Consider the following 113,334-nt stretch of genomic DNA (forward strand, 5'->3'; position numbering starts at 1 on the left):
GCTGAGCTAAAGGAAATCTGTAAAGACACCAACATGTGTTGCCAGACATAAAGAAGTGTTGAGCACAAGCCAGCGACACTCACTCCCCCCTAAAGACTAAGTTTAAATATTCAAAATATGCATCATGAATCCCAATAACTTTCAGGTGAAGAAATGAAATGAAGTTGATATACAGATACAGATATAGACAGATAAAAACAGAATATTGCTTTTTTTTTTAAAATGGTGTCACAATAGCACATCTACCAACACAGGTACAATAAAAATCAGGACAAGCAGCAGACAGCAGAGTTAAACAGCACTGCACAGAGGACGGTGAAATACTGGTCCTGATGACTCCTTACAAACACCATGGGGTCGAAAAAGAAGAATTAAAAAAATGTCTACTTATAAAAATTCATAGATATAATGTTTTTAGTCAGAAATGGGCTGGGCTCTTTAAAAAGACAAAAATCATCCCTCTAGTTGTTTTGTAAGTTCAGTTAATGCAATATAATCAGAGTATGTTGTTCAGGCAAGCTCTGCTTCACTGTCAGGACCATGAGACTGAGTTTTCAGTGTTATTCAATACACTTTGCTGATAAACATCTGCATTACACCAAATCACACTAAATAATTACCTAATAAATTAAGTTAGTTTTACATCCTTCAACCACACAAGAGGTTAAATGCCTGGGATTTCCCACTAGTCACTTAGAACTGAGGAGACCTTTCGGAGTCCGGTTGCCTTCATATAGCGCCTAGAAAAACCATCCAACAGAGAATCTCTGCAGACATATTCCATGTATTTATAAGAGTGAGACAAAAGTTTTATCATCTTCTAAGACTGTCACTCACAGAGCTCTACACCTCCTACACTTACTGTCATAGTTATACTTGCAACAAGTTCTGCTTACATCAGCATCTTGAAGAGACAAAAGTGTTTAAACCTTTTTCAACATCTGGCTAGAATGCATCTGTAACAACTTCTCAAGGACTGAAATCCATCTTGAAAGCTTCTTGGATGCATTCACACTCAGTACACTCCATCTCCATCACTGGCCAGCATATCCATCAAATCATTTCTTGCCAGGATCAATGTTCGAAATTACAATCCAGGCTTTAGTAATGATCCCTCTACCTCAGATCAAGTACAGTTGTTGTACAGTATCCCAACATTAGTCCATCTGAATGTCTTCAAACTGTTTCAAAGAGGGAGCCTCTTTGTGTAGCAGCTATTTACACCTGCTAAAGCTGCATCGCATGACCTTAATGTCTTCATTATTTCCCTGAGGCAAAAGTTAATGAAGAGATTCTGGTCAAACATCCATAATTGTCCACTAAATGGCAGGTTACAATGTGCTACATATGAAGCTACAGTTTATATTTGCCTTCACTCTATAATGTGCACTGTTCCACCCTGTAGTTACATCCTGTTGGAATCTTCAAGGTGACAGGTATGTGTTTGCAAAGTATGTAGGTTGGTTGGTTGTTGAATAAGAAAGTGAGGAGTACTAACAATGGGCCTTCGCTTGGCTGTCTTCCATTGCCTTTGCCTTGTTTCTCACACTGTCCTTTATCACTACTTGCACTTCTGAAGTACCAGGGTGCCGTATTTCAAACATGTTGGCATATGTCTGAGAAACGGCTGCTGCTGTGCAGTATGTAACCCTCAAAACGCCTGTGCTTCAGGCCAAAAAATGAAATCTTTGTCAATTCACTAAGCTGTCAGACTCAGTGTACCAGTGGGGCTGACATCAGAGCTCCAAATGCCAGCTGTAAAAAACTTAGGACTGGGATGTCTGCCCTCTCTGCTGCTCCTGCAGATATACAGCTGCACGAGATGTGAGATTAGATATCTGTAGCTTGAAGCTCATGAATGTGACTTCTAACAATGTTTAAACATTTGAAGGTAAAAACATCTGCACTGATTTTCACGGAATTTTCTTTGATTCGCTTTGATAGCGTCTCAGTCAAATTTCTTTGCATTTTTAAAGACTACTGTCACAGACCTAGTTTGTGTGCCGTGAGAAGGATGTTTTTTCAGTCTTACTTGATGTTTTGGTAAATTCTGCAATGCTTTTAGGGATGTCAGTGTGCTTTCAGGTGATAAATTTAGTTTGTTTTGGAGATGTACCTCTCCAATCTAATGCATCTGAAAATTTCAGTGGACCAAGCTTCACAAATATGAATAGTAGATATGACGACAGTATCCCTATATCAGAAATTGTATTTTTTCATTTTTATATAACAGCAGAGTATATGCACCATTGAATGCTTTTTGGGAGTCTTAAAGTAAATTCATAGCAGCACTGTCTCCCACATTCATTTGACAGGACTCAGATCAGAGTGTGGAACGGCTGGCCTAATCAAACTTTTATCAAATGAGAAGGGAGTTTCAGAGAATGGAGCTGTAGATTACTGTCAAACACTGTATACATACAAACTGTGGGAATGATCTCTGATGAGCACCACATGCTATTAAGATGTACATAGATGAACATTTATGAGGACAGCGATGTCTTTGGTTTTTAAAAATCAGAATCAGAATCTACAAAAAAATAATTTAGATTTGTAAACTATCCAGACTCATAAAAATATGTATCCAGGTTGATTAATGTTATGTTATGTTATTTGTGGACTTCTGTCTATCCTCTGGCAAGAGTACCTAACCACCTGATACCAGTGACACATACAATAGGATCCAGGAAGTTCAGTTTGAGTAACAGATCATAGAGTTTGAAGGTTAATCAGATGCCAAAACACTGCACAATGGAAAGTTATTATGACAGCAAACATTATATATTTCATGCAGCAATGGCAGCGGTAGAAATACAGCATCCATATTAATAAGTAATCCAACAGGAATCTACACTTTCATGTATTTGGTTGGCCACTGCAACACCTTGCTGGATGATGCTGAAATCCAGCAAAAAGATTTTGTCTTTTTTTGTTTGTTTTGTTTGTTTTGTCTGATCCCTCTATGTTGGCATCCCTGCTGCATCAATTGACTCACCTCATTCAAATGAATGAGATGAGTCAGGGCTACAGCCTTAGATTAGCAGAGCAGCTCCAAAGCAACACAGTGGCCTCACCTGTTCACTGCCAGAGGACATGGCCAAAAATCCTTCAGTAGTTGTGCTTTGTGTTTTAGGCTGCTAGGGGCCACACTGACTACAACTGTGCCTTTACACGGATCATGTAAATTAAATAACACCAAGAACTAATTTTGCTGAAATATGTTTCAAAAGTCAAACATACCATCTAAAGATAGTTAAAGGAGGACAATGTGTCATTTTACCAAAGTAAACAAAGTCAATCTGTAGAACTGTGGTGTAGCACAAAATAACCTTTAAAATAACAAACAAAATTATGTAAGAAATTAGCATGACTTTTACGTAAAGCTGAGACAACTAATTGATCAAACAATGGCACTCACAAGATGAGAAAGTTTACGCTCATGTTGAGAAGCATCAATGCATGTATCAAGTACATGACTTACACACACTTATCTACATCTCCAGGATAAAAGAAAGACAAGAATAGGGCAACTTTCACTAACAACTATACCTTTTGCACAGGCCATTATCATTATCACAGACAATCAGCAAATGACTAAACAACAAATAACTGCCAAATTAGGAAAGGAAATTCCAAGTTATTCAAAGCCTCAGCAGGCTCTGTCCCCATGAATGTGTAAAAAGCAGCAATAACAAAACAGTGTCACGCTACACCACATGATGTGACCTCCATAACCACAACAGAGCAAGTACTTCATTACACACAGCCATGGCGGGACACTTAAATATCAGACAGAAAGCATAAAGGATGTTACTGACTCACCATATTTGACATGGAGGTCCACTTTCCTTTCTTTCATGGAGCTGAATTGGTCCATATCCACACTGTGTAGTGTCCCACTTGTTACTGAGATAGTCATTTTGATTTGTTTGTAGACAGAGGTGGCTCATCTCCTCCTTCCATCCATAACAGGAAAACAAACTCTCGGTTGTTTCACTTAAATTATGATCCTATTTTCTGCTGCTTGTCCTGAGGCTCACTTTAGAGTTTTCTTCTTTTCATACAGCGGCCTATTCATTTGCAGTTCCCGAGAGACAAAACAGCGTCCGCGACCGCAACTTTTTTTTTCCCTACCTTCTTGGTTTTGTTTCGTTAATCAAAGGTTGGTAAATGCACCTGGCGCAGACTCACGAGACTGCTTCGACTTTCACAGTGCAATTCCATCTATGACCACACAGCCTGGTGACGTTGACAGCCGTTACAATCCAGGGAGGCGGTGTTTGACTTATTTGAGAAAACCGGGCACAAGAAGTAAATAAGTATCTGATTTAAAAATCCGTCAAAGATACAGTTCTGTAATGTACGTCACTGATAGAGTTTGCTTAAGCCAGGACTATCTGTATAGAGGTTAATGATTTTATCATTAGACTTATAGGGTTAAGTCTAATGACCTAACCCTAACCCTAACACCTTGTTTGTGTTATATTACATTAATCAATTGTTTAATTGATAATGTCATTGCATGTCCAGGTCCAATGCTAATTGAATCTGTGTTTATTTTATTTTGTTTTCTTTCCTTTTTGTGAGGGATTGTTGCCCCTTGTATAAGTTACTTATAGGGTAGGCTATCCAGTAGGTACACAACATTATCTGCTATGTCTATGAACTGATGCTTGTTCTGCCTCTTTAAATTGCATCATGCCAGAGGCGTTTCAATAACTGGAGGCTCAGACTCCCAGTTAAGATACTGTCAAAGCTCCTCAGGGGCTCAGATGTCGAACAGCCACTTCACCTCTCAGTAACAAGTGGTTGGCAAACCACAGAGAAGAAGCAGGGCATTGATTTATTTATTTGTTTATTTAACATGGACCATACAGATAAACATTGTTACATACAGATGAACAATTTAAGAGATGTAATGTATAGACAGTGAATGGCTGAAGCTGATGTGCAAGCCCCTGATAATAATAATACTCTCTCTTGGATTACAATCATCATATCATGTTTTCTTTTCTACTGGAAAGCCTCTAATGTATCAGTCAGTCGTTTGTGGTTATATTATGAAAAACATTTCAAACATTTAACTTCATTAAAGTTGTGTCTGTCTTCATTGTTCTGGTGCTGGGCCAATAGATAAAATACAAAATTCACACACTCTTTACTTGTACTACAGCACCACTAGAGTTTGACATATTCATTACACTCTGGGATAGGTCAATTTATAAATATACTGTATGAGAACTATTGTTAACAAAGTTCTGTATGATGAAATTAAATAATGTGTAGAAAGTAGGATGTTGTTTGGAATTGTACAGTATGATGTGCTAAAAAGAGAAATCCTCCAAATTGCATGTACATGTAAATATCAGTCTTTGTGTGGAAAGTTAGGCATGCATATTTTTGCATACTCATCACTGATGCATCTGGTGTGTTTTTTGGCAATGATATGACAAAACCACAGGTGACACAGGTGCTGAGTGCATTCATCAGCAACTTTAGGAGACTTTTATTCATGTGAAGAAAGTTTAGCCATTAAGGACACCAGGGACCTGACCGTCATTCCTCACAGTCACAGAAAACAGCAGAGTCCACATACCTCCAGATGGCTTTGTCTAAAAATGAATGTGAGCATAAAGTAGAACCTGTCACAAAGAGAGACTGAAAGAAAACACTTTTTTTGTTGAAGAAGAGGGAGATGATTTGATTAAGGAATACCTTAGATGCAAATATTCTGTCCTATGAAATTTGGCCAAATACATGGCAGCATGCATACAAACAGGAGTTTGGGTAAACAGTGACAGTTATTCATTTCAAGCAGCAGGAGGGGAGTTACAAACCCACTTCTTTGATTTCAGCCCTGTCCAACTGCACTGATTAAAAATGAGATCTAAGAGAAACACACCACTTTGCGATATGGAGGTCAAGAGAAATTGGAGCAAGAAATAGTCTAAAACCAAAAAAGAGAGAGAGAGAGAGAGAGAGAGAGAGAAGAATGAAGAAAAAAGAAATCAGGCACAAAAGAACACTTGGCAACTAAGTGACACAAGGGAAGGAAGCAGAGTTCATCAACAAAGAAGCACTGACATTTAAGAAATGCGCGACTCTGCAGAGTAAACATCATCTCCAGCAGTGACATACCTGTAGTTTAAGTCACCTGAAGACTGAGAGTTTTGCTTAGAAGACAACACAGCTCAGTCTTGACATCTTTTTCAAAAGAAAGTGACAAAACAAACTGAGAAACAACCTTGTTTTTTGGGGGAAAAGTAAACAGTAATTCAAATACTCACTGTACATACATTAATATAGATTACAGTATATGATTGCATTATTTTAGTATTGTAATTTGACTCTTGTTTTGGTTTTGCTCCTGCTCTAATTTTTATTTTCATTTGGATATGAAGTACATTTCGTATTTAGCAGCTATATAGCACACTCAGATTCTCACAAAAAAGATTAGAGTGTTTCTCATCTGTAATCTCTCATCTTGAAAGTCTGGGGGACTTTTTTTTGTCAGATTTCAAAAAGCCTCCCCAACTTCTCTGTTTTTGAACACTCTGTTTAGAAGTATATTTCCGCCTCTTGTGCAGTCTATGCTCTTGTTTGTCTCTCTCAAACACTCCTCTCACAGCCATCCCATTCCTGTAGCTTCTTCATGGATGGCAGAGCACTGTGTCAGCTACTGTCACACAGCTGAATGTTCAAGTGAAGGCCTCAGTTATGTATTTACTGTATACTGAGGGGAAAAAAGAAAAGGTTTTTCTGAAATAACGAAACAATAGTTCTGTGCTTTTCCCAAAAGGTATCAGTCTTCTAAACCCTTACGACCACATAGTGAGACCTGCGACTTGCCAGAAGTCATCAAGTGCCCTAAATAAGCGGTATTGGAGTCAACAGACATGAGCAGGAATATGTGATTGACAAGAGCTAGCAAGAGTGGATCAGGGATCATGTTTCCTTCCCCTAAAGACCCAGGTTCAGTGCATATCAGCTGGTTGTACATAATTTGATCAACTGCACATTTGTTCAGGAATTTGCATCAGTACAAAGACAGACCTTAATTATTTTACTTAATATTGTGCTCAAAAAATAGATACACAGGTTGGTTTCTCTGGAAATAATGAAGCTGCTGTGTATAAGGAGGCCCCAGGGACCCAAAAACAAATTTTTGCTTATGGGACCCCTGGCAGGTCAATCTGTAATGAGCTAACTTCAGTCTTCTCTTGTCTTTACACATACAGTTATATATTTGGCTTATAGGAACTCACATCATCATTACACTCTCCATCTAGCAAGAGTGAAGATCTCTGAAGACTGTCAAGACAAGGAACAGCGGGGGCTTTCAAATTTCTGATTGATTCAAGAACTTTTCGATGTTGCTAAAGAGATGCAAGGCCCTGGGGAGATCCTCTATAAGCCTCTTTTAGACGTAACGTCTAGCTTTAATGAGATCTGCCAAAAGCACTTTATCACAAGAAAGAGATAGAGATGGAGTCAATAAGGTCAATTTAGAAAGAGCAAGAAAGGGAGTCTGTTCACAGTCTCCCCGCAGACCCTGGAAACAGAAACTCAGAACTAACACCGAAGAGTGCAATTATCTGTTGCACAAGAAGTTATGGGCATCTTTACATCTCCCACAAATATGGATATTCTATGTTGTATTTGCAGTAAATGCAAGAAAATGGAGAAAATGGGCATGGTTCAAAACTCTAAGTGATCATTTTTTGACCTTCAGAATATGAACATTCCTTTTTTAGGTTGCATGCTGTAATGTTTCATCTCCAACCAAAAAAAAAAAAAAAAAAAAAAAAAAAGATAGGCAAGTTGCCCCTTGTTTGTTCTGTACAAAAAAAAAAAAGACTATTTAGGTATATGGAGAAGTCTGCCAGATCCCAAAGAGTGCATCAGTGATATTTGTACAGCGGAGGACCTGACAGAGGTGTTTGGTCAGTGTGTCTGAAGTGGAAGCAGAGGATAACAGTGTTTCTTGTGTAACGTGTGTGTCCTGCCAGCAGGCAGCCTCTGGGGCGCCTAAGTGTACCATCTGTGACCAGGTCTGCCATGCCATCATATCCTGTACCTCTGCCACTGACGGTGAGGACGTGTTGGAGCACATGACTCCTGTTTTCACTGCCAGAGAGGAGTCAACAGGAAGCAGCGTCACTTGTTTTTCTTTATCAACATAGTTCTGTTTAATATCAACAGATATAAGAGGAAATAAGACAGGGTTACTCTAACAGATCCTGCCTGCACTGAACATTGTTCTGTGAATAATCTCAAAACATGCCGTTACCGTGTCCTCGCCTTGAAATAAATGTGTTACCTCACTGTTCCATTGCCGTAACAGACCAGTGGACTGCTAAGTGCTATTTTCCCCATGCGCAAAATGTTACTAGATCCATTAATTCACTTAGCAACACATGTGATACAGGATTATTCTTTTCAAATAACTAGGCAGTACCATAGACTGTATGGGCAGTACATGGTGAGTTGATTAGCTAATGCTACATAAGCAACTGGGATATTTAGCTTAAACCACCAGCCAAAATAAATAGTACTGGGTAGGTAATTTAAGATTAGATGTACACACATCAATGCTCCTGGTCACAACTGGAGTGTTGTCTGGTCACGTCCAGTCAAAAATAAAGACAATAGCTGGCTGGTCTCCCACCTCCATGCTGGAAAAAACAGACACATTGGACCTCTGGCAATAACACTGGCTACCTAATGAAATCGACTCTGTAGAGTTGTTAGCAGAGTATGTCATTTAACTCTCTGTATCAACACTGACACTGACTGAGGAATAACTACCTTGTAGTTGAATTAGACTTTAACAAGAGTTGAAATGACTCTATAGTTTTACTTTCAACTCTAACGCTGAAAATCTAACACTTTTGATTTTGTTGTGTAGGCACACACACACACACAGCACACACACACACACACATACAACAGCTTTCATATAGTGAAGTCCATTTGGTCAATTGGGAATGTACTTAACTGTACAGTGACAATAAAAGCCTATTCTATTCTATTACCAGTGTCATGGGAAAATAAGGTCAACATCAGCCACCGTTACACAGTCTAATTCGGTCTGTAGTCTCAAATATAGTTTATGGTCAAACTACAAAAACAAAGAATCACCTCACTGACTAAAGAATCAGTAGGATCGTTCACTCCACACACCACATGTAACTTGGGCTATCTCAGAGGATGCTGACTGCAGTTCACTTAACAGCCACCAGTGCCATCAATAACAAGAGTTTTCTGAATGTTATGTACAGTGCCTTTAACACTCCAGTCTGAGAAAAGTTTCCTAGCAAGTAATTCATTAAGGCGCCACAAGAACACATGTAGCCCAAAAAAAGCAAAACTTACAAATGGCAGGCTTTAAGGGATATAACACCAGAGTGAATGTGCAAAGTTGAATTTGAATGATGTTTACCATACTCTGTATATAACTCATTTGTTGCTGTTGTGTAATTTGAGTTTGCCACCAGGACATGGTATTGATGAAGCAGTGCCAGGAGGTTCCCAGAGGATATGCAGCTAAAGCTCTGCCAAATGTTATTAGATCTGCAATGCAGTGTGCAAAATGCAAGACATATATTAACACTAAAACAACTACCGCCATCGTAATTGGTGTTATTACAGATAAATCAAAAGCACACAAAAAAGAAAAGGGAAAGATAGATGATAGATGACCTGTGCGTATGGTTTTGTTGGTGGAGTGACTGATCTATCAAGACTGTCAAGTACAGGTGTAACCAGAAAGATGAGTAACAGGGCTGGCTCATACACATATCTAAACGGAAAAGAGAAATTACTATTACAATTGTGCCTTTCTTGATATGACAAGTCAAAATTAGAAAGATGTATGAGCTGAGCACCTATCACAGAAAAAAAATCCAACATCCACCAATAAATGTCAGTAGAGCAGTGTAGAGTGGAAAGTCAGAGAAGTATATTACTCTAATAACTACATTTATGTATGTGTTTGTCATTAACTACAATGAACTACTCAGGCTGTGTCAGTATTTCTTGCTGGTAGATGATCTGCCCCTATGTGTTCTGACTTGCAACTTCCAGGGTCTTAGACAGGATGTTACACATCTTGGTTTCCAATATTTCATCATGCTCTTTGTTTCTCAGTTTTTGAGTAATTGACATATGACGCAACTTGGTATAGTCTGCAACTTTGTTTCAAAGGTGCTTTCCAAAGCTTGTTTGATCTGGTTTTGTATTTTCTCTGAATGCCTCTCTTTCTACTCAAACAGACACGCACATCATGCATGCATTCATCTGCCATCAAAAAGAAAGGGGTTTGAAATGATCTGAATCCTGAACTGGTTGGAGGTGAGGGCAGACATCTGGACAAGCAGCTGTCACTCACACGATCCTGTCAAATGTTGTTGCATTCATACTGCACACTGTATGTTTATCACAGTGCAATTGTGTCTTTGTCCACTTATTTAACTTGCTATGAAAAAATCTCTTCGTTTGCAGAAAAAAAGAGATTGATGATCATTGATAATGGCTGCATTTCACTTAGCTGTGCCAGTTCTTACTGCTCACGGACACACCTAAATGGAACATAGCCAGTGTTGATGTTATTTATTACAGCCTGTGCTTTTTCTGCTGCTGTGGCAAAGGCCTATTATTACTGCAAATATGTTTTTCCTGTTGTTGGAAAGTTTTGTTTTCTATGAAGCTTGGACGACTACATTAATGTTTTGGAGGTGCTTGAGAAAATAATTTCCAGTTAAGTCCTGCCTCAGCTAACTGCCTCATATCGAGCCTCGTACCTCAACCTCAAACCAGCGAAGTCGATAAATGAGTGTTGTTACAGCAGATGTTTTGATGAACAAAGATGAGACCATGAGGATGAATTGCTGCTTTGATTACTGTCTGGAAATAATAAATTGCTGGCCTAATGTTGGTCAAATACCTTGCTTAAAAGCTGCACGCTCTGTAGGGTTTCAGAATTTAATGAGAGCCAGGAAACATCAAAAAATGAAGAAAAACAAGACAAAACAAAAAATGTTGCATTAGTGATGGGTGTCAGTATGGGCAAATATTCATGATGCTGTCAGAAAGCTCAGGAAATCAGAAAAGCATGTGGACTAAGCTCCCTGCAGCTCTCAAACGGATCACTGCTGTCCATCACTGCACACTTGGTGACACGTTCCATCAGTTAAATACAAAGCATGACAAGGAGCTCCTCAGGAATAACTTAGTGTTTAACTCAGTGCAGTATTCAGAAATACTTCACAAAACAACACAAAAACTGTGTCCCACGACAGTCACAGCATCTTTATGTACCACACAGGACGCACACTGTATCTGTATTGTGCATTTACTGTATTGTCATAAGTGTATTCTGCCAAATCAAAAAGCTGTTTTCTGGAAAAGTGTTGGGGCTGTCTAAGAACACGGAGTATGTGGAAGTGGCCAGAGTTCAGCTTCCCTCCCAGAGCTGGACATCCGAACCACAAATCAAGCAACAAGCAACAATGGATCCCCATTGGGGAGGAGGTGACCAAGATCCAAGGACCTGTGTAACTGAACAACAGTGTTCCTTGGCTGCTACAAGAGATTTTTCTGGAAAGACAACAGTCAGTGCTTCACTTCACAAATCTGGACTGTGTGGGAGAGTGGCCAGATGGCAGAAGGCAGCAGCCTGGAGTTTACAAAAAGGCAGCGAAAGATTCGAAGTGCATTGATGCAAAAGACTGTGGTTTGATTAAATGAACACTGAAGACTTAAGCCATAATGCAAACTGATATTTTTAGTGTGAGAGAAGCACTGTATCGGCAGCATCCTGTTCGGCACTGGGGAAAGGTTAACTTGCAATGATGTTGTTAACCACAAATCACATGTGGAGTTTACCTACAAGAAAATGTCATCCAAATACAAAACAATGAGCTGAAAGATGCTAAATAGTTCCACAGAGTCCAGGAGCACTTCAAAGTCTGGTAATAATTCTCTATGAGTTCTTCAGTACAAGCAACATCCTCCACATTACAAATAGTCTTCTTATCCGGTGTGAATGAACATGAAAAGAACGAAAAGAACATGAATTGGACTTTATTATCTAAGAATGTGAATGGATTTTTTTTTACTCTTTCCTCCTAAAAAGATCTGGACCTGTTGGCCTTAATGGTTCATCTGGGCCTGCTTTCATGTTGCTCCACCATGGAGTGGAGATTATGTGATTGCCTCTGCCTGTCTATTCATTTGCCTATCTCTGATCAAATTTCACATTCATGCTCCCAAAAGAAAGATTGTTTGATTTTACCAAAGTGCTGTGTCTCATTTGCTCAGACCATTAGCCATTTTTGTTCACATCTAACCTCATTAGAGCACATAAAGGCTTCGGATCTCATTGGATGTTCAATATTTTTATCTCACTGAACATGAGTCTGTCATAACTGGTCTTAACTGCAAGTTTTTTTCAGGCAAATCCAATCTAAATTGTAATCACTTTTGCAGCAACAGAACCTGACAAAACCAGTACAATAATAAGAAGCTATAGGGGGAAACATAAGACAGAGCAGATGCAGGAACAGGTGACAACACACAAGAACATTAAGGAGGATCACAAACTATCCATTCAGACTGTGAGGATTATGAAGATGAGGGAGGCCCAGGAACACCAGCAGCTCCTGGCTGTAATCCTGAGCCTCATCTCCTGCTGGTTCAGGAGTCCCTGCTAGTCTAAATGGTTACCAAAGTTACTGCAATTCAACGTGAGGATAACATGAATGTCTGTGCCAGATTTCATGATGATTCATAAAATAGATTCAACCTCATAGTGGCACTATGGAAAAAGTCAGGGATCATCAAGGTCACTAGGAGTCATCCTCTGGGGAATATAAATGTCTGTTCAAACTTTCACTCCATCAATCCATCAAACAGTTGTTGAAGTATTTCAGTCTGGACCAAATTGGATCAACTGGCAAACTAACAGGATGACATTGCCAAGCACAGACACACACTATCCTAAAAAAAAATAAAAACAAGAAAATATGTGGATGCATGTGTTGTGAGAGTTTTCAGGCAGCTTTGTTCATCAGGAAGGTCTTAAGTCTGTATTATTGAGGGATTTAGATTCTTTTGCTATGTGAATGTAATAATTCCACAAATGTGATCCTCGACCTGATAAAAGAAATTGATAAAGGAGAGCTAGTGCAGGAAATGGGGAGGAGGGTGTTATTATGAGGCAAAAGCACAGCTAAAAACACAAACACAGAGAGACAGTCATTCTAGGTATACTTTTAGGAACATGGGGTACTCTTCACAGCAACTTAATTTAAATCAATCTTGTTATGTCAAGCACACATCAAATAATGTATAGGTCATAGTCTCAATGATGCAAACCTAATCTGCTTTTGAGGGATGTAATATAGTATTTTAGTTGAAAGATTTGTTGTTAGGCTCCTTTAACACCTTATTTCTGCCCTGCAGCAGAAGTAAGGGGTTCTTTACAAGAAACTGACCATCACCTGAGACAGTTACCGGCTGCAGTGCTAACCAGGAGAGAGTGCAGGGCAGCAGAGAAGGCAGCAGACAAAAGGTCTCGTTGTGAAATGGAAAGGCATCAATGGAAAGAGGAGAGAGAAAGCTGAGAGACAGGTGAAGAAATAAAAGGTTAGGTGGTGAAGGAAAGTGACAGCCTGGGGCTGCGGGTAGGTAAGTGTGTGGTTGAACAACAGCTGAAAAGAATTGGAAAAAAAAGGGGGAAGACAGAGAGAGAACAAGGAGGGAAAAACCTGAAAAAGTACATGAGATAGAGGGAGTGCAGAAAATGAGGGTTTGCAGGACAGTAAGTAAGCCTGGCTTAAATTTCAAGACAGTTATCTAGAGATTTAATATAAGTCACTGTTCACTGTCTTAAATACCACTGAATTTACAGCAATGAGATATTTTTAATTTGAAAAACCATACATTTTCGAACCAAAGTGAAACTCCCTGCAGGGGCCTGCTTCTGATGGCATTTGCACTGCCAGTAGGAATGCTGAAGTAATGTAAGCTGGCTGTCAGTCAGTATACCAACATCAAAATCATATTGTATTTTCCCCTTTGCATATACACTCAATAAAGCCTCGACTTCACTGTCAGTCCAACATTTTTAAACCACATGAATTTGGATAGAAGGAAAGTAAATATCTCAAAGCTTTAAAAGGAACCATTTGTAAGTTTTGCTACATACCAAACCTGTTTTTTTTATCCATATTAAAGAAACCTTGTGAGTTCAGCACTGGATGTCATTAATGTACCACCAAGAGCTGTCTCCAGTGGTGGAGAGCAACAGCTATGTTGTTTTAGTTCTATCACTTTTTCTCCTCTGCTGAAGTTAATATGCTAACCAGTTAGCCCTTGCCCAGCCGGTCCATCATGTCACTCTCTGTATCCACACTGCCCTGGAGAGGTAGTGGTGCTCTTTTTAAATTGTAAACACAGGGATTGCTAAAGATCTTAGCCACCACCACCTGCTCCCAGCAAGAAACCATGTTGGGCAGCAGAAAAAACGTAGGTCCTTTAGATTCAGGGTCATTTTGAGGCAAAATTAAAGCAATTAAAGTGGCTCTGGATCAATATTTTCATAACAATGTATCAAATGTGACAACAATGTGACAATGTAAGAGGAGATGCTTGAATTGATGACCTACAGAGAATCATCACCTGAACCTTCGGCTGCCTATGGCTATACAGAGCTTTAATTGCTTTAATCGCTGCTCTAAAAAAAAACCCTGTATACTACCTGTGCAGCACCAAACAGCAGACAGACACAATTAAAGTTAGTGACTAGCTGGTGGAAATAGAGGAGACAGATTCAGATATTTCTCACAGGAGGTGGCAGGGACCAAAAACAGAGCACAAATCCTTGATTTAAGTTCATCAGATAGCCATAAAGATGCCTCCAAATGAATGCTTAGATTGCTGTGTATCTGCTGGATGTGCAAATAAGCGAATGCTTGCTATATCAACTTTATAAAGTGAAAGAAAACCTCTTTCTGCTGCCTCCAAGTGGCCAAACTAAAAGTCTGTTACTGCAGTTTAAGTATTCAGCAGTGGGTACATTTCACAAATAAGCAGTCTGTTGGTAATAAGATTCACATTATCTCTCAGCTCACTGTTACAGTGAGGTGAAGAGGGCTGCATGGCACCAGAGAAGTGTCCCCTTTTGCTTCAGCCATACTGCAGTGCAGATTTTACCCCCATCTGCAGCATGAGAGTCCAACTGGTGTTTCTCTGGGCTGACATTCTGAGATGTGAATGTTACTCATAAATTAGAGTACAACTTGTGGCAATTAGATCCACTTTGAAGCTGCATGAGACAGCAAGGCAGAGATTTCACAAAGGCAGGTGTACAAAAGCAGATGTTGTGGTTCACGAGTACAATATTGGATATAAATAGTGCCAGGCCGCAGCTTTAGAACTGTTCCAGTGTTTGTTTGTTTTATCTGCAGCAATATTAAAATCAGTGCAACATAAGCTCCATATTGTGTAAAAATAGAACCACATGTTCACCAGCCGGTCTAAGATCAGGACCTGACATAGACTACCGTTTCCCTCACTATTCTCTCTGTGTCTAAATAAAGACTAAAACTACTGAAGGTGAGAAGCCAGAACTAAAAAAAAAAATCTCAGAAATCAAAGGATTTAAAACATCTTGCAATATTAGGAGAAGTCTACCAGCAGTTTGCCTGATGTGGAGTACACTATAACAAAAGTGAATAGAGATACTGATGGATAAATGTTCTTAGCATAGGACTAGATTTAATGCTGATCTTAGAAATCAGCCTTTCAAAAATGTCAGCTATACAGACAGGGAAATGATTTAGACTTTAACTGGCTAATACTACACAGATACATACAGACAAGAATGTGATCACAATTTGGCTGCCAATAATTTTTGTCCTTCAAGTAACAGTTTTGTCCTTGAACCAGCCCATGTTACAAGGAACCTCTACTTACTGTAACAGACTTCAGGTCAGTGTGTGTTGCCCCCAAGTGGAGAAACTATAGAAAAACAAAAAGGGACAAGAGTGAAGTTCAGACATTAAAAGCTTTTGACATTTATCAGAAAATTACATTACAGTTAAAGTGACAAACATTTATATGCATGAATCATAGATTACTATGGATTTAAGTACATTTACTATGGCGTACTCAAGCAAATTTTTGAGGCACATCATATGTTACTTTTTACCTCTCCTCCACAACATTTGAGAAGGATATATTGTACTTTTTACTCTGAGCTGTAGTTACTAGTTATTTCACTTAAAAAACATGATGCATTTAATCATTTCAAAAAATTATTTTCAAGTCATTTTTGTCTGTAATTGAGTCCTTAAAACCTTTTTCTTGACACACATGAAAAAATGTACAGTCTGCTTTCAATGCAAATCAGTTGGTTTCAAGTATTTTCCAAGATCAAGGTTTGTTTTTTATGATTCTAGTGCAGCATTTCTTCTTTATTTATAATTTGTAATAATAATAGATTCACAAAGCTATGATTTTGTCAGCTTAGGCCATTTGATTTGGAATTGAGACCAGATGCATTTATAAAACTGGCAATGTCAAGAGTTGGTCTCAAGGCAGCACTGAATCTGTGAGTTCAGTTTGGTAGAATAAGGTAACAAATGAATAAAAATGTGTTACACTTTCATGAACCTCAGTATTTTGTGGAAATAAGAGGGGAAGTGATTATTCAGTCCTGTACTTTGTTCAGGTGAAGGTAAAATGAAATTGAGCAAACTCACACTATAATTTGGAAAATGAGAAAGCATTTTGCTTTGATTTTCCTTAAATATAACATGAACTCCTCAGACATGTATTTAAAGCTTAACAGCTCAACAAATTACTTCAGCTGTATTAGAGAAGTGTGAAATATGTATTCAACACAGAACATTTTATGCTGTAAATATTTACAGGTCCTACTCGAGAAAATGTGAATGGCATGTGAGATAAGTAGTACAGGGAGTTTCTTTTCTGGCACTGCCAGCAAAGCAATTGTTGTCATGCTCATTGAAACTGATGCTCTCTTCAGTGCTCCTTACAAAAGCCAGGCTGCAGCCAGGCTAAGCAGATATGCCGGCTCGGGTGAAATGGACAGAAATTGATTGTGACATTTCTCATGAGTGTAGATAATGGACAGGAATATATTTGACACCTACAATCTGCGCATGTTATAGAGGATATAATGCAGTTTCAAGGTGGCTTCATCTCAACTGATTTGAAAGGGAGACATATATTGTGAAGGATAGATTCAACCAAATGCGTTTGGCTAAAGAGGATGTAAGATTTATTGTGACAAATGAAGCTGTTACACCATAATGGCTTTTACACATTTGTAACTTCTGGTGGTTGTTGTTATTGGGATGTATTTACAATATATTTTACCTGTGATTGTGAAGAAAAAGTATTGATTCCATGCCTTTTGACTGTTTTTTTATGGATCACACTCAGGCAAACAGGATCATTTTCTTTTTCTTTTCTTCTTGCTTTCTGTGCTCGGTTTGCTGTGCTCTACTATCTTTGCTGCCTGCAGTTTCTGAATCTGTTGGGTACAGCAGGAATCTACCCATGTGCTGAAGCTTTTCCTTAAAAAGTACAACTTGTAGACATCCGAGAAGGGGTCCAGTAACTGAGAACAAAGATGACTCCTGCCAGGCCACTTGATGATTTTACTTTCTAAGCTACATATATGCACATTCAATCAATGGAGGGTGAAATAAAGAAAAATGTTGTAAAGGAAACTTTATTTTTCACATATTTTAGAAACTTCTCACAAAATCCAATGAATCAACAGGCACAGTGAGCTGGATAGGAATTTTGGATCAGATTAAGACAATTAATTTGGCTTGTGAATAAAGCCGATTTTATTCCAAAAAAAAAGTTTAAACACTGTTGTTGTTAAATTTAAGATCAGGCAGTTTTTTGTTGTACTTTATTCTGTATCAAAGAACCAAAAAAGAAGAAACCTGTGGGCGGCAGTTTGAACATGGCCATATGCCTCTGCTCATAAATCTGTTAAAACAATAGAGCTATCTAACACGTTTACATGTTTCACTGGAGGAGACAGTTGCTCCTCAGCCACTAATTATCATCAGCCTCTTTCAAGATTAGTTGGCAGGGTCAGTTTAAATCTCTTCATTTAGCTAACTTTCATCTTTTAACTTTTATTTATTTTTAAACTCCCCTTTTTTTGGTTATTTCTATTTATCCAAATGGGTGAGTCTTGCTTTTGTTGTTATTTCACTTGGATAGTTGACCATCACCATGCAGGCTGCTTTCACATTAATCTCCTAACGGGCGATGTGCTCACCTTGAAACAGAATTTAAGAGGTGTTGTACATATGAGCATGATTTTGTGTCTAGTATGAAAGTTGATCATGGTCCAATATGCAACTTACAAAAATATAATGTGGAATTGGGCACAAATACTGAGAAAGGACTCTTCTGTGGAGCCAGATGACCTTTTGAAATGGTCATTATTTGCATTATTCATAGATACTGGATTTTTTTAATGAGAGAGAATGAATAAAAGTAATTTTAAGAATTTAAAACTTTATAGTACTGTATTTTATACAGTATGTCTTACAACATGTCTAAAAGAGATCTTTAATTATTTTGTATCAAGGGATAGAAGGTTACACTGGAGAAAACAGGTTAAAGTGTAATGGAGACCAAGGGTTCCATTACCTTACAGAGAGCAGGAGTACTAATTGTTGGGTGATTGGTACAGAAAATGTAAATAAATATGGACACATATGCATTGATTGAATTAAGTATACATTGGAAATAATAGTTTAGGGGGACAGACTGTGGAGGAGGAGGATTGGGGGACGTGGCCATCCTGCCTATGCAGAAAGAAATCCCATAGTCAGAGTGGTGTTGTTTTGAGAAGCTGGATCTAATCTTTCTGTAGGTTATAAAGAAAAATTAACTCAGGTATATTATTTGAGTGCTCAGCTAGTTAGATAATGGCAGTACTCACCTCTTCCTGGTTGTCTCCTCAGCAGGGCATGGGGGCAAAAGAGAGAGGCAAGGCCAATCACCTGCTTAAGAGCTCCTGGAGCAAACCATTGTGATGATCGGGGGGGAGAGTAGAGATAGAGCAAGTGTGCAATTAGGCTGAACAGATATGTAATTGGATTATTTATAGGCACCTGTGTTTATTTGAATACTTATTCTTTGTGTCGTATTTCTTTTGGTGTTGGTTTTCTGTAACTTTCTATGATCATGTTCCCACCTAAGTGAGCTCTTCTGACCAATCTCTGGTATTAGGGAGGGTATAAAAGGCAGCTACTTGCTTTGAGTTGTTGTTGGTGTTGATGTGTCTCAATAAATGCTGCTGGTGGCTGATCTTTTACCCAAGACTCATGCCTCTTTGTCAAAAAAGTTAAAGCCATAGCTGGTCAAACTGACATTAAGTGTTGATTATTAGTACTCCAATCAATATTTTTTCATTTGCGTTGGGCATTTCCTCAGTGGTCAGAAGTATTTTAACACACCAATATGTCAACAATTCAGAATTTAATTATAATACATTTCTCATAGATTTTTTAAAAGTGAAACATATCTTTTTATGGACAAGATCAACATTCATTTTATTATATTGACTGTTTATAATCAGAAAACTGTGTATGCCTAAGCAATATCACTTTTACCATGAATTGACTTTTTTACTGAATGGTAGAGCGTCTTATTAAAATAACACTTATAATTCTACGAATGAGGGTATTAAATCACATCATTATGTTCAGAAAGTGCTGTAAAATGCAACTAAAACAAAAAATCTATAATTACCCAATGTTACATACTGGGAGTGATTTTCCTTAAGGTCTCATTCTGAAGACTGGGTGTTAGAGATGATCCAACCAGACTGAGTGAAGTACAGCTAATGTTCATATATATATATCACAGCTCAAATGTGCTCCACCAAACAGCAGAAAAGACCATTAGAGGGTTAAGAGCAGTTTAATAAAGCTCACAGAGTCTAATGTATATGTTGATGGTGTGCTTATGTTTTGGTTGGTGGTATGAGTTACAGTAAGCCTGTGCTGTATTAACGTCTGATGGGTCTTGAACAAATCTGTGCTAATATCATTATAGTCCTTACTGCAGATGTAAGCTGGATGCCATCTAGTGGTACTGGTTTAACAGAAGCACTATATGTACAGCTTTCAAACATAGACTGTGAGGTACTTTCTCAGATTGACCAATAACACATTCCTTCATGCCTGCTATCCTTTCTAAGATCAGAATTTATCAAAAAATGATTTATTGTTATATCATCACAGTCATTATTGATGCTAGAGTTACTGCATAGTCACAACATCTGCAGGTGAATGTCTGGAAAGATAAATATTACTTTGCTGCTAAAAAAAAATAAAAAAAATCCTACATTCTTAATCCCCATGTATACATAAAATCTTCTTGAGGCAGTATGACTTCATATAAATCTAGCAAGTGTTTACAGTATTTGCAATCTACATAGCGCATGTGTGCGGTATGACTCTGCACATGTATATACATGTAGTAAAACAGTGATGTTCAGGCTTCACACAGTGAATTTCCTGACATTACATTTCAGCAGAGGCACTGAGCAGCTTCCATTTCTAAGATTGAGCACACTCAAAGCTGCTGCTGCCGACGTCCTGCGAGATTACACTCTGAAATTCTTGCCAATGTCTGCTGGCAGAAATTTTACTCGCCTGTCTGTAAAATCTGACAGAAATTCTAAATCAGAGAGACAACTTCAGCGTTTGTTGTAATAAATGTTGAGGTGGTTGTCTTCAAAAATACATTTCGGGGGACTTGAATCCAAGTAAGCAGGTTTGGCCCAGCTTTACAGGAGAGCTGCACCAAACCAGGGGACTCTGCATATAACAAATAACAAGTTGTTTACTTCATTAAATAATCCCCCCAAGATCTTTTACTTGATTTGTATACTTTTCATCCAAAATACCAGTTAAACCCCTTTGATTCAAACCTTCTAATTATGTTCAGATTAGTATAGCGATTAACTTAACTTAATTTCTGAACTGTTACTGTGACAAAGACCACCTTTAACATAGTTACATCTTAAATGTAAAGCACAAAACCTTAAGATGACGAACACTCCTCTGTCATTACAAAACAAATGCAAAAGCTGAAATGAAAAACTGACCTAACAAGTGACCCTTAATATATCTCAGCCAACCATTAAGTGATTAACATGGTGGACAGGCTGCAAATAAACAAGTCCACTGTGGAAGAGCTTTAAGTTAGACAGCAGCTTGTTAATCAAACTGGAGCTGCTGTTTGATTTAATTTGCTCCACAGGGAACAAATTAAAGTGAACATCATTAGGTGAACAGCATTGATCTCGAATGAAAAATGCAGAGTAAAAAATATAGAATGGGCTGATGTTAAATTTCTTATTGCCAAGAAATCCTATGAAAAGACCAAAGCCAGTAAAAGTCTTCATATGTGTCTCAGTACTTTCCAACTTCCCCACCCTATTTGTGAACAAGCTTGTTCTCATTTTTCAAAAAGCTTCAGTCATTTCCTGAAAGAGTTGGGCCGTCTAGTTTTAGCACAAGTTTATCAAACAGGAAGAAATAGTGCATTTAGTCACTAGGACTATTTTCAGCCTGTGGACTGATACATATTTGGTGACCTTTGGAATCGTTCCAGCAGCAGGACACCACTATATGGGGAACTGACAGAAAGTAAATGTATATAGCCATGTTAACTGCAATGAAGAAACATGTCAGCCAGTACAATAATATGGCTCACTGGACTTTTTAAAAGTTCAGTTCAGTTTTTAAAGTTTTGGAAATCAATGGAACTCTATGGCCGAGAGAAATAAACTACATGCGGCTTTGGCTGCTCAAACAAAACTTATTAGTAGAATGAATTCATCGTCTTTTCATGGGATTGGTTGATAATAAGACAAAAATAGAATTTGGTCAGTGTCATGGTCATGGACTTTAACGAGTCCCTTAAAATGTGTTTTAAATTTACATACAAACAGGTGACAAATTAAAGGAAAATTCTGACTAAACGAATATAGAAACATAACAAATGCAGATGCTTGAAATGATACAGTGAAGCAGTTGACATCCTAACATTCTCTATGACATGAAATGTGTGTAGGTTCAACTGACCTTCATTTCAGAAAAGGAAAAGGTCTTTGCAACTTTATTTTATGATGAAATATTTCTATCCTGATGGGGTTGGGCTCTACCAGGATGACAATGCTACCACCTAGAGGGCAGGAGGGTTCACTGAATGGTGTGATGAGTATGAAAACTATGTAAACCATATGCTGTGGCCTTCATAGTTACCAGACTTCAACCTAGTCTAACACCTGTGGAAGATTTTGCCACAACCATCAAAGTAATACTGAGGAAAACTCTTTTTAAAAGGTTGTTCATCCCTCCAGTAAAGAAGTACTATATCTGAATAAAAGCGATTTTCAGAGTGTTTAACCAGTAATTATATAAATCATATTCAAATACATAACTAAATATCAATATCAATACTAAAAACATAAAAAATATCATATGTTCCTTTGGGTAGTTCACATGCCACCCACCCCTTACTTGACTTCACTCTAATTTTATTAATTTAGACATTTCCTGTCATGCACAATATTCATCACAGTACATTTCAAAGGACAGAATGTAGTCCCTTTATTTTTGTTATCTCAGTAATGTCATTAATGGCCTGTTTTGAATGCTGTGAAAGGAAACTGGAAACTGGGAATTCATCACTCAGTATATAGAAACTGTGTCTAATGTGGCTTTCACGTACAGAGCACTTTCTGTATTGCACCATGTTCTACAGACATCACGTCGCCTGCACAGTACATTTGTAATATTTATTGCTACTGGTTACATATTTATCTTCTACTTGTTACATTTTTAACTCCATTAGAAACAAATTATTCACAGACTGAGACTGTGGACTGATATTATATGTATTGTATATGTATCACTTGTTTTCAGTAATATTGTAATAACAAACTTCATCCAGTGGATGTCAGTCCTCCTGTGTTTTTTATGTGGAGCTCTGCACCTCTGCTTGAATTAAATATCTACATGTATAATGTCCAATCTGACTGTGGCCATAATATTTTACAACTATGAGAGACCAGAATTAAACATCTGTTCAGGGAGTACTGTCAAGCTCAGATCAGTAAAGACGTATCTGTACCATCCCTTTGACTCACATCCAAAAAAGGTTTCTACTGAAGTTCTGCTCATCCAAACACTGCAGGTCAGAGAAAATAGCTTAGAGAAACAGAAATAGGTCGAGGTCTTCCTCATTTTTATCTAGGCTATGCCTGTCCCCGACGGGTGTTTGGGGATAGCCTGAGGTTAGACCTGCAAAGTGAATCAAAAATGGAATGGGTCGTTTAAATAGGGCAGATGTTTCTTCTGCACTCTGCATGTCAGGAGGATAGGCCTGAAGTATTTTCTAAAGCAGTGTTCAGCAGCAGTCACACTGGGGAATAAAGAGCAGGGAGAGAAAAGCATGACGCTCCCCTCGCGAGACAAAGAGCTTGTTCATTGTTTGAACTGAACATAAGGCTATTTTTCATTTGTCAGCTACACTGGCCCATATAGTCTCCAAATACATACCTAAATGCCCCTGTCTCTGGCAAATAACTCAAATGTTTATATTCATTGTTGCACATATTTCACAAAGGGTTGTGCAGTTTTATTGAGTATTGTTGGTTACCTCAGATCGTACTAACAAATCACTATTGGGCATTTGGTTCATCACAGAGCAGTTGCTAATGTTTTTAGCTGTACTAGAGGCTTAACTATATGCCAGTGTTCATCTGCTCTGGTACACTGCTTTGATCCAGATGGAGATATCTCAATTACTGCTGGATGGACCATGAAACAGATTGCCACGAAATTGTGCTGGATTGTGTTCCGCAAAGAAGGAATCCAACTGAAATTGGTAATGCCTGACTTTTTCTTTAGTGCCACAATTTTTTCTTAGTGTCTCAGCAATTATTATTATGAGATTTGGTACACCTCTCAGGAGAAACTGCAATCAGTTAAGTCTTTAAACTTTTTAATCAGGTCAAAACTTGTCAACTCGTCCAATACTTTAGTTTCTGACAAACTCCAGATACTCCAATTAGCCTTAACATAATTTGCGTTTAGTGCTAATTAGCAATGGTTATCATGTTAAGTGCTAAAGTAAGATAGTGAACATGGTAAATATTGTACCTGCTTAGCATCAACAAGTTGGTGTTTAGCTCAAACCAAATGTGTACCAAATTTGTTTTTGGTGAGAAAAGCGCTTCACAATTTCACTGCAGATTACACTGCATTTAAAATATATATACACCTATATTTACAAAAAACATCCTGTGCACCTGTCAACAGCTTCTAGTGCAGTGTAGCCTACCTTGTATCTCTTAGCTCCTATGGCATCACGGTAATATGTTTACATATTTACAATAGCTGCTACTCCATTATCATGAAGGGTGCCTTATGATAATGTTTTGATCAATACCAAATATCTCAGTGTCAGGGATGCACCAGGACAAACTGAGGCAACACTACACTGACCGATGCACATCAGTGGAAAATGCAATGAGTAAACAGTCAAAAATAAATATGTCAAGACCATCAAGTGCCACATTTGCTTGACAGCAAAAAAAAAGTTTTTTTGAATGCAAAAAGATGCCTCCTTAAGTATGACACTAGAACCATCTATTGTACATAAACACATTTTTATTCAGCCTGATATAGGTTACACATGGAAAAAAATTAAATTCTAAAGAGAACTACTTCCCTTTGTGGAGCTAAAGATATGACAGTTTTAAATCAGCTTCAGATCCCCACTTGACAGCTTTCAACATTAGCTGCCGTGGGCTGTGAGGAATTAAGCATAATCACATGCTACGACTGACCTGAGGCTTTTTTTTTTCTTCCTTTCTTCAAAAACAATACAAAAAGAAAACATATCCCCTCAGCAGTCATTATGTATGTTTTCTCACTAAATGATATGGAATGTTATCTTAGAAATGCAGGTAAAAAGAAAACTGTTCTCTGCAACAGCAGAAAACAAGATAAGAAACTGAATTTAAAAAAAAGAAAGAAAAATGATTCCCAGAAGTCTGTTCCCAGGGTGCTACTGTGTGTGAGGCATTAAGAAAACACCACCTCAGTCCAAAGTGTGTTCAACAACAAAAACAACTGAAACCTGCTGCTGTGATTCAGTCTCATTATCCTCAAATGTGGATATGAACAGAAACCACAACCTTGATGCTCAATAGCACATAAGGTACATTTAGGTAAATTTACACTGCTTGCAGATCAGCTTTGGAGTCTAATATATTAGGACTGACAGTCATAGACACAAAGCAAAGACTGATGAGGGAAAAGAGGGAGAGGGTCTTAACATTTAACTAGTGTTAGTCGGTTTTTTTTTGTGTTTTTTTTTTTTTTTGACTCGTAAATTTCACAAAGTGCAAATTTTCATTTATATTACATCATAACCAATTTTAGAAATTGTTCATTTTCTATTATATAACAATGAAAAATGGTTAATTCCACATAACCCCAACCTAGCCATAACCAACCCCCCCACCCATCGTGTCCCACCAGCTATTCATCAGAATATATTTAAAAAAAAAAAAAAAAAAAAAAAAAAGAATCACTAAATACATGCTGCAATGACGCCCACCAATTTGTTTTAAACTTGACCAAAGCCTCCTTTTTGGCTCCTTGAATCTCTTACAGTACACTGTTACTGTCAGCGTGCGTTTATAGTTAAAATCTATATATTAATCTATCATTAAATAGTATGCCTCTTGCACAGTCTTGCATGCACTGAAGAGCATTTTGGGCAAGCTGTACAAGATGGAGAGGCGTGTGGACGGACTTGCTCAGGCTGTAGGCTCCGGGCCAGGTCCAGGCACCTGTAAACGGTTTTTGCCCTTTACTACTTGCAACCATGTCAGTCCAAAAAGATGGTTCTCCAGTGTGTTTTTGTTGAGTGAGCATTTGTTTGTTTGTGTGTGTGTGTGTGTTGGCGAGAATGTGTGTGCGTGTTTGTGTGGTCCTAAATTCAGTTTCACAAAAGAACTGTAGATCACTGAAGTTTTGTTCCAAGCTTTCGTTGTCTGTTCCTAGAGGAAAAAAACAAAAGCACTTGAGTGGCGCAAGAAATGCAAGTCTCAAACATACTTTGCATTTAAAAACAATGAGGTCAATTTGAATTCAAGTAGAATTCCAATCAGAGGATTCATCAATGGGTCGGGGAAGGAAATCCACATAAATCTTTTGCATTTAGTTTATCTCTGATAGACACTGACTTGCGTATTTGAGCTACTTAACAATAACAAGCCGTCTTGACAGTGCTGAGCTTTGGGCTATCAAAGCTTTTTAGCTGTGTTGAACAATCTACTCTTATTTAACCTCTGGGTCCTGAACTAAACACATTAGTAGTCTATAACAGGTTTGGAGACAATTAAAGCTACGTCCACAGTTAGCATGTTTTAGTTTTAAAAAGCATCACTGTTACTACTCCAGAGTTTTCGAGCTCCTAAAACTGAGAAGCTGCTGGCCCTTTTTTGGTTTGAAAACTCTGAGTTTGCATTTTAGTCTGGATCGACAGACACTGAAGCTTTTGTAAATGATGACACAGACACCCATGCTCACTTCCTGAGTGGGTCCTATCAACCACGACAAATCTTTCCCTGATTTGTCACAGTCCTATAATTTGACCTGTTTCTGGAAGAAAACAAACAGCATCAGCCTCGACTACCAGTGGTGAATGCAACATGGATAACAAATTACAAGTGTTGCTGACCTTGGTGTCTTTAGCTTGGTGTCTAGCAGCTGTTGTGCAATTAAATCCTGCATTTTATAATGCTACAACTGCCTATGTGTGCATGTGTCCAATGGCATTATCAACCCTACATGGAGTAATGTAAATGATCATGTGATATGCCTTTTCAGGCATGTCAGTATGAACAGAGATTATTTCTATTTCGATACAGAGTTAAGACACTCACCTCTCTCACCTAGCCTAAGAGACAGGAGTACATGGCACAAATACTTCTTTTGAATAAACTTTGTGAACATCTTGTTTGAAAATGAGATGACTAGCGCATTTTTCCAGCTTGTTAGCATATTAGCTGTTAGCTTGCCAGCTACAACAGTTAACCACCTAGTTCTGTGAAAAAATCAAATGCCATTAAGAATCTAACGCAGCCTGCCCAGAATGTGTAGGTAAACGTCACTGTTCCACTTTCTGGTGTGACTGGTGCTTTAATTGTGACAGATGTGGTGCAGTGAGTGATTAAATGTCCAAGACAGTTCCTTACCTTGCCTCTGATCTAGTCACTGTATATTCAAACCATAAGATGTTGGGGATTAGGCTTGTGTCTCGCACGAGGAAGTACTCTGATATTGGCCTGAGTTGTAAAAAGGAAATCAACAGAATATTAGAGAAGCCATAATGGAGCAGTTTTATCCACTTATTCAGGCTGAGGATGAAATCATCTTCCCCTGTGACACAAGAAGCAAGCAGAATAATGAGAGCACTACTTACCACGCTGCTATTTTGGGGAATAATGGTGTCAGCACCTCTTGTGTGATAAAGAACCAGATTATGCCAATCGTACTACCGGCCACTCCGCCGTAGAAAACCTGGCTCCAGGTGTGATACAACAAGTAGACTCTGAGAATGAGAGAGAGGGAGAAAAGACATTGTTAAAGAAAACAAAAATAGCCCTTGGGGTCCTGAACTAAATTAAGTCCAGAAACTTACACAGCCTAAATGGTGTTGAAAGAAAGAAAATAGTACAATTTAGTTTCCTTTCCTTTAAAAAGTTCTTGTCCACCTGTCCCAAGTACAATGGCAATGGTAATCAAAATCAATAGCATGATTAACTGGTTAAGTGTGCAACTAGCTGTATAAACACTCATTAGTCTCAGTTATACCTAAGACCAATTACAAGGTTCAGTATCTGGGCTGGTCCAGGCATATTTTAAAGGGTCAGTATTGGCTAAAATAAACCCAAGTGAATGTTAACCTTTTCTTTATTCTACTGTGTTCTGTCCACCTCAGTCTGCTGTGAGTCTACACAACTGTGTTACAAGTAAAAATTTGAGTGTTGTGTATGTGAAATATTATTTAGGCACTGCTGTGTGAGTCACTCTGATTTTCACTTTAATTATTCATTTATAGGGACAATGCATATTAATTAGCATTCCTGTAAATGTGCCAGTGTTAGCCAGCTGGCTAATTTTCAGCTGCAGCCCTTTGGTAAGATGTTCTGAAATTACTAACAGACAACATAACACCTATAAAGAGAGCTACTGCAACAAAATAAGCATTATTAGGACAGTGCGCAGGCTACCACAGCTGTTAAGCTACACCTGTTACTTCTGATACATATCTACTTAATATTCAGATAAAAAAGTATCAGATCAGACTCAGTATCAGCAGATACTCAATGTTAAAAGATCTGGATCAGGATCAGAGCCAAAAAACTGGATTAGACATCCCTAGTTAAAACTCCAGAACAGTCAAGTTCACCTCTGGATTTCTCCATGGAATCTCTTTTATAGACAGATGCAAAAAAATGCGACGGCAAGGAAGCTTGTCATACGCAACAAAAATTGTGAGATTCCATGAGCCAGATTTTGATAGAAAATAAAAATATCTGCATCATACTTCCTAATTTTTGGATGTTAATGCTCTCCTCCTCTATGTTCACCTTAGACTTTAGGATTCATCTGGAACATTTGACACAAGTCAGATGAGGGGAAGAGAGGAGGGTCAGTCCCTTACCTGCTGTATGAGACTGATAAGGCCATGCCCAACAGGATGATGGACAGTATGTGCCTCCACAGCAGGTCCACACATCGAGCGTTGTTCGTTTGATGCATTCTGAAAAGAGTTGAGCATGAGCTTGCATCATGGCATCTACTTCATATGTAATTCATGCAATAATGAAATACATGCCCTGGAATAAACTCACTAAATAACAAGTGTAAATATAACTAATATGCCTGTTTAAAATGAATACAATGCATGTATGACAATCTCCTACTTGAAATGAATGAAAAAAATTGTATTTGATTAGTTTATGGACATTAAATTTTAGTTAGTTGCTGTACTTCTAAGAATTTCGCAACTTTGTGTTTCCATACCATAAAACTCCCCTGACAAGAAGAAGAAACAAGCTCACCTTAAATAAAGGAAAAGAAAGAAGTAAACAACAAAGAACCAGATAAGCTGGGAATGACTGGAGGGCATCCCATACTCTGTGTGCAGGGTTGTGTGAGCCCCTGCAGAAAGACAACAGAAACTGATTAAAATATTTATTTACAATATGGAGTTCATCTCACTTGTTACTATTAATTCAAAATCAAGAATCTTGGTCAGGATAATCAACCAAGCCAAAGTTTCTGACTTAAGAGAGTTTCTACTTAAATAAAAATATCTATATAATCCATTTCAGCAACATTTACTTAATAAATATTTATATTTGAATTGTTCTAAAGCCACTTGTAATTGTTTTCTTTTATGTGAAACTAATTGCTCTATTGTCTGTATCCATAAACTGTGTGTCTGCATTGCAATCATCTACACTTTCATGCTGAATTTAAAAAGAACTTACTAAAATGTACCATACGATGTATACTCTCTCTTATGGCAATCAAGATTTAAATATGATTTCACAACAATTTAGATTAGCCCACATATATTCTAGAGCTGAAACATTGTTAATCACTATAAAAATCATGAGCTACTGTCAAATCAGACAAAACAAAGCATTAGTAACAAAAATCATTAGTCATTAGTTACAGCCCAGGATATATTAGGGCTGGAACTGACAATTATTTTCATTATTAAAACTGATGTTCTGTCACGTCTCATTTTCGCTGACCAACAGTTAAAAACCCTGAGATAATCAGTTTACTATCACATATGACAAGTATAAGTGTTAAATCCTCACACTTGAGAAGCTGGAGGTACCTTTTTATTTTGCTAACAGATTAAAGTGCATACGTGCTGATAGCAGATTATAATCCTAACGTCCACCGTTACATCTGGACATTTATATCAATAAATCATTGTTTTTAGTGCATCCTTTGCAGTGCCAGCCTCAGAAAAACACTAGTAACACTTTCAATTCAAAAGCAAAACTTAGCACATTGGGGCTACGTCTACACCAATGCAGTGTATGCTGGTATTGATCATGTGAGTTTTTTTTGTTATTTTCTTTACTTGGCGATTACTTGAGGCACACCTCTAGCTGGAAAATGTGCAGTACATGGGAATGGCAGCTTCTGATAATAATAAATAATAAGTGTGACAAAGATAAACTTGTTAACTGTGCTACCAATGATCAGTGACTGACATCAGAAGCAGATATTCTGGCTGTTGGGATGTTTTTGCAATGTCGCCCAACCCTGCCAACTACACATAAAGACAACACTCACCTGCACATGGGCGCGGCTCTCTGAGAATGTGCTTCAGCAGCCAGTTCACCCCTTCATTCAGGATGAGCCCACCAAAGAAGGAAATCTGTGTGAGAAAAAAAAAAAAAACACTTACAAACTTGTGGCCTGCCTGGCAACGCTGTTCATACTCTTGTGATACACTTAACAGCTTTACAGATGGTCTTTAAATGTGATGATGCTCTTTCTGAAAACACAACTATAAGTGTAATTGCAGTACTCACCGTGTGCAGCTCCCGTTTAAACACTATGAGTGTAACAAAACCCACGAGGATTGCTATGGGCAGGAGACTGATGTAGGCCAGGACTTGTCCCGTTAGATCATCTAAACCACGGTGACACAGAACTGGTGTTAAGACATGCTGCAAACCTCAGTAAAGTCACTTGGGTGGGAGTGACACTTTGAGATACTCAGTGAACCCGGATGGCAGAAATATTTAACCGTTAGCACAGGTACGGGTGCTGCTGTAGTGGAGCAGTTTTGCCATAATCTAACTAGCAGACCACATTATTTCATTTGGTTAATTAAGACAGCTCAGGGCTATGAGATTTATGCTAGTTATACTAATCAGCATCAGGCCAAGGGGCTAGCCACTGCGTTAGCATTAGTCCTGGCTACAATGCTATAAGGTGAAATAGCTAGATACTTCCACGACAGTCATAACTCATACTTTGCTGTGCTTAATGCCTCAAATTTGTCTAGTAATTCTTACAGGACAAGGAATATTCGCAAATTCCTAAGAGACTACACCAAAGTCGATATTAAGACAGCTAGCAGGCTAGCTAGCCTTCATTGTGGACATTATCGCCAACTGCGCATGCGGCTCCGTCTCACAATTTCGCAGTTCGGGCTGCGTTCCCCGCTGCGCTCGCGGCTTTACAGCATCTCATAATTTGGCAGTGTCACCGACGGCCGCGTCCATTCAGTAGCAAGCAACACAAGTATCCTCAGAAATTACAAAGCGGTGGTGGGTAGCGGAGCTTCAGTAGTTAGAGGAAGATGTTGAGTTTACGTACCCTCTGGGAACTCTACGTGAGTCAAAGATATGGACCGCCATCGAGGTGGTGCCGAGCACTGCTCTTCCAACGCCATCTTACCCGGACACAACCGGGCAGTCCCAGTGAAACGCCCCAGACACGTGTCTATCCAATGGTGAACGGAGCTCCGTGTTCAAACGGGCCCCGGCAGCGGCGGAGCCGTCCAATCAGAGCCGCGCACTGGAGATGAGCTATTCTGCCCATAGAGAAGAATTATTGAATGAACAAAAACACAAAAGTCCAGCACTCCATATTAAAGCATCAAACTGTTCTCATTCAAAAAATTATCGTTAGGGATTTTTAATGATTAATGAAGTACTGTAGGCTATAAATCACCTTCCACCCAGGGCATCTATAATATCCTAATCAGCTATTTGCACAGATATTTAGTGTATGTGGAAATCTAAATTTATAGTCAAATTTTTAAATGTTTCAAGTAGGTCACCCTTTGTAAAGGATTTACTAGTTGTAAATAAAATATGCTTTAAACAATAATTTATAAATCATTACTGATGCTAAAGAGATAAAGAGCAGGGCAACTAACAATTATTTTCATCATCGATTCTTCCTGTCTATTTCTTGATTAACGTTGAATCATTTAGTCTACTAAATGTCCAAAAACATTTTTTTTAAATGCCTGTTTTGACCAACGACTACATTATAGTTATACCTAAGTGTGGGAGAGCCATTGTGATTCCTACTTACTATGTTTATAAATATTACTTATGTATTTATTGTTGTCTCGTCTTGAAAACAAGATTATACCTCTCAGGGGTTTACCCTAAAACCCTCAAATTAAAATAAATAAATAAATGTCAGATATTTCATATATGACAAAAGGCAGCAGACTTCTGACAGTTGTTTCTATTATTTTGTCTACCTTTTTTGTATCAGTGAGGGTAAGCCAAATTACATTTAACATGTCTCTGTGTAATGCAATACAGTTGAACAGCACCACAAACTGCAGCCTCCAAAAGTAATCAACACCTCTCTGAAACAATAAAAGAACTTTATAGCTTTATGAAGACAGGATTTATGACAGGACTATTGTATAAGGCTGCATTTGTTTTTGCTAGGTGTACCTAATTAATTGCTAAATGAGTGTAGTTCACATACTTAACAAATAACACTAAAGATACCTCACACTGCATATGTAAAGTGTCTTTTCTTGCATGGAAACACCACTGAAGACAAATATTATGTAACTGTCAACACTTCAAAACAAATCTCTCAAAATTAGAGGATTAGAACATCGTGCCTGCCTTCTGAGTGGGTATATTGATACTGAATTATGTTTGATACACTTATTTCATCGACATGAGTTACAAATAGATCTAAATATGGGTATACAAATTATTATAATGTTCATCTCCCTGCAAAGAGGAAACATCAGAAATAGCAGTGAATACAGTCAGCCAAAAATGTCTTGCTTCAGGAATGAAATAAAAGAATGTGCTCCTCTACCTGGACTGGAGAGAGATAGATAGTAAACAGTAACTCACCCATACACACAGCAGACAAGCTCAGTAGCTTCTCCCAACTCACATAAAGAGCAGATGTATGTGCAGGTGCACACAGACTGGCTAAAACAGGACACACAAAGTAAACAGAAAAAACCTGAACAAGTGCAAACTAACTTGTCCTATTCCATCATTTCCTTATGCTACAAAGACAATGAGTCCCCCCAGCTTTAAACTGTAAAGCAAAAATTAAAGAGTGCACAGTCAAATGTTAGAGATGTGTGTAACCTTTATGTCATTGTGTGTGCAATCTCCAAAATGGAGGAGAAAATTAAAGTGAGATGTGATTTGAGATACTGAGATGTCATGCAGGGGAGTAAAATGTGACAATTATGTGATGTAACAAGGACAAGTATTTTACTGACAGCACAATTTTTTCCTCTTTCATTCCCTCCAAACCTCATCAATACTGAGTGAAATCAGATGTATGAATATTTTCAATCAAAAGTATGGTTAAAAAAGTATGGTATGTTTTTGGACATAAAGGAGAAAAGCTATGTTGTTGTCAGTTTGCCACTGCAGTTTTTAGGGCAGAGTTAAATTTGCTTAAAAGAGAATAAATACAAACAGATCTTTAGAGGCTAAAAATTCCTTACTGTACATATAGGAAGTGGACATAATGAGGTTTCTAAACTTGTTCAGCAAAACTACAGTAGGAGTTGTGCACCCTCCACTGGCCTAACACTGAATCACTTTCTTTCCTGTATCTTTCATAGTCAAAGTAGATTTAAAAAGCCTAATAATAAATGAGAGTCCTGCATCAGTTTTGAAACTTTCCCAAGCCAATTTAACAATGGCAACAGAAAACCAGAGGAGGTCCCCTATCATTCTGGACTTTGGGGATGGTGTAGAACAGGAAAGATACTGTGTGTAAGAAAATGTCATGCGAGCAGCTCTGTGAGACTGAACTTAGGCACAGAGGTGTTTTGAGCTAAATGCTAACATCTTAGATTAGCTTGTTAGCATACTAACATTTTCAATTACCACTAAACACAAATAAAACTTTAGACGTGATGAAGTCAGGGAAGTCACAAAAATTATAAGGGTTCCTCCTCTGGGAAGCATGAATGTCTGGTTAAAATTTCAAGCAGTGGCGGTCAAACCGAGCGACATTCCTAGAGTCACACCACTATTGTGGAGAAAAGGGGAAAAACTGTTTTTGGTGAGATATAACATATAAAGAAGTGAACTAGTGTATGTTTAAGACTACACCAAGCTATGATCGACTTAGCTTAAGACCAGGTGTAAGACCAGCTGGTGCAACTGACCCCAGTAACAAAGGAGCTGCTTAGAATCTCTATAATACAGAAGGACTAACAGAGGTGATAATTTCTTACAAACTTTACAGGATATCTATGTTAACTTAAGTAAGACATAGTTGACATTACCAATTGTCATCAGTGGGCAGTTTTTATGATTTGTGCCTTTACAATTATTTAAGAAACATATTTGTCAATGTTGAGAACACAGTTGTTTTAATCATGAGGGTAAATGGAACTGAGATCTTTGTATCATTTACTTCTATATAACAGAGTAATAACAGTGTGTTTGCCACATGAATAATCTCACATCACTGACCTCTGATACTAACAGGAACACCAAAAGTCTTTATGTTACCTTTTCTCTCTTATTTGTACTCTGTTTCAGAACAGACTGTGCTCTTTTTAATTATGCCAATGCTTTTTAGTCATTTTGAAAAATATACCTCTGTACCGCAACGATAAAATAATTTTGTATGAAAAAGTTTGATTCCTGTGGAACATGGAATACAACGAACCATAATCTGTTGGGAAAAAACATAATAAACATATTGTTTAATAACAAAAAATAACATTTAATATGGAGAATCAAAATCAGTTTACAGTTTGTGCTGGCATTATAATTAACAATAGAAAAGACAAAAGGCATGAATAGGACACTTGTAATGAACAGCAGTGACTCTGAAAAACAAAACACGCACTTTTTTTTCACATTTTGGCCATTTGAAAACCTTTGGAAAAACTCTACAATCTGTTGAATGTATTCTAAGAAGGAGAGTCCATGTCTGAATTTTGTCTCTCAAATGATTTTCTAAACATTTTCTTTATCTTATTTCTAATTGGGGATTTTTTTAAAACTAACAATAACTAGGGCTGAATCTGGGTCTAAATGTTGCAGGAATATACTGAATGATGCATTTCAAATAATCTACACTGCTAACATGCAAAGGCTGCTGGAGGAATAAATCTCTGATCATCTACTCTCATTACACAGAAGAAGCAGACCAATCTTTGAACACGAGACTAAGTATCTAAGTATTAGCATTTTTCCATAACTGCATTAACCTGCATGATACATTATGATGATTCTCTACAGTAACATGACTAAAACAGAGGAAGATCAAGTTTAGATCATCTAAACCATGTTAACATTCAACATGGAGACAAAATGACAGGGACAAAAACAAAAACACACAGGAGTAACCAGAATAAACAATTTTCCATAAGTAGTTTTCTGGGAAATATAGTTTCTTTAGTATACGGTATGTATGCCCTATGTTATCAATAACATGTCAGTTCTATAATGCAGTAATTTAAAAAAAGAGTTGTGGGACATTCCTGTATCTCTGCTTTTCTGATAAAGTGCAAAATGCTTAAAAAACATAAAGCTGCACATCTGTCAAAACAAGGGAACTAAATTATTCTCTGTAAAGGCTCTATTTACAGTCCGAGGTTCTGGTTCATGTTTGACAAAAACAGATATCACCCAACAAAACAGACTCTTGACAGAGGTACTGCATTGCAACATGTAAGAGCCAAACAAAGCTTTTATGAGCTCTGACTTTCAGAGACGTGTTGCAACAAGAGCAGGATTTGGATTATCAAGACCACAAAACACACACTTTAATGATTATGAATAACAAAGAGCTGACTTTGCTCGATTTGTATGATAAACTATTCCCTAAGAATTATGAATCACAGAATGATCAGACAGACATTTTGCAGGCAATCACAATCATACACACTGTGATTCCACTGCCATCAATAATAAATAATCTCTTCGTCATATTTCATTAAAATAATTCAGTTCTTAACAGTTTCTTAAACCTGACATGTTAGGATCTTAGAGGAAAACTCCCTCTAACTTGGCAACTTAGTGCCCCTTCAGCGTCTCTGTGCTCCAACAAGCTCAAAGTTTTGGGGAAACAAAGAGAAGACAGGGGTTGTCATCAGTGCACTTATGTAGATTACAGTCTGTACTGTACAATGCCTGCTTTTTCATAACAAGTCTTCATGAAACAATATATCCTTTCTAAGACTACTACTGTAGATGGCACATTTTTATTCAGTGGTTGTGTCAGTATTAAAATGGGCTGGGAAGAGAGCAAGTGACACACAGTTTGTGTAAAGTGATGGAAAATATCCATGCATGTTTTCTGATACAAAGTCTCTGAAGGTGTTAGATGGTATTCACTGTGTGTACTTTGTTGCAGCCATGTGCATAGGCTCTTTTCACAGAGGACATTTTGACACAATAGGAAAAGCACAGATGTAAATAATAAAAAGAATGATGGCTGAATTCCATTTAGCTGCTTCAGGTTCACGGTCTTGGTATTGTTCACACTGGCTCACTGTCACACTGTCACGCAGTGGTGAGAGAAGTACTCAGATCCTTTAAAGTAGTAACATCACAATGTAAAAAAATACTCCATTACATGTCCTGACATTATATGTCCTGCTATGAAAAACTTACAAAAGCAGTGTCAGTAAATGTACTGGCAGGCTCCTTTGATGGTGATGTGTTATACATATATTTTGACATAATTCTGATTATTACTGAGAGCAACATGCTTAATGTGTACAGGCCAATATAGAGCAAAAATTTATACTGCTTAGTCACTACTAACTATAGCTGCCAAATAGGTGTAGTGGAGTAAAAAGTACAACATTTGCCTTTGAAATACAGTGAAGTACAAACTAACATGAAATTAAAAAGTAAAACACAAATACCTCAAAATTGTACAGAGGTACTATACTTGAGTAAATATACTCTCTAACACTGCCATGACTTTCTGAGACAATTGATTAACAACAGTGCTATTGTTTATGTTATTAGTGATGCTTGTGCTTTTCCTACTATGACAAGTCAAATGTCTGCTGTGAAAAATAAGATCTGTTGAGTAAAAACAGCTTTTTTTCTAATCCACTTATCCTATACTCATTAACAGGGAGTAACCCTGAAGATTAGAATAACAACTGTAAGAACTACTGTTCCAAATTTTACATTGAAAATACAGATTTATGTTGATATAACTTGTGTTTTTGAATAAATCTCATTCATTTTATTTATTTAGTATCCAGGGAATCAAACTTAGCAAGTTGTACGATTTTGGCCCAAAGATGTGGAAGCAATTCAAGTAGCTCATCCAATTAATAAACAAATTAACTCTAAGTATTTAAATAAAGTAATGCATCGCCTGACAGTGATTTCAAGTTACTTATTACACCCTGAGAACAGTGATGTGTTTACACTGTTCAAGATATTTTCTGTTACACCATCAAAACTGGCAATAATCCTGTGTAACAGTATTTAAACAATGTTTTTCATTTTCATTTAATTTTTCATTTTTGTGTTCTTTGCAGTTCTTTGTGCCTCTGTTCCATTTAAAAATTGAAAATATTAATGTCACTGTGACTTAGAGAAAGTAAAATTCAAGTCCACTTTGGACTGAGAGGACTATATGAGAAATGGTCTGAGCTTGGAAAATAGTTTAGCGATAATGTAATTTATGATTAACATGTCAGCACCCTACTATAATTGTACATGTCTTTTTGCATTTAACTCAGACTCTTTGATATGTCGCATCTAAGCCAGCTTGATTAAACCAAACTGGAATAAACACAAATTAAAGAGGATTTAAGTAGATTTAAGTGAGGAGACAAATTCATTATCATTATTCATTCGTCCTTCATCATGCAGCACAAATCTTCAGCTGGCCAAGGTTGTCAGGAATTATCATGGATTTAACAAATATCCTTCCCCCTTTAATATAAAACATAAAATATCAACAGACTTACGCCATTTCTTTTCACATAATAATGAAGACTATGATCCCATCTGATTTCACAAGTCAGATGAATGGAGGGTTACAATACAACCGCTAGTTCATCAAACACACTCCCTCCCTGTGGAGTAATAGAATAGAAGGCCCAATCCTCATGTGTTGGGAGGGCTTCTGTCAGGTGTGTTTTCAAGAAGTATCCCTGTCACCCAACAAGGCAGAGACAAGTCCTGCGCGTCTGTGATTACATGACTACAGTAGGCATTCTCAATACGCAACACAGCAGCTGATAAGAAGGGAGAGGTGGAATCATGTGATCCAACCAGTCTTCCTCTTTAGAACCAGTGATACTGTAGATCAAGTGAAAATATATCTTCTTACAGTTGTGTTTGATGAACACAGATGAATGAATGATTAATTCTGGTTCTCAGTGTATCACAGAAGCATGATTCAGTTCAGTCTTAATGTAGGTACAGAATAAGTGTAGAGAGCTGCAACTCTTTGCCGTTCCCTACTGGTTAGCCCAGTGCATTTGGCCTGTTCAAGCCCCATGATGCCCTTAGTGACCCTTGTTGTCTTAGTTGGGCCCTGAAGAGCCCTCTGTGTCTCTGGGCAGGGCGCCATTGAGCTCCAGAAGGCTATCAATTCCCAGATACCCGAGTAAAATCTCGCTCCGGCGGTGGGAAAGGTTCAGGATGTCCTCAGCCAAGCACTGAGCAGAGGTGAAGCGTACTTTGTCGTGATCAAACATATCCTTAAGGTACTGTACTATTTGTTGCTGCAGAGGAGAGAAATGAATGACAGAAACTGATATAAACATGGTGATTTCAACTTCAACTTTAAAGGGCTACTTCACAGAATTTACACATGTAGCTTATCTTACTCTTCATGGTCAAGTCCTACTTAGCCTGTGAAAATAGTAATTTGATTGTCATCTGCCTCAATTACACCAGGATATCAAAATTGTTTCACTTACCTTGAAGATAGTGCATACTTCACTTAGGTGCTGCCTGGGTCCCAAAAACCCAAAGGCTAAAACTGGGCTTACATGTTCTGATATGGCATAGAAGTGGGAGATAAAACCATCAGGAACCTATGGAGAGCAGAACATCATAACTTAAACCGTTTTTTCCAACTGTCCTTTTTCCACAAACTTTTTGAAGCCTCTCCGTACATACATAAAACTGTACAAAATGCAATAAAAAGCACTCTGTTTTCAAACTGTCTCAAACTCACCATGAGTAGCCGCCTTTTCGCTTTTAGGACAGACCAGCAAGCGGTTGCCAGAGCCTAACAGAAAAACACAACTCTCTTATTGAAGTAAGGTATAATTCACGTACTAGTGGTATAATCAAGGAATTTGTGTGTGCGTGCATGTGTGAGTGTCAATTAACCGTCTCTTTAAAGCTGTCAGAGAGCCAGCGATTCCTCAACACAGCTACCACAGATGAGGGAGGGCTCTCCAAGTCTTCAAATGCATCCATCAGGATAAAGTCCAACACTATGTCGAAAAAGTTCATACACACCACCTGCAGACATTGTGACATGTGGACCCCAACAGTATACTGTGTTAAAATATGACAGCGATCGCATGTTCTCTCTTATATTTGCTTTTTATTAAAAGTATCCTATTGTGTTGACTTGGGTATTAGTGCTACCGGTGATAGTATTGTCCCAAAAAATGTAGCAATGCACAAACAAAGGAAAAGGAAGATATCAAAGACTAGACTTGGGTCTAGACTAGACTTGGGTCTAGTCCTCGAGTTGAAAATGAAAGAAGAACAGAAACAGAGTGTTGAGAAGAAGTGACCAGATGTATGTAGCAGGTCTTTTAAGAGATGTGATGCATACAGAATGAATGAATCATTCATATAAAAATGGATTTTTTTGCTAGTTACACAACCAACTACCGCATGACCCTAAAAAAGAGCTTGACACTGAGCAAAGCACAGAGTAACCTGACTGTGGGGTGCACTTCAGTTAAAGTTTAATTCAGGTTAGTCACAGGGTATCTCAGGTTCATGTAAACTGCCTCAGTATCCCTGTTCCATGTATAAATCAATACACATATACTACACATAACTTTATCGTTAGCATGGAAAAGAAAAACGTCATTTAACTCAATCTTCTAAAGACAGAGCATGTACTATGTTATGAAGTGCATACCAAAAAACTAAATGAAGAGATCCAGTAACATGACATGAATGACAGCATTACTCACCCCTCGGCCCTCCAGCTCCATCTTAGTGATGGGCCATGTTTCCTCTCTTTGGGTGTAAAGCAGCATGTCCTCGTAGCTTTCTAGGAAAGCTTTGGGACTCTGAGTTAAAGCAAAAGGAAAAAAAAATAAAAACAACAACAACACAGGAACTGTTTACTCACAGCTGTGCAAATATGTCCACAGAAGCAGAACCTTGTCTTGTTTATCCAAGACAAATTAACAACTAAGGATCCAAATGAGTAGTATTTACCTTGTTTGCCTTTACCATTAGCCCTGTAATCATCTGCTTCCCGGTCTCCATGAAAAATGTACGATGAGTTTCATCTAACAACAGGATCTGAAAGAAAAACAAAAAACAAAACATTATTTGTATTTTTTAATAGAGTAATTTCTATAATAACAGGGTCAGGTTATACAGTGGGCATCTGATTTTGTCACAGAAACAACTCATTTTCAAGCACAGGTAACAAAGTGTAATGTTGTAGGGCTGCAACTGATTATTTTCAACATGCTTCTAAACCATATTGAGCCCCACAGTGAACTTTGAAGTGAGAAATCTTTCTAAGGAGGAGCAGGGAGGGACTGATTACTGCAAAGCAGAGTACAATTACTCTTATGGACCACAATGAAACACACAGGCAGATAAACACAGCAGAGTGCATTTGCTTAAAACAGAGCAGATATGACTGTTCCTTTCAACTCCAGCAGTGAGATATAAATCAGACAGGCTTCAATTTTCATTGCCATGTTTTCCTGAGCCTAGAAAACAATGCTAAAAATCTTAAGTCGTACAGACAAAGACCCATAGCATCATCCATATTTTAAATATAAGGGACACCATGAGTTGCCTCTACTGACTGCAGCTGTCGTCTTTATAATCAACCTTGTAGCTTTTGTCTGGAATGTTGCTTAAGCAAAGAAACATGACTCGCAGCCTGAGGCTGCTACGACTGCACCTGCACAGAAGCAGCATACTACAAACTCAGGTTTGTGCTGCAAGATTTCTACTGGTGTGCTGTACGAGAACAGAGATGATGATTCCAGCAAAAGAAAAAAAAAGAGATTAAAAAAAAAAAACATCCATCTTTAATGACCTGCTTACACCTGAATTATAATGCTTTTTTGAAATTCATCATGATAGAGATCCTAAAATAAATGTTGTTTTTTTGGTGAACTTGCATCCTTTCTATTGTCACAGCTTGCTCTCACTGAACTACAATATTTAGCAACAGGACTGTGTCATTCAATGCTAATAAATTACAGTATTGGCAATCATATACCATTGTTACATTTTTTAAACCAAAACAGCTGTCCTACAAGAGGAAATCAGCCAAGAGTTGAAAATCCCATTTTTTTTTAAATCAGTTTTAAATTCAGCTTCACAACTCACTTAAGAGTTTTATAGGAGCTGCAAATACTGTTTAGACCAACCTAGCTCAAGCTGCTAATTTATAACCAAAATGACTGTCATTACAAGCTACTCTGTGGTACTTTTGATCACTTGCAGTACTACAGAGCAATGTTTTGATAAGCAGGTAAGTACATTTGCCAACTACAGCAGTGACAATAGTTGGTTGTGTTATAATGCAAGGGTGCCTGTCAGTGTAAATAATGGCAAAGACAAGGATGTGGTGTTATCATCCTAACTACAAAAATGATCTGTGTAATATGGATAAATCTGGAACTGGAACAGACCTGGAATGCTTGTCTCACACAGTGAAGTTTGGCAAGGAAGTCTTGATCACCAAAACATTCAAGTAATTCAGTCCTGGTAAAAAGAGAAACAGGTATGAAACTTAAAGCTAATATGGCAAACATGTTAGCAAACAGCTGCTTATTTACACATACACCGAACAAAGAGCAACATTAGCATTCATTCGCAGCTGTGTTTCTAGCCACTTGATGACTTTCCTTTTAGCTCTGTTTTGGTTAAGGGGCATATCTGGCTTTTAGCTGCTAAATGCTCCACTGTGTTTACCAGCTAGTTGCAAACTTTGTTTCCAACTTGGTGCAGGGCAGATATAGTGGGTTTATCAGAACTTTTTCATTGACAACGGCTGCCTGCTACATCGGAATGCAATGCTGATGAGACTAGTGAGAGTGAATCAAAACAGGAAAACCAAACAATGTGGTAAAAGATGCTAAAACACTCCACAGACCTCAGGTTAACTGAGAATTTCATGTGCAGTTGTCACTATGAGATACTCCTTTGACATTGCACATATTGATTTAATACACTGTTAAAAAAAAATATTGATAAGCGTAGCTTTCAGTATTTAGCTAAAGATGTCAAACTTCAGTTACCTCAGGGACCTATAGGCCACTTTGCTCTCCCGGACGAGAGACAGGGCCTCTTCATAAAGAGCTGCTGGTTTAAGAGGCTGGTAGACCTCTTCTAGAGCCATGGCATCAAACAGCTGCACAGAGAAAACACACATACCTCAGGACACAGTCCAATGTGTGCTTGATACAAACACTAGGGGGCTCTGGGAAGTCTGTCACTGCCATAATGTACTGTATCTTGTTCTCTGTCAGTCCTTAGAGAGCAGAGGACAGGAACTCACCTCTGCAGCTGAGAAAAAGGAGTCGTCAGAGGTAACAGTAGTCGCATCATCATCTTGCAGTCTGTGGAAGCTCTCCACTTGAGGCAAGATAAGAGTACCTTCACTCTCTGACAGGGGAACAACATAAACTGTGACTCACAACGCAGGAATCAACACACAGATGTGATAACAGAGGTATAAAAAAATGTATGTCCCCACTGTAAAAACAAACTGTGTAGTACCAGTGCTGCTCCTCACTGATTAAGTTCAACATTCAATTTACCCTCCTTAATCTTTAATAAGTTTAACAATGTTTTGCAGTGCAGATCTGATTATTTTTCAGACATGAACCCATAATCCAAATTTCCTCTCCTTGATTAATAATATTTCTACCCTCTTTTAAGGTCACATATAAGTGCAACATGATTCTTACCAAAGTCTGCCAGCACACTGTCTGTTGGGATACTGCTGCCAAAATCCTCTTGTAGGTGGTATGCCCTATGCAGTAGTGTCTCTAACTTCTCAGCAAACACTTTATTACGGGCTTCAGCCTATAATCAAGGGGGAAAGGCCCAAAGTTACTTTAATATAATGTAATAAAAAGCTTAAATGTAGGATGAATCTGTTTCACCAACCCAAACCAACATCTTGTGTACAGTGAGTGAAACCCCAACTGCACCATAAAACACAATACTGCACTGGAACTGAAAAGTAATCCAGCCATGTACAAGAGTGTTAGGCAGTCTGCACTGATAATGACTGTGTTATGGTTACCATGGGAAAGTCTCCACACGCTGCCCCCTGCAGAGCGAGGCTGTTGTTGCTGGAGGTCGAGTGGGTGTGATGGCGAATATTCAGGGCTTGTTCCCACTTTTGTAGAGCTTCTTCAAACAGCTCCATCCCTGACAGGAAAAGAGGATGAAGACTTAATCACACAAACTGTCTATTTGAGAGACAGATAGCTAAAACAATGAGCTAGTCTTGGAGCAATTATTACTTCATCAAAGCATACTGCTTAATACTGTGTAAGTGACCTGAGTCTGTACAGTTTCAAATGGGAAAAAAAGACCAGAGAATGACAGGATTCAAGTAGTTCATGCAGGATAATCCAAATTCCCAACAATAGCACCCTGAGTCCAAGAGTCCAATAATTACTCTATCCAAGATTTCTCAGTCACAGTCACTGCAGCATGAGGTTGCCTTTACATAATGTGGGAAACAGTATCTTGTACTTTACTGTGACCATAAAATGGTAAAAAAGACATGGAAAAGTAACTTTTATGAGTACATGAAACACAAAATACAGAGATTGTAAGTCATCAAAATCAACTGCAATGTGAATACTGTCTTTACTCAACCAATGCAGTAAAAAGAAGTCCTGTACTATTTGAGTATTTACAGCTGTCACCAAAACAGATAATTTTGTTGGTGTTTCTAATTAAAAAGTACTTTCTGTACCTTGCATTATATCTTAACAAACACAATATACTTAATATAACACAAATTAAATGTCACATTTTTATAAAAGTAATAGTAAAGACCTACCCATTAAATACAGATTCTCTGCATTAGCATCCTCTACTGCCCCTGACTCTTCCACCACAGGCTCTGCTTCCCAAGGGGTGGATGGATTGGCAGACTGATTTGGAGAGCTCGGGACCCGCATCTGAGCCACAAACAACACATCAAAGACAAAACAAGAAAATGAGACACAGAGGAATAAGGAAAAAGGCAAGCAAGTGTGACAAAAAATTAATAACTATGACTATGAAACTAACAGATGCCAGGCTGTGTGAAGAACTTGAGTGTTTACTGGGAGCCAGGGAGGAAATTCCACTCATGGTGTCATTGCTCCTGGTGCTTGGACTCATCATCTGTCGGCCAGTAAACGGACCTGAACGGGGGAAAAAAAACAAACGTTCTCTTGTCTAGATGTGTCTGAGTAAATGCTGAGACACACTCTTGCTTTTAAAAAATTACAACATAAAGACATGCACACCTCTCTTTAATGAAGAGGGTCTTCCTGTCTTCATCAGAGCCTCAGGTATTCCCACTGTCTTCTGGCCCTCCTTCCCTTGTGTTGCCTGTTTCCTTTTTCTCCCCCGCCTTTTTAGCTGGTGAGCGGTGAGAGCCAGAGCTACACTGCCCAGTGCTGTGGCAAACAGCACCTTCTTCAAGCTTGGTGTGAGCTTTAGCTGAGAAAATATGGACTGAAAGCAGGAGAGGCAAAAATGAGCTGTCATCTCAGAGACCTGGCTCCTAAACATCAATTTAGCCATTGTTACTTATTTCTTATTTAACAAGTCTGCAAAGGAACGCTTGTGTATAAAGATGCAAAACTAAGCTGTAAATGCAAAGTGACTTACCTGCCCAAATGTGGAATAGAGAAAGACCGGTATCTCTGCTACAGTCATGGCCAAAGCCTGGGCAATGGACATCCCGTCTGCTCGTTTGACTGACATCTCAGAAATCGAAATGCCTTCAGGCCACAGTTCTCCAGAGGTCCCTTACATTCACCCTAAACTTGGTTTCCTCACTGCTCTGAGATCAGCCAGCTCAGGGCTTGCTGATGAACTGTCCGTCGTCATTCACTCCTGAACTTGTACTCCACACTAGTCCAGCATCTGACTGCAGTTTTATTTACCCTATAACAGATAGGACATGCGTTTTGGAAGTTATGTGAATGCACAAGCATCCTCTCTTTGGAGCTGCATTAAACATGCATAAGCCATAGGCGTAGCTATCCTGACAGCACTACTGTTGGCTCCAGGGCAAAATCCTCCAGACACAGACACATAGTTAACTTGAAAAGGGTCATGGTGTAGGCTGGAAAGATCAAACTCGCATTAACTGAGAGCAATCTGACATTCCGCCAGCTACTTACCTATCTACACTGTCTGGTATGCAGCCAGTCAACCAGCCTGCCCCACACCTACGGTACATGACAAACAGCAGGTGCAGCTTCAACGTGACAGACTGGCTGACTTCTTTTCTCTTTTTTTTCTAATTTAATAAAACATCAACTGATTCTCAAAGTGGGTAAGCATTTTCCAGCCAAACAGAACAAATTATTGATGATGGAGAAGCAGTTAGTTGAGACAGACTTGACTGTAAGGTGAATGGCAAGCTAGACAGTCAGGCAGAGGCCGTTGGTCAACCCTGCCGCCACAATTTCAACTTTTACGTAAAATACATATAAAGTCTGAGCTCAGTCTTCGGAAATGTTGTCAATGACAAGTCAAAATTAGTATAAACAACCAGGCTACAGCCCTCACAGGCGAGCAGGCTAAACGTTAGCTAGCACACTTAGCTAGGCTAGCTCAGCTCGATCTCTCACTTCACATCTCAGCATCACCCGGTCAACCGGACACTTGGCTGAGTGGCTTTGAACAGACACTTCAGATGCTTCGGCGGTTCCGTGTACAGCTCATCAGCGGCACAACTAATAACATAATCCCTCACACAAGTACATACCGTGAGAATCCAAGGCGGCAGGGAAGGACGTTCCTGTGTCACAGTCAGTGAAAGCCGCACACTAGATTTTTTCTCGGAGGCCGTACTGTGGAAATGCAGGAGAACTGACACGACTATGAACCAATCAGACACGGAGTACAGAGAGCTGAATTCTTTTTTTGACCAGTCGAACGAAAGGTGGGCGGGACAAATACTTCTACAAACCAATGAAGTCGTAGATCATAGAGCATCGTCCCGGCATTGACAAAAATCAGAAGGTACAAGCTGTCAAAAAAAAGTTTGCAGACGGGTCATATATAAATTAAACTGTCGTTAAAATAAGATGAAAGACACACCGATGTGCGACATTTTATTATCATTTTATAATGCTTTTTATAAGCGAGCAAGCAAAGGCATTCGGGCTCAGCTTCCGCTGCTATTAGAAATAACGTTTTTATTAACACCTGACTGCTTCTAAAACTGTAACTTCTACGACCTCGTCTAGTAAAAAACAGATTTTACGAGTGGCACCTGAAGGCAACATTACACAGGTCCGTTAACCTGCCTGAATAACCGGAAATGATTCTTTCAGAATAAAAGCGCGACAGGTTCACTGCCAGTGTACAGTAAATTATCAAATTTAATTTTTATTATTATAATTACTATCTATCTATCTATCTATCTATCTATCTATCTATCTATCTATCTATCTATCTATCTATCTATCTATCAACAGTAACTGTATTTCAACACTCTTTTGAACATCATGACTCCCCAAACCACACATTTCAAAGATAAAATTAACACGGTACAAATCCTCTATCCCAACGTATATAGTGGCAGATAATGATGTTTTGTTGAAATACAGGTTTATAGAAGTGTATGCAATAACATAATATGCAATAACATTGTTATTATGAAAAAGAATGGTGACATAACATTTTGTAATAATGAATTGAGTTTTAAGAATACCTTCAGTTATTTAACAAATTGTTTACATATTAATGTGAGTTTTTTTAAAAAAAACATTGTTTGTTTGTTTGTTTGTTTTTTTAACTATTTGATATTTAACTCTTTGGGGCTCCATAGCTCAGATGTGACATTTGTTGTGAAAGTCGGACCGGAAGACATATTCTGGAGAGAGGAACGTAGTACCGAGGTAGGGCCTAGAAATCGTTAACAGGCCACTGTGTCAACGAGATGGAGGAGACAACTGAAGAAACTACAGATAATAGTTAATTCAGACGTGGTGTAGATAAGACAAGGATACTGGACCTGTTCTTTTCATAACTAAAGTTACAACGAAAAGAAAAGGATCCTGGATTTGAGAAGACCCTCCAGAACTGAGGAGAGAGGCCATTATAATATGTAAATATTAATCGACATGAATCCGTGTGGTCATGATTCGTCCATGGCTGTGGTTGTCTCCCTCGCCGCTTCTACCTCAACTTAAACGGCTGGAAAAATGAGTCCCGTCGGGCTCTCTGGAGCAGGGCTTTCCCAAAGACCTTGATATGAAATCCCTGGTAAGAACGAGCTGGTTTTTCAATGTAAAGTGTGCACTCATATATTAGATGAATAATCACCCCGCAACCATAAGCCGCTCTGTTCCGCTATACAGATGCTGCGCTGGCTTTGCCTGCTCAGCCTGAGCCTTCCTCTGTTGTTTTGGTTTGGACATGTGATGACACGGGACGGTTCCTCGCCTGCTGTGCGGAGCACCGGCCTCAGGGGCTACACGAGAATCACCCCCGTCAGGATGGAGCAGGTGAGAGGCAGGCACCAGGACTCAGGCTGGGGTCACACAAATACAGCCCCCAGAGGTCTAGGTCCAAGCCATAGCTCATTAGTACATGGTGATCCTGGAATCTGGTTTGGAACATTTTTATATAGAGAATGATGTTTGGTGGTGATACAGCATTGCCCTATGAAGATATTGTTCAGGAATAAGGCTGTAAGTAACAGTTATTCTCTCTATTAACCAGTTAATGGTTAATTAAAACGTTTGAAAATAGGGAATATTCCTGATCCTTATTGATAATGATTGTTTTCTAGATTAAGCGATTAATTATGTGGTTTAGAAAATGTATTCCCTCTCCCAAGATGGATCAAAGCCTGCACTGAATCTCTCAGTCCAAGTTGCCGTCTTCAGATGTCTTGTTTTGTCCAGTCAAACTTAAAGATAGTTTACAATCATGTATGACAGAGAAAAGCATTAAACCCTCACATATGAGAAGCAAGGACTAGCCTAAAGAGAAGTAAGATATCCTCACAACTGAGAAGCTGAAAATTGGAATCTTTGGGTTTCTACTTGACAAAATGATGCAAACAGTCAATTTCCATTTTCCAGTGATGGAAACTGTGTTGCATAACAGACAGTGCAGAAAGGATTACGTTTGTCACTCCCACCCAGGAGAGTGATGTCAGTCTGGGACAGGATGACCTGCAAAACCTACAAGTTCACTGTGTACATGTAAAAGTGAAAGGGGAGCAAGAAGATCACAGGAGTGATATCAGGACATGTTGAAAGGAAAGACATTTGGAGACACACCAGCTGTTTGGGCTGTATTGTAGAATATGTAATGAATGAAATATGTATGTGTAATAATTGTGGAATCGTTTCTTTGTCAGCAGTTTCTGGACATGCACTGCAGCCAGTGTGCCTTGGTCTCCAGCTCAGGTCAGATGATTGGAGCTGGAGCTGGCGAAGAGATTGACAAGATCAGGTGTGTTATCCGGATGAACAATGCACCCACACAGGGCTATGAGAGGGACGTGGGGAACCGCACCAGTGTTCGGGTTGTGTCTCACACCAGCGTTCCCCTGCTGGTAAAAAACGAGCACTACTATTTCCAGGAGTCTGCAGACACTACATACGTGGTCTGGGGTCCCGACAGGAACATGAGGCAAGACGGGAAAGGGCGCACCTTTAACACTCTCCTGAGAATAGCCATGAAGTATCCAGACGTCAGAATCTACGCTGTGACCAAAGAGAAGATTCAGTACTGTGACAGTGTGTTTCAGAATGAAACAGGAAAAAACAGGTAAAAGTTTGAGTTAATGTCTCAGCAGAATAACTGAAAGCTTTGACTGATGCACAGTTTACACTGTTTTCGTATACAGATACAAAAAAGTAGACAAACATAAAGCATGATAATATATTACAGTTATATTAATAGCAAATAGTAACACAAGATTAGCTAATAATAGTTTAGTGGTTAAAAAAGCTCAAAGTTCTTACAAGTAAATCAATACATGAAACACACAGTGTTCCCATTTTCATCTGATAGATAAATTCAAATAACACTGAGGTCAAACTGAGGACACTACCTTTACCTCTAATTCCCTGTTTCAGTATCTGTCACTTTTGCTTAATGTCCCTGAAAAATAACATACTTCCATGTCTACAGGAAATAACCCAATAAAAGCCACAAAACACAAACTTTACATGGTAAAGTAGTTGTAGTAGTTATGAAAAACTCTTTGACTTGGGGTCCTTTACAATGAGTATACTGTCTACTTATATAAACAGTAAAGATGTATTGTGACTGGTACCAGTTTTAGGCTTTTATTTTGGCAAAGTAAGAATTTTAAATAACTAACAGTTATTTTCATTATTGATCAATTCATCAAACATCAAAAATGGAGGAGAGAGTGTCTTTCACAACTCTGCAGAATCAAGGGTGATGTCTCCAAATGTCTTGTTTTGTTCAACCAACAGTCCCAAACCCTTAAATATTCCGTTTATAATGATATATGTCAAAGAAAAGCATCAGATACTTTGACTTTAGGGGCTGGAATCAGAGCATGTTTGACATTTTTTACTACCTTTGGCTGAAAAATGACAGCAAGGTGATTATAAAAATAGTTGTCGGTTTATTTCTCTGTCATTCGACTTTCAGCTCTAGTTTTGAACAGATGTTTGGTCTCTCTCAGAATGAAGACGGGGGCGTTTCTCAGCACTGGATTTTTCACAATGATTCTGGCAATAGACATGTGTGACAGACTTCATGTCTATGGGATGATTGATGATAACTACTGCAGGTGAGACATTTCAAACTACACCTCGAGTTTGTCATCTACCCTTTTTACAGTTTAGTATCCTGTATAACTTTTCCCTTCTCGTGGTATTTCCTCCTCCTGACAGTCGGGCCAATCACAGTGTTGTTCCTTACCACTACTACGAACAAAACCGAATCAACGAGTGCAGGATGTACAAGGTCCATGAGCACACGCAACGCGGGGGCCATCGCTTCATCACTGAGAAGGCCATCTATGCCAAATGGGCAACGCGCCATAAAATTGAGTTTAAACACCCCTCTTGGAGCCTCTGAAGAAGGACATCGAAAAACCCAGACAATGTTCCTTGACTGCACAGTGGTATTCACTGTTACTGGCTTTTGATCTTCTCTGCTGAGGATGTTACTGTTGCTGGAGCAGGAACTTTAACGAATAATATGTTACTGATGGACTCCAGCTTTTTTTTTTTTTTTTTTTTACCAAACCAACAACCACATTTTTTATCCACTATGAGTGACATGATAGTGGCTCATCATGGCTAAAAAATATCTGTAACCATTTTACCAGCAGTTAAGTGGTAACAGGTTTTAATGTACCACCCTCAGTATTACTGAAAACTTCCGTCATGTATAGCCATATATCAGCATAGATGCTGATAAAACATTATAAGCCACTAAATCCCATTTATACCAAAGCTTACACTTTAATTTCTTTATGCCTGTGCCTTGACTTTCAGTCTCATTTTATTCTGCAATCTGGCCTGTGTAATTTAAAGCTGCAATATGCACCTTTACTCTGCTAGACAGACAGTGTATCGATTCATCTCTTGTCAGAAAAAATGACATGAAGTGACGATCACATCACAGTTCCCCAGAACTCAAGTTTACAATTTAAATGACTTGTTTTGTTCAACCAGTGGTCCAAAACCCAAAGTTATTCTATTTACAATCATAGAGGATTTGTAAAACCACCAAGGACAAAAAAGAGTTTTTGTCATTTTGCATTAAAAATGGCATAAATTATTAATCAATGATCAGAAAAGTTTCAGATTATTTTCTTCTGTCTAGTTGACAGTCATTTCAGCTCCAGTATTGTTTTCTTCTCTCTGTCATTTGTTCAGTATTTTGCCTCAGAACATGACAATCCTCTCAGTTATAAGTAAACCAGCGTGCATGGACAGTCACAGCAATTTTAAAAAGAAAAAAAAAAAGAAAAGATAATTTCAAGCAAGTGTTGTTTGTGGCACAAATTCAGGCTGTTACTTTAGTCTTTATCAACTGCTCTGAGGCTTTAACGTGTTTACTTACTACAACCAGTTACAGTGTTTTAGATGCTTGATGTAGTTTAAAGCTTTTCTTTTAACCAAGACAAATGCTCATGTTAATATAAACAGTGTTCAGATGTTTCCATAATGCCCAGAGTGCCATTTAACTAACCTGAGGACTGACCATGCAGTTTTGGCACCAGTGGTTTAACATGGGTGATGGAGCCTGTGTTAGTCCATCATTTCATGTATGCTCACACTACACACACACACACACACATACAGTATATATGTAAAACTACCTTCTCAGTTACATACAGTACACATATGTGTGTGTGGTAACATTTAAATCAGTCACACAGAAGACAGTAACTGCAGAGAGGTCCGCTGCCCTTTACTCCCTGTTTTCAGCACCACAGATAACGGCTTGAGAATGACACGAGAGAAACAAACAGAAACAAATCTTGGAGATCTTTGTAGTTAGAGTGTATTACAAATGTTGGAGGGGAATGGTATGGAGATCCATCAGATTTCTTAAAACACTGAAAGGAAATTTGCAAATTGTGCAGCTGCAGCTGGTGGCAGTTCCTCCCCTGTGTGTGACTTCCTAAGCCTTTGAACAAGAAAAAGATGAGGCTATGAGGAGCCTGACACCATAACCACAAACTGAGTTACTTGTCTCCAGAAATGTCCTTTAAAATTGTTTACCCTTGATATTTTGCTGCCTGTTTACAATGAAAACCATAGTGCTGCCTTTTCAGTTGCACAATGCTTATTTTGTGACTAATTCCAAAGACTAATAGTACTTGCACTACTGCGCAAAACTACTGTGTCAAAAGTATTTAATTGCACGCACATTTCAAACATTATTGGTGACTTCTTAGTAAGCATACTTATGTAGTGAACTGTGCAAAGTAAAAACTTGAATGTAAAACTTGACCACTAGCAACTGCTAGTGTGAGATGGGTGTCAACATGAATAAATGTGCTGTCAAATAGAGTCTGTTTGTGTGCGTGTGTGAGCTTGTCTTTGTGTAACTATCTCCACTGTACGTACATGTGAATTCAGTTACAGGCTGTACACTCTCTTGGACCATCCACACAGGTGTTTTCACCCATTGTACCTGTTTAGACATGTTGTCAGGACAGTGTGGACATGTACAAACAAAACTGCTTCCTTCACTCTCCTGTTTGCTTTTTTGTACCTGAGAAGTTACGACAAATCAGACCCTTATCATTCTCATCGGTTCATGCAGTGTGGTGAGTTTGCTCGTTCCCAGCAGAGCCCCACCCAATGTCAACCTGAAATTTATTTGTGTGTGTCAGTGTCAACAGACAGAAAACCTCGGGCAAGGTAGCATTATTCCATTATATCAGTACTGTAAGGCTACAAGCAATGATTATTTTCATCATTAAAGTTCTTCAAAAACAAGTGAACTTTTGCCGTTTTTCCCTTCGAAAAAGACTTGAATGATTAATCAGTTATTAAACCTGTTGTCAATCAAATCAATTTTATGTCAATCAACTAATCAACTGATCAACTAATAATTTCAGCTCTAGAGTGCTGGTTAGCTGCTGGCTATGTACAGTGGGGGTCAAGAATGTTTGCCCAGAGAGAAAAAAAACATATACATTTCACAGGAGATGGATCTTTTTCAGGGATGTAGAGCCTTGAAAGTTAATGGTAACAATGCCTACAGCTTGTGTGTGTGTGTGTGTGTGTGTAAAGGCAGTGTTGGAACAAACTGATACTGCACACACTGATGCATTACTGTACTGCAGGAGGTAGCACTGTTAAAAGCTATTGCAATGGAGAGAGAAGGCCAAGTTGGGATGATCTGGACAGAAGATTAAAGCAAAGCAAACTACATTTGTGAAAACTTCTGCAAGTGTTGGGATGAACTTTCCAAGCATATTCGACTTCCATTATTGAAAGAATATCACGTGTTTGGATGTTGAATTAGTTTTTCTTTAAGATATTAAATTGAGGAAAACAAACAGTCTCCAGTTGTAATTTTAAGAGGTTTAACTGCGCAAACTTTATCAATAACTGTGTGTCCTCTCATACTGATTCAGAGGAAACCTGATAACCCTGTTCAGCCCACATCATCGTCGTTATCGTCCCTGCGCCGCAGTAAGAGACGCTCTGATGACGTCAGAGAGTGGTGCAGGAAGATGGGGGACGTGAGAGACCGAAGATACCGAGACCGCAAAGGCCGTGAAACGGTAAAGCGCCGGATTAACACCGCTGCCAGTTCTCACACTTTCTCATGTCACGATAGTTAATACTTTAATCTTATCTGCGGGATAATGTTTTTTTTTTTTTTTTTTAGGAATAGTGGTTAAGGATATGTCAACAGCGGACGGCGAGTGCTGCGTGAGATGTTTTTGTCAATTTAATATGTAACATATACAATAACATTTTATTACATTGAAGGAGGAGATAGGAGATATCATATATAGCTAGGTTTTGACACAGCAGATAGCATTTGTATTGTGTTTAGGTTGTAAATCATCAATGTGCATGCTTCGCGTATTATTACCATATCGCAGTGACACCGTTATTTACGTGTAAAATCTACTGTATCTTGAACCTAACATCTGCTGGCTGGTAAGACCTGCCATAATAATAATGGAACTGAATTGACTGTGTATGTGTTTGTGTCTGTCAGGTATGATGAGAGACAGTCCCAGCCAGTGTGTTGGTACACGGCCTGATCAGACAGCATGGGGCTCAGGCTCAGTGGCAAGGTAAGACAGACCGGACACAGGGAGGGTGTGGCACCGAGACCTCCTGCCCTTCACCATCATCATCATCATCATTAGGATTGGTGGTCCAGACAAAGAGGATCACACCCATACAGGAATCATCATTATCATTATTGTTTACTAGTGGTGGCACTACTTTAATTAATTAACTACACTGTATTTAATTACATATACTTTACTTACTACAGTTCAGAAGGAAATGTTGTATTGTTTACTATGTTTATTTGACAACTTAAGTTACTTACTGAATTTTTAAAAACAGATGAATACATAATGAATATTATCATAAGCTGCAATGCTACATTAAGTGGTTTAAAATTTGTTTTAAAAGTTGTTTACATTGCAGGGCCAACAGAGCCCCAGGATGGTGAGTTACAGTGTTTTAGATGCTTGATGTAGTTTAAAGCTTTTCTTTTAACCAAGACAAATGCTCATGTTAATATAAACAGTGTTCAGATGTTTCCATAATGCCCAGAGTGCCATTTAACTAACCTGAGGACTGACCATGCAGTTTTGGCACCAGTGGTTTAACATGGGTGATGGAGCCTGTGTTAGTCCATCATTTCATGTATGCTCACACTACACACACACACACACACATACAGTATATATGTAAAACTACCTTCTCAGTTACATACAGTACACATATGTGTGTGTGGTAACATTTAAATCAGTCACACAGAAGACAGTAACTGCAGAGAGGTCCGCTGCCCTTTACTCCCTGTTTTCAGCACCACAGATAACGGCTTGAGAATGACACGAGAGAAACAAACAGAAACAAATCTTGGAGATCTTTGTAGTTAGAGTGTATTACAAATGTTGGAGGGGAATGGTATGGAGATCCATCAGATTTCTTAAAACACTGAAAGGAAATTTGCAAATTGTGCAGCTGCAGCTGGTGGCAGTTCCTCCCCTGTGTGTGACTTCCTAAGCCTTTGAACAAGAAAAAGATGAGGCTATGAGGAGCCTGACACCATAACCACAAACTGAGTTACTTGTCTCCAGAAATGTCCTTTAAAATTGTTTACCCTTGATATTTTGCTGCCTGTTTACAATGAAAACCATAGTGCTGCCTTTTCAGTTGCACAATGCTTATTTTGTGACTAATTCCAAAGACTAATAGTACTTGCACTACTGCGCAAAACTACTGTGTCAAAAGTATTTAATTGCACGCACATTTCAAACATTATTGGTGACTTCTTAGTAAGCATACTTATGTAGTGAACTGTGCAAAGTAAAAACTTGAATGTAAAACTTGACCACTAGCAACTGCTAGTGTGAGATGGGTGTCAACATGAATAAATGTGCTGTCAAATAGAGTCTGTTTGTGTGCGTGTGTGAGCTTGTCTTTGTGTAACTATCTCCACTGTACGTACATGTGAATTCAGTTACAGGCTGTACACTCTCTTGGACCATCCACACAGGTGTTTTCACCCATTGTACCTGTTTAGACATGTTGTCAGGACAGTGTGGACATGTACAAACAAAACTGCTTCCTTCACTCTCCTGTTTGCTTTTTTGTACCTGAGAAGTTACGACAAATCAGACCCTTATCATTCTCATCGGTTCATGCAGTGTGGTGAGTTTGCTCGTTCCCAGCAGAGCCCCACCCAATGTCAACCTGAAATTTATTTGTGTGTGTCAGTGTCAACAGACAGAAAACCTCGGGCAAGGTAGCATTATTCCATTATATCAGTACTGTAAGGCTACAAGCAATGATTATTTTCATCATTAAAGTTCTTCAAAAACAAGTGAACTTTTGCCGTTTTTCCCTTCGAAAAAGACTTGAATGATTAATCAGTTATTAAACCTGTTGTCAATCAAATCAATTTTATGTCAATCAACTAATCAACTGATCAACTAATAATTTCAGCTCTAGAGTGCTGGTTAGCTGCTGGCTATGTACAGTGGGGGTCAAGAATGTTTGCCCAGAGAGAAAAAAAACATATACATTTCACAGGAGATGGATCTTTTTCAGGGATGTAGAGCCTTGAAAGTTAATGGTAACAATGCCTACAGCTTGTGTGTGTGTGTGTGTGTGTGTAAAGGCAGTGTTGGAACAAACTGATACTGCACACACTGATGCATTACTGTACTGCAGGAGGTAGCACTGTTAAAAGCTATTGCAATGGAGAGAGAAGGCCAAGTTGGGATGATCTGGACAGAAGATTAAAGCAAAGCAAACTACATTTGTGAAAACTTCTGCAAGTGTTGGGATGAACTTTCCAAGCATATTCGACTTCCATTATTGAAAGAATATCACGTGTTTGGATGTTGAATTAGTTTTTCTTTAAGATATTAAATTGAGGAAAACAAACAGTCTCCAGTTGTAATTTTAAGAGGTTTAACTGCGCAAACTTTATCAATAACTGTGTGTCCTCTCATACTGATTCAGAGGAAACCTGATAACCCTGTTCAGCCCACATCATCGTCGTTATCGTCCCTGCGCCGCAGTAAGAGACGCTCTGATGACGTCAGAGAGTGGTGCAGGAAGATGGGGGACGTGAGAGACCGAAGATACCGAGACCGCAAAGGCCGTGAAACGGTAAAGCGCCGGATTAACACCGCTGCCAGTTCTCACACTTTCTCATGTCACGATAGTTAATACTTTAATCTTATCTGCGGGATAATGTTTTTTTTTTTTTTTTTTAGGAATAGTGGTTAAGGATATGTCAACAGCGGACGGCGAGTGCTGCGTGAGATGTTTTTGTCAATTTAATATGTAACATATACAATAACATTTTATTACATTGAAGGAGGAGATAGGAGATATCATATATAGCTAGGTTTTGACACAGCAGATAGCATTTGTATTGTGTTTAGGTTGTAAATCATCAATGTGCATGCTTCGCGTATTATTACCATATCGCAGTGACACCGTTATTTACGTGTAAAATCTACTGTATCTTGAACCTAACATCTGCTGGCTGGTAAGACCTGCCATAATAATAATGGAACTGAATTGACTGTGTATGTGTTTGTGTCTGTCAGGTATGATGAGAGACAGTCCCAGCCAGTGTGTTGGTACACGGCCTGATCAGACAGCATGGGGCTCAGGCTCAGTGGCAAGGTAAGACAGACCGGACACAGGGAGGGTGTGGCACCGAGACCTCCTGCCCTTCACCATCATCATCATCATCATTAGGATTGGTGGTCCAGACAAAGAGGATCACACCCATACAGGAATCATCATTATCATTATTGTTTACTAGTGGTGGCACTACTTTAATTAATTAACTACACTGTATTTAATTACATATACTTTACTTACTACAGTTCAGAAGGAAATGTTGTATTGTTTACTATGTTTATTTGACAACTTAAGTTACTTACTGAATTTTTAAAAACAGATGAATACATAATGAATATTATCATAAGCTGCAATGCTACATTAAGTGGTTTAAAATTTGTTTTAAAAGTTGTTTACATTGCAGGGCCAACAGAGCCCCAGGATGGTGATCTTTGCAGCCATCTTCATCCTGATGACACTCCTTATCCTGTACGGCTCCAATAATGTCAACGATTCCATCTACACTCCCATGCATGTGGCAACAAGTCACACTCTCAAGACCACAGACTTGAAGAAGTGGGCTGGGAAAGACGGTTATGTGCCATTTCACGGGAACAAGGTACTTCACAGTTCGCACACAAACACAGAAATGTTACAACTGGAACTTCAATAAGTCCACATACCTTTAGACTACTGCTGTATGTTATTGGGAGTGACACAAAGTTTTTCAGTTGCTCATGGACTGATGTTATTACTAGTTTGCATGTAGTGTTATATTTGAACTATAAAAGCCAGTGGAGGGTGCAGCAGAGGTGAACACGTGTTGAATGCTTTCACTTAAAATTCTTCATGTCATTTTGCCTTTTCAGAGTATGACCATGCACTGTCACAACTGCGCGCTGGTGACGAGTTCCAGCCACGTCCTGGGGAGTCAAGCGGGAGAAGAGATCGACCGCACCGAGTGTGTGATTCGTATGAACGACGCCCCCACGTTGGGGTATGAGACTGACGTAGGTTCCCGGACGTCTCTGAGGGTCGTGGCCCACTCCAGCGTGTTCAGGGTGGTGCGAAGACCGAACGATTTCTTACACCGCATGGACAGCAACCCTGTGATCATCTTCTGGGGACCCCCAAACAAAATTGGGAGGGATGCCAAAGGAACTTTGTACAGACTGATCCAGAGAGTCAGCATGACCTACAGTAACGTGTCTTGTTTCAGTATTGCACCAAGCAAAATGCGCAAATTTGACGCCCTCTTTCACAGGGAGACAGGACGAGACAGGTGAGTAAAATGCTTATCACATCTTGTCGTCTGTTGGTGCAGTACTGGCTAAATTTCAGTTTCACAAACTCTGCTTTCCAATTTGTTTTGTTTTTCTGCTCAGACAAAAATCTCACTCATGGTTGAGCACAGGCTGGTTCACGATGGTCACAGCCATTGAGATATGTGATAATATTAAAGTATATGGGATGGTCCCACCAAATCACTGCAGGTGAGTATAATGATGGCACTAATCAACTTGCAGTATGCAGACTCTTTAAAATGCTTTCCACACTGCTTGTCTAACTAATAATATTAAAATAGTCCTTTTTCTAGAAGGAAACCTGGATCCAAGAAGATGCCATACCACTATTACAAACCCAGGGGACCTGATGAATGTGTAACATACCTACAGAACGAGAGCGGGAGAAGAGGAAACCACCATCGCTTTATTACAGAGAAACAGGTGTTTGCACGCTGGGCGAAGCAGTACAACATCACCTTCGCTCATCCGAAATGGTGAAAAAAAACTGAAAACCACAAACAGACCTCTCTGCACTCGCAGAAGCCTGGACGATCACTCTGGGCTGGATTTCATTGTTAACTGAGCCTTCTAATTCCCACATGATGAATTATAACTTTTTGGAAAAAAAAACACTATTATTGGAGCAAATAACTGAGGAGATGTATGGGAATGTTTTCTGATCCAGAAGAATGCAAAAACTCATTTTTGAGAGCTTTCTGAAATAGTCTGCGAATCTTCCACGTCGATACGTGGCAGCTGCCTGGCAAGTCGTTTTGTAAATAGAAAAGAAAATGAGTTTAAAGATGAATTTTTACATGTTTATAATATTTTTGTTATTATGTATTGAAAATGCACTTCTGTTTCCCATGCTGAGGGGGATATATCAGCAAGCATTATAATTAGATATGTGACAAAGTGGCCTACAAAATACACACTAGACAGTATAGCTCTCATTTGTCCATTATAGAGATTATACTCTGTAGTAATTTCATTGATATTCAGCAGATTACGAATTCAATCTATATAGGAGCTTTATAATACAGTATGTAAGCAACATGGCTGGGTACAGGTTTTTTTTTTTTTTTTAACAATAGCAGTTCCTGAATTGATACCAAAACAATACTTTCTTGACATCTTCTCTCGAGGAATATAAACGTTTCTTCTTAGACTTCATTTTTAAAAAAAAAGCCAAACAAATAATTGTTTAATTTCTTAAAACATAGCATCTTTACAATAACAAAATAAAAGTCTAAATTGGCATAATTGTGATTAAAATGAGAGAATACAGCAAAACACGACCATTAATATGACCAAGGATTCCCATCTTATGATACTTCACTGTTTTTTCATACTTGGTGCTACAGAAACATTTTGATCAAGACTCAAAAAGTATTACTGATTAAAACCCAGCCCATGAAGATGAAGAACATAGGGACCTTATGACAAACCATTACATCACTGTTTATGCACCAGTTATTATTGTAGAGAAACACATTGTAATTTTCTGTTGATCTCAGCCTTAGATGTTGATTTTAATGCTTTTGAGAAAATTAGACTATAAACATAAAACTGTTGCCTCATAACTTAAACCTTTTTACCTCAATGGCATTCCAGCGCATGCAGCTTCAGTTCAAATGCATCATGGTCGTGTTACGTATCAGTATGTTGCTCTTAGGACTGCACGATTAAACTAAAATTGCAATTTTACTGTACAAACCTGATGAAGAGAAGGGTGCGATCTCTTCAACTCTGTTGCCTTGTGCAAGTAATTAGTTTGTTTTCTTAGATATGTCCACATGCAGGAGAGGCTCCTCTCACAATGCAAGAAATGTGCTTGATTCTTTGAGATCAGAAGACTTTTTTTGTTTACCTTTCAATCTATCGGCCAGTAATGAACAGAAAAGATATACATGAAGTGCATTGACTGTTGTGATACTTTATCCACATTAAATTGCCTGCTAAATTTATTGAGATATTAGCCTGAAAAAAAAAAAAAAAAAGATTTCTTAGTTTTATATGATGCAAAATTTTTGAAGAACTATGAACTGAGTACATACAACAGTTTCTAATATTTTGTCCACCCAATTTATTTGAAGGAGGGTGCACTAAGTATTAGAAACACCTGTGTATTTAACACAATAAAACTGAACAGCACCACAAACTACAGCCTCCAACTTGACCAAAAAAGATGAATCAACACCTCTGTGAAACCGTTTCAACAAAAACAGCAGCATTATAACACTCATGAAGGGAGGATTTATTGCATCATTTTTATTAGGCTGCATTGGTTTTAGCTGGAAGAGCTGGCATTAAAATGAAATCTGTCTGTCTTGCGTAACTAAAAACTGAAATTCTAATGACGGGTAGATGCATGCAGCATGTCACTGTAACTGGAATGTGATTGCATCTGGAAGACAATCAGAGCTGTGGTCTTGGACAAACTTCCAAGTTTCAGATGTTACTAAAAAGCAGATGGACCATTGCTTCTGAAGTAGTATAAACACGTTTGACCTGTTTGCTCAGTGACATGAAGCCAACTCTGGTGTTCACTGATCAAAGTTTAACTAAGAAGTTCAGTGCCATTTGTTTGTCCATGTTTTGCTGGTCTCAACACTGGTTTTCCTGAAATGTTCTGTACTGGTTAAAATCAATTATATGCTGTTGAAAAAAAATACAACAAGTACAAACTTGGGGATAGTATTTGTATTTAAATATGTACAATGTGTTGATTTAGAAACAAAAATACAGAACGACAACTACACAACACAAAGATATCTGACGGATATGTAGCATTAACAACACTCAACTCACTGTTATGTGGTTAACTTCATGGTTAATACCAGATGATAAAATATCTGCCAGCATGTCTGTTTACTTTCCTGCATCACCAAATCTATTATGAACCATTGGAGACATCTGAAAAGGCAGCTGTGATTTTTGGTTTCAGCCCTGCCATGGAAATTAAGATGGCCTCCTGTTGCAAAGAAAACAGGAAATAATCAAATGAATTTCACACACTGGCCAACAGAACAGGCAAAGCACAGATCATGAAGCTTGTAGTACAAAGAAGGGCTTTTCACACTGCATGTTCTTGCCCAGGGCTGGGATAACTTAACCTCTTTTCAGACGCATACTGTTAACCCAGGATTAACCTAAGCCCCGGGCTATATGATTCACACCGCACTACTAGCCCTGGGTTAAATGTCTGCAGAAACTAATTTTTATATTCAAAATGCAGCCTCACTAGGCTTCTCTTTAACAGCAAGCAGTTAAAATGTCACTTCCTCAGCTGTGGAAATCACAGGGGATGTTGCAGTTTTTGTGCCTAACTGACAAATCTGCCAAAACTGACAGCACTATATTGTCAAAACATTTACAGATGCTGAATGGATTGAGCACTTAAGGATGTCAAAAACAACATTTGATTTTCTTGTCAATAATCTGTAGCCATACATAGGGAATAAAGAAACTTTTAGCCATCCACCAGCTGTTTGCAGTGGGCGTGTCCACTGTCTGCAACACTGTACACCGGGTACATTTATGTTAGATACATTTCTTTCATTTTGTCATTTAGCAGGTGCTTTTATCCAGAGCTGAGGTTGAATGCATCAATTAAAGAAGCACAAAGGTCACAACCAATCCATATATGAACATGCATTGTTATTAAAAAATAAAACAGTGCTGAGGTAAAGTAGTGCAGGCTGGGCTATATCCTACATTTAACACTTGAGAGCCTGAGCCTATGGTAGCAGCTGGCCCCAGGCTAAATGCAGTGTGAAAAGCCTTACAGTGTATGTACATTGTGAAAGTTTGATTTAAGTATTTCCATCCTCACCTCTGTGCGAATGGTCCTGCTGCCCTGACCGGGGCATGTGTTGAGGTACAGGTCAAATAAAACGCTGGGGTCAGTCACTTCCAGGTTTTGGTCAGCATCTACACTGGCCTCCAATCCCTGAAGACCTCCAAAGACTATCAAAAGATGCCTAAACAGGGGAAAGAAGTCAAGTTTAAATTAATAAAACAAATTCATAACATACCAATAATGGGATAACAAGACTAGGAATCTATAGCCATGCTAGCAGCTGTATTTATTGCTGTCCTGCACTAAATGTCATAAACCAAAGTACTGAACAAATTAAAATTCTGACCTAACGATGGCGCCAGAGGAAACGTCAAGAAAGCATCAAAGTCATTACAATACATTCTGAAGGGGGCATGAGTGTGTTTGAATCAAAGGTCATGAGAATGCTTCATAGATGTTGAGACATTTCACTAAAAATCCCAAATGTCAAACTTCTGTTAAAACAAAAGGAAAAGTCTGCAGTTCACTAAAGTACAACAGTCCATCCGTCCAGTGTGGGCCAAAGTGGCCAAAATAGCATCCCTAGAGCCACACTGCTAGCATGGCTAATAAAAACATTCACACTTCCCTCATTGGCTGTGAACCTACTTGAATGGCGACAGTGGGGATTGGTCCATGTTGCTGCCTCTCTCTGATGTGCCAATAGTCAGATCATATCCGTCTTTGTATGGACTTTCTGTGAAAACTGCACCTGCATTAACAAACCAACAGCAATAAGGATACAGTAGTCAAGGCAGACTGGTATCTGCTCTTCACTCTCCAAGATACTGCAAATTAATTTGAAGCATGTTTGAGTAATAGGAGTCTATTAAGAGAATGGGAAACCTACTGAGACAAGAAGCCAGGCGGACACTGTAACCCCAGTAGAGACCACCTTCAGTCCTGGGCACGTGAGGAGCCACTACCACACCTTTATTTATTTTGCTCTCTGGAGGATGATGGACAGACAAATGGACACATATACACTCAGTTCATAGTCGGAAAACTCAAAATAGAGAGACACCATTAAAAAGGTTACAGTCTGATGGTCGGAATTACCTTCATCCTGTGTTTTGTTGAGCTGTACTGTGACTCGAAGTCCAGACTGTAGCTGTTTATCAATCCTAACATCCTGTGGGAGCAGATATGCCAAATAATCAATTAGAAAAATATTCAGCAACAATTTTGACAATTATTTGTTTGGGTCATTTTTAAGCACAAATGGCAAAAGTCACCAGTTCTGACCTCTTAACTGTGTTCTGTTTTTTTGTCTTCTGTGACAGTAAATTGAATATGTTTGGGTTTTGGACTGACATTATTCTAATGAGCATTTTTCATCATTTTTCCTGACATTTTATAGTTAAAACAATTCATCAATTAATCAAGAGAATACCTTGAAGATTAATTGATAATGAAAATCATTAAATGCAGCCCTAAAGTCTATATTCCCATGTAAATGCAAACACCTCTTAGTCCACATAAGCCTCAGGCAGTAACTTCCATGGTGATATACTCACCTTCCTCATTCCACAGTTGACCAATGAACCTTTTCCTTGTTTGGTTGGTCTGTCGAGGACGATTCCTTCCCGGTATTCTGACTCCTCATCTATCCTCATGTGGTGAGGACTGTCTAAAGGGTTAAGCAAACCTGGTAGAAAAAAAAGGCCAGCAACTTGTGAAAATTTGTCTCCTTTTGCCTCAATTTTTACCAATACTTGGTATTATTATATTAGTAGTTAATTTGGGGAGTCCAGCTATGTTCGAGGCGACTCCACAGAGTCAGACTTTGCTTTGAAATGTATGACTGTATGTATGAAATTTGGATTACTTCAAATTACCTGCATACTGTAAATCTTGATGTTTTGGGAAAAACCACTTGCGCAGATACCTGGTGGAGAAGAAAAAAATGTAACCTCCACCAGATGAAACTTTCTGATGCTGGTACTCTGATTATAATAATATGTTCCTACTTACTGTGGACATTCGAGATACTGAAGTATCCTGGCGAGCTGAATACAAGCATGTCCTTTCTTCCCAACACCTTTAAATTCTCCTTCAACACTCCTGTGGGGCAAAGCAAAAATGTTCCTCTTAGCTGTCTGATAGTTTAAGGGCGTGTTTACTAAATAGCTGTACTTCTATGTTAACTTACTTAACATCTTCCCCTTGTTCATCAAACACAACGATCTCATCAACACAGAAGACGACGCAGGCTCGAGCGATCTGTCCAGCCAGGTATGTACGAAGTTCAGTGGACTGAGCGTTGTCCAGGACAGAACCTGGCAGGGCCACACTCACTGTGTAAGCCCGACCTACAAGATGCAGATCACACATTACAGCATCCTATTCTCAGTTATATAGGCGAACAACAATTCTTTAATGAATGATAATGAATTTACCTTTTCTGTTCTGGCTTTGTTCAAGTTTTGCTCTCTCTGCATCCTCTTCCTTTTTCTGCTTTTCCAGCTGTTTAATCAGCTTGGCCTCTTTCCTTTGCTTCTTAGCTTCCTTTACTGTTATTGAGGAAGAATCAATGATACCGATATGAAAATCAAATGTCTCTAGAGAGACTGGCGAAATCAAAATTGTGGTTCCGACCCTTTTTGGCTTGCGACCCGTTAAAATAACGCAATATCTCCTTGTGACGCCATGTGACCTTATTAGCAGTTCAACCAAAATGCAACTCTTCCTTTTCAGATGCGATTTCATCTTAAGGATTTAGAGCTGAAACAGTTTGCAGACTGATTAGCTGATCTGATACTAAACTGTAAATATTTGGATTTTTTGACTGTTGATCAGACAAACCAGGCCATGGAAAAGTAAATGGAGGCCTGCATAGGTGGAAGTAAACATTTGATAAAAGACAACATTGATAAAAGTATAAAGTATACATTTTTTGTGTGACAGAAATGTACATATTTTTCTCTGATTCCTTTAACCATATGGGACACAAATTAACAAGATCTCTTTTGCAAGAGAAACCTTATTACAGCAGAAGATCTAAGACCTGATATGACACAGACAACATACCACAGCCAGTCACACACAAGCACATACATACACCATCAGAAACTACCTTTAAAAACGTCCTAAATTAAAAGTTGAAGTTGATTCAATGGGATGAGATAAAGACTTTTGTAATTTATTCCATGTATGTGGTGTAAAGTTTAGTATTTAGAGCTAGTCAGCCCTGGGCTATCGTTTATTGAACAGTAGTTTTATATTTGAGAAGAGCTGTGTTATACTGAGGCAGCTTTGCTAAGATACATTCATATACTAAAACAATGATATGTTTCTCTTTTGTTGTTGCGAGGGAGGACCTTACTTTTCATACAGCACACAGTGATGGGTATGATATTTCTCATGTAATGAAATGCAGGGCACAGAGAAAGCATCAAGTTGTTTTAAGGTAGAATGAACAGCTGCACGTGAGTATAAGATACTTAGTCGAGCACAGACAAACAGTTTGAGAAGTTTCCTGACCTCCACATAACAAAGATTTAGAGAATAAACCCAGTTCCTTCAGAATATGCTATAATGAAACTAAATTGATTAATATTACACATAACTACTCTCTTATAAGTTGATTTACATACTCTAAGAAATTCTACTTGTGGCTAACTATCATATGAAATACTCAGACGTTACATAACGGCGTATAAACAAAATCCACATATTCATCCTCGAACAAAGGCACTTTAGAACACTGTCATTTAGTGTTTTAACAAATAAAAGAGTGAAGTGTAAATTAGCTATCAGACCACCTTAGCTGGCATGCAGCTGTAAGCTATCAGTTACATGTAGCTGTGTTTTTACTCACTTTCCGCTTTTCTTTTCTTCCAGTCAACCCTCTCCTCGGGCTGTGAAAAACAAGAAACACATTACAAGTGATGTAGAAAAAGGACAGTGTCCGTTTTAAAACAAACACTACTGTAATATTACCTGAGAGGACACAATTTTGGGTCTTTTCGCTGCGATGCCGGTAGACATTTTTACACACACCAACACGTGAAATTTATTTACTTCCAGGTCGCTATCCGCTTTTCAAAATAAAAGTCTGTTAGTGCTGCAAAGTGACAGAAAAGGTCGAAGGTTTTACCAGTTGAATAGCTATTATTTTCCTTAACACAACCAGTACCTCATAGAGATGAGGACTGAAAATATTTTTGTTCCTCTTATATTAAGTTTATTATGAGGGACCTACAGTTTCCATTAGAGGATTCTTTTTTGTGATTCATTATTTTATAAAATATAAAAGTATGACTGTAAAAAGTATATAAAACAAACAAACAAACAAACAATAGGCACTTCTGCTTGAATCTGGATCAAATCACCACTACAAAGGTAACTTACTTTAATTTTTAATGTGGGTGGTACAGTTGGTTTAATTTACTGTGATTGTTTGTTGTTATGAAATCTTTCTTCTTCTTCCTCTTCTTTTTTGTGAAAGCAATTAAGAAATAAAACATTTCTTGACTAAAAATTCTAATGTTTAAAGACTGCAACACTCACACAAGTTTTATCAAACCTTTCGGATATTTGGATACAAGACAAATATCTCTGTAATTACTGAGAAACAGAATATTGAAAAATATTACATGTGCAGTTTTCTGCTCAAAATCGTTGCACAGAAACATTTACAAAGATTTTTTCAATTAAAAAAAAAGTTACCTAAGGTACTGTATAGTTCCTGGTGTTTGTGGGGGCACACACACAAACAGAATTAATTTAATCAACTATTTCAAAAATTAGTTTAACTAGCCTGTTTAAATCTCACTGAACAGCTAATACATGACTATGTCCTCAACATCCTTGGCTAGTTTACTTTCCATGGCTCCATCTTCTCAAGATGTCCTCTGCTGCATCCAAGGTGGAGTCCTCCTTTTAGACAAAACAGTGAGTGTGAGGGAGAAGTGCAATTCAGATCAAATTATGATGATAATAAACTTTCAAACTGGATTTTGTTTACCTTGACAAAACAGAATCGGATGTATTTGTCAAATCCCTTTCTGTGCTCTGGACTGTAGAATGCAGAGACAGGGATTGTTGCTAAACCCTGCAGAAAAACAGGACAAAATAAACTAATTAAATATATCATCATACAGCAAAAATGATAAAACACTTGTGCTATTCCTTTAATTTTCATCTTTAAAATCTAATTCAATAAAAATTTCACAAAGTTTCACTGATTACCTTCTCTTTAACGAGCCATTTAACAAATCTGAAGTCATAGGGTTCATCAGTAGTACTCTGGTCACTGAGATCCACCTCTGTTAAGACATAAAGTTAAAGTCATAGATACAGCATATCCACTTTTAAACTGGAGTATACAGTGTATTGCAGTGGCTCTGATTTTGGATGGTTTACCGAATGCCTTGAGAGCCTCCAGACCCTCTGTATTTCTTTTTGAGAAAGTCAATCAAATGACAAAACATGAGTAAAAATACACACAAAGCAGCCACAAAGAAATGCAAAAGTACAAAGAGACAAGTTACAAACACAAAGACTACAAAGAGAGACAAAACAAATAGAAAGAGATGTAAAATGAGGCCATAGAGACATAAAACCAGTAAAAAAAGATACAAGATGACTACAAGGAGACACAAAGATGTGAAAATTGACCACACAGACAAAAAAAGTTAAAGTTATATGAAAAATAGCAAGAGAAATGCACAATGACCACAAAGACACACAAAATGAGCAAATACAGACAGAAATCACCCTGAAATAGATGCAAAACCAGTACAAAGAGATGAGAAATAGCCACAAAGAGTCTCTTTCAGGCTGTGGGTCTTTCTGTGTGAGGGCTTGCATCCTTTTACACATATGTATCCAGGGGTACACATTTTATTGTGCTCTAACCTGTCATGTTTATGTTTATTTAAAAAGGTGAGCAGCAGGTAAGCATATATTGCCCATATATTTGGGCAACAGGATAATAAACAGAAAACTGATTTCTGACTGTATCTTTGAAAACAATACCAGATGCAATCAGTTCAGTTGTTTTTTCTTCTGGTCTGTGACTATAGTGAAATTAAAAGTTTTGAATTGATGTAATTCAGTTCATCATGAAACAACATTAGATCCCAGTGTAACACCTGTGTATGTCAACCTAATACCACTGGACACAGATTCATACAAGTGACACTCACTGACAGAGGAGACGTCTGTGATCATGAAATATCCTCCCTCAGGCATGATGGGCTGCAAACCCACACTCTCCAGACACGAGGCCAGCTTCTTCCTCTTGTGGTGCAACAACGCAGGCAGCTGCTGGAAGTAGCTTTCTGGAGTCCCGAACAGCTCGTATTCTCTCTCAAAACCATGAGCTACTGCCTCCTGTTACAAACAGAGGATGGATGAAAAGACCACAGAGACACACAGGACTGAAACACTGTCTTTTTATGCAGAAACAGATATGAGAATCATAATATGCATAGTGTAAATCTAACATAGACAAAGAAAAAACTATTTTAAATATCCTCTGCCCATTTCCACAGCTTGACACAGGTCATTATCACAGTATATAGTATAGACTGTATCAGCTTCTCCCAGAACTTCACTGTAAATTTCCCCATTGTGGGACTAATAAAGGATTATCTTATCTTATCTTATCTTAAACAACAGTCTACCTGAGCAGCAGTTGCGCAGTCGAACACAGAGCTCTGATGCATGGCTTTCAGATGCTTGATGATTTGACCAGAGCTAATAGCCCAACCAACCTGAAAATAAATAAATAAATAAATAAATAAAACATCATCAAAACAAGTTATAGTAAACAAAAGAAGAAAATCTGTACATTACCTTCCAGCCAGTAGCACTGAAAGTCTTTCCAGCACTGCCAACGGTGATGGTTCGTTCCCACATGCCAGGAAGGCTGGCTGCCAATGAGACAAGCACAACAACATTAATACACTAAAATATTAATGTAATCTATCTACATTTAATTGCATTCTGATAAATTTTGGCTGTTATCTCACCTATCTTTACATGCTTGGCTCCGTCGTAAGTCAGCCACTCGTACACCTCGTCACTGATGCACAGCATATCATGTTTGATGCACAGGTCAGTGATCATTTGGAGCTCTTCAGTCTTGTAAACCTGTAATAGATGAGGATGTATGACATGTTTATGTAAAAGAAGTTCAGGCCACATTATATCCAGTAAAACAACTAGTTTACAGTTACCAGTTTGATCATCAACCTGTTTATTTTAAGCAAAACAAATGGTAACTGGTGACCTTTCCTAATGGGTTGTTGGGAGTGTTGATGACAATGGCTTTAGTACGTGGAGTGATTTTACTGGCCAACTCCTCAGCAGAGAGAACCCAGTCTCCACTTGACAGGACAGTGCCACCTCCAACCTTCTGTAAAGAACAAAAGGTAAGAAAAAAAATATTAAAGGTAAATGTAGAAATAGAAGTTGACAAAGGCAAAGGTGACATTGTCAAAAGATGCTTCATAGCCATTTTGTATTTTCTGTGATGTGTAAACCACTCACCGGTCTCAGAGGTACGTACACTGCCTTTCCTCCAGCCATCGTCACCATCGGCTGGTAGCAGTCAAAGAACGGCTCGATGATTATGACCTGGAATGCCATGTGGGGAAACTTTGTCATTAAGAAATAAAATTTGGGATATATTAGGCAAAAATATTTATTCTTCCTTTATAACCCTTGAAGAGGAAACCATATTTTAGATAAATATATATAATATAAATACATTTAGATCCCTGTTCTGCCAGGAAACACCAAACATTGATTATTATATACAAGATTAACATCATAACATGTAAACTGTTATGATGTTAAAAACAGCTGAATAAATTACTCTAACTTGGGTCAATTTCTTACCTCATCGTCTTCATCAACCAGAGCCTGAAATGCACAGAAGAGAGCCTGATAAGCTCCAACTGTGACCAGGACGTCTTCAAAAGGATCAATCTCATGTCCCACTGATCCTGCTGAAGAATTTAGCCAGACTTTTCACAAGAGGGGGATGACCCTGAGGAAATAAATAACATAAAGAAATGACTTGACTCACAATGTTTGTTGTATGTTTGTCCCATTAAAACTTGCTGGAAGTGACTGATATCAAACTTAATGTGAACCATAGGATGTGGGAAATTCCCAGGAAAAAAGCAGCATGATGTCTCTGTGCTTCCCTAACATAAAGATAAAACTGCGACCCACTCTTTATTTACACTCACAAAAGCTCTTGTATACTGGTGCATCGAGGGTCCTCCACTCACAGCTTTACAAAAAGCCTCCTGGATAAACGGAGGAGGGGAAAAGTCAGGAAATCCCTGTCCCAGGTTCACTGCTTTTGTAGTCTGCAGCCAGCTGTGTGAATTCAACCCTGTTGGTGTAAAACAGCTGGTCAGACACTGCAATGTCATTATCATAATTAACTGTGGAGTATTAGCCATGTATTCTTAACAAAAATCATGTCCCAGGTAGTGGTAGTGTCACCCACTTCATTAAATCTATGGAACGAATAAATAATTTCAGAAACTATGAATGCTTTTGTTATTTGTGTATTGTACCTTTAGTATAGTTTTGAGTCCAAGTGTTTTAGGACGGATGGCACTGTTGCCTCATAGCAAGAAGATTCTGGGTTCAAGCCAGTACCTGCGTGGGTTCTCTCCGGGTACCCTGGCTTCCTCCCACACTTCCACCTGCATCTGAGGTTAATTGATAACTCTAAATTGCCTGTAGGTGTGAATGGTTGTTTGTCTGTATATGTTGGCCCTGCAATGGACTGGCATTCCTGTCCAGGGTGTACCCTGCCTCTTGCCCAATGACAGCTGGGATAGGCTCCAGCCCCCCTGCGACCCTTTAAGGATAAGTAGTATAGATAATGGATGGATGGATGTTTTAGGACTGTCAGTGACAGTTTGGTTTGATAATGAAGAAAGCTTGACATAAATAATATTAAAATTTCATGGAACTAGAGAGAGTATTTTATGTATTGAAACGTGTCCAGAGTTGATAGGAAGTTGTGCAAATTATGTTTGCCAAAACGGTTTTCTTAAATCTCAAATCAAATCAAATGTTAATATTTTACATGCAAAATAAAACATACCCAACTTAAGGGAGACCCAGTGAACGTCTTATTTTCTTAGGTGCTGCACAGTTATTCATGCTGCATTTGTATAAAGCTGTGAAGCTGGATTTTGATGATTAAGAATTAATAAATAACAGAGTCAGGTTATAGTTGATAACAGGTAAATTGGTTAGACTGAGGAATACAGGACCAGTGAATGCAACATGAGAAAACGTGAACACGCTTCCTGACAGGATCAAATCAGGGTGCAAAAGTCCCAAAGTTTGAACAGGCACAGAAGCATCTTTTTTTTCTGAATGATTAAAAATACCATCAATGGACCCTCTTGCTGACAGGCTGACTGAATTTTACAGCTGACTATAAACTCAGGTGCAGCTCAGGTGTCAAAAGTCCACTTGTGACATTATCACTTACCAAACATTTTTATCCACACCGTCTGTTCTGCGAGCATGAAGTCGTCCAGACATGTTTATCTGAAATGAAAACACATTCACAATAAAAGCAGCAACTGTTGCTCTTATATAATAGTAATGTTTCTTCAGTTCAGCTGCTGTGCCCACTTTGATATGATTACTAACTGAACTCTGGCAAACAACAATCCTCCACTCCACCTCCTTCAGTTGACCTTTCAACCTTTTTGTACCTTTATACTTTTTTCCTTCAACAATTCTTTATTGAAGGAAACATAGAATCCTGAAATCTAAGTACCAGCACACAAGAAACAGTAAGAATGCTCAATTTAATCAATAAAATAACATCAAAAAAAGATTAAAACAACAGAATTAACGAAATTAAAAAGCAATACTCATTTGCAGTCTTTGCAGCTTTCGTATTGGTGCAAGACTGAATGGTGTTACTATTATGCAAGATAATTCTGGCAATTGCAGTCATATCAGATATACTGGGAATCAAACACCTTTACAAGCTCTCCTGCTGAACCAGACTCAATATGATGAAATGAGATCAATTTATTGTGATTAACACTTAGTTAAGATTGTTGCACTGCTAAGAAATTAACATTTTAATCTCAAATCTATCTAGAAATGAAATACTTCTTTACTACATCTTTAAATTGCTGTTAGGTTGTTTTTGGTTCATACAGGTTACATAGGTAACCATGGACTGTAATATAAACATTTCCTTTTCAAGGAAAACATAGTTCCAATAAACAGGTACGAGGATAACAGGAGCATGTGGATTCATTAAAAGTTTTATTTAACTTTTTTGCTTAGTTTGATTCAGGACAAATATCTACAGTTAAAATGGGACACACAGTAGAAGCAAATTATTTAATTCAAAAAACAAAATCACCTAAATATTTCCTTTGAGATGATTGAAAAATGGTTAGAAGTCACATTTATCTGCATAAATGTATTGCACAGGATCATTAACATAGATTGTTATTGTCAAAGCCTGAGTTTTTTCACAGTCACAGTGTAAGTACATATGGAGAGTGGATGATGTGTTTGTCCACCTTACAGTGTCCTAATGTGGAGACACACTCTTACTGAACACTGAATATGGCTCATTTAACCTAAGGAGGCAGAATGAGCCAGTTTAAGCAGCTTGGTAAACTCTGGATGGACGGGGTAAGGCTTCACATCACGGACGATTTTACTGCCCCTGACTCATCTTTCTCAAGATGTCCTCTGCTGCATCCAGGGTGGAGTCCTCCTGTTAGACAAAAACAGTGAGTGTGCATGTGAGGGACTGGCGAAGAGCAAAAATTTAATACAGGAGAGGGCTTGGATCAATTTCATTTCAATCATTTAGGCTGAATTTACCTTAACAAAACAGAATCTGATGTATTTGCTAAACTCCTTGCTGTGGTCTGGACTGTAGAATGCAGAGACAGGGATTGTTGCTAAACCCTGCAGAAGAAAAATACAAATTATTTGTTGAAAAGTCTGAAAAATCAAACACAGGATATTCTAAATTATTTTTTCAAGATTTTATTAAATCTTTACCTTCTCTTTAATGAGCCATTTAGCAAATCTAAAATCATAGGGTTCATCCGAAGCGTTCTGGTCATTGAGGTCCACCTCTGATTTAAAAAAAAAAAAAAAAAGAGGTAAATATTGATTAGAACGCACAATTCAAAAATGGATGTAACTATTCCAGATGTTTGTTCATCACTCACTGACAGAGGAGACATCTGTGATCATGAAATAGCTTCCCTCAGGCATGATGGGCTGCAAACCCACACTCTCCAGACACGAGGCCAGCTTCTTCCTCTTGAGGTGCAGCAACGCAGGCAGCTGCTGGAAGTAGCTTTCTGGAGTCCCGAACAGCTTGTATTCTCTCTCAAAACCTTGAGCTACTGCCTCCTGTTACAGATGGAGATGGACGAAAGGACAAAAATGAGGCATACAAGAGTTTCTCAGATGTAACTGAAGTTGAAATGACGTTATGATATACGTAAATTTGATACCAAAAAAGTCTTCAACATTCTCTGTCCAATTCCATAGGGTCGAAAAGTTGCTGGTCAGGTTGCGGGCTGAATCTAACTTGTCTGAGTTCAGGACTACTGAATGATAATCCCGTAATCACATATTTTCAGCAGTTTCTGTTTTATTGCCATATTGAAAGCCACCAGACTCCACTGACGAAAACAGGAATTTTACCTAGTAGAAAACGTGAGTTGCTGGTCCACTATTGCCCCAGTCAATTAGTTTGTTTACTGTTAGGCACTTTAACTTCAGTAAAGGATCTTAATACCTCGGCCAAAACTGAAAGTCACAAACAATCTAACTGATTGACTCAGCCGTAGACCAGCAACTCCCATGCTCTGTGAGATAAAACTACTGTTTTTTATGCAGTGTGGTGGTGGTTTCTGCTTAAACAAAATGGATCTTACTCTTTAACAAAAGTTTTTCTCTGTAAGAATCCTATCCATAATGTTGTCAGACACTTATACACAACCTATCTTTATTACAGTGTGCAACCTGAGTATTGTCCCTGATGATCTGGTCTGTTGTCTTGCTCTATGTATATTGCAGTCATTATCGTCTACTAAAAACCATGGCTTCCTTTCTGACAGTTTCAGCAGCAATGGATGCACCATCAATACAGTGGAAATGTTCTTCATGATTTGTGCATAATTTGCATTTTTGGAAGCTCTGGTACTGAGGCTCAAATTTAAAATAGAAGTTCCTGGACAATGGCCATAATCCCACACCACTGCTGACAATTTAAAGAGTCAAGTTTTATTGCAACAACAATATGTTCATAGGATTGGGTGTTTACCTGAGCGGCTGTGGCACAGTGGTAAACAGTGTTCTGATGGATGGTTTTCATGTGTTTGAGGACATGTCCAGAGCCGATAGCCCAGCCAACCTGAAGAGACAACACGGCCAGTCATACCAAGGTGTGGTAGAGCAGATGACACATCTCTGCTGATCAGAGCATCTGTGTGTTACCTTCCAGCCAGTAGCACTAAAAGTCTTTCCAGCACTGCCAACAGTGATGGTTCGCTCCCACATGCCAGGAAGGCTGGCTGTCAATCACACAGCAGAAACAACAAGTTATATGAACAATTTCTCTCTGTGAGATTTCTAAGCATTTGTGCTGAGCTCTTGCTTTATGGTATCTCACCTATCTTTACATGCTTGGCTCCGTCGTAAGTCAGCCACTCGTACACCTCGTCACTGATGCACAGCATATCATGTTTGATGCACAGGTCAGCGATCATTTGGAGCTCTTCAGTCTTGTAAACCTGTAATTGATATATGTGTGTGCATATGTCATAATGTTATATTTATATATTTATAGAAACTTCAACTGAGAAAAAAAATCACACAGAACAGCAGCTATCTGCACAGAAACAGCCTTCACTTTACGTTTCACAAGGATTTTACTTTAGTGCAAAATGAGCACAACAGAGCTCGACCCTCTGCACCCTGGGTGCATTACCCAAATAGTCGAGAGCCAGTGGTTAATATCTTACTTTGCCTAATGGGTTGTTGGGAGTGTTGATGACAATGGCTTTAGTGCGTGGAGTGATTTTACTGGCCAACTCCTCAGCAGAGAGAACCCAGTCTCCACTTGACAGGACAGTGCCACCTCCAACCTTCTGTAAAGAACAAAAGGTAAGAAAAAAAATATTAAAGGTAAATGTAGAAATAGAAGTTGACAAAGGCAAAGGTGACATTGTCAAAAGATGCTTCATAGCCATTTTGTATTTTCTGTGATGTGTAAACCACTCACTGGCCTCAGAGGTACGTACACTGCCTTTCCTCCAGCCATCGTCACCATCGGCTGGTAGCAGTCAAAGAACGGCTCGATGATTATGACCTGGAAGACAAATTTCAGTTTACTTTTCTTCTTCAAAAATTAACCACACACGAAACTGCTGTATGTACCTTTACACACACTGCTGTGCTGAAGCTAAAAATCAATACCTGTGTCTAACATAACTAGTTTTCTTCACCAGTTTTCTTCATTTCAGAATCTTTAACACAGTGATGAGTGTTAACATAGAGGAAACCACAGATACACTTTATTCAGACTTATGCAAATATCTTCTGTCTGCTGCTTTTTGCGTTATGTTTTCCTAATTATTGTTGGACTAGCACAACATTTTGATTTGATTTGTGTTCATTTTCTTACCTCATCGTCTTCATCAACCAGAGCCTGAAATGCACAGAAGAGAGCCTGATAAGCTCCAACTGTGACCAGGACGTCTTCAAAAGGATCAATCTCATGTCCCACGATCCTGCTGAAGAATTTAGCCAGACTTTTCACAAGAGGGGGATGACCCTGAGGAAATAAATAACATAAAGAAATGTTTGTTGTGCATCAATTTGTCCTTTGAATACCTGGTAAAAATGACTGAAATCATTTAAACGTGAGCTCAAAATAAGCTTGTCTGACATTCACGGGCAGACAATATTCTGCCCAAAAGCTCAGGTATACTGGTGCATACTGGTGAAAAAAGCAGCACGATGTCTGTTTTTGCTTCCCTGACATTAACATGAGGATACAACCGGGTATTTACACTCACAAAAGCTCTGGTATACTGGTGCATCGAGGGTCCTCCACTCACAGCTTTACAAAAAGCCTCCTGGATAAACGGAGGAGGGGAAAAGTCAGGAAATCCCTGTCCCAGGTTCACTGCTTTGTAGTCTGCAGCCAGCTGTATGAATTCAACCCTGTTGGTGTAAAACAGCTGGTCAGACACTGCAGTGCTGTTACCAGAATTATCAGTTAGAATTAAACAACCATAGGTATACCACCAAAAATCATGTCCTGTCATAGTGCTATTCCCATTCTACAGTGAAATGTATACCACAGTCAGATTGCTTGGTATTATAACGACCTATTTTTTTTTACGTTGTACAGTCTGAGGTGACATTGATGCTGCCTTGAAATATGATATTTTGATAATTTAAAAATGTATTCATGACTCAAACCCCAGCTGTGTATCACATGATCCACCAATGACATGACTACATTAAGGTTAGGGACGGTTTGGTTTAGACTGGACACCATTATGCAACATTGTTAAAAATACTAGCAGGCAGGACTTCAGGGGTAATAAAACATATTAAGCGGTTTGTCTTCTGCTAGGAAACCGTTGTTTTCGGAATAATTTAATCACACAGTTATAAACATAAACTCTTGGGTTTGGTGCCAGAACCTTTGTCCTCTCGCACTAATATTCACTTACCAAACGTTTTTATCGACACCGTGTGTTCTGCGCGCATGAAGTCGTCTTGACATGATTACCTGAAACCAAAGCACTTTTTAGGTGCACGGTGTGTGACAATTATACAGATGTCTCTTCAGTGTAGTGAAGTTGCACCCACCTGATTTCTTACTGAACTCTGACGAATTAAAGTCAATTTAGCGACCAGATTCCTGAGTATTATCATCAGTGGACGATCATCGCAACAGAAAGGAGCGCACGGGTTTATATAACCGGTCAATAATTCCTGCAGGAAAGACTGTGTGACTGTGCACTCCAAATTTGCACAAGTGTGCTGTTCAACCCTAACAGCTAAACTACCGGGGCTCTTTAGTGGGACAGTGAGGAACAAGTCAAGTTCGCGTAGTTCCCTTTCAACCTCCTTGTATTTTCATTCCTACTTCCTGACTTCTGGGCGGAGCGAGACATAAAAATTAGGAACAGCGACACTGTCAGCCGCGACCAACAGACACAATCAGCGCAAGCGCTAGCTATAGTGTCATGTAGTTTATAAGCTACTGGTGCAAAATAAAAACACAAAATCACATTCTAGCGTTGGAAGGACTACTTTTTCATCTTGGAAAATAAGTATTTCCAGTATTTTCTTGCCGACATGGTTTCTCGTGGTGTCTCTTAGTGGTCATTTGGAGTCTCTTCGTAATCATTTTTCATGTCCTTGTATCAGTATTTGTAGCTGTTGTAGCTGCGTCTGTAGTCAATTTGTCATAATTTTGCATCTCTTTGTAGCCATGTTGTGTCTCTTTGTGGTCGTTTCTTCTTATGTGACTTTGTGGTAGCTTTGTTCTTGTTTACAGTCAGTTTGTCTTTTTGTGGTGGTTTCACCCGTTAAGAGCCAGGCTAGCTGTTTCCAGTCTTTATGCTAAGCTAATTAAGTTTATGGGGTAGTAACTGTATGTTAGGGCCATATTTAGAGCAGGGACATAAATAAGCATATTTCCCAAACTATTCCTTTAAAAGACACATATCTTGGTTTAATATCTGGTAAAATAGACAAATACAAATCAAACAAATTATATGACAGAAGACTCCATTCATGTTCATCACAATTAAGGATTACATTTTATTGACCATAACACACACTATATTACTCCTAGACAGGAAGAAAGGTATAATGTGTGCACCAGCAGTAGCATTTTCATATTATTTAGTAAATCAAACTGCCATAAAAAGAGACTGAATTACTTTTTATAGACTTCGGGTATGTTTTCTTATAATAAAACACAGCTGACAACATACTCCTTACACTACACTGCAGCTTTTTTCAAGTCCTCAGGCAGCACTCTGCCTTTCCTCCGCGCCCTATCCTTCTTCTTCTCTATTTTGCCTTGCTTGCGTTTCTGGATGTTCTTTTTTCTCTTGTCCTGCCGTTGCTGCATCTTCTCTATGATGTTCTCACTACGCTTGTCCCAGTTCTTCTTTCTCTGAGCGCGCCTCTTCTCCTTCTTCTTCAGCGAGGCACGAAGCATGTTCTCGTCGTCTTTGATCTTGATGCCCTCTGCCTTATAAAGCAGGTTGGTCCATTTCATCTTTTCCTCCATCTCACGGGCCTTCCCCTCGTCTTTCTCCCTCAGCTTTTCCAGCTTTGCTTTGCGAGCCTCCACACGACTGAGCAGCTGTTTGTAGTTCCTCCCTGTCAGCGGTGTTATCTGGCCCTTGATGTTCTTTTTCTTGTCCTTCTTTTTCTGTATTTTGTCTACATAACCTTCCTCCACTGTCTCCACCTTGTTGAAGACAATGGCAGTTTCATTTCTTTTGCTTGCAGCTGGGGCTTTCTGTTCTTCCTGTTTTATCTCTGGCAGCTGCTCTTGGCTACCATTTTCTGCCAGTTTCTTCATCCGAAACTCTTTCCTCTTCCTCTTCTTGCGCTCCCGCTCCAGCTTTCGTTTTGCCCGCTTTGCTTGGACTGCCTCTGATAATGCATCCTTTGGGGCTCCCTGATAAAACCACAAACAATATATTGTGTTAACCTCTGTTGTATGTGATGGCACTATTTTAAGTCTGTCGTGTTGAAATAAACTGCACTAACTGTAACAGTGGATAATGGAAAACTGGATGCATGGAAATGGAAACGTAAACATACCAAGATTAGTGTCTAGAGTATCTGCTGAATCAAATCCCTGCTTTACCAACACAATAATCTCAAAATAATGCAACTGTAATGACGACAGGCATTTCTAGCTGTGGCCTTTAACTGCACAAGAACATTAAACACCATAAATCTATAACATGAAACATTTCCTTTATTGTATTTGACGTACATACAGAGGAATCTCTGTCTGTCTGTCAGTTTCCTCAACAAGCGCTCATCTAATCAACTCAAATCTTTATGGGTGTATTGTTGAGGACCCAAAGAAGTGCAGTGTTCACTGTGAAGCTTTTTGGATGAGTGGTTCTTGAGAAAGCATCAAACATCGAAGAAAAAGGTGGAACTACATTATGAGAACAGTGTAGAGACAATTAACGGCTTGCACATGCCAGGTTTTCGGAAAGATGGAATTCAACTGTGACTGCACTGCTGGAGAGCAGAAGAGCAGTTTTTAATGACCTAAAAATATGCATACCTGCCCTCTGGATTCTTCAATCTTTTCATGGAGCCTCTTACGTAGAACATCTACCGTTGAGAAGTTGGACTGTACATTAACTCCTTTAAGAAGAAAAAGAATAAACTGTTACTGTAGGAAACATAAACAACTTTAAAAACAGAAGGAGAACTAGTGATACAAATGAATACTGTGTTAACATACTGACAGTAGAGCATTACAGAACCTGGATACACATTGCATGAGTTTCTGTACCTTTAGGTGTCTTTGTTGTGGATCCATTTACAGTCTCAGCTTTAGAGCCCTTTGGTTTTGCTGTGGCCGAGCTTTTCTGTGCTGCTGGAGAGACTGAAGGTTTCTGATTCTGATGCGGTTTAGTTGTCTTCTCATTGGCAGCCCTTTCTTTGAAATGTTTCTTTTTACACTTTTTCTTCTTCTTTGGAGGACCAGTGTCACCTTTACCCTTGAAATGAGCTACACACACAGAAAAAACACACACCGATATATTGAAGTCATCCATGTCAAATATATTACATACACCACATTTTAATGTCAACTTTGATGTCAAGTGGACTGCCAAATGTAACCAGAAAATGAACTTTAACAGAATTAGGCAATGTCATCTAAGAAGAAGGAAAAAGTCTGAGGATTTTCTATGAATCAGAGGACATCACGGAATCATGGTCATCTTGTTTCCTCATTTTCTAAGAGACAAAACACTTTCCGCAAACAGGAAAACTTTTGCCTTTAGACATAGTTGGAGGACATGTCACACAAACAAGTGTATTTCAAACATAACCCAGACTTAGAATAATTTGTCATCAAATGCCTTGTTTTGTCTTGTTCTGTGAATTATAATCCTAAAAATATTCACTTTAAAATCATTACATTTAAGGAGATGAAAATTAAAAATGATTTGTATTTTCCCTAGATAAATGACTCAGATAATTAATGTGAATTGACAAATAGTTATTGTCAATTATTAATATAAATTGCCAGTAATTATTCAAATAATTCAAAATACCAGAAATTGTCCTCAAATGTCGATAACAGTCAAAAACCCAAAGCTATTCAATTTGTAATGACATTAATCAGAGGTATTTTTCCCTGATAAATGACTCAAATAATACATTGATTATCCGAGGAAAGACTAGTTAAACTATACAATAATTTATCTGCTCTATTTCTGATATTTGTGTCTTGAACACACATATAATACATCAGGAAAAACTGTTTTTTCAACTGTGTAGCGCCTCCTTTGGTCAACTGCAGGAATAGCAAGAGATTTGATGACACATTTTGAGTTTTAGACGCTTTTCTACACCTACTAACACATAAGGTGCACATTATTAACCCAAATTACCGCACAGGAAATCGAAAATACTCATTATGAAAGGCAAGGTGTAAATGAACATTACCAAACGGTCTCTTCTTTGGCTCCTGCTCTCGTTGAGAAAACACTTTACTCGCGAGCTTCTGAATGTACGAGTCCTTGGAGGCGAGATCCATGTCGATAAACAAACCGAGCTGTCAGCTTTAATCCAGCTGAAACACACATAAAACACAAGAATTTACTGACTGAGAGAATATCAACACATTTCTACACACACGTGGGTCAAAAACAGCGGGGCGGAGCGTTAACAACCCGGAAGAAGTAACACCAGAAACAGTCCCCCCTCTGATAAAAAAAAGTCAGTTATGTAGCTGGTCTGTGGCCGGTTATCTCATCCATTTTTATGCCTTTTCCATTAATGTTTTGATTCAACATGGCTTCTCTGAAATCAGTTCTGGCTTATTCCACCAGGCTGCTGTCGACACTAAAAACACAGGTAAGTTTTTTGTTGTAACTTTCAGATCCCAAAGAGTTATGTGAAAGTCATTTCCTTCAGTTTGCAACGACCTGCAGGTTTTGAGTTTGGTTTGTTTCATTATTTTATCGCAGACAAATGTCATTTACATCAAGAGGACTTTCCTTCTGTCCAGACTGCCTCTCTTCAAACGTGCAGACGGTAAATACAGTCGTTATTACAAATGACTATGCTTATACTAAATGATAATATAATGCTTAAACTGAGCAGCAGCTTATTAGCACTCGTTTTACCCCCATACTATTATTTGAAAACCTGAACAGATACAAAAATGCCAAGAAATATGTGTTACATAGTTAGATAATTTCTTCAAACCATGTTGTTTAGCAGAAGATTTAGTAATCTTAATTCCTTAAAAAACAGGTTTGATATTGCATTTTTTTGTACATTCGATTATTGAATTTACTTTTTTCAATTTGTCATTACATTTGTGAAATAAGCATGTTGTCCAATAAAACAGTTCAGCCACAATTCGTTCTATTATTAAGCCTATAAAGTGTGTGTTTTTTTTTTTTTTAATTTTTTTTTTTTATTATTATTATTATACTGAAAGGTATAATGTACATGTAGGTTAAACTGGGGGGACAAAAATTCAGTAACAGCTCTCAATATAATGTAGTCCAGTACAACACTATCTTCAACCTGAATGTATACATTTCCAGCTGAGCATTATTGACTTTGTAAAGGTGGAAACAGATGTGCTGAATTGCAATAGATTGTGCAGGTGAACCTAATAAAATGAAGTGTATGTATATCAACAATAAGTCCAGCAAGATTGAGAACATGCTAACAGTAAATGTAGCAGTATTTTAGACTGAGCTTCACAAAATGAAAATTTTACATCAGTATCAGGTTTAAACTCTGATATAAGCAAAACTGAACAACATTTGTGAGTAATCTTATATGACACTTCTTTAATCATATAATTCACAGGGTAACAAGCCTCAGTTTTTCCAGTGTAAATGTTCTTCACAGTTGCTCCATTTCACTCACTTCCTGTCCTGTGTCGCATTAATTTGCAGGGGGGTTCATCAACTTAGCGAGACAGAACAGCTCCACAGCAGTCAAAGCAGAGAAAGGGGAAGACACTTTCCTCAAATGGTTCCTGCTGCTCATCCCTGCCACCACCTTTGGCCTTGGTACATGGCAGGTATAGCTTATTTACTTTGTGTCATCTCTTTGCTTTTAACAGTGTTGACTCTTTGGTTTACTGTTGTTGTTTAATGGACTCTTTTGTCTCTGTGAAGGTGAAACGGCGTCAGTGGAAAATGCAGCTGATTGACGAGCTGTCAAAACTCACCACTGCAGAACCCATCCCTCTTCCTCTTGAGTAAGTACAGAGCAGACTCTAGAGCTGCAACGATTCACATCCATCAATCGATTAAAGGGAACCTAGATAGCAACAAATTTGATTAATCAATTAATCCTCTGATAAACATTCTCTGATTCCAACTTATCTTCTTGATCTTACATTATAGTAAATACTATTACTATCTTGTATCCATATTTTTGCTCCCCCAAAATGTCTGTCTGTGTCTATGTTGGCCTATCAATGAGCAGATTTGTCATTTTTCTCCCTGGATCCTAGTCCTCATGAGCTGAATGAGCTAGAGTACAGAAGGGTGAGAGTGCGTGGACGGTACGACCATTCACAGGAGCTGTATATTCTGCCCCGCTCACCTGTGGACCCAGAGAAAGAGGCCAGAGAGGCGGGGAGACTGTCCTCAAGTGGAGAGACCGGCGCTAATGTCATCACACCGTTCCACTGCACCGACCTCGGGTAAGAAGAAAGATAAAACACCATGAGTTAAAGCTGCAGTTTTAATAGTAGCTGTAGATAGTAATTTTGCTACCTTCACCTGCAGCATCACAATCCTGGTGAACAGAGGATACGTTCCAAGGCAGAAGATAAGACCAGAGACCAGGATGAAAGGACAGGTTAGGTTATTTCAGATGGTGTGAGAGATCAATCCTGTTGATGAGCCTTTTCTGGAAACAACCGCAAATACATTTGATAACCTTGTTTGTAACAGTAGTCATGTGATTAGTGTGGTGTATTCACACTTATTTAATAAGTATAATAATGCGTCTGTGCAGGTGGAAGGTGAGGTGGAGGTGGTCGGGGTAGTCAGGCTGACAGAGCCTCGAAAGCCCTTTGTTCCACACAATGATGTGGAGAGGAACCGCTGGCATTACAGAGACCTGGAGGCCATGTCCCATGCCACCGGAGCTGAGCCCATATTCATTGATGCCGACTTCAGTAAGATCTCACAAACAACAAAGTCCACAATGCTCTTTGATTCAACTACACCATAATTGATTTAAGATTAAATATATAGCTGGCTCATACACTGAATAATAATTAGTTAGGAAAGAGAACTGTTTACCCAACTTGTATAAATGAGTATTGTGTGGTATATGGTGAATGTACATGTTGAATGTCTTGTGCAGAGAGCACCATTCCTGGTGGACCAATAGGTGGACAGACCAGAGTCACACTGAGGAATGAACACATGCAGTACATAGTTACATGGTAGGTGGACACTTTACTTTTACAACTACTGGATGCTGCTGTCTATAAATACCGTTTCTGGTGCTGATATATTGACATTTACTGAATTTACCATCATGTTACTACTTATTGCCCTTTTTCTTAGGTATGGCTTGTGTGCAGCAACCTCCTACATGTGGTATGCCAAGTTCATCAAGAAGATTGTGTGATAGGACTGAATACAGTGAAATTACACTTGTATACTGCCTGAAATGTTGCATAGCAAGCCTCTGATATACTGGATTTGTATTCCATCGGCTCCAGGCTTCTGTATACATTCACTGGCAAATATGTAAATAGCTGTGGATTGTTCTCCTGAAACGTGAGAATAAATTAATATAAATTCATTTAGTTTCTGCATTCTTCTCTGCTACATACCCAACATGGTGCTAACTAGTGTTCCATATACTGGGAAATTAAACATTGTAATATGACTGTGTAAATTTAAGCCAGTTTGTCTTTTAAGAGAAAACACAAGCTGCAGTGACATCTCAAACTGAAGGCCTTACCTTCATTAAATTTTAGGATGTACCACCTCAGATTGTCATTAGTTCACTGAATTGACTTGTGTCATTTGATGTCAGTTTGAGTAGTCAAGATTTATAGACTTTGCCCCCACTAAAACATTTCTACTAAACTATTTTAGGAATTATATTTTCAATTAAGTTCTAAACCCATCCATCCAGTGTACATGGTACAATTACTAAATAAGTGTCACTTAAGTCCAATCAGTCAGATGCTGGAATACAGCGGATATATTTTTTAGATATGACAATAATAAAAAAACAAACACTTTATTAGGACATACATTTTTTATTCCAAACAATTTAACCAAGCTTGGTTGCCAGTTCCTTGGCCTTTGCCTTCTCCAGCTTGGTGATGCGGGCTGTGGACTTGGGGCCCATGATGCCGCCTCCCCAGTGACGACGGATCTGGAACACAAGTTTAAAAAGAGTTATGATGGTGCAATAATGGTCTCTGATAAGAATAATTAATTTAACTGAGATTCTACAGCTGACTGAATAAAGAAAGCTTACCTCTTCATATCTGTCATTGTAGTTGGTCTTGATGGCTTCCACAAGCTTGGCAAGTGCGCCTTTGTCCTCACTAAGAAAGAACAAAACCAGTCAATACATTACTGACATATCTGAATATTTGTGTGTCGAAAAGAGAACTTTCCCCAGTCCTATTCTCCAATTTGGTGTAATGACTACTTTTAGAATTCATCATATACGCAGTATAACTGCTTTCTATGTAAATCAGCCAGTTTGACATTTGTCAGCAATCACTGTGGCAGAAACTGCCCTATAAACAACACAGACTTGAGGGGCAATTTAATGTGAGCCGACATAACCTTGCAACTCTCCAGACAATCTAAACTATATTTCAGTCAGTTACGCAGTCTTAGTTGTGTTAATGTGTCAGTTTGTGTGTATACTTACGGGTTAATCTGTGTGAAGGCGACTGAAGTGCATGTCTTTCTGTGCACCAGTCTGCCCAGTCTAGCCTTGCCCTTGACGATGCAATATGGGACGCCCATCTTGCGGCACAGAGCTGGCAGGAAGACGACGAGCTACAGAAGCAGGGGAACCAGAGAAAATGTTAGTATTTAATAATACTTGAAGTAATCCGAGCAAAATAAATACTTTGATCTGACCAAGAACTATAAATGCTGTAAAACAAATGTTCTTGGTTTATGGTCACTGCTCAGGGTTAAAAAGCTCGTATGTTTGATCCACACAGGGGATTCAGGTGAAGAAATTCAGACATCATTGCCAGTGACCACTTTCGAAATAGTGTAACAAGTTCCACTGCTGCCAAAATAATGTACAAATTCACCTCAATTGGATCCACATCGTGGGCAATGATGACCAGCTGGGCCTTCTTGTTCTCCACCAGGGTGGTGACAGTGTTCACACCTGTAAGCAAGGGAAAAGTGAAACTTAAAACTTCTGAACAGTAAACTCCCTGCTCTGAAATGACTTGTTACTTTGGCCAATGCTCAGGGTTAAAAAGCTCAAAAACCATCAAGGGAAGTTTCAGGTGAAGAAATTCAGGTCATCACTGCATCAAGGCCAAGTTAGTTACGACTGCACTAAGAAGTTCATAAAATGGCTCCCAATGAAAGTAATAATGTAACCTCTATACATAATGATAAACCCCTGACAAAAGCAGCATCATAATGTGACTCTTCAGTCTTTTTTGGTGGGAGACTAAAAATATACCTTGGGTTAAGCAGGTTAAGCATGTTTGTTTGATAGAAATCTTTTAATACATTTACACTAAAATGCTGCCTATCAATACAACTTTCTACAGCATTTGAGATACAGCCTGTTAGTTCTTCTGTAAACCTCACCTGCACGGAGGACAGGGGGCCTCTTGGTAGGGGTATCTCCCTTTCCAGCGGCCTTCTGCTCAGCGCGGGCCAGCAGCCTCTGCTTTTTCTCCTGCTTAGTCTCTGGCCTGTACTTGTGGGCCAGCTTGAACAGCTGTGTGGCTGAGAGAGAACACAGTACATTTCAATTCATATTCACCCACAGAACGTAGCTTCAAGTAATTAGATCCAAAGAAACAAGTTAACAGTATTTCAAGTCGCTGCATCAGTGATCTTGGTGGAAAAGGTCAGCATGGCTGTTCAGATAGCAAATATTCTTTCACATCATTTGCAAAGCAATACTGGGGTGACTAAGGAGCCATATGTCACCCTTGAAAAAACAGTTTTCTTCTTCAGGCTGCCATGCACAAGTAGGACTTGGGTGCAACTTTTGCTACCAAAAATGTCTGAAACTTACCGGTCTGGCGGTCCAGAGCCTGGGTGAACTGGTTGATTGCAGGGGGAACCTTCAGACGCTTGTAGAGGATGGAGCGTTGCCTCTGCAGGCGAATGTAACGAGGCCATTTCACAAAGCGTGTCAAATCACGCTTGGGCTGAATATCCTGGCCTGGGGTGAAAGACAAAAAATAAATATTTAGCATCTGACATCAAAACAGAGGGAGGATTGCTTATCAATCTACAGTGCATCAGCGATCTTGGTGGGAAATTGTCAGCAGTGTTGTTAAGATAGCAAATATTCTTTTACATCATCTGCACCATTACTATCCATGATTCTCACAAAATGCCAGCTAGGAGCCACTCACCGATGCCAAAGTTCTTTGGCCTCTTCTCGAACAGGGGGTTGACTACTTTCTTGGCCTCATGTTTCTTGGCCACAGAAGGGGCAGGTGCCACCTTCTTCCCCTTAGCCTTCTTTCCCTTAGGCTGTCAAAAAGAGAAAAATGTTAGAACACACTGAAAAAAGACACTATTAAAAAAATACCTTGCCTACTATTTCAAACAACAAAAGCTCACAGCATCACCAATATAGATGCAAACACATTTACTGCATTAACCAAGTAGGGTAGACTTATTAGGCTTTTAGGTTGTGATTTTAATCCGAACTCCACATAAATACTGCTAGCACCATACCAAGCGTCCAGCATCTTTGGGCCTTCGCATCCATTACTTAGCATACAGGTTAGCATTCTCCTCGCCAATTACCTATTACTCCTTCCCAGAAGGATTTCCAAAGTACACTGACCATTAGAGTCTAAGGACACGTTAATTTGTCATGCTGTGAAACAAAAAACTGCTACAGAAGCTTAGACGCATTAGCATATAACACGACTCAAGAACCCACGCTGGCCAGTCTACTGGTACAGACATGCCATACAAACTGGGCTAAAGACGGCGCAACAAGCTCCACTGCTAGCATTGTAGTGATATTATTTACAAACCGAGACAATGTCAAGATAGGAAGCTACAAAACACCATAAACGTGGATTACATTCGAGATATGGTTGCGAATGTGACACTAATAGAAACAGAAGCAATACCAAGGCCCATTCAGCAAACACCACCGGGTGAACCAACCGGACACACATTTATATCCCATTGAGTCACGATACGAGCCTTGTTGTACTTCAACTGATCACATTATTAGATTTAGCTATCGTGTAACAACTTGCACAATTCATATACATGTGTCGAAATGTACAATATTAAAGCAAAAGTGTTCCTACAAGCGTGTTCACCAACGTTAGCTTTAGCTTCTGACAGGCAAGCACAGGGCTACACGTACCGGCTACATCTGAGTTGGTTCAACCAAGTTTTAACCAAAAACACCACAACATCCACGCGTAATATCGACATTATACCCACGAACAGGCTTGGCAGAACATAAAAATACATTAAACAATAAAAGACTAAGTAGTAAGACAAGGATGTAAACAGATTGAACAACAAGGTTTGTTCCTGAGTAGAAGCGGCTATGCACCCACCATGTCGGTTCAGGCAGAAAGGAAGACCGAGGGATTTTGGGTAGCGTAAATACCGCGAGGCTTGCTGCGTGATTACGTGGCCTCTTACACCGATCTGGAGTCAGGTGTCACAGCGACTCGACTGCTCTAGCTTCAGAGTTTTAAAAATTCGGATACTGAATCAGGATCAGGGTCACAATGTTGTACGTCATGCTCAATTAGCAAAAATTTGTTTAAATATTTCCATCACCCCGATGTCGATGTTTTTTAAATAAACACGAAACGTATTTATTATGAATACCAAATAGCGACGGTATTGAGTACAATTTTGAAATACTTGCTCTATACTTGGGTATGTCTGGTTTATGCCACTTTACACTTCAAATCCATTATATTTATTTGACAGTTGTAGTTACTTTTCAGATTAAGATAAAAGAAAAAAAGTACACAAAAGTTTTCAAACCAGTGGTTCCAAACATTGCTTCATTTCATTTAATCAACTGTTAAATGTCCAAAGTGGTTAAAAGAAAAAAAAAGAGGCAGAGAACCACTGGACTAAACTATCAAAATAAACATAGATACAAATCAACTCCACCTCAAACAACAGTAAGATGCCGCTTACAAATGAATTCGTCTGTATTGACAATCTAATAACGTCATGCTAAAAATGATCATTACTTACGTAATAACCTAATCATAATATAATGGTAATATGTATAGCATCTAATTGTCCCGAGGAAGTATTTTGAATTTAATTTATTTTATTCATCCATTTTTTTTCACTTAATTTTTCAGTGAGTTATATATGACAGTTTGTAACTACTAGCTTAATAACTTCAGCATTTATTACAAGTTATTTCTTATAAGAACTCGTTTTTGATTCTATTTCCGTCTAGTGTTTCCAACTTATTCTGACTGTGATTTCATTATAATTTCGTTATAGTGTATATCTGCTGGCATATCCTGTTTTATCCTGTCTAGTATGTCAACAGCCTTCTGAGCTGTTGCTTCAATGTTCTCAGTTTTTTGTGTTCATTGTAAATCTAGATTTCTGCAGCATTGCCTGCTGCATTTGCCTCAGTTTATTTTCTCAGTAAAATAAACTGAACAAACCTGGACAGATGTGCACAGCTGTCCCCACGGTGGATTCGGGGACCTATTTATCCGACGTACAATATTATGCCACTTCCGTAAACATCTATCTATCTATATATCTATGTATCTAACTAACTAACTAACATATAATTAACAAGAATAAGAATAAAATAGGTTTCATATTTTAAGGGCGGTCGGTTGGTTTTGTGGAGCTGACGTTTCCGTGCTACCTCCTCCTCCTCCAGCCCTGCGTCGTTCCGTGCCGGGCCGTGCTGTGGATGGGAGGGGGGAGTTGTTTGGGGATGGTGGGCCGTGGTATCGCGTCTTTCGGCTCGGGTCCTCGATATCTTGCTAGCACACGACCTGCATCTAGTATGAATTGTTTACGAGAGGAATGAAGAATAGCGGTTGCTACTGTCGCCGCAGCAGCTGCTTCTTTTTGGTAAATACGGGTCATTCACAGCAGCTGCTGACATCGCTGCTCTGAGATGATTTCTGAGCTTTGGTTCGTAAACATAAGGCCTCTCACTTTGCAGAGCTGTCAGATTGTGGGGTGTTATTGTGAAAAGATGTCTTTAACAGCACTATGGATACACAGCCTCTCTTTGGATTATACGTCTGAGATTAAGCACATGTGATTTCTATACGCGCAGCTCCTGTTTTCGTGTTGACATCATAAGGCTAGCTTTAGCTACAACACCTTGTCCCATAGAATCACTACAGTATTGTTATTTCTGCCCTGTTAAATTAGCAGACATCCCCCTGAAGACAGTGAGTAGCTATGGCTGAACAAGACATTTGTCCCCACCTGGACTCCATAGGAGAGATAACCAAAGAGGACCTCCTCCAGAAATCCAAGGTGGGTCTCCATTCATTTATAGAAAATGTTCTGCACAATGTCAAAGATGCCCAGTGCAGGTCATCAGCTGTGTGTGTCGTGGCCTAAGGCTGTTATATGACTGATATAGCAGCATTTTGTCACTGTATCACTGTAATAACAATATAAACAGGAGTACATGGAAGCTGCCATGTTGTCTTTGTTTAAGTATCTATAGTGTGAAGCATGCTGCCTTGTGTGCACATAAAAACATGATCTTCTATTCTTTTCTATTCATATTCTCTTCATGTTGCTGTAGGGGACCTGCCAGTCATGTGGAGCAGGTGGCCCAAACCTGTGGGCCTGTCTGCAGGTAAAGTCAGGGCTCAAATTCTTCATCTAAATTTTTGTAATTAACTGCAGGTTTAGCCAGTGCACCTTGTCATAAAAATGATGACCACTGCAAGTGCAACTACTGCTGTATTATTGTAAACCATTTCCTATAAGAAGGCCCGGTGAATGTTTAATAATTAATGATGATGTGGGACATAAATGTAATTGAAAATGCAACTGCTCTCACGCTCAGGCAGGCAAGCATATGGACAATAAGTGCAGTTACAGCTTTGACTTTACATTCTGTGTGCCATAAACATTTAAGCATTGCATTTATTTATACAATAAAAAGATCATTTCAGATAGATAAACAGTTAGATATTGTGATATTATGTCTTTACAAGTTAGGGGAGATGATTCAAAAGCCATGAGATCCAGTCTAATGCAGTGTTTCCACTCTGCAGAATGACTGCCCATATGTTGGTTGTGGAGAGTCCTACTCCGATCACAGCACCCTGCATGCACAGGTAAAACATTCTAAGCTCCTGCCAGCTATTGCACTGCTTGTCAATATGTCAAAGTAATAATTTCAGAGTCTGCTTTAATGATTGTGTGTGTGTGTGTGTGTGTTTAGGCTAAGAAGCACAACCTGACCGTGAACCTGACGACATTCAGGATCTGGTGTTACGTGTGTGAGCGGGAGGTGTTTCTGGAGCACAGGCCTGCCCTGGTGCCCGTACCTGCTGCTCCTCACCACTGTAAAGCTGCAGAGCAGGTACGACTTCTCTCCAACAGGGTCACATCTCCTCATTTGTTTCTGTTCCTTTCTGCTTGATGGAATTACATGGAAAAAACTACAAGGGTTAGTGATGCTGTTTCAAATTTACACAACCTGCTGCTTACCTGTATTTATAGTATCTATTAATCATTTTTCTAGGAAGCAGCTCCTCAGCCAGTAGGTCACCCGCTGAAAGCAGTACCAATTGCTGTGGCAGAAGAAGAAGGTTCAGAGTCAGAGGAGGATGAGCTTAAACCCAGAGGTACACCAGTGCTTCTGGCAACGTTTCTTCTACTAAGCATCAGTCTGCACTTCCTGGGAAGACAAAAAGCTACATGACTTTTGTTTCCGCTGTTGTTTGTAGGCTTGACAGGAATGAAAAATATTGGAAACTCTTGCTACATGAATGCAGCTCTTCAGGCTCTGTCCAACTGGTGAGGTCACCCCCTCTGATTACATTTGGCCATTTACTGGAGATGTGGAACATTTTTCAGTGTTTCTGAATGTGTCTTCCTTTAAGTAATTAAGTTGACATATTTCTTTCCCTCTCTTTCCTCACCAGTCCTCCTCTCACTCAGTTCTTCCTGGACTGCAGTGGATTGGTCCGGACCGACAAGAAGCCTGCTCTCTGTAAGAGCTACCAGAAACTCATCTCAGAGCTCTGGCATAAAAAACGGTAATAAACACATACAGTAAAAGTAAGACAACTTTTTAAATGGCAGAACTATAGCTATACATTTTGTATTATCTGCTAATCGATTATTCATATGAATTGATCTTTGATATAATGTCTCTCATGGCTTCTAACCTCTCAGGCCCAGCTATGTTGTCCCTACCAGTCTGTCTCATGGCATCAAACTCGTAAACCCCATGTTTCGTGGTTACGCTCAGCAGGTAGGGGCAAGCACCCAGCAGGTAACTACACCTGGCATCACGCAACAGCTTGACACTGTCTTGTATTTTGGTTTTAAAATGTAAACCCCTGTGTTCTCACACATTTCCGTAAAATGAAAATCTAATTTTTTGCCATTAACAACTACATTTGTTCTTAACACTGAAAGCTTTGACTTGAGTTGTTAACTTGTTTGCATATTTTAAGGGAATTCTTAGTATTTCTCTTAAATCCTCAGAACCAGACAAAGTCATAGATGATTTTATGTCTCTGTTGAAGGCAGTAGGAGAGAAAGAGAGGATTGATAACATCAAATTTCTTTGGTAATAATGACATTAGCAACTTTCTATTCACTTCACCTCAGGTGTGAATTAGTGAGCTTTAGAGATGCTGGTAGGCTGATATTGTTACTTTTTGGACAAAGCCAGGTTAGCTGGTGGCCTCTGTTCCCAGTCTTTATGCTATGCTAAGCTAACCACCTCCGGGATATAGCTTCATATTTAGCATACAGATACAAAAGTGGTATCTCATATATCAGTTGGCATGGAGGTAAGAGTATTTCCCAAAATGTCAAATGATTCTTTTAACTTAAGAGAGGCTTCTTGATCTGATAGACACCCAGTGCTCGAGCGAAGACAGGCTAAGTGTATACGTCATCTCTTCAAACTGCACTCATACAGAATGCTATGACTTGACATTGACTCTGGGGAAGTAAGAAAAATAATAATTAACCCCAACATTGAATTATCCCTTTAAATACACACAGGTATTTTTGATTCTGTGTGTAGATAAGACAAGATGCTAACATTCCCCAGACACTGAATTTCTTTGGAATCCAGTTGTCCAGGCAAAGTGCATGTTTTATTATTATAGATTGCTTGTCTGGTTTTCATTGTGATTGTCACACAAAAGCATCAACCCAGAAATGGGTTTTGCCTGTCTGCAGTGGGTATAACTGCTGTATATGTTCCTTCTGTAACACCTCTTACCAATACACAGAATACTTTGTTGTCACAGACAGACGCCATTATTCATATATTTCTCTTTCCGTCTTCTTGTTATGAAATAGTCAACTTTACAGACATTTATCTGTTACACATTTATACATATCCCACTTCTCTGCAAAACTCCTGTCTCTGTGTATGTAGCCATATTAAGAATCCTCCTTTTGACTTAATGTAATGTGCTTCTCTTGCTACAGGACACTCAGGAGTTCCTGCGCTGTCTGATGGACCAGTTACACGAGGAGCTGAAGGAGCCCCTGACAGAGTGCAGCATGAGCGGGGAGGGAAGTGACGGGGAGGAGAGAAGAGATGGCGACCGCTCCCCGTCCGAGGACGAATTCCTGTCCTGCGACTCTGGCTCCAGCTAGCGACCGCGGGGAGGGAGGAGGTGCAGGCGACGGCGAGCTGCTCATGCAGGACGAGTGCGACGGGGTCAGGTCGTCACCGGTGGTGGGCATGGTGGCCGTCAGTCCCGGCGGGATGATCTCAGAGAAGGAGAGGCTGAAGGAACGGAGGGTGTCTGGCTCGTCCCTCCGTGGAGGCTCGCAAGAGATGGACGAGGACGCAGATGTAGATACAGCGGCTGAGGAGGAGGTTCCTGAGAGGGGAGAGGAAGAGGAGGTGACACCGGCTCCAAACACTGAGATCCAAAACCAAGAGAATAACCAGACATCTAATACCGGACAGGGGCAAGGCCAGAGCAACAACACCTCAGGTATAAGACCAGTGGGATTATTAAAATACTTTCTCAGATGATGATGACTTACAGACTAAAATGTACTGATTTCTGCAAAATGGGATCTTTATGAGGATATTACATATTATATTCATATGCCAATCTCTTTTCTAGAGCCAGACAATGAAGCATCAATGACCCAGCCCCAGTCCACTCCCTGCAGTCCTGTGCGAACCCTTCAGGAGCTGCATCCCAAACTGTCCTCCAGTCCACCTCGCTCGAGCCCACTTCGCTCTGCAGGACCTGCGTACTCCTTCAAAAAAGGTGAGGAAATGGCACAGGGTTTGATAGAAAAACCTCTCCACCTTGAATATGTACATTTGCATCACAACATTCTGCGCACTCATCTGTTCAGTGAGATATTACCAAAGTTTCTCATATGCAGCAGACCTCATATCCATCTGTAGGTACACAGTCTACCGCTGCAATGAATAGCTGAATACATCCACAGCCAATTTGACAAATTTTGAATAATGTTTCAATAGTTTTTTTAAAAAATCAAAAATGCCAAATATTTACTGGACAAGACATTTAAGGATGTAACCTTGGTCTCTGGGAAATTATTGTGATTATATACTATTTTTCATCTATTAAACAAAATTTTCATCTATAAAAAATAATCAATGGCAGTGTTGCTCTGTCTGTTGGCTGGTCCACCACTTTGGTTCAGACTAAAATATCGTCAAATGTTGGATGGATTGCTTTCATCCTTCCATCTTTATGGAACACCTCACTCATTCATTTTCCACCATGAAGTTGAAATGTGCAGTTTTGACAGACATTCTGTTGCTTGCCTTTGTTTAAAGTGCTTTGTCATTTAGTCCGAATCAAATAATGTCAACAATATTAAGTTTGTCCTCTAAAGTCCTCTGTGCTGTCATGTGTCTTCCAGCTCAGCTGCTGCTCAGTGCCAGGAAGAAGAAACAGTCCCACTATCGCAGTGTGATCTCTGACATCTTTGATGGCTCTATCCTCAGTCTGGTCCAGTGTTTAACCTGTGACAGGGTGAGCTGCACTTCACATGTTTGAACACCAGGGGAGGCTATTTATATATTCAGTCAGAAACCACAATATGTCATCCACCACACATTGATCAGATTGGTTTGGTTTGTTGCACAACTATGATATAGATTATATTCAGTTTTACACTCACTGACTGTGACATGTTGTGTAAATCAATTCTGTGAATGTGTGACAGGTCTCTACTACAGTGGAAACCTTCCAAGACTTGTCCCTCCCTATTCCTGGCAAAGAGGACTTGGCCAAGCTCCACTCCTCCATCCATCAAAATCTTCCAGTCAAGACAGGCGTTTGTCCCGACACTTATGGCTCACAGGGCTGGATCTCCTACATCATGGACTCCATACGCCGGTCAGTGGACCACCTTTAACTCATACAGTCGAGGAAGAAGTAGGTGTTTTCTAGAGAAAGCACATGAATTCAGCAGGATCTAGTTGTATATTAACATGCTGATGTCATTTATATTACTTTGTTCGGCGTGTTTCTGGTTAGGGGTTTCATTTTGATTCAGTTTAACACAGTATGACTTACTGCTGACTTAGAGAGAAAATAGGCAAGTGGAATCTTGACTTGCTCCTTATAAGGCTCTGTAAGGTTGTAGAGATCATGCTTATCACCACAGATGCTGCTGCTGATGATGCATGTGAGGGCATGCAGCCCTCTCATGGCAATGTGTGCGTCCTTAATTTGTTTGCTGCACTTCACCTGAACTGAGCAAATGATCATCATCATATCAGATGTCAGTCCTATATCAGCCTTCGAGCTCATCTGGACTTGATCTGGCGTCTGACATGTGTTGTAAGGTGAAGAAGATGATCACTGATCTGATCACTAGTCACTGGAGCAAAATGATTGGTCTCCTTTCTTGGAATATACTGACAATCTTATCACTTATTACCAGAGAAAGGGACTCAACATGCACCCACCGGACCCGAATCACGAAACAGAAGCTGATAAATACTTTGTGTGTGGGTCATGCAGTGAGAGAGAGCCTGGCAGATGTCTGGGAGTCAGTCCAGGACTGATCGGTTGGAGAGATTATGTAGACCGAGGAGGGCTGTGAAGTGCTTGATCCAGTGTGCTAGGACATGATTTGAGTGCTGAGCCGTCAGAAGACCCAGCAGGAGTGATGTTGCATTTTTAAATGCTGTACAGGATTTTAATGCTAGAGTAGAAAGTGTAGTTATCTTTTTAAGCAAAGCAGTGGGTTTCCTGAGATTTTCCAAAATACCTCTCATTTAATGAGTCATATGCTTCCTAAAAATATTCAAATGCAGTTTCTTTGCAAATCGCATTTGCACATACCTGGCCAATATCACCTGCATTTTAGATAAAAAGACAAAGATGCTGCTGCAGTTTTACATCTCCAGAGAATAGCTTAACAAGTTCAACACCTTTGCCGAACCAGGCCCCATCAGCAACCACACATTTCTTTGTCGGCATGGAGGTGCATGGTTTTTCATGTGTTATTGTTTGAAATCTTAATTAGGCACTTTCTGTCATCAAATCTGGCCTTATCACACCATACAAAAAAAGGTTCCTTAAAGGGAAACTGCGCTGAGTTTCCAGCTTTTGCTCATATTTTAGCACTTCCCAGATATCAAAAGCATCATCATCATAACAGCACTCATGCTTTCGCTTAGTGACTCTAGTGGTAGGGGCAGTAGATGTACTGCAGTGTTCTAGACCTCAGTCATCCTCCACACAGAAATCTACATCTGTGAAGCAAATACATAGTGTCTCACTTAAGATTGCAGTGTCAGTGTAGTCCCTAAGCTCTTGAGTAGTGTTTCTGTTTATCATTGACAAATCCACAAGTTTATTTCTTGTCTCTGTAGTTGTCCTCAGTTATATGTTTTATTGTCCCTTTGAGCTTAATGTTTTGGTTTTCTGACCTGCAGCTTCACTTGTTTTGGTTCAGTCTTACTGTTTTCATCAGCAGGAGTAGATAATATTACTCCAGGCAGCATTACTTTTAGGGTCATCTGATTAAAAGTTGCTGGCATATATGAAGGCAGTATGATCACTGAGAGATACAGACTAAGGCCCTGTGACTGTGTGCTGTTGCTGTGATTACATTGTGTTGTGTCTTTGAGCAGGTTTGTAGTCTCGTGTATCCCCAGTTGGTTTTGGGGGCCCATGGTAACACTAGAGGACTGCCTCGCTGCCTTCTTTGCTGCAGATGAACTCAAAGGTAAACACATCATAGTACATCATTCTTAAATGGTCCACTGTAGAAGAGGAAAATGTGTGTACATCAACATTCACATTTACATTCCTTCTTTTCTCAGGGGACAACATGTACAGCTGTGAGAGATGTAAAAAGTGGGTATGAATAGTAAATCCACATGGGGACTGTCACCTTAAACAAAGATATTTTTCTTATACATTTGTTTACACTGTATTTTGTTTTCTACAGGCTGAGAAATGGTGTGAAGTATTGCAAAGTGCTTCGACTTCCAGAGGTATATATTATCAGATATCTTTCTTGCTGCAGATAATAGTTTCGGTTGTGTTCGGCCCCACAAAGTATCTTATCTGTCTTTGTTCCCATGTATTTCGTGTAGATTCTGTGCATTCACCTGAAGCGTTTCCGGCACGAGGTCATGTATTCGTTCAAGATAAGCAACCATGTATCTTTCCCATTGGAGGGCCTCGACATGCGACCTTTTCTGGCTAAAGAAAGTCCATCCCAAGTCACCACCTATGACCTACTTTCAGTCATTTGTCACCATGGCACGGCAGGAAGTATGTGTAGATTACTTTCCTACAGATAAGGGCGTGTCAGACGTTATTTCCTTTAGTGATATCATTTCTCAGAGAATGAGCAAACATATGCTTGATCTTTATCTATTCAGCTTTGTCTATATGGGGGTCTTTCTTAACAGTTGTTTTCCTCTATTCTCTTGTTTCGAACTTTTTATGGTGCTGCAGGTGGACACTACATAGCTTACTGTCAGAATGTGATCAATGGCCAGTGGTATGAATTTGATGATCAGTATGTCACAGAAGTCCACGAGACGGTGGTGCAGAATGCAGAGGCCTACGTGTTGTTCTATAGGTGAGCATGCGAAGACCCTGTAGTGTCAAACATGTATACTGATGTAGGCTGATCTGTGATGCATTTTTTCTTGGATTTGCACAGGAAAAGTAGCGAGGAGTCAGTGAGAGAGAGGCAGAAGGTGGTGGCTCTGGCCAACATGAAAGAGCCCAGCCTGCTGCAGTTTTACATCTCCAGAGAATGGCTCAACAAGTTCAACACCTTTGCCGAACCAGGCCCCATCAGCAACCACACATTTCTTTGTCGGCATGGAGGTGCATGATTTATCGTGTGTTGTTGTTTGAAATCTTAATTAGACTATCATCAAAATCCAGCTTTATCACACCAACAAAAAGAATGTTTCCTTAAAGGGAAACTGAGCTGAGTTTACTCATTAACGGCCAGTTTGCTATTCATGGGGAGTATGAGTCAGCCTGTGAAAAAAAGTTATGTGAGTGGAAGCGCTTTGTCAAGTCAAAAATGTCAAGTCAAAAATTGTCAAAATTCCAAAAAGTCAAAGTCAAAGTCACCTTTTTTGTAAAACCTTTATTATCAAACCTGCATACCAAACCCACATATATATATATATATATATATATATATATGCCAAGCTGTTACTCAGTCTTGTGGAGCAGGCATGGAGGCTCTGATGCCTTCTCCCTGATGGCAAGAGTCTGTGAGAGGGGTGAGTGAGATCACCCCACAATACTGGCTGCTTTGCGGGCAAGGCGGGTTTTGTAAATGTGCAGGAGGGTGGGGGATGGGGCACCTATGATCTAACCAGTTGTGTTCACAACGCCACTGCAAAGTTTTTCTGTTAGAAGTACTGCAGCTACCAAACCACACTGTGATGCAGCTGGTTAGAATAACATCTCTGACAATCATGTAATTTTGCCTTGGAGACCACAATTATAAATATAAAGTTTACATTACAAACAAGCATAAGCATCTCATCTACACGTTAATTATATTGCTTGACAAATTATGCAGTAGTAAAAGAAATTTGTTAAATTACTTGCTACGCTACTGTCTTTACCCACAGCTCCATAAAAGATGCATTCACAACAACTTCAAAGCTTCCTCACCCACACAACACAAATAGAAAGCAAGACACTGTGTTTTAACAAACATGATTAGGTGGCCACTTTCAGGTAGCCTTGTAGCAGAAAAAAGAAAATATTAACCGTGGGAAATTGAACATGTGTTGATCAGTATGAGTTGCTCAACAATTACTTTGCCAGGTGCTGAACTGCAAGCTTTCAAAACAGTTTGGAAACAAAACAGTACATTTGAGTGACCATCAGTTCCACAAATCCTGTTGTTATCTTCTGCACAGATTCGTTTTACAAAACATTTACAGCTGCTAAATGATGGAGGACAGTGCTGAAGGGAGGCTGCTGGTGTCTCATGACACTTTCAGCTTCCAAGATTGATAATTCTTGTTCTCAAGCCAAAAAACAAAGCACAAATCTCTGTTGTTCTCACAAGTACCTCCAAATGAAAATTACTTGTACTGGATGTTTCTTTTGGATTGATTTATATGTCTTGATTTGAAAAATATGGCTACATTGTTTCTGTGAGTTACAGGCCATCATTGGTTGAGAGGACAGCAGGGATGAGGGTGGGGATGTTGTGTAGGAGGAATAAAAGTGTGCTGTGTACTGCTATCATTAGTTTCCTTTCTAGGTCTCCATTACAGGCCACACAAGGGTCATAGATTCATCTTTTAAACTTAACATATTTTATCTCTGTCCAGGCATCCCTCCTAATAAATACCACTACATAGACGACCTGGTTGTGATAGTTCCACAGAATGTGTGGGAGTACCTTTACAACAGGTAATTATGCAATACACCATCATTTTAGTGAATAACAGAAAGCTCAAAGGAAGTCATCTTTAAAGTTGAACCTTCAGTTGAAAGTTGAAAAGGAAATTCAAAACCAAACAACACCTCTTTATCAGCAAAATAATGTTTGCACTGCATGTGTTGTTTGCTCTTCATCGATTATTCAATTTCCCATTTCCTGAAACTAGGCTGTAGTAGATTGATGGCGAGAAACCATGTTCAGAGAGAACCTGATGTTTGAATGATTTAGATTTGGATTCATACATTCACATTCATTTGTGGTGATCTGCCTTTATCTTGTTGTGCTTTTCTGCTAAATGTTTATTTCTCTGTCCTTAGTTTTGGAGGCGGCCCTGCAGTCAACCACCTCTACATGTGTGCCATCTGCCAAGTGGAGATCGAAGCTCTGGCTAAACGCAGAAAAATGGAAATAGACACATTCATTAAGGTAAAAAGTCTGTATTCTGCAAGGGTTTACCAATATGCTTTGTGCTGGATATTGAATGCTTTTCTCTTGTCTGTAGCTGAACAAAGAGTTCCAGGCTGAGGAGGCTCCAACAGTGATCCTATGTATCAGCATGCAGTGGTTCAGAGAGTGGGAGAGCTTTGTGAAGGGCAAAGACAACGGTATGACCCTGCAGTTCACCAAATACAGCAGCAAATTTACGTTGTTCGCCTCTCTGTCTTTACAAAATATTTGTTGGAATTTGTTTTCTCAGAGCCACCTGGTCCCATCGACAACAGTAAAATTGGCGTCATGAAAGGAGGACACATACAACTCAAGCAAGGTAAACATCAGCACTGTTTGAGAAGGACGTAAAATATGGAAACGGGTGGTCAGTAGCTGTTGCAACTGTATGTTTCTCCCCTCAGGTGCAGACTATGGTCAGATCTCAGAGGAGACATGGCAGTACTTGTTGGGTATTTATGGCGGAGGCCCTGAGATCGCAGTGAGACAGACGGTGGCCCCAGCTGACCCCGACAGCCTTCACGGAGAGAGGAAAATCGAGGCAGAGACCAGAGCACTTTGAGATAAAGAGAGGTTGGAATCTTTTCTTATTCTGAAACACTGCTCAGTGCTTGTATGCTGTTCAATCCCAGTAATCCCTCATAAGAACCTCCATCCCCCTGCATGTACACAGACATACAATCACATATTTGAATATATGTGATTTACTGCAAGCTGTGGTTTTGGAGCTTGTAGCCAGTCTTGGAACATTAATCATTCTCACCCACTTTGCTTGCGTCAACCACATGAACTCATAAATTTCTTTTGGCCAGCACAGAGCGAGATATCCACACATCTGGAGGAGGCACATCCAGCCAATAAACAGCTGTAAATTTAATCTAGACTGTTTGAGCTCAGGGCCCATTAAGAGTCCATTTGTTCTCAACTTGTTTCTCAACTTTCATTATCCCCAGGTCTTCTGACTCCTTTTTCCACTCCTGCCCTCACGAGAAGCTGAGGAATTTGCACCTTGGCGAAGAAGCCTTGTTGTGAGCACTTTGTAAATGTAGCAACGTGTTACGCTGAAGCCGTGTCGCAGGAAGGTGAAGCAGTACTTTAAAATATCACGTAGTTTATTTATCAGATAACTCTGATCCTCAATGTTAAGGTGTAAAAAATAAGACGTCATGTCACATCTCCAGAGCTGTTTTTGGTTTAGCTATGGTGTTTCAGTGGTTGCTCTAGTGACTAGGTGTCATATACTGCTAAGCTGGCTGCGGCAGGCAGACGGCTGCTGGTGTCATGAACCAGAGCGCTGAGGAGAACAGAACTACAGTGTGATGTTTGGCTTTACGACTTTTCCTATTCACTGAAAGCAACAACCAAGAGACATTAACACGCTTTCTGTTGTTTGCCTGTTTACTAGTTACATAGCAACAAGTTCAGACATCAAGTGCATAAATCATACTCTTGCACCTCCAACCTTAAATACACATACACTGAGCCCTCAGGAATGGAAGACTTTTGTTTGTTTAAGCCAGTGAAATGATAAGATTAGTGAAAAAAATTAAATAAAATACCATAGCTGGTTGTTTCAAACCACAAAAAATGCATGTGTGGGTTTTAAAAGACCATATTCGGGGTCATTTGTATTTGAACAGCTTCAAAATGCATGCAACCGCGACTCTTTTTCTTTGGACCGGTAAGGAGATTTCTTTACTTTGACAGGGTGAGATGCCTTTTCTTTGCTCAGACAATAACAAATCTATGTGCTCAAAATTATGGAAATATTGACTCAAGCCTATTCAGTTTAAGCCAATACTACCCAAAAAATGTGCATACAAAAGTAGGCATATGGGCATATACCTGTAGATATATGAGTAGAATTTTAAACCAAGTAGAGAAATGGCAAATTTATGAAAAGACATACTTATTTACAGATGGAAAGAGTGCAGGAGCTAAGCTAAGGAAGACAACTGTGTATCTGGTGCAATAACAGTGAATTTGCTGAGGACTAATGAGAGAGTCTTGTGCTACAAAATGTCTCAACAGGCTTTTCTGATAATAGTTTACGTTGTATGTTTGCTATTCTTATGAGACATCACCGTGTGAGTCACCTCATATGTCAGTTCTTAGATGAGATGATTCTAAATTGACCAATAATGCAGTGTCTGTTCAAACTAAGAGAGGGCAGCATTAAATGAGATGATTTTTTTTCACCATGTAACAATTTAGCAAGAATGAAATAATCTCACAAAGTAGCACAACATGCACAAAGTCAGACCTGTTACCGTAATAAAGTCATGTCCCTATTCTGACCCTAATTGATCATATATATTTTCTTATTCATGCATAAATGTGCTTGGTTGGTTACCAGAGCTTTGGAAACATGATTCTGCCCTGTGGTAGAAAATGTATATTGCAAGATATTTGCTTGTTAAAATATTTGTGCATCTGCAAATTGCATCACTGTTAAAGATGCATTTTAAAATTTTATGTAAAGATACACCTGTTTTCACTAATTGAACCGCTGCACCTAGTTTACTCAGATTAGATTCTGGTGTACAGTTTGGACAGCACCACCCACACAGGAAGTGAGGAATCAAAACAGGCCTCCAACCACAGCGCTCTGTGCTAAGAAAACTGGATTAAAATCTGATACTTATCTTTTTTATGTATTTTAATCACAAACAGATCAGACTGATAAACAAGTGTGTTGCTGTGCAATTTGTCAGCAAAGTTCACACAGTTGACTGACTTACTGACAGAGGATCGTTATCTCTACAAGGGAGGTTTTGTTTTCACCCATTTGTTTGTTTATTTGTCAGCTTACTTACTTATAAATACATGCCAGTTTTGAAAGCCCAAACAAAAAATATTTCAATATCACAATTCATTTATACTGTTTATAAAATTAATAAATTAACAATTGTTCATTTATAGTCAATTTACAGTCACTGTTTAATGGTGAAAGCCCATGAGCCACATTACATAAAGTACCAATTCACAGTTAATGAATTGTTTTTAAAATCTTTTTTGATCATCACTAAACCTCCATAGGTAGGAGATCTACTTGGATTAATACAGCTGCCCAGCTATTACCAGTCCAAACAGTGACAAGACAAGTTAATTAATACAAATGTGTGACAGCACAGCGTCTTGAGGCCTATTTGTGAACAGATAAGAGAATTATCTGCAAAAACCTGTAGTTTTCTATGCCAAATGACTAACCATGAGAATGAATGCTGTACTGAGCAGGTCTTAAGCTGCTATGCAGTATTCTCATAAGGAAACAGAAGTTCTTACATTTAGCTTTTTTCTACAGTTTTTTGTTGCAGAATTAGAACTGTTAAATCTGAAATACAGACACGTTAATTATAATCTGAAATGTGAAGAATATGATAATGTAATAACTGAAGATCATTGAGACAGTCTACTTTGGAATACAGTGCCTCCAAGCCCTCATATACCCACAGTGCACCTGTGTGTGCATGTACAGACAATATTTATTGACAGCTCAGTCAAAAAAAAAAAGAAAAACAGTGATCAGGAAAATTTAATTTGAATATGTTACAAGGACAAGCAAGACAGAACATACTTAATCTGATAAAGTCCAAAAGTTTCAACAAGCTCAGCAGATTCTCTAAGTGTAATTATCAGAACAGCAGCTTTAACATCCCCCAGGCAATTTATCCAACAAGGCAAGCAGAGTGTAAACCAAAATCTCCTAGGTGTTGTAATAGACTTTTATCCACAGATATTTTGACTTGTCATAGCAGAAAAAGTGTTTGTGACTAATCACTATATCGCCTACAATCACTACATTAAATTGAAGTGTCATCATAATTAAGCCTTTCAGCAGGGCCCTGAAACCAGAGGACCTAAACGGAAGGCAGCTGTGCACTTCTTCAGCGTCATTTGCATGTGGTTTATGACTCTGTAAACCATCTGTATGAACGCCATTGGTCAACATTGCAAATCAGCATTTGTGTTTTATTTTTTTTTTCAAAGTTAAAGCAACATCATTGCTCTGTAAGTGCTGGTGATATAAGTATATTTACTCTCCTTTAGCTCTGTTTTTAGTCCCTACCAACCCCCAGAGGAAATATCACCAGCTAACTATCTCACTAACTGTGTCTGTCTGCCATTTGTGGTACTTAGCAGGTAGTGTACAGTGGGCTTCTCTGGCTTTTTTTTTTGTTGTTTGTTTGCTGAAAACAGCTGAAGACAACACTATGTGAGTGGTGAAAGTGAACCAAATTAGCTAAACAGTACTTTAAAGTTGCTGTATAAAGCTCCAATAAAACCAGGGGGAGCTACAGATTCAGGTGATAATTATCTATGGGGTTTTTCAGTTATTACAAAAATATTGATTCTAATCACTTTAAATTCAAAGCTAATGGTAGTTAATGAGAGGACACTGATTTATTTGTCTCAACAGTTTTTTAGTGTCAAGTTTTTCATTTCATACATGTCCAGACTTTATCTACAAGATAAAGCATATTAATGCTGTGGTATGTGTGCTATGTTTGGATACCTTTTGAGGGAGTAAGTGCAATGAAAAAAAAAAAGATAAATCTTTGTGCAATCTTAGCTCTATCATCAAAGAGATACTGGACAGCTGTCAAATACACTAGTTTGAAAGGCTGACAGTAAAAACTAGAGCAGTGCAGCTTCTCATATTGCAGTGTTAAGAAATGTTGAGTGGTAATTACCAATCCACACCTGTGAGTCTGTTTGCTTGTTTTACAGCACGTAGCTATGCGTGACATTTCCATTTCACTGGAAAATACAAGTGTTGCTGTGGTTGGACAGAATTCATCAGTAATATCTGCACACAGCAGCACAACAGGATTTCACCAACTCACGTTTTCCCTACATTTTACAGTGTGTGGCTGTTGTGGTCATTATAATGGTGATGCTTTGAAATGTGGGACTTAAGTGGTTGACCTCAATTCAGTGAGATGTCTAAATGTCTGTATAACTGATGTAATTAATCATGACTGGTTAAATGATTAAAATTGCCTGGTCTTTGAGTTGCATCTGTTTTCTTTGCTATGTTTCAAAAACAACTGGATCCAGACAACAGTTGAAATGGAAGAAAACAGAAAATGACTCATGTTTTTGGATAAATATTTTAACCACACTTGTTGTTGGGGATCTCCAGTGGTCATTGGATGTTTATTTTCTGTTTTGCAAAGAGTCGGATGAGAAGCTCAATACTGTTGTTATGTTTGTTAAATATAAATCTACAGCCAGGACACAGTTAATTTATCGCAAAGACTGGAAGTGGGAAAACAGCTAGCCTGGTTCTGTCCAGCACCTCGTAAACGCATTGATGAACATTTTTTTTCTTCTTTTTATCTGTACAATAACTGAAGTGTAAACACTTGCTTACTTTTTGACAGCTGTTTCCCTCTGTCTTCAACCTTTATGATAATCTAAGCTGGCCAGCTTCAGCTCCATATTATAGCATACAGGCATTAGTGTTTACCTGGTGAGGAGAAAATAATGCGTGTTATAAGAAAAATAGAATCTAACTCTTGTTTTGGAGCTCCACCAATACTAGGAACCAAAGCTGGATTACAAACCGGTTAAAGAAGGCTTCCCCAAAAGCCCCAGGTTCACTGTCAATCATTTCTTCTGTAGTACTATGAATTTACTATGAACAATTTTGTAGGAATATTTACCAATGAAGCACAATGTCCACTGACATAATAAGGTGCATAAGGTGCTTAACCTGCTGTATTACCTGATCTTGAACCACTGTGTTGTCAACAGTTTTAGCACCTTCATTATTTCAACTCATGCTATGCTTACATATGCATATTGCTTAACTGTTACATGTTTAAACAAGTTACCACACAGTAAACCCGGGGCTATTTAATATTCCACCACAGGAATACTCTACACATATATGCACAGATAAGGGAGTTAAAGGGGGGTCAGCAGGGACCCAGCAGCTTATTTTTACCCCAAGAGAGTAAATCCCGCCATACTAGGGATTAAAAATCTGGATATTTTAGTCTTTGCTGCATCAATTTTCACCAGTCTCTTTTAAATTAGTCTCTTCTGTGCCACTCAGTTTATGGGAGTTTTAATTGGTGCAATACAAAATTGCTAGAGTAATCCTTTAAGAGGGGTATGTTATTAGATCTGTCCAGATAAATCATTTGTATTCATATTTTTTCCATATCTAATTGGGTTAGCTCTTTCCACGACTTCAGCATCATCACCACTCATTTATAGTGAAGTTTCATCAAAAATATAGTCAGCTATTCATAAGTGACAGACAGAGAGAGAGAGAGAGAGAGAGAGAGAGAGAGAGAGAGAGAGAGAGAGAGAGAGAGGGTTCACCTGTTTTAATCTGAGACAGAGGGAGCAACTCTTAAGTGAGAAGCTGTGATGTCATCTCCAGTCCCATACGTATGCTGAGCTGTATCCAGCCCAGACACAGGCAGACCAAGAGGAAAACACACCAGGCTGCTGAGAGGATATGATGCACATACTGAGCGTTCTTGGAGACAGAACAGGCAGATCAAACCATTCAGGTAAGAGCCAAGAAACAAAATAAAAGCTGCTAGGATGCTAGGAGACATCACATGCACACACCTCACACACACACACACACATATGTATCTGCTGCATCCGTCCACATCACATTGCCAAAACAGTGGCACGACTCCTGCACTGCGCGCGTGTGTGTGTGTGTGTGTGTGTGTGTGTGTGTGTGTGTGTGTGTGCGTGCGTGTGTGTGCGTGTCTGAGCTTGAATGCAAGAACACAGCTCTGACATGGTAATAGATTACTGACATGAAGGTTACATTGAAGGCGGGGTGGTCACTTTTATGCTTTGCAGGATGCATTTCATGTATATTAATGAATAATTAAATATCCCACAGCAGTAGTTGTACAGACTGGTGTTATTATAGCAGCATATCACAATACAGTGAGAATCCAGGGCAGCAGAGGAGACTGAGGCTGGCTTAAAGAGGGTCGCCCCTGCTGTGTCCACTCACTGGGGATGGGATGGGTGTGGCAAGTAGCAGCAGACCATTTGTCCTCTCTATTATCATCAATAAAGACATGTTCTTTCTTACTAAGGTCTTTCTGTGCACTTGCTTTATATAGTGAAGGTCAGATTATAGATTTAGAAGGGCAGGTTGAGAGCTGTATTAATTACATGTAATAATTACCAATGATACATGGAAATATGCATGTCAAAATAAGCTTTGTAACTGTTTTGAACATGGTCAATAATTGTATCACACAGCATCTGCAGTTGTTCATCACATGGAAGCATTAGTGTAATGTTATTAGCTAAAATAACCTTTGTGGAAGTGATCTCTATTTATTGCTACAGCTGTGAGAACAAACTGGATTCGGCCTGGTTTATACATACATTTTTAATATTCCAGATTATGAACACTTGAGTGGGTTTTCACCTCATTTTACCTCAGAGTAGCACTGGTTTCCACCTTCCCGTTGTGTTCAGAAAGTTGAAATAGATGTTTGCTACAAGAGTCTTAAATCAGTGACAGTTGATTCAGAAATCTGCTGGTGAGTTCTGACGGATCAAAAGGAGAGGACACATTACACCTATTTTAAAAGTCCTTACATAGGTTGTCTTGTCAGTTTTTGTATTGTTTTAAAAATGATTTTTACATGTCTTCAAAGCACTTAATGGTTTTGCACTACACTACTTGTCTGACATGCTTGCAGTAGCTCGAGGATCTAAGAGAGACTCAAAATGTTGATATCTTTAAACTCAACTATAATTAACTAATTTCTCGTCTATTTCTTCCCACAGGAATTTATTATATCTAAAGTGATATCCACGTTTCATCAAGCTGAGGAGTGACACTGGAATTAATTCATTCACCAAAGCGGTATGGGCTACCATAAACATACTCTGTGGTGATCCTGCACCCAGCTAAAGCTGAATCAAAGTGCAGCAATATCGTCAGAGAGGCGAGTCACCAGATGAGTTGTCTTCCCAGACAGAAAGAAGATTCGCTGGAAAGAGAGCACACTGATTCAGCTCTCTTGTTCAGTGGTTTTTCCAAAAGCAGCCACTGTAAATATTTACATGCTGTGTCTGGCAGCCCTGAGAGACGTAGAACACCTTGAGACAGACTGGTTTTGACTCCATGATCTTTCAACTCATGGTTAACCTCATGGGGCCCTGCAGGCAGGGCTGGATCTAAAACTGTTGTGGTGTTTTGGTTACTGACTCAACTGGTTGGCAGAACTCAGTGAGAACCTGCCTTTTTTGTTTTGTCGTGCCTCGTGCTGCACCACCCTTTCTCTGCTTGTCTGTGTTTTCGTTACTAGCCCTTTATAGAATTTAAGACTGATAAACACATCCTAGGGAAGCACTTAGTCATAGGCATTGGCATGGACTCAATAAGTGTTTTACACTCCAAAGTAAGAATCTCCCTTTTTGGACAAACATAAAAAATATAATTCCATTTAATAAAAAACATTTATTTATAATAATAATAGTAGTAGCAATAATAATAACAACAGTAATATCCCTCATCATATAGAACTTTAAAAAACAACTTTACAAAGTGCTTTACTAACAGAAAATACACAGTGCCATTATAAAATAGAATACATACAATTAACTAATTAAAATCCTGTTTATGAAAATAAGTCATTAAAAGAGCCTCAGTAATATGTCAGTATGTTGCCATTTACATGAGACTGGCAAATCTATGGAACATATGTGGCCATGTTTTAAGAATGTATGAAACAGTAATAACAGGTTTGTACTGTGATATTTTGCAAATCTATCCTTAAAACTATTACAAATATACTGGATTATTAAAGTTACATGAAAATATTAGTTCTCAGTATATGTAAATATATTTCTGTAGGTGTTCATAGGAGTGTGTGTTTATGAAATATTTCCTGCAAAATGCTTAATATAATAATGGAGCTGGTGAATTACAGGATGAGCATGCCTGTGTGAGTGTGTAGAGTAACTGTGTATACCTGTATAATCTGTCCTATATAACCTGACCTGTTTACACACACCATGGGCTGTGCCATGTGCTCCCAGCTAGTTGACATGTGGACTGTAAGAGTGAGCAGGAGTGGCCGCAGGGCCATGGAACTCTCCACCTACCCACAGATGCTCCAGGGGGGCTACCACAGAGTGACAGGCCTCCACTACATGTCTTCCTTCTCTGATGCTGAGGACTGCTGCGATGACACCAGCTCAGGCAGCTCTCTCACCTTAGACTGGCAAACTCAGGGGACTGATGGATGACACTTGACCAATGGGAGTTATTATACAAACATGTAAATAAACATGATGAATACACAGGAAACATCCAATAAATATGTTGACTGGTGTTGAAAAGAATTAATGTGTGGTTGATGTTTGTTGTTTTTCATAAAATTAGATCAATCTTTTTGCAGGGGCTGTGTTTAAAGGACTTTTCTAGATGAGTTTATCACAAATTCTATGACCCTAATATCCCGTGGTTGGAGCAACATCCATCTATCCATCATTTCTACTTCTTATCCCTTAAGGGTTGTGGGGGGCTGGAGCCAATCCCAGCTGACATTGGGCGGAGTTGCGGTACACCCTCGCCAGTCTAACACAAGGCTGACATATAGAGACAAGTAACTATTCACACCTATAGGGAATTTAGAGTCTCCAGGTAACCTAACTTGCATGTCTTTAGACCCAGAGAGAACACACGCAGGCACAGGAAAGCAAGGAAAAGCCCTGGACAAGACAGGGTGACAGTGATAGTGACAGTGCTAATCACTACACCACCGTGCTGCAACACAACAATGAGAAAGTAATCTATTACAAGTAAAAGTCCTGCATTCATAATCTTACTTAAGCAGTGGTGGAAAGCCACTATCTACAATTAGTCAAGTATTGTTCTTAAGTACAACTTTTAGACAGTTGTACTTGAGTATTTCCATTCTATACTACCTTATATCACTACATTTCAGGGGAAAATATTGTACATTTACTCCAATACATAGAACTACATTGAAATGTACAGAAACTTATAGATTTGTGTGTAAAATAAAAGGCTGGAAAGTAAGTAACTATAGCTGTCAGACAAATGTAAAAAGTATATTAGTTTCCCCTGAAATTTAGTGGAGTAGAAGTATAAAGTAGCATAAACGTAGTCAAAGAGAGTACAAGTACATTAAGACTGTATTCAAGTACAGTGCTTAAATAAACACACACTACTACATTCTACCACTGCTGACATCTAAAAAGTGTTTTCATAATACTGTTGTACGTAAAAAAGATGACAGATCGTGGTGTTGAGCAACCAAGGAGCAGGATCACAGCACCACTATAATCGGGATTGAGATAGAAATGTCCGGTGTTTTGCAACCACCCTCACAGCTCATGTTGTGCCAGCAGTTTTACATGAAATGATTTCCTCAGTATGACCACTGCAAAGACATGCTGGCTCTGGAAGTCACATAGCCTGTGTCTGACTCAGATCATATGGCAGGGGAAGGTTTTGTTTTTTTTGCCGGTGGCATCACACAGACGTCATTAATATGAGTTACTAAGTTGTAAAACAGGATTGCCAATTTGACCCTAGGCTGTGGGGAAGATTGGGGCACAGTTACATTTGTATTTACTAGAAATGTGTCAAGAATATAATTTAAAGCCCTGGTTCTTGCTAATAAAAAAATGTACATGTTCAACAATCACATTATTTATTCAGTTCAAGTTTGATAAATGATTACCAAAAAACTTTAAATATTCTAATATGAAATAATATCAATAAATTGCTTCTGGATGTACCTCCAAATAGCCTGCAGCCATGGACAGGTTATGAGATAAGTGTTTTTGATTCTCTTCCTAGTTGTTTTTATTTATTTATTTATTTATTTAACCAGGAAGAAACCCATTGATTGAAATCTCTTTTGCAAGAGTGTCCTGGTTAAGATAGCAGCAGTTTAGGTTACAGAGTTGCAATCATTCATACAAACACACAAATATGACACATGACTATACAAAATACAAAGTACATAAGAAAAATTATCTTGAAAACAACTAATTATAAAGGACATAAAAGCAGAAGCCAGAAATTAGTCAGACAAAACATTGAAGCCAGATGATGCATCCTCCAACTCATTTAAAATAACTTTAAAAGTATCCAGTGAAACTAACTTTTTCAGTTCCAGGACATTTTGCAGCCTGGAAAATGGCTGCAAAATGTCCAAAATGTCCATTTTGAGCTGCGTATGTAAATGTCTTTTTTCCCCAGTTTAGTGTGAGCCCTTTGTACAGATAATAAGAGGAGGTCCTAGGACTGAAGACTGTAATTGCCTCTACTTTTTTGACTGATGTGAATCTGGAGGTATGATGGAAGCAGACCTAAGATAGATTTATAGACAAGCACATGCCAGTGTTTTAGTCTGCGACTGGACAAAGAAGACCACCCTACACAAGCATACAGCAAACAACGAGTGAGAGCTCTAAGGTTTGTAATGGATCTCAGAGCTCCATGATAGTACAGTATCCAGGGCATGTAAGCTTTTAAGAGGATGTATGCATATAAATTACATCACCATAGTCTAAAACAGACATAAAAGTCGCAAGAACAAGTCTCTTTTTGGCCTCGAAGGAAAGACAGGACTTAATTCTAAAGTAAAAACCCAGTTTCAGCTTAAGCTTTTTTACCAAATGCTGGATGTTAGGCACAAAGGAAAGAGATTCATCCAGTAAGAAACCAAGATATTTATACTCAGAGACAGTCTCAATCTATGAAGGTGGTGATTGTTGGCAGCTTCTCTGCCCTTTTTGGAATGTGAAAACAGCATAGATTTTGTTTTGTCCAAATTTAAAAGTTTTAAATTGTAAAAATTTGATTGTACTGTGTTAAAAGCTATTTGAAGCTGGGTGAGAGCCAGGTTGGATGTGGATGCTGAGCTATACAAAACTGTGTCATCGGCATAAAAATGAAAGTTTGCATTTGAAACGTTATGGTCAATGTAGTTGATGTATATAATGAATAGGAGAGGTCCTAATACCCCTGAGAGACACCTGTGGATATAGAGAGTAAAGTGGACCTCAGACCTTCTGCCTGGACACACTGAGTTCTGTTGGACAGATAATTTTCAAATCAGCCAACTGAGTGTTCAGATAAACCAACGCTCAGTGTCCTTTGTTTCAAAAGTGTGTGGTCTACGGTGTCGAATGCTTTTCATAGGTCAATGAATAGAGCTGCACAATGTTGCTTGTTGTCAAGGGAGTCGATAATATTGTTTATTACTTTTAGAGCTGCTGTTGTTGTGCTGTGTCTTTTTCTGAAACCGGATTGGAAAATCAGATAAGATGCTATTATGATGAATTATTTCAGCCTTGTTTGATTGACTCTCCAATGATGTTAATAGAGCCCCTGTATGAATGTCTTCATACAGGGGCTCTGGTTCAGGGAACCCTAGGTCTGGGCCCCTGATGCATCTTATATTTTCCTTGACTGAAAGAGAGGATGCAACTTTATGTTGACATTCATATGTACCATTGTATGCTACTTTATAGGGTAATATTGTACTTTTCTGCTCTACCACATTTATCTGGTAGATTATATATATATATATATATATATATATATACATACATACATACATACATACATACAAGAGGCAAAGTTGAAACCTGCTCCACCTGCACCAGCCACAGCAATAAAATGCTACTCACATACAGACATAATTTAAATATAAAAAACAGGTTAAAGTTGTACTGAAAAGGACCGTTTTTCTGTCTAATTAATACTTTTATCTTTGACATTTTT

At 38.9% G+C, this 113,334-nt stretch overlaps 11 protein-coding genes, 1 long non-coding RNA gene and 4 other non-coding genes across 26 annotated transcripts; 5 read left to right on the forward strand and 11 right to left on the reverse strand.

Moving 5' to 3' along the window:
* Positions 1-24,732: 24,732 nt before the first annotated feature.
* On the reverse strand, positions 24,733-31,666 carry dolpp1 (dolichyldiphosphatase 1). Its single transcript, XM_018662531.2, has 8 exons — positions 31,518-31,666; positions 30,725-30,825; positions 30,483-30,567; positions 29,225-29,324; positions 28,825-28,923; positions 27,580-27,708; positions 27,353-27,442; positions 24,733-26,152 (listed from the first exon to the last, which is right to left on the reverse strand). The coding sequence occupies exons 1-8, from the start codon at positions 31,591-31,593 to the stop codon at positions 26,116-26,118; spliced, it is 717 nt and encodes a 238-aa protein (XP_018518047.1). The 5' UTR covers positions 31,594-31,666; the 3' UTR covers positions 24,733-26,115.
* A 3,178-nt stretch (positions 31,667-34,844) lies between these two features.
* On the reverse strand, positions 34,845-46,449 carry miga2 (mitoguardin 2). Of its 2 annotated transcripts, none has more exons than XM_018662519.2 (16): positions 46,338-46,449; positions 45,230-45,508; positions 44,863-45,073; positions 44,642-44,757; positions 44,409-44,529; positions 43,638-43,765; positions 43,297-43,414; positions 42,885-42,991; positions 42,625-42,737; positions 42,016-42,088; positions 40,571-40,657; positions 40,321-40,419; positions 39,494-39,628; positions 39,336-39,389; positions 39,076-39,192; positions 34,845-38,877 (listed from the first exon to the last, which is right to left on the reverse strand). In XM_018662519.2, the coding sequence occupies exons 2-16, from the start codon at positions 45,323-45,325 to the stop codon at positions 38,677-38,679; spliced, it is 1,776 nt and encodes a 591-aa protein (XP_018518035.1). In that variant the 5' UTR covers positions 45,326-45,508; positions 46,338-46,449; the 3' UTR covers positions 34,845-38,676. The 2 variants fall into 2 exon arrangements, with proteins under 2 accessions (XP_018518035.1, XP_018518036.1); XM_018662520.2 differs by lacking the exon at positions 46,338-46,449 and adding an exon at positions 45,748-45,837.
* A 982-nt stretch (positions 46,450-47,431) lies between these two features.
* On the forward strand, positions 47,432-52,599 carry st6galnac4 (ST6 (alpha-N-acetyl-neuraminyl-2,3-beta-galactosyl-1,3)-N-acetylgalactosaminide alpha-2,6-sialyltransferase 4). Of its 2 annotated transcripts, none has more exons than XM_018662480.2 (5): positions 47,432-47,842; positions 47,938-48,084; positions 48,948-49,360; positions 50,253-50,360; positions 50,464-52,599. In XM_018662480.2, the coding sequence occupies exons 1-5, from the start codon at positions 47,831-47,833 to the stop codon at positions 50,648-50,650; spliced, it is 867 nt and encodes a 288-aa protein (XP_018517996.1). In that variant the 5' UTR covers positions 47,432-47,830; the 3' UTR covers positions 50,651-52,599. The 2 variants fall into 2 exon arrangements, with proteins under 2 accessions (XP_018517996.1, XP_018517997.1); XM_018662481.2 differs by having other exon boundaries at positions 48,951-49,360.
* Positions 52,600-53,724: 1,125 nt separating this feature from the next.
* Positions 53,725-61,364, forward strand: st6galnac6 (ST6 (alpha-N-acetyl-neuraminyl-2,3-beta-galactosyl-1,3)-N-acetylgalactosaminide alpha-2,6-sialyltransferase 6). 8 transcript variants are annotated; one of them, XM_018662478.2, is made up of 7 exons: positions 53,739-53,825; positions 53,933-53,976; positions 54,272-54,350; positions 57,803-57,997; positions 58,248-58,660; positions 58,764-58,871; positions 58,964-61,364. In XM_018662478.2, exons 3-7 carry the CDS (start codon positions 54,327-54,329, stop codon positions 59,160-59,162), a joined length of 939 nt encoding a protein of 312 aa, XP_018517994.1. In that variant the 5' UTR covers positions 53,739-53,825; positions 53,933-53,976; positions 54,272-54,326; the 3' UTR covers positions 59,163-61,364. The 8 variants fall into 8 exon arrangements, with proteins under 8 accessions (XP_018517993.1, XP_050928913.1, XP_018517994.1 ...); XM_051072958.1 differs by lacking the exon at positions 54,272-54,350 and adding an exon at positions 57,360-57,438; XM_051072957.1 differs by lacking the exons at positions 53,933-53,976; positions 54,272-54,350 and adding exons at positions 57,021-57,064; positions 57,360-57,438.
* Positions 61,353-66,528, reverse strand: spout1 (SPOUT domain containing methyltransferase 1). Its single transcript, XM_018662473.2, has 12 exons — positions 66,448-66,528; positions 66,326-66,365; positions 64,905-65,018; positions 64,658-64,817; positions 64,480-64,569; positions 64,344-64,393; positions 64,023-64,153; positions 63,565-63,637; positions 63,356-63,454; positions 63,115-63,217; positions 62,500-62,647; positions 61,353-61,638 (listed from the first exon to the last, which is right to left on the reverse strand). Exons 1-12 carry the CDS (start codon positions 66,493-66,495, stop codon positions 61,561-61,563), a joined length of 1,134 nt encoding a protein of 377 aa, XP_018517989.1. The 5' UTR covers positions 66,496-66,528; the 3' UTR covers positions 61,353-61,560.
* A 347-nt stretch (positions 66,529-66,875) lies between these two features.
* LOC108874060 (kynurenine--oxoglutarate transaminase 1) lies at positions 66,876-72,129 on the reverse strand. The gene is given in 14 exon segments (XM_018662435.2): positions 66,876-67,386; positions 67,475-67,561; positions 67,699-67,775; positions 68,658-68,844; positions 69,138-69,227; positions 69,310-69,386; positions 69,486-69,606; positions 69,746-69,871; positions 70,006-70,092; positions 70,357-70,458; positions 70,460-70,507; positions 70,713-70,829; positions 70,831-70,861; positions 71,984-72,129. Coding segments are annotated over 14 exon segments (1,263 nt in total). The 5' UTR covers positions 72,037-72,129; the 3' UTR covers positions 66,876-67,326.
* A 632-nt stretch (positions 72,130-72,761) lies between these two features.
* On the reverse strand, positions 72,762-77,668 carry LOC108874059 (kynurenine--oxoglutarate transaminase 1). 2 transcript variants are annotated; one of them, XM_018662433.2, is made up of 13 exons: positions 77,377-77,668; positions 77,238-77,296; positions 76,572-76,719; positions 76,178-76,327; positions 75,776-75,862; positions 75,516-75,641; positions 75,164-75,284; positions 74,989-75,065; positions 74,816-74,905; positions 73,710-73,896; positions 73,537-73,613; positions 73,354-73,440; positions 72,762-73,243 (listed from the first exon to the last, which is right to left on the reverse strand). In XM_018662433.2, exons 1-13 carry the CDS (start codon positions 77,440-77,442, stop codon positions 73,184-73,186), a joined length of 1,335 nt encoding a protein of 444 aa, XP_018517949.1. In that variant the 5' UTR covers positions 77,443-77,668; the 3' UTR covers positions 72,762-73,183. The 2 variants fall into 2 exon arrangements, with proteins under 2 accessions (XP_018517949.1, XP_018517950.1); XM_018662434.2 differs by lacking the exon at positions 77,238-77,296.
* Positions 77,669-78,225: 557 nt separating this feature from the next.
* surf6 (surfeit 6) lies at positions 78,226-81,463 on the reverse strand. Its single transcript, XM_018662431.2, has 4 exons — positions 81,235-81,463; positions 80,072-80,290; positions 79,838-79,920; positions 78,226-79,210 (listed from the first exon to the last, which is right to left on the reverse strand). Exons 1-4 carry the CDS (start codon positions 81,323-81,325, stop codon positions 78,521-78,523), a joined length of 1,083 nt encoding a protein of 360 aa, XP_018517947.1. The 5' UTR covers positions 81,326-81,463; the 3' UTR covers positions 78,226-78,520.
* A 9-nt stretch (positions 81,464-81,472) lies between these two features.
* LOC108874058 (surfeit locus protein 1) lies at positions 81,473-84,582 on the forward strand. The gene is made up of 9 exons (XM_018662432.2): positions 81,473-81,645; positions 81,759-81,825; positions 82,707-82,834; positions 82,932-83,014; positions 83,273-83,464; positions 83,550-83,622; positions 83,782-83,944; positions 84,136-84,217; positions 84,342-84,582. Exons 1-9 carry the CDS (start codon positions 81,583-81,585, stop codon positions 84,403-84,405), a joined length of 915 nt encoding a protein of 304 aa, XP_018517948.1. The 5' UTR covers positions 81,473-81,582; the 3' UTR covers positions 84,406-84,582.
* Positions 84,583-85,028: 446 nt separating this feature from the next.
* rpl7a (ribosomal protein L7a) lies at positions 85,029-88,693 on the reverse strand. Its single transcript, XM_018662430.2, has 8 exons — positions 88,553-88,693; positions 87,374-87,494; positions 87,028-87,177; positions 86,592-86,732; positions 86,075-86,154; positions 85,678-85,808; positions 85,273-85,342; positions 85,029-85,167 (listed from the first exon to the last, which is right to left on the reverse strand). The coding sequence occupies exons 1-8, from the start codon at positions 88,553-88,555 to the stop codon at positions 85,063-85,065; spliced, it is 801 nt and encodes a 266-aa protein (XP_018517946.1). The 5' UTR covers positions 88,556-88,693; the 3' UTR covers positions 85,029-85,062.
* LOC127142829 (small nucleolar RNA SNORD36) lies at positions 85,938-86,013 on the reverse strand. The gene has a single exon (XR_007813906.1). It is a non-coding gene; the product is annotated as a small nucleolar RNA SNORD36 (small nucleolar RNA).
* On the reverse strand, positions 86,233-86,305 carry LOC127142830 (small nucleolar RNA SNORD36). Its single transcript, XR_007813907.1, has one exon. It is a non-coding gene; the product is annotated as a small nucleolar RNA SNORD36 (small nucleolar RNA).
* LOC127142821 (small nucleolar RNA SNORD24) lies at positions 86,832-86,903 on the reverse strand. The gene has a single exon (XR_007813898.1). It is a non-coding gene; the product is annotated as a small nucleolar RNA SNORD24 (small nucleolar RNA).
* On the reverse strand, positions 87,253-87,325 carry LOC127142831 (small nucleolar RNA SNORD24). The gene has a single exon (XR_007813908.1). It is a non-coding gene; the product is annotated as a small nucleolar RNA SNORD24 (small nucleolar RNA).
* Positions 88,694-89,726: 1,033 nt separating the features above from the next.
* usp20 (ubiquitin specific peptidase 20) lies at positions 89,727-105,577 on the forward strand. Its single transcript, XM_051072960.1, is given in 26 exon segments — positions 89,727-90,068; positions 90,381-90,485; positions 90,763-90,816; positions 91,241-91,303; positions 91,411-91,551; positions 91,714-91,816; positions 91,919-91,988; positions 92,117-92,230; positions 92,370-92,448; positions 93,648-93,806; positions 93,808-94,165; positions 94,301-94,450; positions 95,079-95,191; positions 95,385-95,557; positions 97,306-97,400; positions 97,498-97,531; positions 97,626-97,671; positions 97,774-97,954; positions 98,141-98,267; positions 98,352-98,521; positions 100,003-100,084; positions 100,433-100,541; positions 100,618-100,720; positions 100,813-100,881; positions 100,967-101,135; positions 101,516-105,577. Coding segments are annotated over 24 exon segments (2,829 nt in total). The 5' UTR covers positions 89,727-90,068; positions 90,381-90,407; the 3' UTR covers positions 101,125-101,135; positions 101,516-105,577.
* Positions 105,578-106,696: 1,119 nt separating this feature from the next.
* Positions 106,697-109,913, forward strand: LOC127142776 (uncharacterized). The gene is made up of 2 exons (XR_007813825.1): positions 106,697-107,092; positions 108,351-109,913. It is a non-coding gene; the product is annotated as an uncharacterized LOC127142776 (long non-coding RNA).
* The last annotated feature ends 3,421 nt before the right edge of the window (positions 109,914-113,334 follow it).

This window comes from Lates calcarifer, linkage group LG9, assembly GCF_001640805.2.
Source record: "Lates calcarifer isolate ASB-BC8 linkage group LG9, TLL_Latcal_v3, whole genome shotgun sequence".
Classification (NCBI taxonomy): domain Eukaryota; kingdom Metazoa; phylum Chordata; class Actinopteri; family Centropomidae; genus Lates; species Lates calcarifer.

Excerpts from the sequence above, each read along its gene's own strand:
- rpl7a (XM_018662430.2), bottom strand. Across the intron at positions 86,155-86,591 it reads GCCCCCTGTCCTCCGTGCAG|GTGTGAACACTGTCACCACC; the intron begins GTGAGGTTTACA and ends CCTTGCTTACAG. Across the intron at positions 85,168-85,272 it reads ACAATGACAGATATGAAGAG|ATCCGTCGTCACTGGGGAGG; the intron begins GTAAGCTTTCTT and ends CTTGTGTTCCAG.
- st6galnac4 (XM_018662480.2), top strand. Across the intron at positions 48,085-48,947 it reads CCCCCGTCAGGATGGAGCAG|CAGTTTCTGGACATGCACTG; the intron begins GTGAGAGGCAGG and ends TTTCTTTGTCAG. Across the intron at positions 50,361-50,463 it reads ATTGATGATAACTACTGCAG|TCGGGCCAATCACAGTGTTG; the intron begins GTGAGACATTTC and ends TCCTCCTGACAG.
- LOC108874059 (XM_018662433.2), bottom strand. The coding sequence starts at position 77,442 with ATGATAATACTCAGGAATCTGGTCGCTAAATTGACTTTAATTCGTCAG. Across the intron at positions 75,066-75,163 it reads AGCCAAGCATGTAAAGATAG|CCAGCCTTCCTGGCATGTGG; the intron begins GTGAGATACCAT and ends TGTGATTGACAG. Across the intron at positions 73,614-73,709 it reads CACAGATGTCTCCTCTGTCA|AGGTGGACCTCAATGACCAG; the intron begins GTGAGTGATGAA and ends TTTTTAAATCAG.
- spout1 (XM_018662473.2), bottom strand. The coding sequence starts at position 66,495 with ATGTCTACCGGCATCGCAGCGAAAAGACCCAAAATTGTGTCCTCTCAG. Across the intron at positions 64,818-64,904 it reads ACAAAGCCAGAACAGAAAAG|GTCGGGCTTACACAGTGAGT; the intron begins GTAAATTCATTA and ends TGCATCTTGTAG. Across the intron at positions 63,455-63,564 it reads CAACAAAACACAGGATGAAG|AGAGCAAAATAAATAAAGGT; the intron begins GTAATTCCGACC and ends ATCATCCTCCAG.
- LOC108874058 (XM_018662432.2), top strand. The coding sequence starts at position 81,583 with ATGGCTTCTCTGAAATCAGTTCTGGCTTATTCCACCAGGCTGCTGTCG. Across the intron at positions 81,646-81,758 it reads TGTCGACACTAAAAACACAG|ACAAATGTCATTTACATCAA; the intron begins GTAAGTTTTTTG and ends ATTTTATCGCAG. Across the intron at positions 83,945-84,135 it reads ATTCATTGATGCCGACTTCA|AGAGCACCATTCCTGGTGGA; the intron begins GTAAGATCTCAC and ends TGTCTTGTGCAG.
- miga2 (XM_018662519.2), bottom strand. The coding sequence starts at position 45,325 with ATGTCAGTCAAACGAGCAGACGGGATGTCCATTGCCCAGGCTTTGGCC. Across the intron at positions 45,074-45,229 it reads TCTATTCCACATTTGGGCAG|TCCATATTTTCTCAGCTAAA; the intron begins GTAAGTCACTTT and ends TCCTGCTTTCAG. Across the intron at positions 39,390-39,493 it reads CTGACAGCTTTAAAGAGACG|GCTCTGGCAACCGCTTGCTG; the intron begins GTTAATTGACAC and ends TTTTTCTGTTAG.
- surf6 (XM_018662431.2), bottom strand. The coding sequence starts at position 81,325 with ATGGATCTCGCCTCCAAGGACTCGTACATTCAGAAGCTCGCGAGTAAA. Across the intron at positions 79,921-80,071 it reads CACAACAAAGACACCTAAAG|GAGTTAATGTACAGTCCAAC; the intron begins GTACAGAAACTC and ends TTCTTCTTAAAG. Across the intron at positions 79,211-79,837 it reads TTGAAGAATCCAGAGGGCAG|GGAGCCCCAAAGGATGCATT; the intron begins GTATGCATATTT and ends TGGTTTTATCAG.
- dolpp1 (XM_018662531.2), bottom strand. The coding sequence starts at position 31,593 with ATGGCGTTGGAAGAGCAGTGCTCGGCACCACCTCGATGGCGGTCCATA. Across the intron at positions 27,709-28,824 it reads TTATCAGTCTCATACAGCAG|AGTCTACTTGTTGTATCACA; the intron begins GTAAGGGACTGA and ends TCTCATTCTCAG. Across the intron at positions 27,443-27,579 it reads TTCCCCAAAATAGCAGCGTG|GCCAATATCAGAGTACTTCC; the intron begins GTAAGTAGTGCT and ends TTTACAACTCAG.
- st6galnac6 (XM_018662477.2), top strand. The coding sequence starts at position 54,327 with ATGGGGCTCAGGCTCAGTGGCAAG. Across the intron at positions 57,998-58,247 it reads TGCCATTTCACGGGAACAAG|AGTATGACCATGCACTGTCA; the intron begins GTACTTCACAGT and ends TTGCCTTTTCAG. Across the intron at positions 58,872-58,963 it reads GTCCCACCAAATCACTGCAG|TCCTTTTTCTAGAAGGAAAC; the intron begins GTGAGTATAATG and ends ATATTAAAATAG.